Source organism: Rhipicephalus microplus, chromosome 3 (genome assembly GCF_043290135.1).
Source record: "Rhipicephalus microplus isolate Deutch F79 chromosome 3, USDA_Rmic, whole genome shotgun sequence".
Lineage (NCBI taxonomy): Eukaryota > Metazoa > Arthropoda > Arachnida > Ixodida > Ixodidae > Rhipicephalus > Rhipicephalus microplus.
Genome location: NC_134702.1, coordinates 33352204 through 33474099, shown reverse-complemented (window position 1 = coordinate 33474099; position 121896 = coordinate 33352204). Strand labels below are relative to the sequence as shown.

General features: G+C 47.2%; 3 protein-coding genes and 1 long non-coding RNA gene across 4 annotated transcripts; all 4 read left to right on the top strand.

The window, feature by feature from the left end:
- Positions 1 to 1728: 1728 nt before the first annotated feature.
- LOC142802776 (putative methyltransferase DDB_G0268948) lies at positions 1729 to 8531 on the top strand. Its single transcript, XM_075887815.1, has 6 exons — positions 1729 to 1787; positions 2513 to 2767; positions 4163 to 4361; positions 4984 to 5081; positions 5776 to 5910; positions 8246 to 8531. Exons 1-6 carry the CDS (start codon positions 1729 to 1731, stop codon positions 8331 to 8333), a joined length of 834 nt encoding a protein of 277 aa, XP_075743930.1. The 3' UTR covers positions 8334 to 8531.
- A 133-nt stretch (positions 8532 to 8664) lies between these two features.
- On the top strand, positions 8665 to 16890 carry LOC142802775 (putative methyltransferase DDB_G0268948). The gene is made up of 5 exons (XM_075887814.1): positions 8665 to 8681; positions 12524 to 12722; positions 13345 to 13442; positions 14137 to 14271; positions 16605 to 16890. The coding sequence occupies exons 1-5, from the start codon at positions 8665 to 8667 to the stop codon at positions 16690 to 16692; spliced, it is 537 nt and encodes a 178-aa protein (XP_075743929.1). The 3' UTR covers positions 16693 to 16890.
- A 10927-nt stretch (positions 16891 to 27817) lies between these two features.
- Positions 27818 to 92167, top strand: LOC142803673 (uncharacterized). The gene is made up of 11 exons (XM_075889213.1): positions 27818 to 28513; positions 68187 to 69119; positions 72412 to 72790; positions 73887 to 73932; positions 74905 to 75024; positions 78238 to 78354; positions 78996 to 79076; positions 80507 to 80587; positions 86400 to 86577; positions 89938 to 90072; positions 90883 to 92167. The coding sequence occupies exons 1-11, from the start codon at positions 27923 to 27925 to the stop codon at positions 91045 to 91047; spliced, it is 2826 nt and encodes a 941-aa protein (XP_075745328.1). The 5' UTR covers positions 27818 to 27922; the 3' UTR covers positions 91048 to 92167.
- A 10896-nt stretch (positions 92168 to 103063) lies between these two features.
- On the top strand, positions 103064 to 103939 carry LOC142802760 (uncharacterized). The gene is made up of 4 exons (XR_012893985.1): positions 103064 to 103411; positions 103531 to 103593; positions 103708 to 103734; positions 103886 to 103939. It is a non-coding gene; the product is annotated as an uncharacterized LOC142802760 (long non-coding RNA).
- The last annotated feature ends 17957 nt before the right edge of the window (positions 103940 to 121896 follow it).

The window sequence follows — 121896 nt, the reverse complement described above, 5'->3', positions numbered from 1 at the left end:
ATATTTGAGGCCTGATCCAAGCTCGATTTAGAGACTCGTTATTTCAACACTAGTATACGAACCCCAGGTGGTCGTCATTTCCGAAGTCCTTCACTACGGCGTCTCTCATAATTGTAAGGTGGTTTTGTGACATTAAACCCCACAAATCAATCAATCAATCACTCAATCAATTAATCAATTAATCATTAATTAAATCAATCAATCAATCAACCAATAAATCAATCAACATTAGTGTGAAGTTGTGAACTTGCTTACGTGGCGTTTAGGACAAACGCACCCTGTTTTTATTACTTGTGTTACGGATGAATCCATCAGAAAATAATTGGGTAACAATGGGACGAAAAAAAAAAGACGCAGAAAATGCAAGCGTCTCAAGAAGCTCAGCTCAAGGCGTCACCGCTATGCATTCGGTGCAACAAAATTGAAACAATTGAACATTTCTTTTTATTCTGTCATCGTTATAAGACCTTTGCCATCGAAGTATACAGATAGGCTGCCCATTTTTTGCTTGAGGGTACCCACGACGAATGAGGGCCATATAGAAGGCATATAGAGAGATTTCCGAGGGCATATTTTAAATTTTGTGCTGCTACTGTTCTCAGAAAGGTGGTGGTTTAAATAGAATAGAGCTTCTTGGTAATGCAACTTGAATGAATCTTTCCATGAGAGTAAAAGACAGTGACAAAAGGAGGACTCAACAAGGACAGGAGAACTAACTCACAAGAACAAAAATATGTGCATTTGTCTGATTTTGTCCTCTCTTTCACGAAATCCACGGAAACCCTTAGCAAGGTGGTTTAAAGTTCGAGTCACTGTCTCTGATTTCGAATAGACCCGTTTGAGGTTCTTTGTGGTTTCATAGTATAGTTCCACATGCGTGCGTCTGCCTACGTGGTAGAGTTTACAGTATTCGGCTGCTAACCCGTAGATTGGTGGTTTGACCGTGGCCGCGGTGGTAGCATTTGGTGGAAGTGAAATGCTAAAGGCCCGTGCACTTGCAATGTCGGCGCAAGTTAAAGATCACCATACGGTCAAAATTTCTGGAGCCCTCCACTACGGCATGTTTCAAATTATATAGTAATAGCTGAGCGGGCCAGCACCCAGCGGGCCCAGCGGAGGGGTGAGCGGAGTGAAAGACAAAGCGGTGACAATCATGTCGTCTTCTCAAAGGGAACCCTGATGGGATACGAAGCAGTTGCGTTGCGCATGGGTGGCGTCACGGTTTGAAAGGCGTGCGCGCTAACGTGGGTGCTGCGATGAGCACTGGAAGAATCGTTTGGAGTGATGGCTGGCGTAATTCTAGTCGTTTCTTCAGAGCGACGTCCGAGTTAAGCCTAACCGCTTCGGCGGATGTTTCAGCGGGCGAAAGAGCGTCGTCTTCCTGCGTCCTATCCATCGCAGAAGAACGAGTCGAAAGATTGTATGCCACTTTATGTGCGCTCAAGCGTTGCGAGCAGTGGAGAGGCTGAAGCGAGAGAGAGGTGACACGTATAGACATGTTCCAACGCGTACGTTAGGCGTGCATCAGGTCTATTGCGCGTGAACTGATGAGAGTCGGTGGTGTAGCGATTGGCGGTCGCAGTATTGAAGCGAGCGGTGGTAGCGGCAAGTGTTGCAGGTGAAGGGACGAGGTGGCAGCTGCGGGTGCTGCGGTGAGTGCGGGGAGGGCGAGGGAGTGACGCCAGCGTACACTGCGAGGGGAGCGTGACGTCAACGAGCAGCTGCAGCATGACCTACTTGGCACCGCTCCAAATCCTGCGGCGAGGGGAGAGCGCTGCGGCACGTTCGTATGAACGTACGAAGGAACAGCGTTACGCAGGCTAGTCAAAAAGCTGCTTCGCATCCGATAATAGTCGAACGAATTTTCCGCTCGTTATAGCGGAGAGAGCGAAGTACAGTGGAGTTCCAGCGGAGCGCATTGCTGCGTCACTTGTTGAACATGGTTGAGAGTACTGTTGATCGAGTAGAAGCTGTGCCTGGAGAACGTTCGCACTCTTGTCCGCTCTGCACGCTCCGCTGAAAGGACGAAATGAGCGGGGAGCGACTCGCTCCGTAAAATCGCTGGCTTGCTCAACGTGCCGCGCATGCGCAGTTTGCGTTCCGCTCGTTAGCTGGGCCAGCTGAGTCGCTCAGCTATTGATTGATTTGTGGGGTTTAACGTCCTAAAACCACCATTTGATTATGAGAGACGCCGTAGTGGAGGGCTCCGGAAATTTTGACCACCTTGGGTTCTTTAACGTGCACCCAAATCTGAGCACACGGGCCTCCAACATTTCCGCCTCCATCGGAAATGCAACCACCGCAGCCGGGAATCAAACCCGCGACCTGTGGGTCAGCAGCCGAGTACCTTAGCCACTAGACCACAGTCGCTCAGCTATTACTAGACATATTTAGTTGCGCGTCTGTAGCAGCCATGCGAACACAGCCTCCCATTGCGAATGGCTGCTGCGGACGCGTAACTTAATCTGTCTACTCTCTAATGACATCGTGGTTTTGGCACGTAACACCCCAGATATTGTTATTTCATCTGCGTTCCGACCCTACCTTTGGCACAACGATTCCCGATAGGTCTATCAGTCTACAAGGAAGGGTCACTTGTCATCACACAGCTGTCAAAGCGCGACCTATGCGTTGACGTGGGCTGTGGACCGGGCCAGAGCACTGAGCTGTTTTGTCCCTTCTTCAAGAACGTGGTTGGCGCTGACATCAGTCACTCACAAATCGAGGAGGCCGATGCCACGAGGAAACACGGCAACGTCACCTACATGTGAGCCATTGTCGTGTTGATACTTTCTAACGTTTCAGGTTGGCTAATGTGCGTACCATCAGCACTTAATTGCCCAGTTTATGCGAAAAAGTAAAGGTTAAACTTATTTCTTTGATGCGATAGCGAGAACAAACTGGCTTGTCGAGTCATGGTGGTCGACCATTGAAGTGGACTTTATGATTAGCTCTGGTCAGGAATGTTTGCGGCCTTTAGTTATTTCGTGATAGGTTTCCTTTTTAGTGATATATAACTGTACTACTACCGGTACGAACCAACGAGTATTAAAATTTTTATTATTCGTTCTTTGTACAAACACAGAAAACAACTTTGTGCATGCATTAGACCTTAAAGCTCAGCTAACGTCAATTTCTTCTTCGTCCTCTTCGCACGCACGTTGTCACGGCAACCTGCATGTGCAGTGTCGGATTGTTCTACTCTCTCATGCACCCTACTCTGTCGGTCAACGGGAGCCGGCGGGAGCGCGCGCCTCGAGACCTCCATTATGAATAGGAGAGCAAGCTACAAGCAGGGGCGAAGGATGCAGCACAGTATAGTACTCCCTTGAAGAAATGCTCAGAAATCGGGAATAGTTAAACCTTGCATTTGAGTAAGATTGCGAAGGCCAAGTAAATAAAAAAAATCTGTATAAAGACCAGTGTTTAAATGACCCTAAAAGCAAGTCGGTTATGCGTGGTTTCGAGTGCACTATTCTACGCCTTTGACTGCATACAGAAGAGTTCGGATGATGCCATCCCACTTCCCAGACGGCGTACAGTACGCGTATTGAAAGCTGTTTTGATGCCTGCTTAATTGTTCTCTGTGCTATCAAGAAAATGGTGTAGTGGTTCGTTTGCCCTAATAATTCAGAGGTGTACTCTTTAAAATGTTCTGCAGAGGACGTAGTGTAAGAACGTCTGGCCGATAAATGTTCTTGTTCTTTTTTTTTGCGTGCCTTGTCACAACGTGGGTATATGTCAGCCTAGACTGTTTAAAAATGTAAGTGTGACCTATTTCCAGGAACAAAATATTTCATGCTATTAAAGGACATAAGAAAATAGGTTTATCGTACAAGTGGTGTTGCTATGTTGACCAGTGTGCTAACAATAGCAAACCGGGACGTTTCTGTAGGACACCTCCACTGCACTGATAATTTGTTGCTCTCATTTTGAGCTTCTCGTCATTGTCCAAAAATTCACGAGAATAAGCAGCAAGCCATAAGTTAGAATGGTAAACATTAGGGATACGGCATGAGGAGGTTCTTTGTTCGTTGTGTGTCTACCAAGCGTTATTGGTCGAGACAGCGCATACTGTCAAATTGTCCAACAATCCACTGTGTATCGGATGCTCGAACTTCCTCTGGCACACGTGCTGACTCAGCTTCTCCATCTGCGACAGGGAAGCGAGTGCCGAGAACTTGCCGCTGCGCAGCAACTCGGTCGCGCTGGTGTCGGTGGTGAACGCGATCCAGTGGTTCGACCAGGAAGCCTTTTTCTCCGAAGTGCGGCGCGTTCTGGTCGAGAATGGCGTCCTCTTCGCGGCCATGCACCACCTGAGGGCTCTGCTCGAACCAGGAATGGACAACTGTCTGTTCCAGGTATATACCACAACTGGAACAAAAAACAAATACTGCGCTAAGCTCTAAACACTGTTCTAAATGCAGTTCCACTAACGCGAAGCCTGTGGAAGTGCATAGCTCGGGCAACCCAGCCATACCCTTGATGCTTGCCACCGCCTCGTCAATCGTGCGCTTGCTGAGGTGTGGTGGCCGTCTTTTCTCTCGCAGTGTCTGCATCAGTCGCATGGTTCCGATGCTTCTGTCGTGGTTTTAGCTGAATTGTTTCAATAAATTCTTGTTCATTTCTGTAGTCTATATCATTTTAGATAATGCTCATTTTTCATTAGTCTTAAGAATTGTGTGCCTTGTTTCAGTGCTATACTTACTACCGAGTGGCTGTACGACTTGAAACAGTCCGGGGACGCAAAGCCGGGCCCCTAAAGTTTTACGCACTTAAAAAGCTTGGTTTGGAATGTTTGGTTTATGCTAAATATAGTACGTACCGCGTAAAAAAATATAGAGATGAGCATGGCCCGCACCTTACCATCAGCCAGAAGCCTATGATGGTGGTGCCTTCAGGTGATAAAGATTTTGACTATGAAAATTATGAAAATTTCCTCTGAAGAAATGCTGCCTAGCGAGAAAAAAACATTCTGCGCAGCTGAGAAAAGAGAAGTTCTCGGACTACTTGCTGTCCCGCCATATGTATTGGGATGAGGGATATGACAGCATCAAGGTACCCTTCAAGGGTGTACGGAGGTGAGAGCCCTTTTATTTATTCATTATTTTCTATACATCCAGGTCCACAGCCTGTTTTTTTTTCAACCGAGGCAAGAATATATAAGTAACGCTGCATGAACGACAGAGGAAGGCGCGTCGAAAACACTGCCACGTCGAGTTTGTTGAGTTCTTCATTATTGGACCTCCCACGGGAATAGCTTTACATAGCGTGCTTTTGCACCGTCTTCATCGCCATTTCGATTTAATGAAAAGCAATCAGAATGGAAGGTCATGTTCTTACCTTACCGCTGGTAGTCGAAAAGACCACTGGCGTCTTGGTAATTTTATTGTAGATGCGGGATAATAATCACTGGATAAACACAATAGTTATGCAAAATTAGGCTGTGGTTCAGTAAGAAATCAGGCCACAGTAATACAGACAAATTCCCGGAATCGGCTATAGGGAGTCGCATCATAGAGGATTTCTGTAGGCGCCAGAAAAATGCATATTGCGTCCAGCGAAACAACAACAACAAAAAAAAAAACCCTTTGAACTCTAGGCAAAGATTTTCATGTGTGTAAAGTAACACACTCGAAGTAAATGAAAGTCTGGCCGCAAAAACTTTCTGTTAGCCCGGTAAGCGAGTGTTTCGTTGGATCAGTTAATGTGCTGTCTACGTGGATCGAATGGCTACGCCATGATCTAATTTGGTTCGTCCTTCGGTGCACGCAGGAAGACGACCCTGAACCAGAGCAAGCTCACGGTGGCGGCCTTGATGGACCACATCAACACGTGGAGCTTGGTGATCATGATGCGCGAACAAGAGCCGGCAAGAGCCGAGGCCACGCTCGCCGAATTCAGGGACAGGTACACATACGCTTGCGCCATGCTCGGCCACATATCTAATCTATCTGCAACATATATCTCCCTCTATTGAACTGTAAAAGAGTCAATTTCTTTTTCATTTCTTAAGTCTGTGCTTAGGTATAATAAGCTTTAATTAACGAATACGCGTGCAGGTTTGCTTCGTGTATAAAGTCTCGTAATGCGCGGTGATGAGGTCCACGAATACAGCGGTCGAAGTCAGGCAGTCGGTCGGGCCTGGGGCCTGTTGCACGGAGGAGATGACAATGGCTCAAACGTAGACCCTTGCAAGTCCGCAATAAGAGCGAGGCAGTTACATCATCGACTGGGGCGTCGCGAAATGGGCACGATGTGCCTTACGGGCCTCGGTACTTTTGCGCCCAAAGGGTGGTCCCGTTGGTCACGGTGGCTAAAGGGGGGTCAATTCTACGATGAACTGTAGAAGAGTCAGGATGGGGGCTACTCGGCTTACGCTTCATCTTACAGCGCAATCAAGTATGAGCAAAAGAACCTCTCGAAGTGTTGTACAGCGAAAGCACAAAAAAAAAGAAAAGAAATACCAATGGCAGTCACAATGGGTTGTTCAGTCCAATTTCATCTTGAGGTCACCGGAAAGGCTGCATCTTGTAAGTTATCACGCTGCTTGCAGTACCAATATGGTATACATCTTATTTGAGTGAAATGCCTTATGTTGATTTGTTTACTTATTGCATTTCTTGTTGCGTTAGTTTTATTTTCATGGTATTCAACTTCCAACATTTCTTAACTGACGTGTTTAGTTCGACTCATTAGAAAGTTACCCCGCCTTTCTTTTAAAAACTGGTATGAAATAATGCCTGAATACAAATTGTATGTTAAAAGGGGTGCTGAAATTCTGCTACTAAAGATCCATGGAAGCCTTCTTGTGAGTCAGTCCGAAAGGTTATCGGTAGCCGGTTTACCAGAATCTGTACAGGTGTCGGTTGTCGAGGGTCTGCTTAAAAGATGCCATTTGGACAGTAGCGCTCAGGACGCGGCCACCCAACAGCTGAAAAGTAGGAGCAGAGTGGCATTAGTGCCTTACCTGCACAAAACGACTCATAGTTTAAAGAAAATGGCTAGTCAAATGGACATCAAAGTAGTGTTTTCAGCATCGCAAAAACATGGCAGTTCAAGTCGCTTGGCAGACCCGCACCGCAGAATAGCTGTCGGGTGCTCCAAGGACCATCGCGACCCTCTTGTGGATTGTGTACAAGAGGCGGTTTACGAACTCCTGCAGACCTGTGGTAATAAAAATGTAGGTCAGACGTCAATATATATGCCTTAACGATCGTCTTCGTTAACACAAGTTAAACGTTAGAAACAAGAACAATTACGGCCGTTCGTCTGCACATTGCTTGGAATGCGGTTGCGCACCTATGTGTATGAATATACTGGCGAAACATAAAAACTTCCAAGAAATAACTCAATCCCACGCTCTCTCTCGAAATAGAAACACGTGTGTGAGTGTCCCAACAATTGACCTTTCAGATTGGAGAGAGGGTTTCTCTGGTTGGCTAATGGGTTGACTGGTGACGCCACTTTGCAAGTATGAATAGGCTGGTGTTTCCTCTCTAATATAGTTGTATGAGAACACATAATTTTGTCACTTCTTTTGAGAGTGATGGAGAAGCAAACATGTTAGCATGACAATTAAAACTGTTTTTTAGGATAATGTGCGCTGCCCGACAGTTGTAGTTATTAAGTGACCAAACAGCGCAAGTTCATGCATGTGGTGTGAGGTCTGGTGCACATGCACAATTGTCTACAGGCTCAGTTTTTGTTCCCAGAGTCGCAGGCGGCACTGTACTAGTCGCATACGCCTTGGAGCGTCGTAGCTCATTGATCTGTGTGTACGAAAAAGAATGCACGCAGCTTACAAAAAGTCGTGCGGGGCTGGGGCCCAGTAGAGCCGGTAGCACTCGGCCGGTCCTGGCTTCGTTAGGCACGCGTGCATTCGCACACCGATGCACGAGCCTGTTTACGGGATGAATTGTAAATCACGAGTACTGGATAGGTATCTATCGGGTTTGATTGCTTATTGCTTGGAAAATACAGCACTAATTAGCAGTTGAATGATGGAAATATTTTTTTTTCTCTTTTTAACTCTATTTCTCTTGCTCTTTGTAGCATTTCATTGCTTTTTCTTTCGCTTTCGCCCTTTCTCTCTCTCTCTCTCTTTCTTATATATAGATAAATATATATATATATATATATATAGAGAGAGAGAGAGAGAGAAAGAGAGAGAGAGAGCAGGCTTTTCAAGTGTCTCTTTCCAGGGCACACCTTCTAAACCTTGTTTGTGCTTTGCATCCCGCAGGCTCCTGTCAAAACTGCACCAGCACCCCGGCCAAGAACCAGAGATCAACGTCGCCTTCATGACGTCATACGTTATGTGCAGAAAATAATATCTCGGCGATTCGCGGTTGAGTGACAAGATGCATGCTTGTACCTTTTTTGTCATTCTATGCATTAAGTTGCACATGTCAAGCCAAAGCAATTGATGTGGCTATGAGTGAGAACTTGAACGTGTATAAGAACTGAGAAATTGTGTTTGCGTTGTTGGCTTAATATGCTGAAAACAAGGTAAATCAATGTGAAACAAACGTTATCAATCCCTATATTTAGGAATCGGTATAACACGAAGGTGAAACGTGTCCTCGCAGAGGTCCGTGAGCATTCATTGTGCATTGTTTTGCCACAACGGAGAAGAAATAAATGCTGCAGAAACAAAGTGAAATGCCACAGGAAGAAAGGTAAGCAGCAAAAAACTTGCAGCGCACACCTCAAACTCGCACGAAATGAGCATACACAGGTCTACTAGCGCGCACAAACTGTCACAATGCTTACTTTCTATGTGAGCAGCACGCTCCTTTTGTAAACGCGGCCGCGGCAGCGAGGAAATTCACGTTCATGCTCTTTAACCTGCAACTTGAAAGCAAACTTTCAGTGGAAGCGCACACAAGAGGTACAAAGCACCAGAATCCCGGGATAATAGCTCGCGCCAGTCAGCCTCCTCGCTTGACAACTTCACACTTTGACCACGCCATGTGTAGGCGCGCGCGCACAGCTACGCGCGGGGTTGCGTGGCACGACAAACGATGTTAAAAGTTCTCTTGGACCATTTTTCAAGTAACCATGGAATGAATTCACTTGAAGAGCTTCTTGCCTCACGAATTCAACATCGCAAAAATTTTAAGAATCTGTCAAGTGCGAGTGGAGTTACAAAGGTTTGTCGCATGCTGAAATTGCATTCACTCTTCTATCGTCCCGACGAAAACGCTAGAAGCTAAGCAGGAAGAAATGACATGGCCACAGAAAAACGTCACGCATGCCCATGACCTTGAGCACTTTTATTCTTTTTTTTTCCTTCGAATGCATGGCTTTCTCAGTGTGATCGCGCGCGCACGCGTGGACAAGTAGCGGCCTCCCGTGGCGATCTCTGTAAGAAGTGAGCGCGCCTTGTTCAATTCAGCCAATGGCTGATAGATGGGCTTGCTACGTGTTATTTTTGGGTATATTGCGTGATTTGTCGAGAGAACAGACAATTTTTAACTGACTTTGAGAATTTATTTTAATTTCCAGGCCGGGTACTGTGCTATAATATTTGGCTCGCCCGTTGTCGGGAACCTCTACTACCGATCGGCAGCGTTTTCTGACCATGCTCAAAAAGTGTTTCGAGGCCCCTTTAAGAGCACGCTCGCCCAACGGGCGCCCATTGTGCCATCCCAAGTACTTAAGTTGCCGCGCCGAAAGCGCGCTGAAGTTTACGAGCCCCGAGGAACACCAGGGGTAGATGGTGTATGTAAATAAATCGCCGTTAGCATGTAGGAAAAGGGCTTAGTAGTTAACGTCGCGCAGGGAGGAGTGCGAGGTCACTTGTGGGATGTCCCGCTGCAGAACCTTCTCATTTGTTCTAATATATGAAGATTTATTTTACAACGTCATATACATGACGGAAGTAAGTCAGCGGAGCCGTGGTAGAACCTGGCATGAAACACTTCCAAGAAAAAAAAAAGCCCTCGACGTCCACTCACGGGAGGCCTAGGCCCGGCCCCTAAACCTGCTGGTTTCTTAGAATAAAGTTTATTCCTCGTCCTCCTCCACCAACATAAATGATTTACTGACCCCCGCGCAAAAAAAAAAAAAAAAATTCGGTAGTAGGCGCGCATTTGCAATGCTATCTTTTGTCATTCTTTTGAAAAGCGTAGCATCCGCTGAAACACTTGCAAGGAATTTCTTGCCATTTGTTCCTGCAGTGGCTGACGACGATGAGGAATTATGGCTGAAGTGGGTACGCGCCACAGCTAATAGGGGAGCAAGTACAAACTTTTGTAATGGGTTGGAGCATTGGACGGCTTACTCGTTACGCTATTCGCGACGACTGGTTGTTCATTCGCTCTTTTAAAACGCTTTATCAGTCGTTTCAACTCAATTGATTTCCCGACATCAAGCCTGCCTAGGGCAAGTTTGCCAACAAGTCACAGCACCGGCGTAGCTCAGTGGTAGAATACTGGGCTGGCACCCAGCAGACCCGGGTTTCGAGCCCCACTGTGTCTTTGGTGCTAGTTTTTTTTTCTAATTTCATTGATTGATTGATATGTGAAGTTTAACGTCTCAAAACCACCATATGATTATGAGAGACGCCGTAGTGGAGGGCTCCGGAAATTTCGACCACCTGGAGTTCTTTAACGTGCACCCAAATCTGAGCACACGGGCCTACAACATTTCCGCCTCCATTGGAAATGCAGCCGCTGCAGCCGGGATTGGAACCCACGACCTGCGGGCCAGCAGCCGAGTACCTTAGTCGCTAGACCACCGTGGCGGGCTTTTTTTCTAATTTCACGTGATGTGGTTACGGACACCGGCGGCAGCGGCGGTGGTGGACAACTGCGTGTGATCCGAGTTGTAATCTCATAACAGCTTTCGTTGTAAAAAGCACTCGGCGGATTGCAACGTTATGTGACTATATGTATGGGGCCGTGACCACTATGAACAAGTCATTTTCAAAGCGAGATGGAGGCTTGGAATGAGAAAACGTGAAACGGGCAATGTCAACATAGCCAATGTTTGTACAGGAAATACTGTCATCGTCAGTGTGAAGTGTTATTGAAACATTGTCTCCAGAGACATTATCTCTTCAAAGATTTCTATGTGACGACTACATTGTGGTAACACGACATAGTCAAAGCCGTATACGGCTTCAGCAGAACGGAGATGACACGCCATAGATGATCTCGAAGATGGTGTCAATATTGTGAATTCAGAAATCACGTAGCCTATCCCCCAGAGTGGGCAGGGGCCAATGATGCAAGGTCCATCATCATCATTATCATCATCATCATCATCATCATCATCATGACCATTGAAGTGGACTTTATGATTAGCTCTGGTCAGGAATGTTTGCGGCCTTTAGTTATTTCGTGATAGGTTTCCTTTTTAGTGATATATAACTGTACTACTACCGGTACGAACCAACGAGTATTAAAATTTTTATTATTCGTTCTTTGTACAAACACAGAAAACAACTTTGTGCATGCATTAGACCTTAAAGCTCAGCTAACGTCAATTTCTTCTTCGTCCTCTTCGCACGCACGTTGTCACGGCAACCTGCATGTGCAGTGTCGGATTGTTCTACTCTCTCATGCACCCTACTCTGTCGGTCAACGGGAGCCGGCGGGAGCGCGCGCCTCGAGACCTCCATTATGAATAGGAGAGCAAGCTACAAGCAGGGGCGAAGGATGCAGCACAGTATAGTACTCCCTTGAAGAAATGCTCAGAAATCGGGAATAGTTAAACCTTGCATTTGAGTAAGATTGCGAAGGCCAAGTAAATAAAAAAAATCTGTATAAAGACCAGTGTTTAAATGACCCTAAAAGCAAGTCGGTTATGCGTGGTTTCGAGTGCACTATTCTACGCCTTTGACTGCATACAGAAGAGTTCGGATGATGCCATCCCACTTCCCAGACGGCGTACAGTACGCGTATTGAAAGCTGTTTTGATGCCTGCTTAATTGTTCTCTGTGCTATCAAGAAAATGGTGTAGTGGTTCGTTTGCCCTAATAATTCAGAGGTGTACTCTTTAAAATGTTCTGCAGAGGACGTAGTGTAAGAACGTCTGGCCGATAAATGTTCTTGTTCTTTTTTTTTGCGTGCCTTGTCACAACGTGGGTATATGTCAGCCTAGACTGTTTAAAAATGTAAGTGTGACCTATTTCCAGGAACAAAATATTTCATGCTATTAAAGGACATAAGAAAATAGGTTTATCGTACAAGTGGTGTTGCTATGTTGACCAGTGTGCTAACAATAGCAAACCGGGACGTTTCTGTAGGACACCTCCACTGCACTGATAATTTGTTGCTCTCATTTTGAGCTTCTCGTCATTGTCCAAAAATTCACGAGAATAAGCAGCAAGCCATAAGTTAGAATGGTAAACATTAGGGATACGGCATGAGGAGGTTCTTTGTTCGTTGTGTGTCTACCAAGCGTTATTGGTCGAGACAGCGCATACTGTCAAATTGTCCAACAATCCACTGTGTATCGGATGCTCGAACTTCCTCTGGCACACGTGCTGACTCAGCTTCTCCATCTGCGACAGGGAAGCGAGTGCCGAGAACTTGCCGCTGCGCAGCAACTCGGTCGCGCTGGTGTCGGTGGTGAACGCGATCCAGTGGTTCGACCAGGAAGCCTTTTTCTCCGAAGTGCGGCGCGTTCTGGTCGAGAATGGCGTCCTCTTCGCGGCCATGCACCACCTGAGGGCTCTGCTCGAACCAGGAATGGACAACTGTCTGTTCCAGGTATATACCACAACTGGAACAAAAAACAAATACTGCGCTAAGCTCTAAACACTGTTCTAAATGCAGTTCCACTAACGCGAAGCCTGTGGAAGTGCATAGCTCGGGCAACCCAGCCATACCCTTGATGCTTGCCACCGCCTCGTCAATCGTGCGCTTGCTGAGGTGTGGTGGCCGTCTTTTCTCTCGCAGTGTCTGCATCAGTCGCATGGTTCCGATGCTTCTGTCGTGGTTTTAGCTGAATTGTTTCAATAAATTCTTGTTCATTTCTGTAGTCTATATCATTTTAGATAATGCTCATTTTTCATTAGTCTTAAGAATTGTGTGCCTTGTTTCAGTGCTATACTTACTACCGAGTGGCTGTACGACTTGAAACAGTCCGGGGACGCAAAGCCGGGCCCCTAAAGTTTTACGCACTTAAAAAGCTTGGTTTGGAATGTTTGGTTTATGCTAAATATAGTACGTACCGCGTAAAAAAATATAGAGATGAGCATGGCCCGCACCTTACCATCAGCCAGAAGCCTATGATGGTGGTGCCTTCAGGTGATAAAGATTTTGACTATGAAAATTATGAAAATTTCCTCTGAAGAAATGCTGCCTAGCGAGAAAAAAACATTCTGCGCAGCTGAGAAAAGAGAAGTTCTCGGACTACTTGCTGTCCCGCCATATGTATTGGGATGAGGGATATGACAGCATCAAGGTACCCTTCAAGGGTGTACGGAGGTGAGAGCCCTTTTATTTATTCATTATTTTCTATACATCCAGGTCCACAGCCTGTTTTTTTTTCAACCGAGGCAAGAATATATAAGTAACGCTGCATGAACGACAGAGGAAGGCGCGTCGAAAACACTGCCACGTCGAGTTTGTTGAGTTCTTCATTATTGGACCTCCCACGGGAATAGCTTTACATAGCGTGCTTTTGCACCGTCTTCATCGCCATTTCGATTTAATGAAAAGCAATCAGAATGGAAGGTCATGTTCTTACCTTACCGCTGGTAGTCGAAAAGACCACTGGCGTCTTGGTAATTTTATTGTAGATGCGGGATAATAATCACTGGATAAACACAATAGTTATGCAAAATTAGGCTGTGGTTCAGTAAGAAATCAGGCCACAGTAATACAGACAAATTCCCGGAATCGGCTATAGGGAGTCGCATCATAGAGGATTTCTGTAGGCGCCAGAAAAATGCATATTGCGTCCAGCGAAACAACAACAACAAAAAAAAAAACCCTTTGAACTCTAGGCAAAGATTTTCATGTGTGTAAAGTAACACACTCGAAGTAAATGAAAGTCTGGCCGCAAAAACTTTCTGTTAGCCCGGTAAGCGAGTGTTTCGTTGGATCAGTTAATGTGCTGTCTACGTGGATCGAATGGCTACGCCATGATCTAATTTGGTTCGTCCTTCGGTGCACGCAGGAAGACGACCCTGAACCAGAGCAAGCTCACGGTGGCGGCCTTGATGGACCACATCAACACGTGGAGCTTGGTGATCATGATGCGCGAACAAGAGCCGGCAAGAGCCGAGGCCACGCTCGCCGAATTCAGGGACAGGTACACATACGCTTGCGCCATGCTCGGCCACATATCTAATCTATCTGCAACATATATCTCCCTCTATTGAACTGTAAAAGAGTCAATTTCTTTTTCATTTCTTAAGTCTGTGCTTAGGTATAATAAGCTTTAATTAACGAATACGCGTGCAGGTTTGCTTCGTGTATAAAGTCTCGTAATGCGCGGTGATGAGGTCCACGAATACAGCGGTCGAAGTCAGGCAGTCGGTCGGGCCTGGGGCCTGTTGCACGGAGGAGATGACAATGGCTCAAACGTAGACCCTTGCAAGTCCGCAATAAGAGCGAGGCAGTTACATCATCGACTGGGGCGTCGCGAAATGGGCACGATGTGCCTTACGGGCCTCGGTACTTTTGCGCCCAAAGGGTGGTCCCGTTGGTCACGGTGGCTAAAGGGGGGTCAATTCTACGATGAACTGTAGAAGAGTCAGGATGGGGGCTACTCGGCTTACGCTTCATCTTACAGCGCAATCAAGTATGAGCAAAAGAACCTCTCGAAGTGTTGTACAGCGAAAGCACAAAAAAAAAGAAAAGAAATACCAATGGCAGTCACAATGGGTTGTTCAGTCCAATTTCATCTTGAGGTCACCGGAAAGGCTGCATCTTGTAAGTTATCACGCTGCTTGCAGTACCAATATGGTATACATCTTATTTGAGTGAAATGCCTTATGTTGATTTGTTTACTTATTGCATTTCTTGTTGCGTTAGTTTTATTTTCATGGTATTCAACTTCCAACATTTCTTAACTGACGTGTTTAGTTCGACTCATTAGAAAGTTACCCCGCCTTTCTTTTAAAAACTGGTATGAAATAATGCCTGAATACAAATTGTATGTTAAAAGGGGTGCTGAAATTCTGCTACTAAAGATCCATGGAAGCCTTCTTGTGAGTCAGTCCGAAAGGTTATCGGTAGCCGGTTTACCAGAATCTGTACAGGTGTCGGTTGTCGAGGGTCTGCTTAAAAGATGCCATTTGGACAGTAGCGCTCAGGACGCGGCCACCCAACAGCTGAAAAGTAGGAGCAGAGTGGCATTAGTGCCTTACCTGCACAAAACGACTCATAGTTTAAAGAAAATGGCTAGTCAAATGGACATCAAAGTAGTGTTTTCAGCATCGCAAAAACATGGCAGTTCAAGTCGCTTGGCAGACCCGCACCGCAGAATAGCTGTCGGGTGCTCCAAGGACCATCGCGACCCTCTTGTGGATTGTGTACAAGAGGCGGTTTACGAACTCCTGCAGACCTGTGGTAATAAAAATGTAGGTCAGACGTCAATATATATGCCTTAACGATCGTCTTCGTTAACACAAGTTAAACGTTAGAAACAAGAACAATTACGGCCGTTCGTCTGCACATTGCTTGGAATGCGGTTGCGCACCTATGTGTATGAATATACTGGCGAAACATAAAAACTTCCAAGAAATAACTCAATCCCACGCTCTCTCTCGAAATAGAAACACGTGTGTGAGTGTCCCAACAATTGACCTTTCAGATTGGAGAGAGGGTTTCTCTGGTTGGCTAATGGGTTGACTGGTGACGCCACTTTGCAAGTATGAATAGGCTGGTGTTTCCTCTCTAATATAGTTGTATGAGAACACATAATTTTGTCACTTCTTTTGAGAGTGATGGAGAAGCAAACATGTTAGCATGACAATTAAAACTGTTTTTTAGGATAATGTGCGCTGCCCGACAGTTGTAGTTATTAAGTGACCAAACAGCGCAAGTTCATGCATGTGGTGTGAGGTCTGGTGCACATGCACAATTGTCTACAGGCTCAGTTTTTGTTCCCAGAGTCGCAGGCGGCACTGTACTAGTCGCATACGCCTTGGAGCGTCGTAGCTCATTGATCTGTGTGTACGAAAAAGAATGCACGCAGCTTACAAAAAGTCGTGCGGGGCTGGGGCCCAGTAGAGCCGGTAGCACTCGGCCGGTCCTGGCTTCGTTAGGCACGCGTGCATTCGCACACCGATGCACGAGCCTGTTTACGGGATGAATTGTAAATCACGAGTACTGGATAGGTATCTATCGGGTTTGATTGCTTATTGCTTGGAAAATACAGCACTAATTAGCAGTTGAATGATGGAAATATTTTTTTTTCTCTTTTTAACTCTATTTCTCTTGCTCTTTGTAGCATTTCATTGCTTTTTCTTTCGCTTTCGCCCTTTCTCTCTCTCTCTCTCTTTCTTATATATAGATAAATATATATATATATATATAGAGAGAGAGAGAGAGAGAGAAAGAGAGAGAGAGAGCAGGCTTTTCAAGTGTCTCTTTCCAGGGCACACCTTCTAAACCTTGTTTGTGCTTTGCATCCCGCAGGCTCCTGTCAAAACTGCACCAGCACCCCGGCCAAGAACCAGAGATCAACGTCGCCTTCATGACGTCATACGTTATGTGCAGAAAATAATATCTCGGCGATTCGCGGTTGAGTGACAAGATGCATGCTTGTACCTTTTTTGTCATTCTATGCATTAAGTTGCACATGTCAAGCCAAAGCAATTGATGTGGCTATGAGTGAGAACTTGAACGTGTATAAGAACTGAGAAATTGTGTTTGCGTTGTTGGCTTAATATGCTGAAAACAAGGTAAATCAATGTGAAACAAACGTTATCAATCCCTATATTTAGGAATCGGTATAACACGAAGGTGAAACGTGTCCTCGCAGAGGTCCGTGAGCATTCATTGTGCATTGTTTTGCCACAACGGAGAAGAAATAAATGCTGCAGAAACAAAGTGAAATGCCACAGGAAGAAAGGTAAGCAGCAAAAAACTTGCAGCGCACACCTCAAACTCGCACGAAATGAGCATACACAGGTCTACTAGCGCGCACAAACTGTCACAATGCTTACTTTCTATGTGAGCAGCACGCTCCTTTTGTAAACGCGGCCGCGGCAGCGAGGAAATTCACGTTCATGCTCTTTAACCTGCAACTTGAAAGCAAACTTTCAGTGGAAGCGCACACAAGAGGTACAAAGCACCAGAATCCCGGGATAATAGCTCGCGCCAGTCAGCCTCCTCGCTTGACAACTTCACACTTTGACCACGCCATGTGTAGGCGCGCGCGCACAGCTACGCGCGGGGTTGCGTGGCACGACAAACGATGTTAAAAGTTCTCTTGGACCATTTTTCAAGTAACCATGGAATGAATTCACTTGAAGAGCTTCTTGCCTCACGAATTCAACATCGCAAAAATTTTAAGAATCTGTCAAGTGCGAGTGGAGTTACAAAGGTTTGTCGCATGCTGAAATTGCATTCACTCTTCTATCGTCCCGACGAAAACGCTAGAAGCTAAGCAGGAAGAAATGACATGGCCACAGAAAAACGTCACGCATGCCCATGACCTTGAGCACTTTTATTCTTTTTTTTTCCTTCGAATGCATGGCTTTCTCAGTGTGATCGCGCGCGCACGCGTGGACAAGTAGCGGCCTCCCGTGGCGATCTCTGTAAGAAGTGAGCGCGCCTTGTTCAATTCAGCCAATGGCTGATAGATGGGCTTGCTACGTGTTATTTTTGGGTATATTGCGTGATTTGTCGAGAGAACAGACAATTTTTAACTGACTTTGAGAATTTATTTTAATTTCCAGGCCGGGTACTGTGCTATAATATTTGGCTCGCCCGTTGTCGGGAACCTCTACTACCGATCGGCAGCGTTTTCTGACCATGCTCAAAAAGTGTTTCGAGGCCCCTTTAAGAGCACGCTCGCCCAACGGGCGCCCATTGTGCCATCCCAAGTACTTAAGTTGCCGCGCCGAAAGCGCGCTGAAGTTTACGAGCCCCGAGGAACACCAGGGGTAGATGGTGTATGTAAATAAATCGCCGTTAGCATGTAGGAAAAGGGCTTAGTAGTTAACGTCGCGCAGGGAGGAGTGCGAGGTCACTTGTGGGATGTCCCGCTGCAGAACCTTCTCATTTGTTCTAATATATGAAGATTTATTTTACAACGTCATATACATGACGGAAGTAAGTCAGCGGAGCCGTGGTAGAACCTGGCATGAAACACTTCCAAGAAAAAAAAAAGCCCTCGACGTCCACTCACGGGAGGCCTAGGCCCGGCCCCTAAACCTGCTGGTTTCTTAGAATAAAGTTTATTCCTCGTCCTCCTCCACCAACATAAATAATTTACTGACCCCCGCGCAAAAAAAAAAAAAAATTCGGTAGTAGGCGCGCATTTGCAATGCTATCTTTTGTCATTCTTTTGAAAAGCGTAGCATCCGCTGAAACACTTGCAAGGAATTTCTTGCCATTTGTTCCTGCAGTGGCTGACGACGATGAGGAATTATGGCTGAAGTGGGTACGCGCCACAGCTAATAGGGGAGCAAGTACAAACTTTTGTAATGGGTTGGAGCATTGGACGGCTTACTCGTTACGCTATTCGCGACGACTGGTTGTTCATTCGCTCTTTTAAAACGCTTTATCAGTCGTTTCAACTCAATTGATTTCCCGACATCAAGCCTGCCTAGGGCAAGTTTGCCAACAAGTCACAGCACCGGCGTAGCTCAGTGGTAGAATACTGGGCTGGCACCCAGCAGACCCGGGTTTCGAGCCCCACTGTGTCTTTGGTGCTAGTTTTTTTTTCTAATTTCATTGATTGATTGATATGTGAAGTTTAACGTCTCAAAACCACCATATGATTATGAGAGACGCCGTAGTGGAGGGCTCCGGAAATTTCGACCACCTGGAGTTCTTTAACGTGCACCCAAATCTGAGCACACGGGCCTACAACATTTCCGCCTCCATTGGAAATGCAGCCGCTGCAGCCGGGATTGGAACCCACGACCTGCGGGCCAGCAGCCGAGTACCTTAGTCGCTAGACCACCGTGGCGGGCTTTTTTTCTAATTTCACGTGATGTGGTTACGGACACCGGCGGCAGCGGCGGTGGTGGACAACTGCGTGTGATCCGAGTTGTAATCTCATAACAGCTTTCGTTGTAAAAAGCACTCGGCGGATTGCAACGTTATGTGACTATATGTATGGGGCCGTGACCACTATGAACAAGTCATTTTCAAAGCGAGATGGAGGCTTGGAATGAGAAAACGTGAAACGGGCAATGTCAACATAGCCAATGTTTGTACAGGAAATACTGTCATCGTCAGTGTGAAGTGTTATTGAAACATTGTCTCCAGAGACATTATCTCTTCAAAGATTTCTATGTGACGACTACATTGTGGTAACACGACATAGTCAAAGCCGTATACGGCTTCAGCAGAACGGAGATGACACGCCATAGATGATCTCGAAGATGGTGTCAATATTGTGAATTCAGAAATCACGTAGCCTATCCCCCAGAGTGGGCAGGGGCCAATGATGCAAGGTCCATCATCATCATCATCATCATCATCATCATCATCATCATCATCATCATCATCATCATCAAATCACGTGTTGGTATTTGTATCGGCTTATCAGAAGAGATATTCGGGTGACGACGGAACGGTCGAACAAGTGAGAGTCGTTGGAGCCGGCAATTCAAACAACGAAAAGTGTCCGTACGTATCAGCGCGATAGCTGCGGTAGCGGAATGCTTTGACTTCGAGGCCCATCTTCGCAGTAGATGAAGCTGTCATAAAACCATACTTTGAAAAGCTTCCCTTGCACATTATAATATATACACTGGATCTCCTCATACGTACTATTATTGATTTTATTAACCCTGTTCAGTTTTCTACAATGTGTAACAAGCTTTCTTTCAATGCATCAGCGTGTGTCAAGGGCGCACAGAAGAAGAAGAGCAACAGGAAGAACGTGCAGCGTTCGGCTCATGCGGTGGGATTGGCAGAGTCGTAGTCACATCGAGAACAACGCTCGCAGTTCCTTCTGTATCATAACAGCTCGACTACTTCCTCGGCTCGTCGCCCACGTTCCCGTGACTTCGGCGAAAAAGGCGGCATCGTCGAACCACTGGATCGCGCTCACTGCCCACACCAGGGTGACCGAGTTGCTGCGTTGATGTCCACTTCCGGCGTTTTTCAAACGCAGCGTCAAAGCAGTGACCCTTCCTTCGGCGGTAAGGACATTCGCTGTCCTGCTAGTGTCCTGCCAGAAATCGACGCTTATACTTCTCGAAATATTTTTTTTCTTTGTGGGCAACAAAGGGGGCTAATCAACACAACAATGGAACGTGAGGGAAAGAACGTTCGCATTCGTCGCGAGCGAGTAGGATTTAGTAAGACGAAAACCTGCATCATCTCACTCCACAAGTTTTGTAAGTCACCACTCGCGTACAGTAACACTTGGCAGGTTATGGTATGATTACGTCATCATGGGATGCCACCATAACGTCGCGAATTGCCAAACTCTGTGACGTCACCAAACTATACATAGCATGACTTCACATGGTGACATCATCAGATAAATTCAATGCATGGTCAAAAGGTGGGCCATGGCAGCAAAAAACCAGGGTACAAGGAGATGAGTAGATCGACTGAGAAGCAAGAAATAGTGGGGTTCAGCTTCGAGTTGTCTTGGGCGAATGCTTAAAATACCCTGAGAGTTTTTAAGTGTGAAGCACTTCATAGGCCCAGTTTGTATTTCGTTATTTGCTTCTCGCCTGACCACGCTCAAACTCAAATAATAAACAGAGGTCTAAAAGAAGGCTAGGGATGCTCAAAACCAGTTTCAAAAAATAAATTACTCATATCTAAAGTAGTTTACAGAAATGACCCCGAAGAAAACCATGAGTAGCTTGCGAAGGAGTGCTAGAGTCGACTTGGAAGTTCCGTTCATCGCGATCACCTTGCCTGATGTGAACGCGTCCTTGCAAGTGGAGCACAGCATGAATTGCCTGTATAGTTTCTGTTGTTGTTACTTGTCCTGAGCTCTTGTTGGAGCACGCCACGCTGGTTCATCGCGACGCTACGCTGGAACACGTTCGTTCAACGCGCGTCTGCAGAAGCTCATGATTGGTGAGCGAGTGTAAGAGGGAGAGGCCACAGAGTCTTACCCAGCCCAAAGCACTGACAGGAATGCAGCAGCGCGTCAGCACGGGCCAGCTGTCACGCTTGCTAAGTAAGGGTCATCACGCCACACACCACCGGATAGAACTACGTCATAAGCTGCTTCGCATCTGAAATTTGGCTGGCTCTTGCACTGTGCAAGAGACGTGGACACCACGTCGCGAAGTAAGCGACTGCTCCTCCCACCGGTGATTCACCGGCCCTACATCTGAAGGAGGAAACAACCTGACTGAACTCGCACCCGTGGACACGTATTTCAACTGCCCTAAAACACAGGAAGTCGATAAAGCGGAGTAAATAGTAGGGTAAATGCTGCGCGCCGAGTTTGCGAATGTACCTAACGAGTTCTTACTCATGCCGTAGAAACCCTACATGCTTACCTGAAGCATTCACGTCATCGACGTTTTGGTAAACGGAGCAGTGTGAAGTATGAACGGAAATCGCTGGGTGCCCGTGCTAGGCATATCTCGGGTATCACAGGATCGGAGCTGCATTCAGTGTAGGATTTAGACTGCATCAGCGGTAGGCAACCTGCGGCGCGCGGCCCGCATGCGGCCCGCAACGGAGTATTATACGGGCCCCGGCCAGAGTATCCTATGTATAGCGCATCCATGATGGAACAGGGAAGAAGACGCATAGCAAAAACACAGTGCTACATGTGTATTCTGCTCAGTCCAGTTCTGTATGCGCTATACATCGGATGCTATGGATAACCAACGAGTCCGCCATGAAACCCCAGCTAGACGTTAGAAGTTCTCTCCTCCCTTTGTCACTTCCCATCTGACAGATCGACAAGGCACTGGCCTAATGCGCTTTACACTTGTAATCCTTGTTTGTAAGTTGCAACCGTCTCACAAGCCTGCACAAAATTAACATGCTATATTGGCAGCACTGTACATATACAGTGCTGCCAATATGCCGAATTTTCTTTTAGCCTAAACTCCCATCTCCCTACCATTTGTCGTCCAGCCCCCTGCAGTTTTCAGCTTTATGCAAAGTGTCTCTCCATCTAAAAATGTTACCGACACTTGAACGAGACCAAATGCTACACATTTTTTTAACCACTCGCTTTTATAACGCCTTGTGACATTGAAGGTATTGAAATAAATATATTTAGATAGGTACTTATGGGTTCAAACTTTTCTTGGTGTATGCATTTGAAACTGTGAGAAATATTCTGTTTTTGCAGCCAAGCTGGCCAATAAGACGTTTTCAAGGACCCTGGAGACTGAAAGCCATAACCGTGATCGAAAGTTCACGCAACTTCTCGTATTCCTTACGCCTGTCTACCTGCTTCCATTCGTCTTTGGCAGTAAGGTGAAGCATGCCGCAGAACTTACTACATAGTACTGCTGTAGTGCAGTTTAGTTTGAGCGCGAAGGAAAGAAACAATAACAAATATGGAAATGACAGTCGACATGATGATTTGCCTTCGCTATCAGCGTAACTTGTGACATACCATGACACATGAAGCGAGAATTTTCTACGGGTTCTGCTGAGAATTATAAATTTTGCTGACAAAAAATTCTTGCATTTCTTGGTTCTTGCGTGTGATGCAAACGTTTTGTTTGTTGCAGTAGTCTTAATAGCCACCACATATCCTCGATGCCGGTCGACAGGTGAGACCGAGCTAATGTTTCACATGTAAAACAGGAAGCAAACAAGAATAGCTCTGACCACAGGCTAGCTGCAATAACGATTTGCCGTTCGCTTTAGAGGTGTTTATCGCTATACCCCGAGGACACTGTTAGAGGTGGCAACCAAGAGTGGCGTATATCCACAAGAACAAACAGACCAGGCATCTACCACGAGGCTTAAAACGCGGAAATATTTTGTAAACACCTCGCCCCGAAAAGGGGTAGCGTTCGGGTTTGAATCCCAAGCCAGTACAAATATTTCGCCAAATAATAAGCTTTTCTTGCTGAGAAATGCGTATCATCTTGTAGCGTTAGTGCAGGAGAATATGGAGGCCGGATGGAATGAGGAATCCACGGAACGGAGAAGTTACTGAAGCTAACGTTTTGGCAAGTGGTGTTGTCGCCTTCAGGGCCAGAGCTGCCTTGAAGATTTCAACACCACTTGCTGAAAGTTGACTCCAGTGACACCGTATTCTTATTAAGCTTTAGCGCGACTCGGTATCAGCACAAAAAACACCAAAGGTGAGTAGAACTGAAATTGCGTGTGGAACGTACGAACCTATTAGCTGTATGTGAACGGATATGTGAAGTTTCGCTAATGTACACTTTAACATCGTATGTTGTACAGTCTCGAATTTTGTGCCCTTATTGTTGATCTTACAGCATATCTTGCCTACAAAAAAAAAAGAGTAGCCGGTGCCACCATAATGCCACCAACCTTTCTTAACCTCTCATATTTCACCATTTTAACTCATATATGCCCAGTGTCCAACATGTAGGACGCTTAAACATTTCAGTTTAACTCAAATGTTTTTTTTTCTGTAAAAAAAAAGCTAACGGCACTGAAGGTGTGTTTATGATTCCCTGTCCTCGTCACATGCAAATCTAGGTGATCCCTGGGCTAAAATAGCCACGTTTTTCCAGTCACAAAAGGGCTCTTTCGCCTGCGTGTAGCTGAGAGTCATATATACCGCAAAAAAAGTAATATGGAATGGAATTGTTCTCTATGCTGCTGACATTTCTGTCGATTGTTCGCCAGTTATTGGGTGTGCAGTAAGACTCGTAGGAAAATAATAGGTGCTAGTGTTTTTTGTTCGCGGTGTCTCAAACGTTGGTGTCCTACATATAGGACGGCTCCACAACCATTGTTCGAAAGAGTTTTTTTTAAAATAAAAGCCTTATTCTGTTGTCTGAGGTCGTAGAAGCAATCATTTTAGGGAAATAAATCAGTTTTGTTAATTTTCTTAACTTTGGGCATATATGCGTTATTAAAAAAAGGAACGAGAAACATGGGCGGCAGGATTAGCATTAATACCATTCGCCTTTTCCGTTCCTCGCTTATGTGTCTTTACTTCATGCTCATATTGAGCAACTGCGCTAAAGCTGAGGAATTTATCATCTCCTTAAAGCTTTAATTGTGTTACGACCTGTTCGATAGCAGCTTTCTCTTTCAAGGCAACGTATTTTGATGATTCACCGTGAAAGTAGCGTACTGTTCATGAAACTATTGGAACCTAGTAATAGACTGATTTAGTTGGGCTTCCGCAATGGCTCTGCGGATGCAGTCTGCCATTGGAAAAATTGCTGGTGGGCTGCGTCCGCAGAGCTGTTGCATACGCTCAACTAAACCTGTCTAATGAAAGCTGTGCCACGTTTACAGGAAGGCGTCAGCATCTACTGCGTCCTGGTGACCCTCGTCTGCCTCACGGGCGGTCTGCTGCCGCCCGTGGTAGCGGCCATTCTGCCGCTAGTCATATTACCTGTGGCTGGCATCTTACCTGCTGACCAACTGGCTGCGGAATTCCTAGGCGTAAGATTGCTTGTAAAGTTCCACGTTCGATTGTTTATGAACGCGTCCTTCAAAATGCTTTGCAGACATTGCGTCTCGCATGGAGTGCTTTCTATCTAAATGGCTTGACATGCGATCTTAAGGATTCTACCTGTTACACTCCGTTGCGATAGCAACATAACGGTTAATTAGTGAAGCAGCGCGAAAGACGGGAGTAGAAAAAGGCAGACAAGCAACCACATGTAGCGCTTGTTTGTGTATTTGTAAGGGCTAAGCTTTGGCGGCACGAAGCGAAATTGAGTCATGACGTCACCGTTGACGTCTTTTTGTTTCTCAAGTGGCGCAATCGCGTTTCACGTGCTGATAACGTTTGAAACGACTTTCGGCCAGTTTTTGTCGCTGAAAAGTGTCGTGTTGTTACCGACGTCATCTTATATAGGCTTCCAAAGGAACGTCGTGTGGCGCCGCTGCTCTTATACCGTAACAGCATAACAACGAGGAGTCTCCTTTCGCCAAAACAATGCCTCCTCCACTTACGCATGGTCGGCGTGCATCTGTGGTGCGTCACTGACTGTTTAACTACTGCTGACTAGCAATGTTCCTATAGTCAAAGGAGCAGCTCATTGGTGCACGTTTCGTTGTCGCCGCCACTGCACAATCCGGCGGCAAACCACTTTCTCCGGTAGGCGTCTATCCCCAGTTACGTAAAGCCCGGCCGCAACAGTGTCGCACGCAAATTTCAGCTTGGATTATCTGTGCAAACTCCTTTATGCTACATGCGAAAGCAAACCACATACACAAGCATGGTGTTCTTTGGTCCCATCTTTCGAATGCACTATATACCTTAATGCTATAGTTCACATAATTGTTCAGATCTTACGTTCCGAAACCGCGATACCATTATGAGAGACGCCACCCTGGAGAGCTCCGGAAAATTCGCCCACCTGGGGTTCTTTAGCCTGCCCCTTAAGTCAAAGCGCACTGAACTCAACATTTTACCCTGATAGAAACGCGGCCGCTAGAGTCGGGATTCACCTTCGTATCAAGTCAAGTACCACAACCTCCTGACCACCGCGCGTGGTGCAATATCAGTGACCCATTAAAAACCCAACGCACAATCGTGATCATCGTCGTCACAAATGTGACTATTATCATCAACACCATGCTCTAACAGCAGTGTGTTGCGTAACTAAGTCTTTCAACATAGTCAGCAGCTGCAATTGCACAAATACATTTTACATCGCCGTTTTTTAAATAAAGCAATTTTATTGTAGTTTGTATGAAGGTTACATAGTGATAATGTGCAGAAAGAGGTCCCGAAGTCAAAGAATGCAACGGGACCTCTTTTTTCAAAATAAATAGGAAGATATTGGTTACAGTGTATAAAACATACGCTTTAGAAAATGTGAAAATGGAAAAGATGAAAGTTCAACAGAAATAAATGAACAGGAAAAAAGAGCACAAATTGGCAGCACCATTTCTTTAGGCACCATGCATGCGCCACAATCACGTGCTGCCTTCAACGCCTAAATGGCGACGGCAGCACATTTCACGGGATACGGGAGATGACGCCGCAATGCGGCGGCAAGCCAGAGAGAGAGATAGACTTTATTGTTTACACCTATAAAGGGAGTAGGAGGAAGGTGGCTGGTGTGGGCCACCCCTTACAGACATTAGGCGGGCTCCTCGTTACAAAAGTCCATTGGCAGTCAACGTGACTCGAGCTTGGTTAACTGTTCCGACCTGTCAAGCCTTCTGGCTTGACAGGTCGGAACAGCTGATCAGGGCTGCCCTACCAGTCCTCCCAGGTGGGGTTTGGTTTCGGTATGGGGCGTGGAGATGACTGGCATGCCCATATCATACGGAAGGTGTCGAAAGACTTCTCCGCACAGTGCGGGCATTTCCCTGTACTGTCAGAATCGAGATGCTTTGGCGCTTCGTTTGGGGCATTTTAGTTCCCGTTTTGCTTTCAAAGGCGGTACATTATCATCCAGCCTAGAGAGAAGGGTAGTGTTAGCACGTGCGTTTTATTTATTTTTTTTCACCAGACTGCGTGCACTCTCACGCAAACGTGACAACATGAAATTTTTGGCGAGAACGTCAGCGGAGGCGACGAGCCCGTTGACCGAAATTGCAAGTGTGTAGCACGGGCGGCTTCAGGCCCTAAACGATCAAAGCTTATCGCCCTCAGGCTAACGCAGTAGAAAACTCCGCAGCAGATGACCCAGCGATTTCACAGTCACGGCTGCTCAGGAGTGCTGTCGTGGAGTGATGCCTTATGCTATGCTGTTCATATCGGCCAATACTCGCGGCTGACTGATCGCGTTGATAACGCGGACGGACCCTCACTCTGACCACTGGTCAACGCGAAAAGCACGAAAGGCATTGGCATCGAAAAAAGCGTTGTTTCGCGATTGCACCCCTGCGGGAGCAGCTGAGAAAATCCCGAGAAATTGGTGCTTGTCACCGCTCGAGGCGCCTTTGTGATATATGTCTAGGTGACATGAGCCGCCACCCGATCTAAAGGGCACAACCGGAGACATCCATCCATCCATCTGCCCGGAGCCTATAGTGGCAACAACATTCTAATTATCATGATCATCATTAGCACCTGTTTGGTGTGTGTCACTGTTTCTGTTTTCTTAATTGCCACACTAATGTGGGAAAGATCACAAGCCTCACGGTGCAAGAATACTTTAGGTGAGCTAACGCGGGGCCTATCCGCTGCCCGATAATGTTCTGCTTCGCTAAGAATCTGGGAAATGGCGCCGCGAACTTTGCCCCGGTAAAGCCACAGGATCAAGGGTCTTTATGCCCCGATAAAGTGCCTGGATATTTTTAGGAAAGTACCACCATTCGTTTAACCGAGCCGCCGCGCCACGCATACTGCTCTCCCGCCTCTCGAGATGCGACGAGCATCCCGCGTGTTATCAGAGCGACATAGCATTTTTGATAGGAAAGTAGCACGAGCCGGGCTGTATTGCCGGCGCCCGCACGGTGGCTGTTCGGGAGAAGATATAGATTAGGTTTGGACACTTGGGAAAGGAGGGTTGGACACTTTGGAAAGGATATGGAGGAGAGTGTTGCTACTTTCTCTATATTAAGGGGTTTTACGCCCCGGCTTTTCCTCGCCCCTTCTCGGTGTAGGAAAGCCCCGTGACGTAGGAAAGTAGCGGTGCTCATTTATCGTCGCCCCAACACTCTCGCCGCACCGTGAACCTTTTCCCTTATCGCCCCGTTTTTCGCGGCGCTGCTCTATGCGTGTCGCGTGGTTGATGTCGCACGATTACGCGGTTTTCTCAGATTTGGAAACCATCACTTACGTGCCGGACGTGCTTTGCGGAATGCGCCAGAAGCCCGGCACGGTTCCCTGTCCGGCGAGTCATCTATCGGCACGCCGCAAAGAGAACATAATCGGTGCGTCCCCGTCAAGCGCTCGCTTCGCGGCGTTCGCTCACCTAAAGTGTTCTTTCACCGTGACTAGCACTGTATACCTTCATAATGAGCAACAGCGAACAGCGCCTTCCTTGGTCACAGCCCCGCGTGCTAGCGGCGTGGCTGCTGTTCGCCATCGCCATCGCGTGCGACGAGACGACCGTGGTGGCGCGCGCGTGTCTCTACGCGCTCCGGCAGTTCGCGCTGCGAGTGCAGCCTCTCTTCCTGAGCCTGCAGCTGCTGGTGCTGGCTCTGAGCCTGTTCCTGCCCAGCTGGTTCGTCGTCGTCCTCGGCACCGTCTTCATCGAGCGCTTCGTCGCCGTCGTGCAGCGCGAGATCGTGGCGTTCGACCAGAAGAGCGGTCTGCGCGTCCCCACCAGCATCTCGACGCAGAACTTCCTGGAGGACATCCGGTATGCCACGGAAACGTGCTTTCTTGCTTATGGCCAATCGAAGCTTGTTGTTAGTTAGATTTAAGCTCTTTACGAAGCTCACTTGAAGCGACGCGAACATGTACGGATAGAACAACAATTGTATAGAGCAGCGGCGCGCGTGGCTGCCGACACTGAAGTCGGCCGCAGCTTATATCTTATGTTAGTTACAAGCTTCTGTTCATGCTTGAATCGTAGCACAAGGAACCAGCATGCCGTATGACCATGTTTGGTGTCATATTGTTAGATATTTAGCGCAACCTTTACCTCGCAAACGCTCACTAAAACAGTCACACATCCACCCGAGTAACACACACGACACTCAGCACTCACTACCAACTGTTTACTGCTCCTAAATGAACTTTTTATATACGTACAGAATAATGCGCAAAGGCAACAATGAACAGAGCTGTGCATATGGAAAGCATACAACGCACGATTTATAGAACGCCACCACACAACATTAAACAGCAATAAATAGTCGGTATAGTTAGCGCTGAGGGACGTGTGTGTTACTCGGGTGGATGTGTTAGTGTTTGTGCGAGTGTTTGCGAGGTGAAGGTATGCGCTAAATATCTGACAATATGACGAATAACCAACTAACCAAACTCCAAGTTATATTGAGTTAGGTCAAGTGTCTTTACGGCGTTGTTTGAATACTGTTAATTGCATCTGCAGTGACCGGCGGGGCGCACTAGATAGGTGTTGATTTCGTCTGTACAATCGCATGTCGAGTGGTTTCACTACGGTTATACAAATAGATGAAGGAAATAATGGCGAAGACAGCGCTTTTCTTCGTCCGTGCGGTTAAATTTAGCCGCAACCACTCGGCATGCATGATTACCAGCTCGCCCAGATGCAAATGATTTTGATGGACACTCGGCGTCAAATGAAACTCGAACAGTGGAGCGCCTGTTCCAGGCATTGTGAACAGTACACTCTAAGTAGTTAGGTATTAACATTATTGAAGTTCTGAAGAAGTCATTCCCCGTTCTTATTGGGAGAGGAGCGAAAGCCGTTACTGGCTCGGAATGGGAAGGCGAGTGCTCACCGCCCCGTCGTGGGATTTCTGGGAATGCCTCGACCAAGGGCGTAGACAGAATTTTTTAAGGGGGGGGGGACACGTCGTTGGTTATATATATATTGTGTGTGTGTGTGTGTGTGTGTGACTCGCTTCGGGTATTTTGACTTGCCACGTGGATAACCCTCTTTAAAGATTAGGTCGTAGGTCACACGAATCTCGAAAGAGAGTATAATGACCCCCAAAGAAAGTTGGCGGGCCTTTTTGACGTATGGCAGCATATGGCAGCGCACACCAGGTTACGCAGAGGCACAACTCGGGAACATCCGTACATGTGTGCGTGTTTTTTTTTGTGTAGCCTGGTGCGCGCTGCTGTAATGTTTTACCAACTAGCCCGTCAATACGTTAAAACCTTTCAAAAGGAAGCTATATACGTGTTTAGCCAGAACTGTCAAAAACAAGTAAATGAATGGATGAAAAAACTTGTCATTTCTAAAGGGAAAAGATGAGAAAAGTGAGCCCCGTAACTGTCTGCATCATAGTGCGACACCTCAACAGTTGCTCACAAGGGACTGGGGTAAGGAGCGATTAAAAAGATAGAATTAAAGGGTATATATAGAGAGAGGAAGGAGAGAGCGAGGCGCAGGGACAGCGAGCGACGGAAGTAAAGAGGAGATAAAAAGACGGACACGGTCTCGGGAGTCTGAGGACTGGGCACCACTCGGCGAGAGCTCTTGTCGCCGTCAGGAGATGGCGTAGGGGGAGCCCAGTCGGCCAGAGCTGCGCTGTCGTCGGAGATCGCGGAGGCACAACCGGGTGGCACGAAATCTAGCGAGCAAGTCCCGGATGAAAGAACTTTATTAAGGTCCAATAGGTCGTGCTAGTGTCCTAGCCTGAAGCGGGCCGCTCCCACGTTGGGACCGAAAGACCTAGCCTTTCAGCCGCTTCGCGGGCCCGTTGGACTGCCAATAATTGTCCCCTAATGTAGTAGTGCGCAAAGTGGCGTCCCATCGTTCTTCAGTAATTTTTTTCTTAACTTGTAGTGCACGCAATTCAGTCATTACCACTGGCTGACATGCTCATTTGTTTGTCAGTGCAGTGCGATCGAAAGCATGAATGCGGCGCACGAGCGCAAAACCACCTGATCGTATCTATCTCTGCATCACGAGTTTGCAAGCTGCAGCGCAGTGCTTACGTTTCATTCGGCGCCGATAGTACTCGTGCTTTTGCAAATCGTGCTGCAGCACTCGTCGTCAAATGCGGTAGTTTGGATTTGGTTCTTATCTATCTGTTTTTATTTTCGGCGACAATATCGCATTATATCGGGATTTAGCACTGCTCCCCCGCTGAATTTGCGCGCCTTTCAACAGAGAAGACTGGAAGGCGCGTGCTATATAACCTTTCACAAACAGTCCGCTGAACATCGTCATAGGCTTTTTCTGGGCTACTCTGATTGCCGTGACCCTCTAGAAATGTTCTGCCGCGGTGGTGACGTCAGCTCTTACACTCCCCTGCGCAGCCCAGCCTGGCTGCGTTTTTTCTTCGCAGTGGAAAAGTCTACACCGTTGCGAAAGCTTGACCCTCGTGCTCCGCGGCTCGGGTTTCATTTAACGGCTGACTGTGCACTCGTTCCTTCAACACGGACGCTGTACATATGGTCCCTCTGGTGATATATAGGGCAGTAACTCATAAAGCACTGCCTTACGCTTCCACTGAGCAGTCCAACCTCACTGGCCTACTGCTCTACGTAACGTAACAGTGTCCTTGAGCGGTACCAGGCGACAAACGCTCTCAAAGCGACCTATGAGTCACTCCCCAAGTGACCTATGAGTCGTCGTGTCCTTCCATGTGTACATACGTAAATAGTCTCCATAAAATTAAGCGAAGATTATTTCGGGCTGGATTTCGCTGGCGGCAACGGCGTTGTTCGTGAAAAAAAAACAACGACACTACAGTGTGCAGAAATGCGGCCCCCGAAAGTGCGCCACTTGTCACACGCATGTTTTTGAGTACCGTGTTCCAATAATTGATGCTCTCTCCGAACGTGGGCTTTGTCGGCGGCCACTCGTTTCTGACATGACGGTCTGATATTTTATCGAAGTGATATGTCATTCCACGTGGTCATATTTCATTCTTGCTCGGATATGAACGCATGACCTTCGTTGTAGCCTGCAGCAGCAGAAGTATTGTGGTGCCGAACACGTGGGTAAAGGTCTGATTCCTGGGTACAGACAAAAAAGTAAAAAGAGGGAGCGTTGTGCAATTGCAAGGAAAGGAAGGGTGAAACAAAAAGAGAAATAAAATGAGAGAAATAAAGGAAAGCAAAAGAAAGGTGGTTCGTCAGACGTCAGGCACCCACACGCGAAGCTTTGCTTGCCTTTATTTTCGCGACAGGGCAGGGATTCCTTAATATTTAGGACACACAATATTTGTAAATACAATTCCCACTTATATGTATATAAGACCCGCAAGAACAGTGGCCTTCAGTTTTACGTTGGATTAGAGTGTATACATTGCTGCTCGTTTATTCCGACGGATTCAATTAGCCTATTCAGTGATCCCCTACAGAGATGGATATCTGAAAAGAACAAATATCGCTAGGCGCGGGACGGTGACAAAACGACACACCGTTGCTTCTGTCGCTGTGCCCACTTTATGACGTATACCAGTCCACTTATGATGTACGAAGCGGCCCATTTAGGTGCACCCCTGAAGCACGTGTTCTTTCAGCAAAGCGTAATTGAGCACTGAGCTGCAAGATTCGAAAAAAAAAAACACACAAAATCTTGCATATGGGACCGCGGAATTTGTTGGAAAGAAAAAATACGACAGAAAAGACGCTCAAGTTGCAACTGTGGTTATCAGATGTCGAACCAACTAGCCCAACAACTAAATATGTTTAAAATCCCGAGAATTGATCTTCTCGTCGTCATCTTCGCAAAACGTTCTATGCGCAGGCGTCAGCGCGGGCAGGATCGAGTAGCCACCGGCGGTGGCTCCAGGAAAGCTCGCAGAGTGTCCCTTATCACCGATACGGACATGGCTAGCGACGCGTCGCGCAGCAACTCGCTGGTGCACCAGTACAAGCTGCACCCCGAGTTGCTCAAAGAGCGAGCATTCGACGCACAGTTTAAGGCACGTCCGCCATCTCTTGCTAAGTGTCACATCGTTTACCTTCGTATTTGTCATGCGTGCTGCCTTGACTGATTTTCAATATCGATTACTAATTACAGAAATAGGGCTTTACCTTTTCGTGAACTTCAACTTTGGAATGGTTCAGTGTACACCATAAAGTTGTTATCTACGTCGTACTCATTTTAAAACAGACTAAATAGCTGCCGTGCTACGAGAATTGTTTACTGTCTGATAAACTTAAACGTTTTTTTGCTAATTTGTGTCCCTGCAGTGCAGCTGTCTTTGCCTTGTTTATTATTTTTTACGCGTTTTCTCAGTAAGGTCTGGCTTAATATAATATTATTAATTTTGTCATCATCACCATTATTATTATTATTATTATTATTATTATTATTATTGCTGTTGTTGTTGTCATCATTATCATCATCTTCATTATCATTGTCGTCGAGTTTTCACGTCCCAAAACCACGATATGATTCAAGACGCCGTTTTGAGGACTACAGAAATTTCATCCACCTGAGGTTGTGCTCATTAATATAATTACACGTGCTTAATTCGAGCATATCGACTCCATAAAAGTGTGGCTGCCGCGATCGATTTTTCATCCTGACTCAGCACTCGAGCACAGTAACGGCTAGTCCCTCACGGTCGGTGATTTAATTCTGCAATTGTCATAAACGCCACCCACTTACGACAGTGTGACTGCCATTTGTGAGATCGATTTCCGTTTCTGCAAAATGGCTTCCTCTATTTGCACCCCTAAACGAATCCACCGTATGCCATTAAACTGTCATATGTATTGCACCCTTGTATTTACCAACTAATTATTTGATGATTGACTAGGGTGTACGGAATTTTTCTTCGCTAAATAAATGGTATGTAATTTAGTCATATAATGCGTATTTACTTTTATCCTTCAATTTTTGTGTGCGTCCTTACCCCAGTTTTTTTTAATGCTTACTCCTTTCACCTTATGTTCTATGTTCCACTTTTTCTCTATATAACAATCATTCAATAGTTCTGGTGCAGTCCTCAACTTTGGAACCTTTGTCTACATATGCATGAGTTGTTGTGGTATGTAGAATGTATGAAGACAAAAAATCGCAGCATATCCACGAAGTTAACGATGACGAGTGGGCGAAGTTTCAGGGGGGGGGGAAATCATTAACCCCGTACATTGTCCACTAGATCATACAAAGACGTGACGTGTGTACAGTGTATACAAAGTTATTCATTATTCACAATGCGCATATATTGTTGAGATGTCCATATGGATATTGATATTGTCATGGGCTGAGGGTAGGCAGAGGGTAGAAATATATTTACAGAGTGTACACGGAGTACACAGTGTCCTTGAACCAAGATAGCGGAGTGGCAACAACAACACGAGCTTTTGTTTAATCGTCATCTTCGTCGCCTTTATGATGCATTCGTTGATGTTTATGATGACTTGTATCATATAGCCACTGCCGGTGAAAGCGCTGTCTCGGCGCTTAAGAAAGCGTGCGATCCTGGGCAGAGAAGTACGGCTTCAGACGGGAGACGTGTACAATATCAGTGGACGGCAGAGACGATAAGGATGGAGTGTCCAAGGGGGTGATTTCATAGGTGACCTCGGTCAGTTGGCGCAAGACTTTGTAAGGTCCAGTGTAGCGAGCGAGGAACTTCGAGGACTGGCCAACGTGACGGGAGTGAGTCCAGAGCAAGACCAACGATCCTGGGGAGTAAGAGACAGCTTTGTGACGACTGTCGTAGCGACCCTTTTGAGATAGTTGCGAGGCAGAAAGGCGATTCTGGGCAATCTGGCGGGACGCTCGAGCCAGGGTAGTTGCATCGTGAGTGTACTCGGTAGGAGTATCAGTATGTGACGGCAGAAGAGTGTCAAAGGCAAAGTGGGGTGACGGCCGTGCAAGAGATAGAAGGAAGAAAAGCCATCAATGTCGTGTCATGACGAGCTGTCCGCAAACGTCACGTAAGGCAAAGTGACATCTCAATCACGACAATCTGCGGCGACATACATGGATAGCATCGTCGTCAGAGTGTGGTTAAGGTGCCCGGTGAGTCCATTTGTTTTCGGGTGGTAGGCAGTGGTGAGTTTATGACGTGTGGAACACAAGCGAAGAATGTCATCCGCGACCTTTGAGAGAAATGAACGACCACGGTTGTTCAGCAGTTGACGCGGCGCTCCATGGTGGAGAATAACGTCATGAAGGAGAAAGTCCGCGACATCAGTAGCGCAGCTTGTTGGTAGCGCTCGCGTGGTGTCAAAGCGTGTCGCGTAGTCTGTTGCCACCACTACCCACTTATTCCCACTCAGAGACGTTGGAAATGGTCCAATGAGATCGAGGCTGATGCGGTATAGAACGGGTCTGTTGGAACGTCGATAGGCTGAAGTGGGCCAGGTGGTGGATGCTTACGGCGCTCGCAAGACTCACAAGATGCAACGTATCGGCGCACAGAGCGGTAAAGGCCGAGACCAAAGAATCGACGCCGTACGCAGTGATACGTGCGGGCTGCTCCGAGATGTCCAGCAGTTGACGCATCATGAAGTTGTTCGAGCACAGCGGAACGGAGCATTGCAGGAACTACAAGAAGTTCTGGGTCTTCGGTGCTTGTGTTGCACCGATAGAGAATTCCGTCGTGAAGCGTGAACAGGCGAAGGGAAGAATCCGAGGTGTCAGAAGCTAGACGGCGTATGATAGACCACAAATTGCCATCACCGAGTTGTTCCCTACGTATGCCCGTGAAATCGCAAATGGCGAAGACACAGGCATCAGAATCGTGCGCTGACAGGTCAGGGGGATCAACGGGATAGCGAGATAGACAGTCGGCATCCTGGGGCATTCGGCCAGACCTGTAGGTCACGTCAAAGCTATATTTCTGTAGCTTTAAAGCCCAACGACCCAGGCGTCCAGAAGGATCTTTGAGGGAGGACAACCAACACACGACGTGGTGATCCGTGATTACCGAAAAGTGGCGGCCGAACAAGTATGGTCAGAATTTTCCAACTGCCCATACAAGAGTGAGGCACTCGCGCTCAGTGATGGAAAACTTGCACTCGGATGGGGAGAGGTGCGACTTGCGTAGGCGATTACACGATTTTGACCCTGTTGCCGCTTGGCGAGGACAGCGCCAATACCGTGTCCGCTGGCGTCGGTGTGAACTTCAGTGGGCGCTGAAGGATCGAAATGACCTAACATGGGCGGGGAAGTGAGCAACGCAGTAAGTCGACGAAACGAATTGGCTTGCTGAGGACCCCAAGAAAACGGCGTGTCCTTCTTCAGTAGCTGTGTCAAAGGATGGACAATGTCGGCGAAGTTGTGGACAAAACGCCGGGAATAGGAACAGAGGCCGACAAAGCTCCATACATCTTTCGTGGAAAGTGGTGTGGGGAAATCTTTGACGACGCGAATTTTGTCGGGGTCGGGTTGCACGCTTTTAGCACTGACAAGATGGCCTAGCACAGTGATTGTTTGGCGGCCGAAACGGAATTTGAAGGAGTTGAGCTGTAGGCCTGCCCTTCTGAAAACTTCCAGAACAGCTGACAGACGGCTAAGGTGACTTTCGAATGACGGCGAGAATACAATGACGTCCTCGAGATAACAGAGGCACGTTGGCCATTTGCAACCCCGTAGCAGGGAGTCCATCATTCTCTCAACTGTAGCGGGAGCATTGGATAAGCCAAATGGCATTACCTTAAACTGGAAAAGTCCATCCGGTGAAACAATTGCAGTCTTTTCACGGTCTAATTCGTCGACGAAAATCTGCCAGTATCCTGAGCGCAGGCCGATAGACGAGACGTAGGCAGACCCATGCAGGTAGTCGAGGGCATCGTCAATCCGTGGCAGTGGGTAGACGTCCTTGCGTGTGACCTTGTTTAAGGGATGCTAGTCGACGCAGAAGCGCCAGCTACCGTCCTTCTTTTTTACTAGAACGACTGGTGAGGCTCATGGACTGCAAGACGGTTCAATGACGTCTTTTGTGAAAATTTTATCAACTTCACGTTGGACGACTTCTCGCTCTGCATGTGAAACGCGATAAGGACGTCATCGGGTTGAGCTGGCGTCTCCAGTGTTGATCCTGTGAGTAACAACTGACGTCTGACCTAAAGGGCTGTCGCCAAAGTCAATGATGTCCCTGAAGGATGCCAAGATATGCCGGAGGTCGGTTGCCTGTGCTGGAACGAGGTCTGGCGCGATGATCTTCTCAAAGTCGACATCTGTTGATCTCTGTTAAGGGGATGCAGTAGCGGACAAAGGAGCGTCTGGAATGTATGCAGAAACAGAATGTTCACTGATGGAAGAGATGTTGGCAAGAGTCATGCCATCTGGAACAACTTGAGTGCACCAGCTGAAGTTCAGTATCGGTAGCGACGCCAAATGATTCGTAATCGTCAACAGAGTATGAGGAAGGGCAACATTTCTGTCCAATAACACGTTCGAAATCAGTGACAGCACACAATCGCCGTCGGGTACCGGAGGAAAAGACCTCATGGTTACATAGGTAATGGCTTGGGGCGCTAGGCGAACGTACTCGACAGAACACAAACGTGGTTGAGGTGTAGTTGGAGTGTCATATCAATAAGGTAAGTCAGGCTGAAGCAGGCTTATTCCACAGTCATTTACGGCAGAGTACGCGGCAAGAAAGTCCATGCCCAGGATAAGTTCATGAGATCACTTCTCGAGCATGGCAAAAAGCACAGTTGTGGTGCGGTCAGCAACACTAACACGTGCGGCGCACATGCCAAGCACAGAAAAAGTTCCACCGTCGGCGACTTGGATGAGTGGCACTGTGGGTGGTGTTAAAACTTTTTTAAGGCAGCGGCGAAGCTCCGAGTTCATCACCGAAGTGTGGGACCCTGTGTCTACAAGGGCAACAACAAGTGAATCGTCTATTTTAACGTCTATGAGGTTGCGTTGTGTCGGCATAGTCAGAAGATTTGGCTAGCGAATCATCGATGCAGCATCAGCTCTGGGAGCTGCATCGTCTAGTTTTCCCGAGCCAGATGTGCAGTCGGCCAAGGAGGACGGCGAAATTGGGGTGAGCGCGACGATTGGCGACGAGACAGCGCTGAGCGGCACTGGTGGCCGGGAGGGGATGGTGACCGACAACGCACCGTTGACGAACCGTCACCACCGGCTGGCCGAGGCGACTCATGGAGAGTTCCGAACTGGCCATCATCTGCCTCTGCGCGACGGTTGTAGCCATAAGAAGGCTGACGCCAATACCCCCTGCTATTGCAACAGTGGGCCACGTGACCAACACGATGGCCGTTAAAACAAATGGGCCGGTCATCAGTAGTCCTCCACTTAGCAGGATTGCAAGAGCGCGCTGGGTGCCTCTGGCCTTGGGCGTAGGAAACTGGCGGACGACGGTCAGTCGGTCGGAAGGAGGCGGCGGTGCATACAGATTCCAGGTCAACGTTCGAAAGTTCTTGGCGAAAGATTGCATGCACTAAAGGCACCATTTGGAAGCTGGGCTCACAGGCACGAGAGAAAGTTGAAGCGGGAGACATAGCTTTAAATTCTCGACGGATGATCTTCGTGACGTGCTCTGCAGTCAGCAGTGCCTGTGATACAGGCATGTCTTCGCACGACCATGTTGCTGCAGTGTTGGAAAGTCGAGCGAACTGATGCGAAATACGTCGGCTCTCGGCGGCCTCAAAACGCTGGCATTCCCGGATAATGGCATCTACTGTGTCACAGTCCTTGCAAATTAGCAAACTGAATAAGTCATCGGCAATTCAATTCAATATGTGTGCTACCTTCTCGTACCCCTCGTGCCGTCGTCTGCTTTGCGTCAAAGGGTGAGCACGTCCTGTGTGTAAGACAGCTACCACTCCGATGACGTTTGAGCGCGAGGTGCGAGCTATTCTTTGCCGCTGTCATCCTGCCAGTCAACTTGCCGAACAATGCACGCATCCCAGCTGCCGATTTCCGCTTCGTGGTTCTCAGACCACATTTTGGCTCTCCCCTTCAGGTAGAATAGGATGTTCGCCAGCATGAGCGTTTCGTTCAGCGATAATTCCTGATTGTTCGCTCGTACGGCGGCAACCATTCTTCGATGTCAACATTGTCGGTCCCGCAAAACGTGCCAGGGTCTTTCAGCTGAGGCAGAACAATTGTCGTCGTTGCGGTGGCCACTACGGGAGCTAGAACCGGGCCCTCTTGCGCCATCGTGGAAGAAGCCAAGCGTCGGCCGCTGCGTAGCTCCATCTTGTTATCCCGCACGACCACCAAAATGTCACGGGGTGAGAATAGGCAGAGTAATCTAATCTATCTCCCTCATTACCGCAGATCTCCATCAACCTCTGCAAATCTTTTTTGTTGTCGGCCATTAGTACTATATCATATGCGCACATCAATGCTGGCAGTACCTGTTCAATGAGTTTTCCTTGTTTGACGAAAGAGAGGTTGAAGCCCACTCCACTTCCCTCTAATATGACCTTTAATCCTTGTAGGTACACCATGAATAACATGAGTGACAGACGACACTCCTGCCTAAGCCCCCGTTTTACCTCTACTGGCTTGGATACCTGGTTTTCTCACTTTATAACTGCCTTGTTACCTTTATAGATATTCTTTAAAAGATTAGTAACTCCATCTTCCACACCTAGTGTGTCCATGTATTCCTCACAAGTCCTCTTGAACCACGCTATCGTACGCTCTTTTGATATCCAAAAATGCGTGCCACAGGAGCCTGTGTTCCTTTTCTGCAATTTCGATGCACTGCGTCAGTGAGAACAGATTGTGTTCCAGCCTCCTGTGTTTCCGACACCCATTATGCAGTTCCTCCAGCACCCCCTCATCCTCTACCCATGCCTGCAGTCTTTCCTTTAGAATCTGCATCGCCAGACTGTAGACCGTTGATGCCACTGTTATAGGACGGTAGTTGTTTATGTCAGCTTTGTCTCCCTTTACTTTATAGGTAATGCTCATACTGCTAAGTTTCCATCTATCGGGGACTTCACCATCGATTATTCTTTTGCTCATTGCCTCTCTCAAAGCCTGTTTAGACTTCTGAGCTGAAGTCTTTAACAGTATAATTAGAATCCTCTTCTCAGCCCTTTCCCACTCTCTTTGTGAAAATGGAGCCATTGCGCAACTTGATTCATCCTTGTCTATTGTGTTGCATAAAGCACTTCTTTGTTGAACTTTTTTGTCACCCTTGTTCTTATATATTCAATAGTTTCGTCCTCTTCTTCCTAGCACCTTGAGCTGTAGTTATAAGCCTCTGCTCTAGGCTCGTTTCGTTTTTTACAGAGCTTGGATGGTTCCGAAATTTCGCAGCTGCCTTTGTATCTTTTTATGTACTTCTGCCAGCCACTGAGCTCCCTTTCTTCTAATCTTTTCATTTATCAGAAGGGATGCACACCTTCTACAGCTTAGAAAGATTTCCCATTTTCTTTCAACATTATCTGTTGGTTCGCCCCGCTGCTTAATATGTCTGTGTTCCCTAGAGGCTTCCTGACGTGTTGCTATGGCTCTCTTAACTTCCTCATCCCACCAACTCTTGGGTTTCTGTCTTCTTTTCCGGGGTGACTTGTTACGTGCATTAGCAAGCTCTAGCTTAAACAGTCTAATTAGATTCGTGTATGTCCACACTGTTTTATTATTCTCAGTTATTACTTTCTCAATTTATTTAGTAGCCACTTCTATTTGCCTTTCTGAATACAATTTTTCCTTCGGTTGCTCATCTTGTCTCCTTCCCACTTTCACTGCTCTTCCTAAACTTAGCTTGATACGTTTGTGATCACTACTCAGACTTCTGGTGCCACATTCATCTATGTGCATTCCCCTGAGCCTATCATACGTCCTATGTGACAACAGTGCGTAATCTAGCGTCAACTGAAGCCTTCCTGCCTGCCATGTTATTTGCCCTTCACACTTATCGATACTGTTGCAAATGATCAAATCATGCCTTTCACACATATCCATGATCATTTTACCTGTCGGGTCGGTATACCCATCTATATCTTTTACGTGGCCCGCAGGGGCGCCTGCGCAAGTAGGCGTTTGGTGTGTAGCGACACCACGGACCCGAGCTAACGGGGGAGTTTTGACTCCCTCCCACGCCTAGCCGTGCGTGGCTTTGCCGTGTCCGGGGAAAAGGGGATCCTGGGGGTTGAGCCGACGCTGGGTGATTGGACCTTTAAGGCCCCCCGGCTGAGGCAACACACCCCTTTGGCCCCGGCTTCACGTAGACGGCACCTCTGGGCTGACCCACCCAGGGGAAATCGGCAGTCGCCTTTTCCTATCTCTTTCTCCCTACATCTTCGTCTTTATCTCTTACTGTTTATCTGTCCTGTCTTCTACTCTCTTCCGTTTACTTCCAAACTTCCGGGCGTCTAGGGTTAACCCTGTGCAAATAGCCTACCTTGGTCTTGGCGCATTGGGTTATAGTGGCGTTGTACGGCTGGCGTCTGCAGGTTTCAGCATCCGCAAACTTGTAGCGTCCCCTCGTTGGGCTCCGTGGTGGGTGGCCGCCAACGCTGCTGAACAACACACAATTAGCATGCAGAAAGCATTCCCTTTACTCAGTGATCGTGCCTCCTCAAAGCGGGTACGCACCGAAGACATCAATTGTTTCATCCGGCCAAGACAAATGTTTCCTCATTTCCACGTTATACACTGCGAAAAAACTAACAAGCAAGCTAGAACTGTATCCCCCTTCGTAGTTTCTAGATGCTTAACCGAAACTCTCGGTGCCGGGTACAAGGTTACCAAAATGGCCAGTGGAGATCTACTCCTTGAAATACGTGACAAAGACCAATTCGATAAACTGATCACCATCACAACGTTTGGAGACACACCCATCAGTATTACGCCACACAGGTCCATGAACTCATCTCGCGGGGTCGTATCGGACGCAGATTTGCTTGACCTGACCGAAGCTGAACTTCTGGAAGGATGGAAGAGCCAGAACGTGACAAACGTACAGCGTATTAAGATAAGAAGAGATCAAAAAGAAATACCAACCAAACACTTAGTACTGACCTTTGCTTCGAGCGATTTGCCGGAAACCATTCAGACTGGGTATACAAAGACATCTGTGAGGCCATATATTCCCAACCCCCGCCGTTGCTTCCAGTGTCAGAGATATATGGCGACAGCTTTGCGGCCACGGCTCGCAAAGCTGTCGTGGCCGGAAAACTTGTGCTCTGTGTGGAGTCGTGGGCCATGCGTCCGACAACTGCGAAGCGCCTGCACAATGTGTGAATTGTGGCGGTAGTCATGCCGCGTACTCACGTTCCTGTTCTTTCTGGAAAAAAGAAAAAGAGATCATCACTTTAAAAATAAAAGAAAACATTACATTTAAAGAAGCAAGAAAAAGAGTCTCGCCATTTTATGGCCCCACATATGCTGATGCGGCGCGCCAGGGGGCAGTGTCGCACCAGCCCTCGCCACTCCTTCGGCCTGCGCAGAGCGAGCCATTGGCTGTGGCACCTGCCCCCAAGGCGGCAGTAGTTGAGTCTACTCCGCCTACTATCGAACAGAGACCAGGGACTCCAGGGTCCTCGGGTCACAAGGCCTCACCTCGCCAGGCGAGGCCCAAGCTTCGAAAACCAGCTCGCATGAGCGCGCAGCCAGTGCCTCCGAGGAGGCAATGGATACGGCGGCACCCCTGGTGCCAAAAGAGCGGCGAGGCTCTCTGGAGCGCGCCAAGAAAACTAAAAAGCTCATAACAGGGCCTGATAATAGCCCAGCTACTTGAGCTCGACCTTTCAGCTTAAACAAGTCACTCCCTTAATGTACACACAGCACTACTTTACTTCCAATATGGAAACACAAATTATACATTGGAACGTCAGAGGCCTGCTTAAAAACCTCGACGACGTCCAAGAGCTTTTATACAAACACTCACCTCAAGTGCTGTGTGTACAGGAAACACATCTGAAATCCTCCAATACAAATTTTTTACGTGCTTACGTCATATACCGAAAGGACCGAGATGATGCTGTGGCGTCATCCGGTGGCGTAGCCATTATTATTAACCAAGGAGTAGCGTGTACACATTTACCACTCCAGACATCCCTTGAGGCGGTGGCTGTCCGAGCGGTACTTTTAAACAAACTCGTCACCATCTGCTCTTTGTATGTGCCTCCCCACCACCGTCTTGAAAGACGTGCATTTCAGTCTTTAATAGATGAACTGCCTGAACCCTATTTGCTTCTTGGGGACCTAAATGCACATAGTGGACTGTGGGGCGATTCTCGCTCTGATGCACGAGGTCGTCTCATTGAACAATTTCTCTTCTCTTTCGGTGCCTGTTTGTTGAATAGAAAAGAGCCAACATACTATAACGTTGCCAACAAAACTTACTCGTCTATCGACCTCAGCATCGTATCACCTTCACTCCTACCCCTACTCAAATGGAAAACCATAAATAATCTATATGGTAGTGACCATTTTCCTGTAGTGCTGAGTTCACAAACAACATATGAAGGTCCTCTACACGTTCCCAAATGGCTGATAAACAAAGCAGACTGGGAACAGTTCCATAACACTACACGTTTGAGTTGGACAGACATATGTAGGTTAAACATAGATGAAGCTGTGCAGTATTTCACAGCTTTTCTAACTGACGCAGCAGCAAGGTGCATACCGCAAACATCTGGAATGCCCGGCAAACGACACGTCCCATGGTGGAACACGGAGTGTCGTAATGCGCGAAAGGAACAGAACAGGGCATGGAGATTGCTGCGGAACTCGCCAACAGCGGAAAACCTTGAGAGCTTTAAGAAAATGAAATCTCGAGGCAGGAGAACGCGTCGGCAGGCCAGAAGAGAAAGTTGGCACAAGTTTTTATCAGGAATAAATTCGTATACACAAGAGGCCAAAGTCTAGAACATGGTTCGTAGGGTAGCAGGAAGAAAAGTACACTCACTCCCACTCGTAAACACTCACCTGTCCCACCTGTCCACCTTGATACCTTGGAAGATCAGGCGAACTTCCTCGGTGCACGTGCACACTTTGAACGGGTATCCAGCTCGTCCCACTATACTGACACTTTCCAAAAATACAGAACAAGAATAGAAAAGCAGAAACTCGAACACAAATCCACCGGATACGAGGCATATAACCAAGCTTTCAGTCTAGCTGAGCTCCGAATATCTCTAAACTAATGCAGTACTTCTGCCCCAGGTTCTGACCGTGTGATGTATGAAATGTTAAAAAACCTACCAAACGAAACCCGAAAAACCTTACTTTGTTTGTACAATGCTATTTGGTGTTCTGGCACTATTCCTACCTCCTGGAAAGAGGCTATTGTTATTCCCATTTTGAAAGAGGGCAAGGACCCTTCTTTACCCTCGAGTTATAGGCCTATAGCACTTACAAGCTGCTTGTGCAAAGTCTTCGAAAAAATGATAAACTGCCGAATTGTACATTTTCTTGAAACAAATAATTTGCTCGACCCATTTCAGTGCGGGTTTCGAGAAAGTAGATCCACCACAGACCACCTTGTTCGCATCGAGGCACAGATCAGAGACGCCTTTGTCCATAAACAATATTTTCTCTCTGTGTTCCACGATATCGAAAGGGCTTATGATACAACATGGCGTTTCGGAATTCTAAGAAACCTGTCCCACCTTGGTGTGCGCGGAAGAATGTTTCATATAATCGAAAGTTACCTGTCAAACCGGACATTCCGTGTCCATCTGGGCAGTGTGCTCTCCTAAACATTTGTCCAGGAAACAGACGTGCCACAAGGTGGTGTGCTTAGTTGCACACTTTGTATTATTAAAATGAATTCTTTGCACTTGTCCATTCCCCACAATATGTTCTATTGTACATATGTCGACGACGTTCAGCTTGGCTTCAAGTCATGCAACTTGGCCATGTGTGAGCGGCAGGTACAGCTGGGTTTAAATAAGGCCTCCAAATGGGCAGATGAAAACGGATTTCGACTTAACCCACAAAAAAGCACGCGTGTCTTGTTCTCTCGAAAGAGAGGCATGCACTCGGAACCTGACATTCGACTCAACGGGCAAAGTCTGTCCGTCAAAGCCGAGCATAAATTCTTAGGCTTAATCTTTGACAACAAGTTGACCTTCGTACCCCACATAAAGTATTTAAAAACAAAATGTTTAAAAGCCTTGAATGTTATAAAAGTGTTGTCACGTACTACGTGGGGTAGTGACAGGAAATGCCTCATGAACCTGTATAGAAGCCTTATTCGCACCCGCTTAGATTATGGGGCCATTGTTTATCAGTCTGCGACTCAAAGTGCCCGTGCACTATTCGGGCATCCGCCTTTCTACGGGTGCTTTTCGCACCAGCCCCGTAGAAAGCCTTTACGTTGAGTCAAATGAGTGGTCGCTTCATCTGCAAAGAACCTACATGTCCTTTGTATATTTCCTTAAGGTGAAAGCAGACAAGAGGCACCCCTCATACTCTACTATTAATGACTTGTCGAGCTCCATTCTTTTTCAAAACAGGCCTTCAATGAGGCAGCCCTTCTCAGTTCGCCTGAAGGGTCTAGCTGAGGACACTGGAGTGTCACTCGAACACAGTTTGATGGCTCCTGTAGCATACCCGCCACCGTGGCAGTGGCAGACTATAGATTGTGATGTCTTTCCTATAAGTTACTAAACATGCGCCTATTGCCCATATTCGAACATACTTCTTGGAACTTCAACACAAATACACACGTGCCGAGTTTTTTACAGATGCCTCTAAGTCTAACTCCTCTGTGTCCTACGCTGCTGTTGGCCCTTCCTTTTCGGATGCTGGCCCTCTACATCCAGGCACAAGTATCTTCACAGCGGAAGCTTACGCGATACTTGTGGCAGCTAAACGCATCAAACAATCACAAATACAAAAAGCAGTAATTTATACAGACTCCCTCAGTGTGGTAACGGCTCTGCACAGTCTTAAAAAACAAAGAAACCCTGTCCTCGTTTCACTTTACTCCATTTTATGCACATTCTACACACTCAACCAACATGTTGTAGTGTGCTGGGTGCCAGGGCACCGTGAGATTCAAGGCAACGTGAGGGCGGATCAGCTCGCTGCGTCCGTCCACAAAAGCACTGCCCCTACACCCATATCAATCCCGGCCCTTGATCTTAAGCCGTCTCTCAAACGAAACCTCAGGGTATACTGGCAGAGCAAGTGGGTACACACACACAAAACAAACTACACGTTATTAGGTCACACCTTGGTCATTGGCTGCCCGTATCGAAATCGCGTCATACAGAGGTAATACTAACGAGACTCAGGATAGGACACACATACACGAAACACACACACCTTTTGTCTGGTGGCGATCCACCATTGTGTGACAGATGTGGTGAAGCATTGACAGTACTTCGCATGTTAATCCAGTGCAAACACTTCGAAACTCTAAGAAAACGACATTTTCCATTACCCTACCGACAGCATATACCTTTACACCCTGCAATGTTCGTCGGTAGGGAACCGCTTTTTAGTCATAAATCATTGTTAGCGTTTTTAAAAGAAATTCATAATTTTAATATCATATACTTGGGCATTCCGTAGCACGACCTCTCTAGAGAGGTTTTTGCTGCGGAGGTTACACAAGAAAGCACTTGCCTCACGGCCCTTGGACGCAAGGGTATGAACGAGTGAGGCACTTGTGCTAATGCCATACATATCCACCATCATCTTATTATCACCAACGTTTGCCATCATTCACACCATACACATCTTTCACGGCATGGTCATCATTTTATTACTCGTATGTTCTTACCCGCCTTATCGCGAGGAATTTTATGGCCCTTATACAGCCGCTTATCACAATCATAGTCCATATTTTTAGTAAGATGAAATGGCGCTCTTTGGCCAACAAATGGCCCTTGCGCCAAAAAACACCATATATCATCATTATATCGTTTATATGTGCATTCATATCTCCTAGTATAATTATCTCGCACTCTTTTCCAAACTCCTCAATGTCCTTTGATATACACTCTACAATTGTCTGGTTTTCCTCTCTGGCCTTTGCTCCCGTCCACAAGTACACCAAACCGAGGAGTGTCATTTGCTCTGCCACTTTCCCTTTTAGCCATAAATGTTTCCTTGCACTCCTGCTTGGCCCTTTGCCAGTCGGTACTTTTATGAATGAATGCCCCAATACCACCCCTTTTCTGCTGCCTTCTGTTCTATTACAATATTCCCACGCGTAGTCCGGATTGTTAGGAGCTTGTTCCATGTCTGTTCCATGTAGATGTGTTTCTACAAAACCGTATACAATCGGTCTCTCCTCCCTTAGCTGTTCTTCTATCTTTTTCCACTTCAGCCTGTTCCTGCCACCCTGCGTGCTAATATACCCTATGTCTGAATTGGCTCGGCCCTCGTGGCTACGTCTATTTCTGCCGTGGACTCTACCTATCTTAGATACTGGTGCCACTTTGGAATCGTATCTGTCCATACCACCTGTCAAAGAGTCTCCCTGGTTGTTTTCCTCGTTACTAGCTATCCTGCACTCCAAAGGGTCCGAGTCCCCCCCCCCCCCCCCCAAAAGCTACTGCGCGTCCTGCAAGTCGCCAACTTACCTCATGACCTAGCCGCCCATCGAAGTGAATTCTGTCTCGTTAAAAACGACCCCACCTATGTACCTCTCTGTTTATTTCCACCACCTCAAAGCCTTTTTCTCGACTCATCCGCCATATCTCTTGGTTTGCGTTGACAACCGCTCTTTGCAGGTTGCCGTCACGCACCGGTACCTCCGGTATCGTGCATATACCTGTACCTGAGGAGAAGTGGCCCGCATTTCATCGACCCCTTTCGCCAGTGTGGTCACTAGTCCTGCCATATCTTCAGTTAAGACATCGTTTAAACCGCCTGAATTTATCACAAGGTTTCGTCTATCAGCTGTAGTTTTGTGTTTTGCGCTCGCTTGCCTCTTGACTGCTTTCAGGTTGCGTCCTGGGAACGTCCCTACTGCAGTCCTCTTGTCACCTTTTGCCCTCTCTTTGATTGCTTCTGCGCATCGATTTAAATTTGAGTCCCCGGGGATTATCACATGCTGTTACTTTTCAGCTGGAGTGTCCTGCACCCGGGGTTACTTGCACCTGTGACGCCAGCTGCTTTGTCCCCTCCCAGCGCCACCACTACTTTGCTGAAGCTGGGCCTTGCGATAATTGAACCACCTGAACCTGTTTTTTCCGAACTTGCTTGCTCTTTCTTCTCCGCCGTTCTGGTTGCCCGTTGCCTAATGTTTTCTATGTCGGTCATTCCTTTGTTCACCTTCGCTAGTGCTTCCTCGGCAGACTTCAGCCTTTACCCCATTGCCCTCGTTTTCTCTTGCTCAGTCGCCGACGCAGTCTCCAGCTCGGGGATTCTAATGAGCAGTTCACTCTGGGCAACCATCTTTTTCTCCATTTTCCCTCGACCTCACGTTGCCTACACTTCGCGTCAGCCTCCTCTCCATTCGGTTATGCACTTTGGTTCATTTTCGAACCCACCCCGCATCCTGAACATTTTACAGCTGTTTTCACCATGTATTTCTTAAACCAATTGCCCTTATGACTTGTCTCACTCGATAATTACAAAACACGATCCCTACCCTACGAAAAAGAGAAAGTCTAAGTTATACTAGAAAAATTTGCGTGCTCGATGTACGTGCACATCCCCCACGGGGTGGCAAGAAAAAACACAAAGAAACGAACACGCACAAACTAGTAAATACCTGGTGCCTGACCCGGAAAGAGCCGTACAATGTAATAAGCGCTCCAAACGTTTTAACTGCTGCCTTATTAATTATAAAGACAAGCTCAAAGCATGCAAAACCACTTATCTGCGCAGTCGATTGGGGGTGCTCAAAAACACTTCCATCCACCCTGCCAGCCCGAACTGAACTGAGAAAGCTGATGGAAGTGCCTTCTATAGGCACGGCAAGTCATTGGCGTATCACCGATAACGCGGTGCGATTCTCTTGGCAGGGCGCACAGAACTTAAGAACCCCCACCGTCCTTTACTACCGACACCCCTAATCCTCAACCCCTTGGGCGATGAGAGACCTAGTTATCCAGCGCCGCCCTACCGACGCAGCATGCACTGATGGACAGGGGCCAGGAGCTGCTGGATGCATACGGGTCCCGTCACTAGGGAACCGCCCCGTCTGGTGCCTGCGCGCACTACCAACAATGTTGGGCCCAATAAATGTTGATTCATCATCATCGAGCAGCGCAGCGTCATTTTCAGCCGAGCAACAGCGCAGCGCTCAGCTCAATTGAAGGGTGAAAGTCAAGTCTAGGAGCGTTTGTGAATACGAGGGTGAGGAGCTTCGCCCCTAAAATTGAAAAATCCGCAGTAATGCGTCTATACAAACACTGCGTATAAGAGGCATAAACCATCATGGCGAAGCATGCTTCTATTTTCGATCTAACCAACGTCAGTACTTGAACACGAGTAAAGAGGTTATGTAGGATTAACAACAACAACAACCACCTCACGAGTAATTTACAGGGAGTCACGTCAGAACATTCAAGGAACACCGGATGGCATAAATTTTTGACGCCAATTCACCAAACTGCATGCTCCGTAATCAAACAAGCGGTATTGGCGTGAAAAACGCCACAAATTAATGTATCCCACGTGCCTTGCTAGCCCACGTCACACATCGAAGTGTTCTCTCTTTTAGGGACGAAGCACTCTAAGGCTGAGGCTTGTCCGGAGTCCGTCGTCACGGCTACAATATATGGGACGACGCTCGGGTAACCTATGTGAGACACGCGTAAAAACAAACACACAAACACTGCATATGAACAGAGTGAATGACGACGAGTGGCTAAAGCACTGATCACCGGGTAAACGTGAATCTCCGTATGCTGCCCACTCTGCATAATATAATGAGAGAGTGTTTATAACCTTCGGGACACTGTAAGCAAACCACCAGCAATCGTACAATTTTAAACTGTGTCCGAAACTGCGTTCGAAGAATTCAGGCTTGAACCAGACGTCAGTGCCATTCACGTCGGGCAGAGTAGGCTCCTTGCATTTAAACTCAGCTTCTCAAGCTGCAAGGTCCAGGTTCGCTTGGCTTCGTTGTCGTCTCTTCGCCGCTTCGTGAGCTTTCAAGTGCGGATTCGCTTGCGGAGGACACCTTTGCGCCGCTTCGGCTTTGTGAGCCCTCAGTGCTTGCTGTCAAGCCTCCTTCCTGCTCATTGATGGCGAATGACGCGTGCGTATTCATAGCCGGAGTGAGAGAGGAGGAGCGTGGGCACCGCAAGTGCTTGTAGCAGTCGCCTTTGAAAGTCGATCCCAGCAGCGCTCCTGACGGGCGCAACTGTAACTACATGGCTACGCCGAGTGTACGCCGCAAGCTCAGCCCGAAGGTGTTTCGCCCCTCAAAAAGTTTCAACATTCAATTAATATCAATCATAATTCTGATGGAACAATATAAAACTTCTAAAAGCACAAACCCTCTATAGGCCCTACTAGTCGGCGACTTCAACGTAGACATTATGGAACTTAACACCGAGCTTGGCCAGCCTGTCATGATTTATGGAGGTATACAGAGCCCCGTTTTCTTCCTATAAAACGGGGCTAGATTCCTCGACAACTTTTTGGGATCGAAGATCTTCTTTGTCTAATAACCTTGTCTCGTGTCAGGCGTAACCGGCTGTATCTTCCGAACAGTACAATAGATGGCATTATCTCATAGAAGTACATACGAACTGCAGTTGAGGGAGGATATTCTAGATGGTGCTGTACCGCTACTCTTCGATTGGCTGCTGCGCGGGCTGTGGTTGGGTGCGCGAGGAACGAGTGCCTCTGTGCATAGACGAGGGAAAAGCTGAAGAGAGTCCCTATGCTATCCCAATGCATTGCGAGAAGCGTGGCAGAAATGACGTCAAATTTATAGGGCGAACGAATCGGTATGGGGCAAACAAAGCAGCAGACGCTCCACGGTGAGCTCTCAGCGCTGGTTTGCTTCTGCGCTGACTTATAGCCCCAGCGTAAACTTTATGCGTATTGTATGGTTTGCATGCAGCATAATGTTACCAGCACACCTTTCCGAAACTGTTCGTGCGTGGCAGGCCAAAGCGTGGCTTGCTTAAATACTTCGTGAAGTGTTTTTGTGCAGCAGCACAGAAAGCACCGGTACGTGTCGTAATCAAAATCATTTAGCCCCTGGATCATTGTATTCGAACTCACCCGGCAGTGACTTACGCGTTCTACTCGCCATAAGGCCTTTCTCTCTCTCTCTCTCTCTTAGCCAGATTTCCCGATCTTCGGGCCAATTAGCAGTTTTTTGCTGGTATATAGTGCCAGTGTGGCAATGCACGATTTTGAGAGCTTGCTTCGCAGCTATTCCGTGCAAAGCCAGCCTAGTACTTGACGTTCTTCAAGACGGTAAGAAGATATCACTGTATTGTATACGCGATCGTGCACGTAAAGTGTGTAATTCTAGTGTGCGCGCACGCAACTAACACGCAGCGAGCGCACACCGTATGATACACACACATTTAGTCCGATAACAAAAGAGTTTATTGTCCTTCCGTATCGACACAACTTCAAGAAACGCGACACGATGCCTACGACACTAAAAACGAAAGTTCGCTTGTGTTCTAGCTCAGTTGACGCAATGAATAAGGACCAACGTAGCAAACAGCTGAGAGCTCCGCATTGTTGCGAACGACGGACCGATCCCGCCGAAGCCACCACTGTTGCGAAAGACGGGGACGCCAACACGGTCCCGAAGGCGCCACTGCTTTCAACTCCGCCGGGAAGGTAACCAGCCGTTTGGTAGCGTATGTTTCTCAGCTCGCGACTGCTTCTGCGCCGAGCTGATAAGACGAGTGGACGAGACGACGGTGAGTTAAACAAGGTTTATGTACAGCATATATACAGAGGCGTTACAATTTCGGCACTGGGGCCGACAGAGACTCGAAGAGCCGAGCTCTCCTCTCTAATACATAGGTCAACTTTTCGCCTAAGACCGCCGACTCACACACATGTCGGCTCTCCGACATGGGGACTCCTCTCTCGTAGGACCGCCGATCGCGACACGCCGCAGGGCTTCTTTTATTTGCACCGGGTCCAACCAAAATGTCCAATCAGAAGCGCCGCTGGTCGTCAGGGCAGACTCCTCCAATGGGGTCGCCGCGCCATGCGTCAGACCACCAGACACGAGGACGCCGGCTCGCTGTCACGTGCGCCGCTGACTCGATGCACGTGGGCCAGAGAGGCGCCGCGCGTGTTCACGCCGTCGAGTTGATCGCGCCAGGCGGACTGCGGGCTGGCCTTGACCCAGATTGCCTTTTTTCAGAGGCACGGGCGTTTGACGAGGACTCGCTGGCATAACAGCACCCCCGCCGCCAGACAATGCACCGGAAAGACGAGCTGCTTCCATGGGGCTCGGATGTCAGGTGCGCTCGTTCGCCAGGTCCCTCCAGGTTCGCCTCCAGGGCCATGGGGAGACTACAGCTCCAGACTGTTCCGGGAACACATCCCATTTTTGACGACGGATCCCAGCTCCACTGGCTTGTCGCCACAACTTGTCGACCAGCTTCACTCGTCTCTTCTGACCATCTTCGGTTTCAGCACTTGTCGATGGTTCTGCAACTTGCCAAGAACGGATCGACAACAGACAACACACGACACACGCAAGTGCCTTCGGTCACCCGACAGAACACCAGACAAAGTATAGTACAACATATACCTATCTACGTGTTTATCGGAATTTTGTTCCCTCTACATCAAGAGGCACATGTGGGACAAAAGACCCTTAAAGTAAGAACTTGAATTTTTCACACTTACAACAACGCAACGAGTTAGAATACCACATGAAGTTGGCCCCTTGAGATCACTCTGAACGAGAGCGCTCAGCCCAGGTCGTGATGAGGTCAAAATTTTGCCCCGAATCGCCAGCCAGAAATCGAAAGGTTGAGAAGGTACTAGCTAGAACGCACTGCTCAATGCACCTCCATTAGCGTTTAGCTTTTCCTTTTTTTTAGCGAACGTCAAAGTTGCGCTGTGGAGCAACGTGCTCCACCTCAGTAACCGGCCACTTTTAGGCGACGATACCTATGCGGCACCAAGAGCGGCTCACACTTTCGACGTTGCACATGGGAACAACGATACGGCTTGCTATGGATTGACTCCTCACCGCTTAGCTCGATATCGTGTTCGATCACCCTCGTGTTTCCGGGGCGGTCCGAAAACACGTCTCCAAACTCGGAACCAATCTTTCTCAGGTCCTCTTTCTCAGGTCCTCCTTCACTTAAGCTAGGCTCCAGGTTCAACTGTTCCCAGATTACTTCCGATTTCCTTTCGATTATCTCACTAGAACTAAAAATTTCTGCTTCCTCTTCCTCCGAAACACTTAAAAGTAAATTTACGACTGCTTTCAAGTTACTGTGATAAACTTTGTTCGGCCGCCTTCCTAATTTAAATTCACAATTGGTATCAGAAAGCTTCGATACTACTTTTGCGGGCCCTTCCCAATCAACCTCAAGCTTGTTCCCTTTGTACGGCTGCAGCAGCATTACCTGATTATCAACTTCAAAAGCGCGCTTCTTCACCGATTTCTCGTAGTGCTCCTTCGACAGCACTTGTGCTGCGTTTTTCTAGCTTTCCACTAGCGCTTCAATTTGGCTTTCCACTAGCGCTTCAATCGAGAGATCCTCACGCTGCTCTCGAATGAGCGTCTCTCGATGAACTCTCGGCAGCTCGCTCCAACTTTCCGCTACAGGCGAGAGCGTTGCAACCCTCTCGCTCTGACTCAATGGCGCCATGTCGTCTCCCCCTACGCGTACCGCGCTGGCCGCTTCCGCGACGGGCCGCTCGCGTGACTGCTCACATGACTCATGCGGAAAATTTCCTTTCTGGGGTTCCGTCGACCCGCCGACAAGGTCACTTGAGAGTTCACTGCATTGAACCAGATCAAGCTGCCGCGATAGCTTCCGCGCTTGCGATCGCGTGAGGGCCATGCACGCTAAGTTGGGGAAGAACGATTTGCCCTGCTCTTTGAGAAGCTGCTCCGAGTTGTTGGAGAAAAGATAAGGAAAACGATCATTTAGCGCGGCAGACACAGCCGCTTCGGTGCGAAGCTCACCGAACGGGCCTTCAATGACAACCGTGGCGATTGGTAAGCGCACACTCTGCTCCTCGGCGACTTGCCTGATCCACGCGCATTCTCCTGTGAAGTCATCCGGAGACACCAATGAAGGATGGACAACGTCCATGGTTGCCGCTGAGTCTCTAAGTGCTCGGCACGTTTTCTCATTGACCCTAATTTCTTGGAGATACGGCTCCAACAACCGAATGTTTTTTCCTGATTCTCGGATCGTTGCGAAGGCAAACTTTTCCTGACAGTTTCTCGCGATGTGCCCTTCCTTTTTGCAGTCGTAGCAGATTAGCGGCTTCCGTTTGTTTTCCGGTTCTAATGCCTGTGTGGTAGAAACCTCACTCGATTTCTCCGCTTCTGTTTGCCCTTCCCCTACACTGTCCTTCGTAAGAGACGGGTCCTTCTTGAAATTACGGTGCGGAGCGGGTTTCCGTTGATCAGGTTTCCTTGAAAAGCCCTCTTTCCTTTCATCCTTTTCAACGCGCGCTGCCCTGCTATGCAACTTTCGGCGAGTATAATACTCCTCAGCTAACTCAGCTGCCTTGTTTAACTGTACGTCCCCAAGTCTGTCCTGCAGCCAAAGTTTGACATCCTCCTCGATGCAGCGGTAGAATTGCTCCAATGCAACGCATTCCACCACTTTATCGCGGTCGTCATAAACACCTTCGCCCTTGAGCCATTCAATCAAATCGGCTTTAAGACGAAACGCGAAGTCAACGTGTGACTCATTCCCCTTTTCAGCATACCGGAACCTTTGCCTGAAAGCCTCGGGTGACAACTTATAACGTCCCAAGAGCACTTCCTTAACCTCGTCATAGCTCTCAAACGCTTCCCTCGACAAGCAAGTTATCGCGTCGGACACTTCGCCGGGAAGAAGAGCTAGCAGGTTCCGCGCCCAAAGAGACTGCTCCAAAGCATTTCGCTCACAGACGTGTTCAAACTTGACGAGATACTTCGCCATGTTCTCGCCTACTACGAACGGTGGCAGTTGATCCCGAATTCTAATACCGCTGACCTGAATCGTCGGAGAAGCTGCGCTAGGCGCCTGCGAACACTGTAGGATTGCCAATTCTATTCGTTTCATCTCGAGGCGCTCCTGTCTCTCGGCCTCCTCGCGCTCGCGACGTTCTCGCCTTTCAGCTTCTTCACGTTCGCGAGCTTCTCGCCTTTCAGCCTCTTCATGTTCGCGAGCTTCTCGCCTTTCTTCACGTTCGCGAGCTTCTCGCCTTTCAGCTTCTTCACGTTCGCGAGCTTCTCGCTTTTCAGCCTCCTCGCGGCGTGCTTTGATATCCACCCAGGCCTCATCGACTTCCTCAGCCGACACTCCCTCATCCTTCATGATCTCAAGGATCGCTTGCTTTCGTTTCGCACGGCCCAAAGTAATGCCGAGTTCCTCACAAATTTCGATGAGTTCCTGCACTTTAAGGTTCTCCATCGTTCACACTAGCTTCTTGCTGTTTGCCCCTGTTAAGAATCTACTTGCCGTACCCACGCTTCGACTTGGCTTGAAACGATCAAAGCTCCCTTCAATGCTTCACACAGCCCTTCTCTAAACTACTACAACCTGAGCTAGAGTAGTCTGGTGAACTGAGGGGAAAACATCAGGCACTCACCGCATCGATGTCGCTGACGCCGATCGATCCCGCAGCTGCCAACCACTGTTGCGAACGACGGACCGATCCCACCGAAGCCACCACTGTTGCGAAAGACGGGGACGCCAACACGGTCCCGAAGGCGCCACTGCTTTCAACTCCGCCGGGAAGGTAACCAGCCGTTTGGTAGCGTATGTTTCTCAGCTCGCGACTGCTTCTGCGCCGAGCTGATAAGACGAGCGGACGAGACGACGGTGAGTTAAACAAGGTTTATGTACAGCATATATACAGAGGCGTTACAATTTCGGCACTGGGGCCGACAGAGACTCGAAGAGCCGAGCTCTCCTCTCTAATACATAGGTCAACTTTTCGCCTAAGACCGCCGACTCACACACATGTCGGCTCTCCGACATGGGGACTCCTCTCTCGTAGGACCGCCGATCGCGACACGCCGCAGGGCTTCTTTTATTTGCACCGGGTCCAACCAAAATGTCCAATCAGAAGCGCCGCTGGTCGTCAGGGCAGACTCCTCTAATGGGGTCGCCGCGCCATGCGTCAGACCACCAGACACGAGGACGCCGGCTCGCTGTCACGTGCGCCGCTGACTCGATGCACGTGGGCCAGAGAGGCGCCGCGCGTGTTCACGCCGTCGAGTTCATCGCGTCAGGCGGACTGCGGGCTGGCCTTGACCCAGATTGCCTTTTTTCAGAGGCACGGGCGTTTGACGAGGACTCGCTGGCATAACAGCATGCAAATACCATGCATTATTGATCAACAGTGAAGCGAACATACGTGAAAAGTGCCACCAGGTAGAACCGGTGGTGCACGCTATTCGCACCGAGTACACACTACAGCTGTGCATCGCACAGCTTTTTTAAAACACGCAAGAGAAGCAGCACTCAGCTGGCACCGCTTCGAATACCGCTGCGGCGGCTGCTCACCGGAAATCACGAAGTGTTTATCTGCTTTTCCGCTAGGAGGTAGTGCGGGCGTTCGCGGTGCAATAGTTATGTTGTGAGAGGAATATGGAAAGGGGTCATGGTTCCTGGTCTTACGTTCGACAATGTGGTCTTGAGCATGAGTTCAGAAGTTCAAACGTGGAATAGGTAGGGCTGCTTTAGGAGCTCACGGGAATACACAAATCAGGAAGTACAAGGTGATGTGGGATGGACATCATTTGAGGGCAGGGAAGCTAGCAGCAAGACGAAATTTGAGAATAGATTGAGAAAAATGAAGATTATCGTTGGGCTAGGAAGGTTTTCAGCTACTTGTACATGAAGAATGTCAATACAAAATGGGGGGAAGTGAACAAGAAAATTGACGGGTAAAAAAAAAGGCAGATCCCACGTATACGGGGAATCGATGATATGCGAAGCAGGAATGAGGAAGGTTGATATGTCAATTTAAAATCAGCACAACCTTATGAGGTGGAGATAAATTATGCCGTACATGACTTCCTTGTCATGATTATCATGTTTCGGCGTGTCGTTTACCTTCGTCATCTATTCAAATCACGCAACACTAAATTTGGTATATGTGGAGCTAGCGAAACAGCCGTGAGCGCATCGTGAGGGCCCAATATATACTCTAACGTAACGTTGACGCGCGCGCATGCTGAACACAGCGACGTTACGTTAGAAAAACGTGAGCATTCTGTAGTCTGACGCCAGGGACGAGCGGTGCGACCAGCGTCAATCGGCGCAGTCACACTGTAGCGCGGCACGATGGCAACTGGCGCGAAATGCGACATGCTGCATTTCGCGCCGATACATTAGCCAGACAGCCATGTTTCTGCATCTTTCTCTGACGGAGGGACGCTGGACGCGCTGAAACGTGCATACGTAAAAGCAACGCAGTGCAGTGCGCCTGCGAGTAAATGGCTGGACCGGCGCCTGGCGTGGCAATGCCGGTGTGACACGGCGAAACGAACGCCGGCACGCACCCTCGCCGGGTCACGTTAAAATGTATTGGCACCTCGACTCTGGTATGTAGTCATGTTCTCACATGACACGCATCTCATGATTATCATGTTTGCTCCTGTCACATACCTTCGTCATCCGTTGTACGTTGTACCAAGTTTGGCATATGTGAAGCTAGCAAAACGGCCGCCAGCGCATCATTAGTGTGGCATGTAGTCATGTTGTACATGGCACGCATGTCGAGGTTATCTTGCTTTGATAGGTCATTTACCCGTCGCCCATTCGCATCACGTAATACCGAGTTTGGTAGGTGTGAAGCTAGCGAAACGGCCGCGAGTGCATCATGAGCGTAGCAGGTAGTCATGTTGTTACATGACACGCATCTCTGGATTATCATGTTTGCACCATTCGCATGCCTTCGTCATCCATTCACGTACAGTAATACCAAATTTGCTATATGTGACGCTAGCGAAACGGCCGTGAGCGCATCATGAGCGTGGCATCATGACACGAATATCACGATTTTTATGTTAGGGCCTTTCGCTTGTGTTCCTCATACAATCATGTCATACAATACCAGTTTTGAAACATGTCGTGTGAACGAAACCACCGCAGGAGTAGCAGGATCATGAAATGTAAACCCTGACATTCATGGCATACATGTCATGACTTTTATGTTATGACCAGTTTAATATGCTCGCCATAGAGTCATGTTTTGCCATTCCAAGTTTGGTATCGATACCATTATCGAAACGGCCAGGAAAGCTAAAAGTCAAAGGAGGCTAGATAGATAGACAGATACGCTCAAAGTGACCGATGTTTACTAAGAAATGCTTCGCATTTATTACTTAGAAAACAGCAGTGCCAAATCAAAAAGAACTATCGTTTAAGACGAAGGTGAAGGAAACGGAGACCGATATGTGGAGAATTGGCATGGTTAAGAAGTCCGCACTAGAGATCTATCGAACTTTTGAGCAGGAAGTTCCCAAGGAAAGGATCCATGATAATACTCGGGGTAGTTCTGTACTGTTTGAAGCCAGGACGAGAGTATTGCGAACCACGACATATCGGCCCAAATAAGAAGGAGCAGACCCGGTATGCAGTGCGTGTGGAGATGAAGAAGAAACTGCCAAACACTTCATCTTGTTCTGTAAAGGGCTTCACCCTGCAGTTTAGGATGATGGCGCAGAGTTTTTCAAAGCACTGGGACTTAGGGACGGGGAGGGCAAAATAGACTAAGCGGGTAGAATTAACTAGAAGGTTTTCTGGTTGCTGATTAAAGTCAAGACCGTGAAAATTAAACCCTTCACTGCGAATTTATTCACGAAGTGGCTCCATTTCTGAAATGCTTTGGTTGCTTGTATTACCTACGCTGGCTCATCGCCGGAAAGTCGGTCAACTTAAATTTCTTTTTTTGTTATCAAAAGGACACTTTAACATTGAAACTAAACCATATCTTGTTCCCAGGCCTTCAACCAATGTCAGGTCATGCAATCAATTTGTGTATTTGGTTCCTAAATGCAATTTCGATGTGCACGCGTATTCCTTATTTCCACGAACGATAAAAGAGTGGAATCAATTGCCAGTACCGGTACTGAATTCGAAGAACTTAGCAATTCGAAGCTTTGAAAAGTGAATCAAAAATATGTCGTGAACATTGAGTGTTGCTGTAGTATTGTACATATATTGCCATATTTTTCGAAAATACATCGCGTAGTTACTTCATATTGCATACTATACCCCCATCACAATGTATGTATGTACGTTTTTATTAACAGCGTTTAGATATTTTTCCTTTGTGTATTTTTTTAAAATTCTGCCTTCATTACAATACATTGTACTTCTTTTTGTTTTATGTTTACTGTACCCACCCTGTTACGGCCATAACGGCCAACAGTATTCGGAAATAAAAAAGCAACAGCCCTCAACTTCACCATTTAAAAAAAAAAGGATAAATCTAGTTTTTGATTCACTAAGCATTATTGCTAGGTGGTGTTAGCCGCCGCCCGATTTAAACGGCCCAGCCTTATCAATCAATCAATCAATCAATCAATCAATCAATCAATCAATCAATCAATCAATCAATCAATCAATCAATCAATCAATCAATCAATCCACCCATCAATCAATCAATCAATCAATCCACCCATCAATCAATCAATCAATCAATCAATCAATCAATCAATCAATCCACCCATCAATCAATCAATCAATCAATCCACCCATCAATCAATCAATCAATCAATCCACCCATCAATCAATCAATCAATCAATCAATCCACCAATCAATCAATCAATCAATCAATCCACCAATCAATCAATCCACCAATCAATCAATCAATCAATCAATCAATCCACCAATCAATCAATCCACCAATCAATCAATCAATCAATCCATGCAGTGGCTTGACGAATACAACGTCATGGCCTCTCCTATATTTTAGGGGCGAAGCTCCTAATGGCGTGACTTGTGCGTCCCTCGTAGTACGTAACCGCCAGTGCCACATACCTGAAATAGGTATAACATTTGACCTTCAAGGTGGTGCCGGTGAGAGACTTCTTCTGTGCGTTGTTGAACAATAAGAAATAATGCTCAATGTACATGTCAATGGCTGCTATTGGGGAATGAGAGACAGGAGCATTCGGCTTTTAGTTAACGCGCAGGCTGCGATCACCATTAGCAGCCATTGGCATGTACATTGAGCACTATCTGACAAGAAAGGGTTGCTACGTCATACTCGCTGGGTGTAACCTCCTTAGCTTTAGAAAGGTTTAGCGAGCGTTGAGCCGCAGTGCCATGAATACAATGAACTTGTATATACCATGAATGAACTCGAGGTGGTTAAAAATGGGAAGTAGATACGAAGCGCAAGCCGTAAGAAAGTAAAAGCCGAATTCTCCGCCTCAAATTTCCCATTAGCAGCCATTGGCATGTACATTGAGCACTATCTGACTGAAAAAAAATTGCTACGTCATACTCGCTGGGCGTAACCTCCTTGGTTTTCGAAAGGTTTAGCGAGCGTTTGGCCGCAGTGCCATGAATACAGTGAACTAGTATATACCATGAACTCGAGGTGGTTAAAAGTGGGAAGTGGACCCGAAGCGCAAGCCGTAAGAAAGTGTGCGTGTGCCACCTCTCGTTTAGTCCTTGGAATGTCCGCTGGATGGCGGTGCTTCTATATGGGGAATATATGATGAAAAGGTGCAAGATGGTGGTACTATAGAGTGTTGAATAGATGGCCGAACGGACACATAGACAGATGCATGGATGGACGCATGAACGGACGCAGGGGCGGCTACATGGACGAACACAGGGACGGACGCACGAATAGACGCACGCACGGACGGGCTGATGGACGCATAGACGGTCACACTGACGGACGCATGGATGAACGGAAGCAAGAACGAATGGACGGACGAATTCTTCGCCCCACTCTCCATCATTCACTCCGTGGATATGGTGCCATTTTTTTTCTCGCTCCACATATACCAAATTCGGTGTTACGTGATGTAAATGGATGACCGTATCAATGACTGGTGTAAACGTCATAATCCTGACAGGCTTGTCTTGTAGGAACGTGACACGATACCACGCTAATAGCGTGTTCGCACCCGTTTCGCTACCTTAACCTATACTAAATTTGGTATCACTTGACGTGAATAGATGGCGAAGGTAAACGACACATCCAAACATTATAATCATGATATATAAGTCATGTACGGCATCATTTACCTCCACGTAGTACCATTGTGTTTTTTTTTAAAAGTGACATATCAATCTTTCTTATTCGTGCTTCGCATATCATCGATTCCCACTGTACGTGGGATCTGCCAATTTTTTTCTGAACACATGGTGGCGTTATGTGCAGCTTATTACTAGAATGTGGAAATAATCATTTATCTTAAGAGTCGCACCTTCTCACATTGCGCAGTAGGATGCGCCGTCTGTGCTTCCATTTTCTCAAACCACTTTCGATCTCGAGTTTCGCTCTTCACTCACTTCACTCAACCATTCGGTGCACAGCACCAATCGTCCGTACGCACGGACCACTGTAGTAGAAATTTTTCACTGCCTTCAACTTTCTCGAGTAGAGGTGTAACTTTGAGTGGATGGACGCTACAGAATCTGGGGTTTGTGTTATTACTTCATTATTCTAACCAGAGGAAGAGTTGGGTACAACTTTCCCATGGTGCAGTACGTGATCATCGCCGATTAGAAATTTCTTGGCCCCTGAAACGAAGGCTAGAAAAGCAAAGCACGTCAATTCTATCGCTTCTCGATGTACCTCATAAAAATTTGGTGATCGGTAAACAACTTCAGGTGGTCAAAACTTCCGAAGCCCGCCACTATAGCATCGCTCATCATGTTACATTTTTGGAGCGTAAAACCCCAATAACCATTACTTATGCAGCTCTCCGGTTTTGCATCATTTTCTAAGGTAGAAAATAAAACAATCTTGCTTTATTTCCCATGGTAAATAATTAAAATTTTGGATGTAATATGCAACCTGGAGTTCTATATTTTGTTTCATTGTGTAGGCTGCCTTTTAAGACTTTTGCAAGTGCCTGTTTGTAGTTCGTGTTGTGGTTTGTAACCGTATCGCGGAACTCGTGTTTGTCAAGTTCATATGAACGCTTTGGCGTCTACACAGTCCACCCTATGGCCTAAAGCGTTTCTGTACATATGCGGTGTTATTAGTGTGTCGAGCGGCAGAAGCTGAAGAGGATTGCGATACGTTATGTGGTTGGGCGAACGGATGTCGACCTTAACAAAAGGCCTCGGCTCGTACTACAGACGCTGCACTGAAGCTATCTGATAATGAAAATTGTGCTTCTGGGGGTTCTTGACGCGTAACCATAAGTTTCAGAAATCCAAAGTGTTCATGAAATATGCGCTGTAACGTTTCAAATATTGGTGTCCGTTAAAGCCGTTCAGCTCATTCTACTCACTAAATGTCAAATCGCTCATTTGAAAGACGGCAAGTTACCGGAAAACTCACCAAAAAGTACAGTTTTTCAATTTTGGTGGCAGGGAAATTACAAATTTCTAGCCCGTTGAGATGCTATGTACATAATTGTGTACACCACTTGGTTTTGCTATTTGCATTGAATATAGACTGAGCAAGAGCAGGATACTCTGAGCTTCGGAGTACTTGAAGGGGCCCTGCAACACTTTTTGAGCTCGGTCAGAATACGCTGCCGATTGGTAGTAGAGGCTCCCGACAACACGCGAGCCAAATATTATAGCACAGAACGCGGCCTGAAGTTGACAATAAATTTTCAAAGTCAGGTAAAAATTGCTTTCTTTTCTCTCGACAAATCACGCAATATACCCAAAAAATCACGCGTAGCAAGCCCCATGTATCAGCCATTGGCCGATTTGAGCATGGAACGCTCGCTTGTTACAGAGATCGCCGCGGGAGGTCATTACTTGTCCACGCTTGCGCGCACGATCACACTGAAACAGCCACGCATTCGAAGAAAAACAAAAAGTGCTCAAGATCATGAGGCGTGCGTGCGTGATGCTTTTCTGTGGCCATGCCATCCCTCTCTGCTTTGCTTTCAGTGTTTTTGTCGGGATGAGAGAAGAGAGAAGGCAATTGCAGCATGCGACAAACCTTTGTAACTGCACTCACACTAGACAGATACCTGGAAATTTTATGGCGTTGAATTCGTGAGGCAATAAGCTCTTCCAGTTAATTCGTTCCATGGTTACTTGAAAAAGTGTTTCAGGGCGCCTTTAAACCTCCTTCATTATAAGTTTGTCTTCATTTAAGCTCATTGTGCAGTGTACTCTTACGTATATTTACTTTGCTGAAAGCAATGCCATGTTTGACATGCCGCTTCCCCCTACCCACACGAAAATTTTTTTCCCTCACTACTCTCACTACCTAAAATCAATTGATGGTTATTGTCCAGCCTAAGATTTCATTCTATAGAAGCTCCGTCCCTATCTCCCCGGCCGTCATTTCACAATCGTGACGGACTACCGCGCCTTATGCTGGCTGTTTACACTGAAGACCTTGTCCGGACGCTTGAGTCGGTGGATACATACGCTTGCAGGAATACGATTTCGAGATACTTTGCAAGTCTGGCAGAAAACATCGAATCACCGACGCTTTATCTCGTTGCCTGCTTTCTACTCCTCATATCAGCGTTGACAAGAGCTCAACCACCACATCTACCATGGTTTATACGCTCGTTTCAACAGGGCAACCCTTTTCGGACGAGGAGCCAACATTTAGCTCCCGCCAGTGGTCTGATCCATACTGCAGACGCATTATGGACCACCTTTCGGGAGCTTCTCATCCACCTAACGCGCGACTTCGTCGTCAACTCCTTCACTTAAAGCTGGACAATGGGGTTCTCTACCGCCACATTTACCATCCCGACGGGCAGCGCTGGATTCCTGTGCTGCCACGCTCTGTTCGCCTTCAGGTGCTCGAAGCCTTTCACGATGACTTGACTGCTGGACATCTTGGTTTTCATAAAAAACTGTTGACCGCATTCGATGTCGTTCTTACTGGCCTTAACTTTCTTCTAGCGTAGCGCGGTACTTCGGTTCCTGCTTTTCATGCCAGCATCGTAAACTCCCGACATCTGTACCTGCTGCATCTTTACAGCCAATGCTGTGCCCTTCTATGCCATTTGAGGTTGTAGGTAATGACCTTTACGGGCCTCTCCCCGTCACCTCTGCTGACAAACGATGGATAGTGACCACCGTAGACCACCTGACACTCTACGCTGAGACGTCCTCTGTCATTACAGGCTCAGCTGTGGAAGTAGCACACTTCATTTTTCACGCCGTAATCCTGCGCCTTGGGGCTACTCATGTACTGCATAGTGGCCGTGGCAAAGTGTTCCTATCGCAAACGGTAAATGAAGGAGCACGTGCTTCTGGAACTACTCACAAGACAGCTTCAAGCTACCACCCTCATACAAATGGTCTCACAGAAAGATTTCATCGAACTCTTGCTGACATGGTAGCCGTTTACGTCCAACCCGACAACAAAAACTGGGATACTCTTTTACCATTCCTGACCTTCGCCTACAACACCGCCGTTCAGCGAACAACTTGCTACTCACCGTTTTACCTCGTGTACAGACGCACCCCGACTACCTTTATCGATGTTTCCTTCTTTAACAGCCATGGGAATTCATGTAAGTCTTCTAGCGAAGAATACAATTCCCGACTGGCCCAGTCTCGCCATCAGGTTTGCATGAATACTGAAGCGAGACAGCACGAGCGGAAGAACATCCATGACGCATCCCATCGCGTTGTGTCTTTCCGAACTGGTGATAAGATGCTGCTTTTAACGTCTATACGAACTTCTGGTCTCTGTGACAAATTCCAACCGTGCTTCATCGGGCCACTCATAATTTTGGAACACACTTCGTCGGTTCATTCTTGTGTGACACCACTTGTCGCCCCAACAGACCGCCGTTACCGCAGCGCCGAGATTGTCCACGTTTCTCGCATGAAACCTTTCTTGCGCGACACGCGACGTTCCTCGTCACTTTGACTTACGGCGGCCAGGATGTTCAAGGGGGTAGAGCGGACTGTGGGAGGACAGATGACCGAAATTCCGCCTCCACCACGTACGACGTCTTGGTTGCGACAGTAATTATTGAAGGGAAGACCTCGCAAAACGAACGGCCAGAGCCTGTATACAAACGATGACGATGATGATGACACACAGAGACGATGAGAACGAGAAAGGCGGATGATGGTGATTATGATCATGCAGGTATGAGGAAGATGTAAATAACAAACGCCTACAATATGTATGTAAAAAGTGAGTATGAATGACTTCCAAATGAATTCTATATATATATATATATATATATATACGTTGGCATGGTGGGTATAGTATTCATATATATATATATATATATATATATATATATATATATATATATATATATATATATTTAAGTATGAGATATAAGTATGAGATATGGCACAACGGGAGCGTTGGCAACGCTCCCGTTGTGCCATATCTCATACCTTCAAGAAGATTAACTGGCCCATTAAATTATTACTCCCACTATATATATATATACGTGTGTGTGTGTGTGTGTGTGTGTGTGTGTGTGCGTGTAACTACAATTTTATTACGAAGAATTACCATAAAACACGTAAATTAACGTTGTATTGCATAATAATTGCTGCAATAGAGTATCGAGTATCTTTAAATAACGCTTCAATTTGAGGTATTTACAGGCAGTTATTCGTAGGCGATGTGTGAAAGCAATCGAACTGAAAAAAAATATAAGGTGTATATTTAATGCATTCAGGACATGGTCAAGTTCAGCTGTGAAGGTTTCACCTGTGCGAAGCCATGCGATTCGTTTTTGTAGGCGCATGGGGCCTTCATGTCGACAGCGAGCGTTCCTTTCAGAATGCATCATCAACAGCAGCAACAACAAGCGGGATTTTACGTCTCTAAACTACCATATGAATGTTAGAGACGCTGTAGTTGAGGGCTCCGGAAATTTCGACCGTCTGGTGTTTTCTATAACGTGCACTCACATTGCGCAGTACACGGCATTCTGCCGTTTCGCCTCAATCGGAATGCGACCGCCGCAGCCGGGATCGAACCCGTGACCTTTGAGTCTGCAGACGAGGACTCTAGCGACTGATCTACTGAAGTGGACACCAGAACATTTTCAGTATTGGGCATTTCAGCAACGTAATCAGCAAGTCTCCGTAGCATGATGGACTAAGACAAATTGGTTGGTTGCGAAACTTTATTGAGGTCCTGCAAGGCGCGCGTCAGCACGCAGCGGGCGACTCCCACGTCGGGACCGTTAGACCAAGCCTATCAGCCGCTCCGCGGGCCTGCTGGACGGCCCAAAGTTGGTCGGCCAGGAGGGAGCTGCGTAGGGCCGCCTCCCACCTGACCGATGTAGTGTTGGGGTTAGTGTACATGACTAAGACCAATGACACACACACACACACAAAACGTCAGCACCACTGGTGCTCATATTGCTCTCTCTATGGTGCTCTCTACAATAACGATGCCAGCACTGGTGCTAATATTCCTCTCTCTGTGGTGCTCTCTACAATAGCAATGCCAGCACTGGTGCTGATATTGCTCTCTCTATGGTACTCTCTGCAATTGCTACATCAACATTTTTGATGTAGCAACTATAGAAAGTATCTTATCTGATGTAGTAACTATGCAGAGCAAATGGAGATTAACTTAGCAACCTGCGATTCACTGATGGCATTGCCTTGATGAGTAACTCAGGGGAGGATTTACAGCCCATGGTTACTGAACTGGGCACAGAAAGCAGGAGAGTAAGCCTGAAAATTATTATGGACAAAACTATAGTCATGTGCAACAGTCTCGCCAGAAAACAGCACTTTAAAATAGGTAGAGACTATGGAAGTTGTAAAAGAATGTGTATACTTACGAGAGGACGTAACCACGGAGCCGAACCAAAAGAACGAAATAACTAGAAGAATAAAGATGGGATGGAGCACATTCGGAAAGCATTGTCAAATCATGAATGGTAGTTTACCACTATCTCTCCAGAGGAAGGTACATAAGAGCTGCATCTTACCGGTATACTTACCTACGGAGCAGAAACCTGGAGGTTTACAAGGAGGGTTCAACTCAAGTTGAGGACGACGCAGTGAGCGACGGAAAGAAGAGTGGGTCAGGGAAAAAACAGGGTTTAATGATATGAGGGGAAGTGACTATTGTACGTGAAGGCTAACGCGTCAAAGGGGGACAGAAAATTAGGTGCGAAGATGAGATTAAGAAGTTCGCAGGTGTAACGGGGTAGCAAAAAGTACACAACAGGGTCGATTGGCGGCACATGAAGAAAGCCTTTGCCCTGCAGAGGGCGTAGTCAGGCTAATGATGAACGCGATGATGATCACGATGTATCAACAAATATATTAGTCTCAATAAGTTGTTGCTGCATCAGCACTCCTGATCAGCAACTTAACTTTTTTAGGGGCGAAGTTCTCAAAGGCGTGGGTCTGTTCATCCCTTGTATGTACGTGACCGCCTATAGTTTCACCTTTGCCAACTGCTTACTACTTCGTCCTTGCAAACATCCTACTATGCTCCATCACCGATCCACCACTTCACCGACCATTAAGCAAAAACTGTTGAGAAGTAGCCAATATGAAATGCAAGATGATCGTTTACTTGTAGCAAGGTGTGCGTTAAACAACCAAAGACTATCCCACTGTGGCCATTTCTCGTTTGTAAGTGGCCGTCTATAATTCCACCTTTGCAAAGTGTCCACTACTTCGTCCTCTCAAACATACCACTACGCCCCAATTCGATCAAAGCCGTTATAACGAAGGGTCAATGAAAGCGACATGTAGCTATCACCATCGAATAATAAAATTTCTTCTATAAATATGTACAGTGTTTGTCACATATTTGATGATGTAGTGTGCTATATTCGCGGATGGTTCACGGTTTAGCGAAGGAACCCTCCAGCGCTTCACCCCGCTCATCATCATTCACTCCGTGTATATGCTGTTTATTTTGTTTTTTGTTTACGGAACACAACGATGTGCCCTTAATATGCTTCGAAAGCGAAACACTATAGCGTTCATGGTTTTGTTGGTTCTGTCTCTCTCACTTTTGTGTTACCAGTTGAAAGCGGTTTGTCTGCTTTGGATGCTGGCCCGCAGGCCGCGGGTTCGATTCCCGGCTGCGGCGGCTGCATTTCCGATGGAGGCGGAAATGTTGTAGGCCCGTGTACTCAGATTTGGGTGCACGTTAAAGAACCCCAGGTGGTCGAAATTTCCGGAGCCCTCCACTACGGCGTCTCTCATAATCATATGGTGGTTTTGGGACGTTAAACCCCACAAATCTAATCTGTCTGCTTTGGACCTATATAATTTATTGGCGAACATCTTGTGGTGAGCTAAGGGAGACCTTTATTTACCTCGATGTGATACAACCGCATGAACGCAGGCCCAGAAGAAGCGGAGGAAAACTTCATTCAGTTCGCCCGAGCGCACTTCCGAGGGCGCAGTGTGGGCCTGCAGGCTTCCTACTCGCACCATACGCTCATTCTCATCCCAGAGCGTGCAGCCATCATCAATCCTCAAAGGCAGCAGCTTGAAGGGAAAAGAACCTGAGTACAGCACACCTCCAGAGTGTAGAACAGTGACCATGATGAAGACCTCTAGACCCAAAGTAATGACGCCAAAGAGCCCACAGCAGTCGGGTTCACGAGCGAGCGTCCATGCTGTAAAGCTGGGCGACGACGGGGGATCAAAAACGCCGTCAAACGAATCTTCGAACGAATCGAAGCACGAACCTGCAGTGAAAGCTTCCGTCAAGCTCTCCGACAAACCAGTAGTGCAATCCTTAGTGACCCAGCAAACAACGAGCGGTCCCGTAGACGACATGCTGCGAGGTACCTGCCATCCTGTCGAAGCTGCACCTGCCGAGGACGTCACCTCTCCTTCGCCCGTCGAGGAGTCGTTAGAACAGCAACAGCAGCGTCAGTCGCCGAGTGCGCTCACGACATCGACGACTCCATTTTCAGCGTCCCCCCGCTCCTCAGCGTGGTCAACACCGCCGGCTACCATCCTAGACGTCTGGTATACTACGCCCGTCACGAAGAGCGGCGAGCGCAGCGTTGACAGTTACGCTGAGTGGGCGTCGCAGTTGATGAGAGGTCCAAACTCTTGGTTGCTGCTGCCCGATGGCGAAGACACGGCGGCTACCTCGTCGTTCGCCAGGTCGAATGAGTCGACGACCATGAAGACTGCCGCCGAAGACCAGCGGCAACTGTCGCCATCGACCTTTGTGGTACGCGAGAGCGCCCGGAGTGTCGTCAAGTGGGACACTGCCCCCAGTAAGGAAGAGATGGAACAGTCCGGATGGAAGCTGCTGCAGGTATGTTGTTGTAGTGGCCGTGTCGTTAAGTCACGATGAACTGGCGTACTGATCGCGTAAAATTAGGGAAGCCAATGGTGGTCGTAGGCGCCCTTGGCAGACATCAGTAGATGATTTGTATACCTTTGTACGTGTTGTGCTTTCGCGATTTACTTGGCGTTAATGCGATACACGTAATGCAAACCGTTTTGCTCTGTGGAGCATCCGTATTACACCATCACTGTGTAGAGACGCGCGAGATTGTGTGCTGTAACTTCTATGTAACTAAATAAGATATGTATAATGTCACTTATTTGTATATGTATGTTACTGATGTGTGAATATGTGTAATATGGCACTGATGCAGACTGTATCAGGAGGTCAAGACCTCGTCAGGCTATTTAGCCTTTAGTCTTTGCCTCCCGCAGGGAAGTTTTTGTATTTTTTTTCTTTCCTGCAAATAAACTTTGAAACTTTGAAAGAGTGATGGGGTAATTCTACTCGTGAAAAATTCGCAGAATATCTATGGAGTGAGTGATGATGAGTGGAGCGAAGCGTACATCCATCCGTTCTTCTGTCCATGCGTCCTTCCGTTCGTCCGCGCATCTGTCCCTCCGTCTGGGCGTTCATTCGTCCGTACGTTCATCCATGCATCTGTCTGTCTGTCTGTCTGTCTGTCTGTCTGTCTGTCTGTCTGTCTGTCTGTCTGTCTGTCTGTCTGTCTGTCTGTCTGTCTGTCTGTCTGTCTGTCTGTCTGTCTGTGTAGTACGAGCTTACACGGCCTTCCACGCCCACCGATCTTCTTCGTCCATGCTCCACCAACGATCCGACACGTACGGTGACGATCCAATTAAGAGACTGAGAAAGGCATTCGTTCTTCGCGCATCTGGGCACAGCCCGCGCAGAGTCAATCGTGGAGTAGCGCTACAGCGACACCTAGAATATCCTCACTACTCTGCAGTTTGTATAAACTTCTATGAGACAGTGCCGTCTATTTACTGTTCGGAAGATACTGCCGGCCACGCATGACGCGAGACAAAGTTAGACTAAGAGGAGCTAACCTCCTAGAAGTTTATTCTGTGCCCTGGGACAATGAAATTTTAGGTGTTTGCGTAGGTTTTTAGGCTGATCCTAAATATGTATTCAGTTTTATAGTTAGTGGCATAGCCTTGTTTTGTATCATGAGTATGTGGAAAACATTTTTATTTTTGGACTCACTTTTTCTGCCACTAAGCTTTCATGACTATAAGTCAATAATAGCTCATATTGCTCTATATTAACGGTACAATGCAATTACCTAGAAGTGTGTTTAGGATAGTTTAATGAACAAGACACATTGTATTGTGAGAAGTCTTAAAATGCTCAGTCCATACTAATCTCTTACGTTATCTCAGGTTTCAAAGGAGATGATATCAATCTTCGCATGCTATTGAATACATGGAAAACATTGACCACGATCCGGCCGTAACAAGTATCAATATTGCATTTTGAGGAAAAAATGCATTTTAGACGTATAGAAATGAAAGTTCATCTATGTGACAAAACTATAGTTTATAAAATATATTTTTCAAAATATATTTATTCCTTCATAAGAGCTTGGAAATGACAGTTATATTGAGTATGTGGCTTTAGTGAACTCCTTATGTGAAATGCAATGGCAAACACCCAGGTGACAATTTCCAGAGGGCTCTAGACAATTAGCTCGTTTAATTCTTTACGATCAAGCTTGCGGTCTTTAAAAGTGACCATACCCTACTTTCAAATTACTTACATTCTTTATTTTTTGTATAGAAAGTAAAAAAAATTAAACTTATCTGAGCAAGAAGCAACCAAAAATATGTTGCAATTTTCGAGAAGCATCTCCCCTTAAACTTCGTCTACTTCGTACAAACATTCGAAGTGCTTGCTATCGTAGTCCTTGCTTCGCACTTGCCGTGAAACTGACTTTCAAGGCGAAAGGTTTGCCTCAGCCAACGTGAATTTTGACCGTCCAAGTGGTCCCTCCTTTCGTTGACAACCAAGTGGCGTAAAAAGGCCATTATGTAATAACGTCAGCATATCGCATCACGATGACGTCACCAGGATGTTTGATTACGTCGTCGCTTGGCCAAAAGTAGGCCCATCACGGAGGCTGTGCGATTCCACATTAGGTGCAGAAAACGTTTGTAGCGAGGTGGGATAGGATCACTACGACAACCGAAGGAAAGTGGAAAAGGCTTTGACGGTCGAGTCGTCAAAGGCGAATGCAATAGGGGACCCTGTTAGATATTTTTTTGTAGCATTAGCTTCACTGGCTGTCGTCGAGCAGTTCCGCGTGGCTTATCGAGAGCTATGCTGCGCATGTTCGAGGAGCAGTGACGCCACATGGCACTAAGTTGGCTCACCGGAGACTGCCTGGAAGCTTCTGGAGTGACGGGTCTCTAGTGGGCTGGCGGTTGATTCGCGTGAGCTCGCTCGCTATTCCGTCCGTCCGCACCTCACGCTACGCCTACCCAGGCATAGCCAAGCTATGTCTCTGCTAATTTATTAAAGACGATATTCTTTCTTGGGGACCTTCAACGCAAAAAAATTTAGTCTGTCTGTCTGTCTGTCTGTCTGTCTGTCTGTCTGTCTGTCTGTCTGTCTGTCTGTCTGTCTGTCTGTCTGTCTGTCTGTCTGTCTGTCTGTCTGTCTGTCTGTCTGTCTGTCTGTCTGTCTGTTTTTTCACGCTTAACGGTACCGGGTAGTCTGACCAGCCAATACTCCTAACGGCAGACCCCATCCGCAGCACCCGCCAATGTTGCTCAAGATTTAGCGTTCATACTTGTGCGATCGTCAATTAAAAAGTAATATTGTGCATATCTGAGGCACCATAACAGCACGTATATATTCTGTATGTGCATCCTTTACTAGAAAAGGCATGCATAAGTATTTCTAAGGACAGTAGAGCTTATCACGCTGCGCTGACGATGCAACGCTTGCACGAAAAGGAGAGTGTTTCCAACGCTTTGCTAAGACGACACGGTGGTGGCACCTACCCGTCACATTGCGTTATACACCTTATCACCTCTGAGACGGGCGAGCACGCCTGTCTCAGAGCCACGCGCTACGTTTTGCAAGAACACTGCCAGATAGCGCTCATGTCTCACGCGTGACGGGAGTTGATGCGCTCGTTCGCCCCCGCTGCATGCTTCAGGAACTCTAACGCAGCGCCTCCAGAACATCAAATAAATGTTTTGTTCACTCTCTCCACACGCAAGACTATCGTCTTTCGACGACATTTGCAGATAACATGCAGGTACGGGGGCCATTTTTTTTCGCTATTTCGTCGCAGTTGATTCAAGGTCTCCACGCGCAAACGGCGAGCGCAGTCTGCCAGCTGCAGGAGGATGTCGCCTCGCTTGCGAACTGCAGTTCCGAGCGCCTCTTCGAGGATTGCGGCATCCTCAAGGCCCCGGGGCGTTGCAGCGCGTCGGCCGGGTCCAGCCTGCAAAGGCGGCGCGAGAGCCCGGCCAGCCGTCGCGTGTCGCTGGCCTCACTGGATGACACCGAGATGGCGGCTACCATGAACGGCGTCGTCCCAAAGCGCAGGCGCGTCGACTCGGCACGACGCAGGATGGCAGCGGCCGGACTCGACGAGAACGGCACCAGCGCACGTCGCGTCTTCAGCGCTCCGCAGCCTTACTTAGGTGGCGAGGTGGCTTCCAGCTACCGTAAGGACTCACACATAGCTCTTTAACACCAACTACGGTCGTTGCGTAGGCACTAGTACAGGGTTCTCGAATTCACTCGAGCCAGGGGCAAAAGTCTTGAAATTGGCTCCTGCAAGGGCCACGACAGTGAAGATTGGAGCGACGTGTGCTGGAGAGCGGTGGGGAATGTGGAACGGGCTGTGTGATTGCACGAAATGTCAGGCCACGTTGCCATCTAAAAGCACGAATATCCCTTAACTTCTGTTGGGGTCATTTTGAAGGGGACCCTGCCTCCACATTTTAGAATTGAAACATATATGCTAAAACTGTTCCTGAAGCGAGTTGCTCCATGTTTAAGATGGATTTATCAGTGAAAAAAGACGAAACACTTAAAAAGGAAAACACACGCAATAGTGGATTCGCAACAAATTTATTACTTTGAACACAAGGCCTTTTTCGTGGCAAACATAGAAACAACAAAAGATAACGCAATGAAGAGAAGCGATTAAAAACCTCGTGACAACTGCTTGCCGAAAACGGCAATCAACCAACGGTAAAAGCACAGTCGTAAACCACCAAGTACGCCGCCGGTATTTTGATACTGATATCCAGGATGACTAAAATGTTGACGCAAATTATGAAACTGTTTTAATTTCCATGGTTATGTTTCAGAGCATAGTGACCACAGGTGGTGCGCAGGTCGCGTGTTTACGACCTCTGCTCTAGTATTGCTGCTCTGTCGATACATATGAATGGTGATTTGGTTTTCTTCATTTATGTAACCCCGAAATATTGTAGTTTTGCATGAAATTTGACATTCACTTTTACCTCTACCTTTTCGACAATATAGCTTTCGTGGTTGATTTTTTCTCTACGTTCCAGGAAAGAGATACCTCCCGGAACAACTGAGACATGTTCAACATGCAGTCCAGTGTTTCTCATCATTCCGATAGTTATATAGCTGTCACTTCTACGCTCAACTCGAAAGCGCTAGGATAGCAAGACAGGTCGACTGGCGCATAAAATTGTTTTCTTCCTCTCTACACATACATTGTTTCCTTTATGCAAACAAAATATGCGCTCCTAACTATGCACTGTTTAATTTTGATTGTTACAGTCGATCCAGCAGACGAGCTAGTCTCTTCGTGCATACGCCTGCAAGCGTAAGTGAAGTCTGTGTTAATAATAATTAGCAATGGCCATATTACTGCTGTGTCTTCTTTAACGCCTGACACTCAGTCTCAGAGTGTGTGTATAAGGGCTGCTGCCCACTATGATTTGGAGCTATTAGGTCACAGAGAATGGGCATTCGTGGCGCCGACGCCACAGTGGGCCATCGGGAGTAGTCGCTGGAAGGCTGTAGCACTTTAAAAATAAATTTGGGGAAGCCAACAAGCACATCCAGGTCTGAAGATAGTCAGGTGGGCGCCGTAGTTCATGCCACGTGGAATGCAACGACAGAAAGCAGAAGCGATCTCCAAAGCGCAATATCGGCTCACCTCTGTTGGCGGGAACGGTCAACGCGGGCGGCTTTGCTGAAAGAGAGTACTGCGCGCGTTTCTTTTCTTGCTGAGAGTAAGGAGAGGGTGAAAGGAACACTGTGCGATTGCTTTTCAACTGATTGGGATTGCGCGGTTTAACAAGACGAGACAGGACGTTCACTGGCCACAGCTTGGTTGGACGGTCGTGTTGAATCGGCCCTGCAACACTTTTCAGTAGCCATGGAATGGATTCAGTAAAGAAGTTTGTCGCCTCATAAACTATCGGCTGCGAAAAAATTTTCAGAAGCTGTCCTGAACGAGCGCAGTTACTATGATTTGTCACTCACACGGCGCAATTGCATTGGCTTCTCTCACACTGAAATTTAACCAGAGATACGAATGCGTGGCTCTTTCAGCGATCGCGTGCGCACGCGTGAAGTCTCAGCATCCTCCTGCGGCCACAGTAAGAACAGGCATGCAATCTCAAAACAGCAAATGGCTGATATTTGGCCTGGGAAGTAGTGATTTCGAGCCTGTGGTGTCCAGCTTTTGCTTTGCGTTGCCTGTGCGCGCTTGCATCGCCGATCGGGAGGCTGTCGATGCCTCATCATTCCTAACCCTCACTCTCTATACGGTTCATTCGGACCGGTGCAGACTGATGCTGGCAGTTAGGCCCGCACTCATCGCCGGAACCGCGTACACGGCCATTTTCGGGAACCTCATCAGCTTCAACACGGTGCCCGCGCGCAACGCCGTCCTGGTCAACCTTGGCTGGTAAGTGTCAGGTCAACCATATAGTACTCTGATTTGAGAATTTTTGAGTTTGAATAAATGCAAAACACTTCGTGCTTTCGCCACGGGTATATAAACCAGTGCAGCGTCCCCGGAGGGGACGCCTTCGCTTTGAATGAATGAGTGAATGAATAAACTTAATTAAATGTTCCTACGGGTGAGGCGAGAGAAGAGGGCATTAACCCCTGTGCCATCCCACCCTGTGTCAATGATGATAGTGGTACTTCAGGTAATGGGAAGTCCTTCGACCCAAGCGGCATCTTCGGCTTGCCGGACAGCCCAAAGCTGGTCGGCCAGCTCGTCGCTGGTGAGTGCCGCCTCCTAGCGGCAGCCAAGCTGACGCAGAGGATACACAGCAGTGACCGCAGCCGCGGCGGTGCCGAGCCCCGGCACTCGCGTGGTGGTAGCAGCGAAAATTCGCCTCGCAGTTCCTCCCTGCTTAACATTCTACTTATTCACGCAAAGTACTGAAAAGAAACAGCCGAAACATTGTTTCGGGAGATACGCCAGCAGAAACGCCATGAGCGAACGCACCGGCAGCAGCGGCGGTATTTTAACCACCTGTGCACCAAAGCGAGACAGCCATCGGCCCCGCCCTCAGCGACGACAGGTGGGCTGCGCTGTTATGCAGCTCCGTACTTAACGATCAAACCCTGGCCGTCCAGGGGGCCCGTGAACGGGCCGCCAAGCTCGGCTTGACGGTCTTTACGTGGGATTAGCCGGGTGGCGCGGGGTCCCCCTGCGTCTTCTCAGGACCAAAATAAGGTTTTAATCAATCAATCAACGTTTGGGCACGCCGACTCGCTGCATCTGCACCGTATACTTGCAGAGTTCTTGGCGATCATAATCCAAACCAGGCTCTCGAGGCACGCGTCCTCGTCAAGCTTCGTCGTGCTGAACGGGTAATTTGCGATTTGAGTCAATGCGAGCCTCCGCCGACGCCTTTGCCGCCATGTTGAAGCTGCGGCTGGCTAGTCAGATTACGTGGTTTGATCTAACACAGCCAAAGCCGTGAAGCGGAAATCAGATACACTTTCGCATGGCGGGAAAATTTGTCACGGACCGATTCTTGCGCGCCGGCCACGCGGCGCGATTTTCCGGCCGCTTGGGCGGCGAAACGAGCCAGTTTCCGGAGAGTTTCGCCGGTTTCGCTCTCTTCGAGGCCAAGTGTGAACGCGCCATAAGCGCGTGAGCGCCGGGCAATATCAAGCCCACAGGAGAGGGGAACTGGCGGCCAATGATAGGTGAAGTGCGGTGACGTAAGCTTGCGTAGCGTGTGCCATCGTACATGTCCGGGCATGCCAACCGGCAAGGTGCCGACGCCTGACGCGTGCCAGCAGACAGGCCTCGCAGTGAAGGCAGCGCAGCCATCTTGCTGATTACGATGGTTTCCAGGCCCCGTGCAGCGAGGGCTGACACACATGTATAGTGAACTAGAATATAGCCACAGAAAGCGTGTGCAGTCTCTTTCGAGATAAGTCGAGTGCACCAAGAATACAATGGCACTCGGGTCGTTGGAAAGCTTCTGCGGGCCTGAAGTGGTACTGTTGATTGTGGCGATGAATATTCTAGTTCACTATACGCGCACGCTAGCCGGGGTACGAGGCGCCATATAGGAGAGCGCGCTCCCACAGGACAGGATATGACTATCGCATTCCACTACTAAAGGCAAAGCGCAAGGACCCCCCTCTCCCGCCATATACCATGAATATCAGGTGTAAATGCCATCCCAAACTTTGGTTCGTCAAATATACGTTAATAACTGTCATGTAAACTTTATAGCTTCATTTTTCAGTAGTTGTATGTGATTGTTCGCCACCCAGTGTCACTGTGCTTGCGTTCCTATTCGGCTCGTAGCCCACATTTCTCCACGTTAGCACACCAATAGCCCTATACCACCACGTATTGCACTGTTGGTTGTCCCTCTATTATGGAAACCTGCTCTCATGCAGTAAACGCTATTTTTCTGAGCATTATCATAAAAAATATTAACACCATACTGTATTGCACGTCATCACTAGCAGGTTTTTCACTACAGCACATTGTCAGTATTCATACCAAATACGCTACAATTTTTACTGTGGTGTGGTTTGCTGTGGTGTTCTTTTCTATAAAACCACAGAGCAAGGCGTAAACTTGACGCCCTGTTTTACAAAGCCGAATCACTTATTCTTTATTTATAACCTGACACGTACAGAATGCACGCATGGAACTTCGTATATCAGACGTTTCAAAAAATGCGTACGAAATTTTCAGTAATAAGAAAGTGTGATATTTCTTCGATGCCTTCCCGGCTGCTTCTTCTGTAGCTCCATGCATCTTAACATGGTGAGAGGCATCTTTCAGGACCGTAATTAAGAAGGTATAATTTGCGTTTTTAGTAGAATTGGGCGGATACGTAAAATCAAAGAATTGAAGTCCTGAATTCGAGGAACCCATTGTATAGCGTTGAGATTTTGAAAAAAAAAAGTGGCTTCCAGTATTAACTGTGAAGTAATGAAATTCACCCAAATTGAGCGGTGAAACCTCAACCGAAAAGCGAAAGATCGCAATAGCCACATTCTTATGATACGTCCAGAATGAGTGAGCGTCGTTATATCAACCTTCAACCGACTCGGTTTAGTCCGTCTGTGGGCTGTCGTTGCAATAATAGCACGTGTAACGCACACACGTTAACAAACGCTATTGTATTTCACCTCTATGATCGTTGTGTTGAGCAGTGACGTTATTCTGATCGTCTGCTTGTTGTGCCCATGGGCGCTTTGGTTTCGGTTTCACCGTTGAATTTGGTTGAAGTTCACCACACCACATCGATTACTAGAGCTCACTTCATCTCAAAAGCTGCGGTCGTTTCTTCGCAGGAAAAAAATTATATTCTACTATATGACAGATGTGCTTAACTATGCTAATTAAAAAGCTGATTACTGTCCCAAATGACGTTTTTAAGTATCTTAGGATGCCTACGGCTACTTAAGAAGTAATTGTGAAGGCATCGAACAAATATTTCGTTGATTTCCGAAGACGTAATTGTAAGGCACCGGACAAATATTTCCTTGATTTATGAAGATTTTGGGCGCGTTTCTAAAAACAACCGGTATTAAAGCACAACATTGCCCGAGCATCGATGAACTTCCTTGCTTGCAAGTCTATACTTTCTGGTTGACGTAACCACATTTGCCTTGCTCGCACGTGTAGCAATGCCGTCCAGTGCGCCGTTAGCTGGTGGAGTTGGGCGATGGTGGCGCTGCCCGCGGCCCTTGCCTGCTGTTTCATCTGCTGGACTTACGCCTACTGCGCCAGCCTGGTCACCTGGTGAGGCGAAACTTACGCCAGCTAATCAGGGGCTTTGTCTTTATTATTTGATGTCTCACTATAACAAATGTCGAGTATCGCAGTACCCACTGTCATTACTGTTTGTGTGTTCGTTCCCGGTTTAAAGGACGTGCGAACAGTTGCACCGCGAAGGCCATCTTTACAGTAGTTACGGTGCTGCGCTGCTGACTCGAAGGTCATTGGGTTCGATTGCGACTGTTGATGAAGACGAGTGTGCTAGAGGCCCGTATACTTCGACTAAAGCGCAGTAGAAGCAATGTTTTAACCCGTGGAACTTTAGCAATGATTACTATTACAGATTAATAGTCTGGAACACACCGTAAATGAAAAATGTGACAAAATATTGAACATATCAAGCACGTAAGGCCTCCTGCAGCCATAATAACAAAGGATAATGCAGGGTGAGAATGTATGTAGACGGGAAAATCAAGTTGCGTCGATAATGTGTTTAGAGAAAACAAATTTGAACGATACAAAGTACCAAAAGGGAAACGTAATAACCAGGCCTATGTATTTCTCATTATTGAATATGTCAACCTATGTGGTAGCGCGTGCATATGCGTAAACTTGTGGGGCTTTTTCAGTTTCCCCCCCGTTCAGTTTATTATTATTTTTTTCAGTGATGATGAAGTCGAGGAGCGGATGCACGCGGACATGTCCATTTGCGCTCGAGCACGCTTGCGTTCCATGAGGAGTCCCAGGTGAGCCGTGCCACGAGCACATTGTTTTGCACGTTGGCGAAACTGTCACCATTTTGATGTCACTGAAACCGCTGCGTTGGAGCTCCAGCATGAGGAGGCGCGACGTATTCGGTGTGGCAATAATGCTATCAAAACAACACATGTTAGTCACGCACAGAGGCATTAGTGCCACGTCGTTATCGCGAACAGGTTAATTGTAACTTGTTTTTAATCGAAGCCACCATGGTGGGGTGCCGGCATGTTCCGAAACTGCGTCCATGACGTCACACCCAAGCTATCTGAAGCTTTGCATTTATTAGAACGAGGTTGCGTCTCTGATTCCTGCTGTGGTTGGTGGCCGTACTCTGATGCAGGTGGAACGCTAACAGAAGGAAAAGCGAAGGCGATTGTACATATTCAGAAGCAGAATAGTTTATTTCACACCAAACAAAGGAAGAAGTACATCGTAAGAATATATAGGAAGTGGTCCCGTGGTCGCAGACTGAAATGGGACCACCTGTGCATGATAACGTGGTGAATAGTTGGCTTCAAATGAATATATGGAGACAATAATGAGAAACACCCAGGTACAAGCACAAAACAAATCTGCGAAGAGAATTAACAAAATAATAAAACGCAGACAATAAACAAAATGCAATCGGCACATTATGCATAGATCATAGAAATAGCATACAAAGATGCGGGAAAACAAAAATAAACAAAAACTGTCGGGAAAAAAGCTAGAGCAGTAAAAAACTGAAGTTAGATGAATCTAAAAAACTTTTTTCAGTTCAGAACGAAACCTATGGTCATTTAGAGATTTTAAAGGCGATCATAGCGAATTCCAGAACACAAGTGCTGAAAAATGCAACGATTGCTTGCCGTAGTTTGTACGTACGATGGTTAAGATGAAGTTATGTGTGCTAGCAAATCTAGTATTATTAGTATTCAGGTGTTCGGGTATTCTAGTATTCTCTGACTTAGGTATCTAGTAACGGCACTTGCACCTCGGCGTTCGTGGGATCTTGCTGTCCCGTCTCACAGCCGAAGAGGATCTCGAAGGCCACGTCGACAGAAGCGCGCGGTTAGAATTTGCTCCACGAGGTGGCGCAAAGATTCTAGTTGCTCACAGGAGAAGCAAGGTCTGTTCTTTCTATAAACTAAGTCCATTAGTGTTGAATATTATAAATGTATCTAACATAATTAAACTTCAACCAAAACCGTCCATTGCGAAACAGGTTATATTTTGACACATTGTAGGAAGACTGGAAAAGCAGAAAGTACGTGCTCACCCAAAACTGCATCGAGGAGAAACATGGGTCACTCGTCGCCCGTTCCTCTGATAATGTGGCCGTCACTCATGGATTACTATAGGGTCCACCATACCTGATACTATAATAGTGTACTGTTGACACGGGAGAGTACATTTAAAATATTGCTGTTCCTAACAGTGTGCGAGAAGCCCTGCTCCTCTACTGGCTGATTGGAGTTCCAGTCACGTACGCGGCTTACATCATCCGGAATCCTAAAGGGTGAGCTGCTGCTGGTCGCGAGAGTATACACATATCGAGATGTTCCTGTTTATTAGCGCCAAGTTCGAAATGTGTGACCTTTTGTGTTTGCTGTACGAAATAATCTCGCGTTCCAGTTAAGCGCAATCTAAACAGGAGCAATACTAACGGGAACGATAAGGCGGTTTGCTTTGCACACAGTTTTGGAGACACATGTACTGAGAGTAGTGTCAGCTCGAATCTCCGGCTTCAATTTATCATAACGTGGTTAAACAAAGAGCCAAAAAGTTCATAAATATGATGTGAATTATCAATAACACAATTGTAATGCTTCGTTATGTTATAGTTATTTTGCTTCTTGTTTTTTTAACCGCAGTGCTTGTCTGAGAGACTGACAGTCATCGAAGTAAGGTGGTTTTATCCCAAAATGAAACAAGCGACATATGGCCAAACGTTAGCTGTAATGTTTTCTTTTTTGTTTACGAGTAGGTAGATGAGAAATGAATATGATTGCCGTTACAAAAAGAGATCTTATGTTCACACGACTTACCATTATTATTGTCACGGGTATAGAAAGGTACCTCAGGCACGGGCGCAGAAATGACGCAGAAGGAAGGAAGACGGTGATGTTGTTGGGGGGCTGTCTATAGACTGCCCTGTACTGTCCCATTGTCCTGCATCCTTGCACACTGTGTGCAGTGTTAGCCCAACTGGCGTTAACTTAATAAATACTCCCCGTTACATATTTTCGTGGGGGTGCTGGGTAACCTTCCGACTCTGGATCTCCGTAGCGGACGTCAGCTTCGTCCAGCCACGATGCCTGAAGGCAGTGCGCCGTCCGTTCAGTCTACGCCTGACCCATCGCCTGTGATTCCTTCCCATCTTCTCGATACAAACACATTTTGCGGCACCTACACAACTAACGTTGACGAGTGGCTCGCCTTATACGAGCGCGTCAGCAAGCAATACAGGAGGGATGAGACGCTTATGCTGGCCAACATCTTTTACTTGTGGGGTACTGCACGCGCCTGGTACGAGACGCAGGAGGAAGACCTGACGAGTTGGGACGTGTGCAAAGAGAACCTTCGTGACTTGTTCGACCGGTCAGCTGCTCGACAAATGGCAACCAGACAGTAACTCGCGTCACGAGTTCAATCTTCCACCGAGTCGTATGTCACCTATATCCAAGACATGCTCGCCTTGTGTCGGAAGGCCGCCAAAGACATAACCGAACTATACAAGGTCAGCAATGTGTTGAAGGGCATAGCCGACGATGCCTTCAACATTCTGATCAAGAACTGTACCACCATTGACTAAATTATCAGTGAATGTCGGTGGTTCGAAGAAGCCAAAAGCAGGAGAATCACTCAATGCTTTACCCGACTCCCCCACACCACTGTGACTTGTTCCTGCGAGAAAACTGTGGCGCCACGTCTATTCGTGAATCCTCCCAACATCACAAGAATTGTCCGCAAGGAGCTGGAAGCCATGGCTTCTTCCGCTTCTCATCCCCCTGTGCCGGACACCTTGGCCCCAATATCTCTTATTCAGGCTGTTGTGCGACAAGAGTTTGCCAACATGGGCGTCTTAGTTCCCCAAAACTCCAGCCACACACCGCTGCCCATAAATCCTAACGCTCATAACGCTCACTACAACGCTGCCCCACTTGCTGCTGCTGCCGCGTTGGTCCCGTGGTTCTCATCGCACTACCGAAATCCATCTAAGGGGCTCACACAAGATGATCGACCGATATGCTTCTCTTGCCATCACGTTGGCCACATTTCCCGCCACTGCCACAACAGATAGTCTTTCCGGCAACACCCACAGGATCGTGGGCAGTATTCGCCACCTCGTTTTGCCGATGACCACCTTCAGAACCTCCCACCTAGCCGTTCTACGCTACGCTCCGAACCATACTACGCCGATGTCGTCGCCCAGAGAGCCCAGTCCAGCCGCTCGCAGTCGCCTCAGGGTCGCCAGCCGCGCTCCTATCAACGCCCTCACTCCCCGTCACCGGCGTATTCTGAGCAGTTCTCGTAAAGCTAAAAGATGCAGCTCCTGAAGGTGGCGCTGCATTGACAACTTGGACCAAAAGACCTCTACCAACCACTAATTCCAGACGAAATTTACTTGGTGTTCTTATTGATGGCCTGACCGTTACAGCTCTAATAGATACTGGTGCCCACATATCCGTTATGAGTTCACGCCTTCGATTCCGCATGAAAAAAGTTCTTACCCCGGCCATGTCTGCGACTGTGCGAATAGCCGATGGCAGCTGAACATCAGTTCTTGGTATGTGCACTGCCACTCTAGAGCAGTCTACAATTTCATCTCTCACTCCTGACATGAAGACCGTAGCGCAACCTGTCGCCGCCGCAGAGAATAGAGCTTTCCTAGACAAAATGATATCAAACGACCTGTCGCCGTCCCAAGTTGAAGCGCTCCGTGGTCTTCTATTTTCTTACCTCAGCATTTTTGATATCGACGACCGTTTCTTGGGCCACACGAGCGTCGTAGCCCTCCGTATCGACACTGGCGACGCCAGACCCCTTCGTAAGCGTCCTTACCGCGTGTCTCATTCAGAGCGCCAAATATAACAGAAGGAGGTAGAGAAAACGCTCGACAAAGACGTTATAGAGCCTTCAACAAGTTCTTGGGCATCATTTGTTGTGCTTAGTAAATAGGACAACACCTGGTGGGTTCTGCGTCGACTATCGCCATCTCAATCGAATGACCAAGAGGGATGTCTATCCTCTATCTCGAATTGATGATGCGCTTGACTGCCTTCATGGTGCCAAGTATTTCTCTTCCCTAGACCTACTATCTGGATATTGGCGAATTTCCGTCGATGACCGCGACCGCGAGAAGATGGCATTCATAATACCCGATGGGCTTTATCAATTTAAAGTCAAGCCTTTTGGGTTTTGCAATGCGTCAGCAACTTTTGAATGCATGGTGGACTCTTTCCTTCACGGTTTTAAATGGTCGAAGTGCCTGTGCTATCTAGATGATGTCATAGTTTTCTCGCCAACCTTTGAAAGCCATCTTCCACGTCTGTCGGCCATTCTTGACGTTTTTCGCTGTGCTGGCCTCCAGCGTAACGCGTCTAAGTGCACCTTTGTACGCCGTCAGATAGAGCTACTTGGCCACCTTGTGGACGCTACTGGTGTACGACCCGACCCTGATAACTTCCGCACTGTGCGCGAGTTCCCGGTCCCACGTTCTACGCAAGAAGTCCGCAGCTTTTTGGGACTCTGCTCATATTTCCACCGTTTTGTCAGCAACTTCGCGGCAATTGCTCGGCCCCTCACGGATCTCCTCAAAAAGAACGTAGATTTTTTCTGGCGTGAAGACCCAAGAACATTCGTTGATTTCTGCGCTCACATCACCACCTGTGTTGGCTCATTTTGACCCAGCCGCTCGAACGGAGCTTCGCACGGACGCAAGTGGCCATGGCATCGGGGCAATACTCGCACAAATGCAGAATGGCACAAACCGTGTCATAGCGCACGCTAGCGGCCTACTTTCTCGATCGGAAAGGAACTATTCAATTACTGAGCGAGAGTACCTGGCTCTCATCTGGGCTATCACAAAATTTCGTCCGTACCTATATGGACGCACGTTCGCAGTCATCACAGACCGCCATGCGCTCTGCTGGCTGTAAACCCTTAAGGATCCTACAGGAAGACGCGGGCGATGGGCATAGCAATTGCAGGACGTTATCTGTAGTGTACACGTCTGGCAAGCTTCACAGCGATGCTGACTGCTTATCTCGACATCCTGTTGATCCACCCAACTCCTCTGAGTTAGAAGCTGATGCCAACATCCTAGGCATAACAGATTTTCTGCAAAATAGTCGACGAACAATCCAGCCATAAAGACCCTTCACTGAGCCTATTTTTTCTTCAAGAAAACATTTTGTACCGCCGCAACTTACAGCCCGATGGCGCGGAACTTTTGCTCGTCGTCCCACGTCATCTGCGCAAGGACATCTTGCAAGAACTTCACAACGCCCGAACTTCCGGACATTTAGGTGTCTCCAGAACCTATGACCACGTCCGCCAACGGGTATTTCGGAAGGGCCTTTATCGTTCCGTTCGCCGCCACGTTGCAGTGCGTGATCTGCGCCAGCATCAGAAGAAGCCTACGTCTCTCCCTATCGTTCACCCTCAACCTATTGAAGTCCCAGCCGAGCCGTTTCATCTTGTGGGTTTGGATTTGTTAGGTCCCTTCCCAACATCGGCAACGGGAAACAAATGACTAGCATTAGCTACGGATTATGCCACTCGCTATGCAATTACTCGAGGGCTACCGAACAGCTGTGCAACGGACGTTGCAGATTTCCTACTTCATGGCATCATCCTTCAGCATGACTCTTCTTCTAACCTACTCACGGACCATGGCCGCTGCTTCCTGTCTCCTGTGGTTGACGACCTCCTTAGATACTGTGCTATGCGGCACAAATTTACGACTTCCTACCATCCTCAGACTAACGGACTTACTGAACGTCTCAACTGCACACGGACGGACACGCTTGCTATGTATATTTCTGACGACCACACCGATTGGGGCAGTGCCCTCCCGTTCATAACCGTCGCCTACAACTCGTCGCGTCATGAGATTGCTGGCTACTCACCATTTTATCTTCTCTTTGGCCGTGATTCTTTACTACCTTTCGATACCCTGCTTGCGCATGACCTTCCGTCCACCACTTCGTACACACAAGATGCCATCCCCCGTGCTCTGATTGCATGTACATCAGCCCGCGCTAGGTTCTCATCGTCCCAGATAGCTCCAAAGTAGCTCTACGACAGCCGACATAGGGATGTCGATTTTTTTCCGGACTCTCTCATGCTACCGTGTCTCCCATACCATCGTGTCGGCCTGTGCGAGAAACTTATCGCAATACGTTTGGCCTTACCAAGCTCTGCGTGAAGTCACACCTGTCACCTATAAAATTTCTCCTACTAGGAACCCCACTGTTACATCAAGTGACATTGTGCATGTTTCTCGCCTGAAGCTCTATCACAGTGGCCCGTCCTTATAATAACAGCAGGCACCGGGACGGTACTTTGCCGGCCGGAGTAATGTCACGGGTATAAAAAGGTACCTCAGGCACGGGTGCAGAAATGACGCAGAAGGAACGAAGACGACAATGTTGCTGTGGGGCTGTGTCTAGACTGCCCTGTTGTCCTGCATCCTTGCACACTGTGTGCAGTGTTAGCCCAACTGGTGTTAACCTATTAAATACTCCCCGTTACATTATTACTATTATTCTTACCACTATTGCGGGTGTTGCTATCCCTGATGTAAACCCCGCGGGGTCAGGAGGGTCGTGACACCCCCCTTGTGTTAAGGCTCGTGGGACAGCCCCTTTAAGTGCTCCCCTCCCACTTTGAAGTTTATCTTTTTAACACAATGAATTGAAACTGCTTCAGAATTTCTGCTATGAAATATTAATATGTTGTATAATTAGCTCAGGTTCCCTGGGATTGAAAATACGAGGATTGTAACAGATGATTATTCTCGAGGTTGAGCTAGAACAGCCTGATGACAGCAGCGCCTACACAAAAAGCTACATTTTGCTCACTTGACATGTAACTACTAGTTGAGTGGAATATACACTGAAATATTCCTGCCTTTTGCAGTTTATCGCTTTGGTTTACCGCTTTGGTTTGCCGTTGCGGTTTGCCGTTTTAGTTTGCTGTTGTGATTTGCCATTTGGTTTGCCGTTGTGGGTTTCCCACTGTGGCGCGCAAAAGCCCTAGTGGAAGCACTGACGGCCGTAAACAGTTGATATTCGCCTTTCAAACGCATGTGCGTGGCCACGCAGCTACCTTGAGGGTCCCCTGTTCGGACTTTCGGTGGTCGGGATGAGCATGATGCCGGGCCTCACGCGCCGTCGTTACTGGTCGCACCGCATGCTTTGCTGGGAGGCCATCTGCGCTCGCATGCCCTGGAATGTGATCATCATGCTGGGCTGCGTCACGGCTCTCAGCAGGGTCGTCGAGGTATGAGGAACAACCAATGTGCTATTGTACGACATTTTGATTTGAATAGGATATACCGCTGCTACGGAGAAAAAACTGGAGGCTCACAAAGAGGGTTCAGCCTGAATTGAGGACCACCCAGTGAGTGATGGAAAGGAAAATGATATGAGTATTCTTCATAGACAAGAGGAGATCAGTGTGGGTCAGGGAACAACTGGGGCCTGTGTGCTCAGATTTGGGTGCACGTTAAAGAACTCCAGGTGGTCGAAATTTCCGGAGCCCTCCACTACGGCGCCTCTCATAATCATACAGTGGTTTTGGGACGTTAAACCCCACAAATCAATCAAAGATATCATTGTTGAAATCAAGAAGAAATGGACATGGGCCAGGCACGTAGCGCGTAGGTGGGATAACTGCTGGTCAATAAGAGTAACTGAGTGGATTACCAGAGAAGGAAAGCAGGTGAGGGGAGGAAGAAAGTTAGGTGGGCAGATAAGATTAGGAAGTTTGAGGGTGCAAAGTAGCAGCAGCGAGCACAGGATCGCGTTTAATGGCGGGAAGCTTTTGTCTTGCAGTGGGCGTAGTCAGGCTGACGATGATGATCATACCGCTTTTGTGGGCTTTCTAGAAAATTCTTTGGTACGTGCGAGTCGCGGAAAGAGGAAGCTACAACTATCGATAGCAACTAAATTATTTTTTTTTCATTGCCAGGATCTTAATCGGGTGCCGGTTTCATTTTTCTCCTTCCTTTCTGCTCCCCCCCCCCCCATTTTTTTCGTGGTGCAGAGACTGGAAAAATTGTTTCAATTCTTTAGCGGTGCACTGACACAAAATTTTTTGCACCTTGTTTTTTTTTTTGTTGCAAGAGATAGGTTGTCACGCCCCGTCGCGGTGGCCTAGTGGCTAAAGTACTCAGCTGCTGACCCGCAGGTCGTGGGATCTAATCCCGTCTATGACGGCCGCATTTCCGATAGAGGCAGAAATAATGTAGGCCCGTGTGCTCAGATTTGGGTGCACGTTAAACAACCCCAGGTGGTCGAAAGTTTGGGAGCCCTCCACTACGGTGTCTCTCATAATCTTATGGTGATTTTGGGATGTTAAACCCCACATATCAATAATTCAATCAATCAATCAATCAATCAAGCTAGGTTGTGACCTCTTATCACGACTGCAACCCCTTGTTTTCCTGAGTGAGCGGTGGTTAATTATTCAAAGATGCTTTTTACAGTGCCCAGTCGTGCTTTCGGTTTCAAAGAGCACCGAGATTGGTAGGAGTGGTTACGATATCTAGGTAAACCTAGTTGGCCACGTGACCACGCGAAACTGTGTCGTGAACAGTGCGCTTAGCGGGACAACCACCAGACAACACATTCGCCAGACAACACAAACATCTGACGTAGGTTTGTTTATGCGGACCCCACATGGATGCGGGGGCGTCGCCAGGGGCTCCGCATCTCACTCAGCCGTGCGGCATGCACCTTAAAATGAAGTTTGAATATGTTCTAGGCTATATTTACCCTTGATATTTTTAGATATGTTGTGTATGTGTACATATGCATCTTGACCCATTACCTTACCTTCGAAACTTTGTCACTGTTCTTTTAAAGTTGTAGCGCTGGCAGCGCCATGTATAAACAGTGGCGCACTTTAAACAGTAAACCTCGATTCAGTCAATTGATCCTATTAAAACTGCTGAAGAACGCTCCACGTTCAGTGATGTTTCAATGAAGGCAAATTAGTGGGAGCTGCAAATGAGAAAAAAAAAGCATTCGTCCAGTCAAACATTTCGTACGTGAACGAGTCCCAAGGGGCCTGCATACCGGTACGAGCTTTATTATCAGTATCTCTAAAAAAGCAGTTCTGTGCCCATGAATTGAACCCATTTACTTACAGATAGCTCAGGTTGTAGGCTTTTAGTAATGGAACCCAATCAGTTATATGAACCCGTGACCCGATTGAGAACTCAGCAACGCATGTCAGAGAAAGTCCTAATGCTAGTCGATTAACTCATGGGCGGGGGGGGGGGGATCAAGTGCTGAAATTGTGACATGGCGATTTGAAATCAATTAGACGAGACTCGACTGCCTCATCCGCCATAGTCACGCGGCAGCGTACTGTTTCAGCTGTCTAATAAGGTATATCTGGACTTGCGATCGTATATCTGGAATGTGAGTACATATTGCGGGCATAGGAATTTTATTCATGCTCCGGCATCGAGGCTGCGACCCTCATCCATGCAGAAATACCGGCTCGTCCAGACACTACTGGACCAGGTGGATGATCAGTTCTGGACTCGACGCTCGACAAATGCGAACCAATTCATCCTGTCCAGCATGGCGGCCCTGCTGTCTGAAATAGTCATTGGTGACACACTCGGCAAAGTGCTTACGCCAGTCGTCGTGCATGTAGTGAGTACAAGCCAGTAGTATCAGCAAGGCCAATGAAGGACAGCTTGTTGCGATTAACGTGTCCAACGTACGAACGCGTTCCGATTGAATTTCTTTGTCGAATATGCCGGGTGGAGATATAGATTTGTCGTTTCATGGCCCGACAAAACTACGTTGTGGTTATGACTCATGATAGACACCGCAGTGGAGAGCTATGGAAATTTCGATGGCCTGGGGTTTATTAAAGTGCACCTAAATCTACGCACAAGGGCCTCTAGCATTCTTCACAAGTCCTTCTAAATGCAGCGGGATTCAATCCTGCTACCATAATCACCAGACCACCGTGGCTAACTGCAGAGTAGAAAGGCGGAAGCTCGAACTTTTTGAAAAAAAAATGTTGACTGAATATTCGCGAAATGGGCTGAATTGTTGCAGCAGGACTCGGGCTGACTCGAGTCTGTTATCACATGTCCGGCGCAGCCTTAGTAGCGTTGAGTTATCTGGATTTTCTGTCCTCACAGATATCGAATTCCTATGCATAGATTTGGTTCGCGCAATAATTACAAGGACAACGTTCATCTGTAGAGAGTACGTCTGACATGCAGGACAGTATGACATCATACTGTTACGTAACAGTATGACATCATACTCTCACGTAACAGTATGACATCATACTGTTACGTGAGAAGAAGCTTGCATATAACCTCGTTTATGCGCATATTCTGGTCTCAGTTTTGTTGTTGTTAGTCTATTAATTGAGCACTTCGTTATTTCATGATGTAAGGCGTGGTCCTATTCAAATGAAAAAAAAAAAGCCAGAAGTCACAAGCTTTGAAGACTTGGTTGCTTAAGTTTATTCACAAATAAGTAAATCGCAAATGTGGCTTCGATATCACCGGTGTCTCTGTATAGTCCATAAGTAAATTGCTGCACCCCTGAAGTTCACATGACTGCAACGCACGACCGACGTGTAGAGGACAACGCATGCTTGCAGGCCGTGGTGACCAACTCTTCCGCTGTGTTTTACGTGGTTCCTGTCACTCTGGCCGCCTCGATCAACGTGATGGTGCCCGTCTCGGTACCGCTGCTTATCATGCGTGAATACCTCAACTTACACTGCGCCAAAATGGTAAGGTGCAACACGTGCGACCGTTATACATTCAAGATTTATGCACAGAATGTAGTTTTTCTTCTTTTTGTGTTCTTGTGTGTGCGTGTCCACGTACCCGTGAGTCAGTGCGCGCATGCGTGTATATAAAACGGCTTCCTTGCCGGAGGCTTTGTAAACCTACGAAGCACCCCAGATGAATCTCTATAGCTCAAAAATGTTTTTTATCCGTGACAATGTATATACCTACACTCTGGTAGCAATTATACCGACATCTCATGGCGCATTGTCGCCGTTGGCGTCGCCGTCACCGTCGCCGTGACGTTCTGTATAAAGTCCAAGTGGAGAACATCGCCTAAAGGTGTCGTATGTTTTTTTTTCTTGTGCAAAATGAGAGAGTGATAGACAGCCGGTGATCGCGGACCAAGCGGAGACGAAAAGCGTCTGCCGTGTTTAGCTCCGTGAAGGGCCCATGAAATAAGTAGGAGGAGGGGGGTCTCTTCGACCCCTCGACAGAAACTGCGAAGTTTGACCAGCCGGGTGCGGTAAAGCATGCTCTATATTTTGGCAGGGATGAAAATACGGCTTCAAACTTTGTACTTGCTATGTCCAGCTGGGCTTTGCGTTGAAGCGATACATGGCACGAAAGTCACTTCGCTCGCTACATGAGTCTCGTTAACTTGCGTCGGCGCTTCTTTGGGTTTCTTGAGGTTGGGTGTTAAAAGAAATCGGCTGCTAGGTTTGCACAATATAAAAATTTCGAGTCTCTTTTTTTCCTTGCTATCGCATCATTTGTTTTTCTCATGCAAAACCATGACCTTCTTTTTTCAGCTTGCTTATGGTGTTTTTCTCAAGTGCACAGCCGTACTTGTCACGATCGCCTCCATGAACACCCTGGGCACGATCTTCTTTAGCAGTGAGGCACCTTCCACCAACCAGGTCTCAACACTCGGCCCTGTGAACGCCACGCACGTTCCGACTGGCCCTACGCAGTGATTTTGCTTTATTTTTGCTATCACAGTGACGTCTTCAAAGCCGACCATTGCGACATGCATTGTGTGCTTCAGACTGACCGGTGCCCACATGTGCAACATTGTGCTGCAGGTGTTTTGTGTTCATCGCGCAACTTTCTATCATGTACCAGAACACATGTTTAGGAGTTTAGGCGAGTGGCGATAGAACAGGTTGGTTCGTGCCGGTATTTAAGACAAGCGACGGTATGTTCAACTGTATTCGAACAAATATTCCCTAATTGCACACTTATCTTGTATACCTGAGATGTTTGTAAGGAAGCAACATGATATGAATTAATTGAGTGATGTGGACGAGGTATATAAATATTTGAAACCTGATATGGGGGACATTTTTTTGCTCCCTTTAGTATTACGGCACTGACTTCTACGATATGTATAGTTTTTGATTGATATACAACGAAGCAGTTTGTGCTCGCAAGACGTGCATGGTTATCCTGTAGTACGTGAGAGAAACCTTTCGTAAACTTGAAGTGCCTTCAAGTTGGGCTTGAAGTAGGCCAACGGAAGTAGGCACAACTTGAAGTAGGCTTCAAGTTGTGCGTCAAGTACCATGACTTCGCGAAGCGAAGTGAAGGTACCTTGACGCACAAGCCCAAGACCTGTGGACGTTGACGTGTGTATACTTTTACGCACTGAGTTTAAAGAGCAAATACGAACTAATTCTAGGGGTGTGCTATAAGTGCACTTTTTAACCAATCAAATATTAATAGAATAGCGATGAAGCTGAGCCGAACATAGAAATTGAATACCATTCGAACAGTTGTCGAATATGGAGGCAATCATTATCAATGCAGCCAAGCACTGGCAGGTAACAATAATAGAAACAGTTCAAGAAGTTTACAACATTGTGATTATTGTAACAGTATTTGAACAGAGACAAACACGTACACAGTAGAAACTACTTTTTGTAACTGCAAGCTCGAAAAAAATGTATGCAGTGCTAGATACAAGAATAAAGAAAGCACTTTTAGCTATTTTATGAGTTGAAATCATAAATGGCATGGCGAAGAAGGTGGATTCATGACCCTGTCAGTTCAGCGACGCAAGGTTTAATAAAAAAAATGTTTTGGTCCTGCACTGAATCAGCGTAAATAGTAAAGTTTACGGGCTACATGCATGAATCTGGGTAATTAGAACACGAGAATACAAAAAGGTATTCCTCGCTGCTCTGACGTCTCGTTCTTTTGAGCATCTTTCATCGTTCCCTACTAGTCAAAAATATATTGAAAAAATATTCGGTATTTCGAATATGGATTATTAGATTACTTACTCGAATCGAGTAGCGCATATTGGATTCTTTATTTGAAAGTTTCGAATATTTGCGCACCAATATAAAATACGCATTAGTCGCGGCATCAATGTTTCTTTAGCAGTGTTCATCCAAACTACTTGCCTACACGTAATTTGTTTTTTTTTTGTGGAATTAATCACTTGAGGCATGATGCTTACCAAGTAAATTTTCTTGTTCCACTGCATCTTTGGCGTTATCGATGTCCAGTGAATGCCACGCACGTTTCAACTGGCCCATACTACAAGGCAAGCGTGACATGGCGGGCTTGTTCATATTTCAAGTTGCATTGAAGCGAAAAGCCTTTAATGGCTTAAACTCGTGGCTTCCGCCAGTCCGTCCGTTCATGCCCTGGAACGGTGCCAGCTGTGACATCTATGCTTACACTCTCTCAGCAATAGCATGATGATACAGCGGTGGCGCTTGACCATCCGCCCGTGCGTGCCCCCTCATACTCTCTCAGCAATCATGTGATGGTGCGCTGACGCTTAGTCATGGCATAGTCAGTCGAATGACCAGAGGCTTTAGCGAACACACTTCGGGATCTATTGTACTTCAATTTTTTTCGTCATCATTCGACAATCGTTTGTTGCACCATTTCCCAGTGTTAAGACATTTCCATTGAGTGCTTCCTGGGTGTTGCCGCATTGCCCATCTGGACTGTTGCTATCAACAAATTCATGGCACATCCCCCTTTCTTATGTTTGTTATCTACGTGTCATATTGGCTCAATTTACATCACAGTGCCACAAGTTTTCCTTCGCGTACAATTGGGACAATATACAGTCTTGTGTTTTATTGTATGACAAGAGAGTGGATAACAGTGATGACTCGTCTTGAGGAAAATTTGAAGAACATGCGCTGCAGGAAGCACGAGACTGTGGTGTCGTTAAGGGACAATGAAGAGAGAAACTTGGCGAGGAGCACCTGCGAAGTTAATAAATAACGGATGTTAGTAATTATATGGTTAATTTTATGTAGGTACGACAATTCTAGAGTTTGCAGGTTATATACGAATGGTTTACTGTAGAGGACGAGTAATAGATGTTTATTTATCGAAACGATATAAAATAAGAAAAATTACGGTCGGTATTAAGCTTTACAAAACCTCATATGACGCTTCTGACTGAAGCGAGCAGTGTCCTCGATCCAAGATGGTGCCTGCCTTGTGCCTGCCCTCCTTGGGCAGGCACCATCCTTATGGCGCCGGCCACGCCCTAAGGACTATAGACTCGCCTGCTCGTCAAAACTTGCCGTATGGTGGAACATTCGTAATGGTGAGTGGACTAGGCCGCATAGTGTTCGGGTGCCATGGTGATTATAGGATGAACACCAGTGCAACGGTGGATTGGTTAATCAATTTATCCTCTGCTGATGGCTCATGTCCATTACAGAAAATTGGATTACAGCGGATTTTATCAGCGGGGTTGTTTAAGCTGACGTTTAGGCCGCGCACAGTGAATAAAAATTACGTCAGTGAAGCAGCACGCGCTGCCTTCGTCGTCTTGTTTTGTTTCGCTCCCAGAACACGTGCGCCGATTCGCCCAGCGTGAGATGCAGTAATTAGCCCCGCCGCGGTGGTGTAGTGGCTAAGGTACTCGGCTGCTGACCCGCAAGTCGCGGGATCAGATACCGGCTGCGGGGGCTGCATTTCCGATAGAGGCGGAAATGTTGTAGGCCCGTGTGCTCAGATTTGGGTCCACGTTAAAGAACTCCAGATGGTCAAAATTTCCGGAGCCCTCCACTACGGCGCCTCTCGTAATCATATGGTGCTTTTGAGACGATAAACCTCGCATATCAATCATCAGATGCAGTAATTATGATGGTCAATAGAATGAGTAACAGAACAAAAGGTATCGAGATAAAGAAAAAAAGAGGAAGACAAATTTTAGAAAGCAAAGAGTATGGAAATGCAAAATCAAAGTAAAACAAAATTTAAAAAGAAAACAGATTATCTCCCGCTTCAGGAAATCGTGTGTAGACAAAGAAAAGGAAAGAAAGAATGCAGTTTTAGATTCCTTTTGACATATAAACGTATCCTATTGTAATCCCGAGCCTCGCATTGGTAGTCTAGTGGCTAAAGCACTCGGCTGCTGGCCCGCAGGTCGCGGCTTCGTATCCCGGCTGAGGCGGCTGCATTTACGATGGAGGCAGAAATATTGTCGGCCCGTGTGCTCAGATTTGGGTGCGAGTTAGAGAACCCCAGATGGTCGAAATTTCCGGAGCCCTCCACTACGGTGTCTCTCATAACATATGATGGTTTTTGGACATTAAGCCCCACATATCAGTCAATTATTGTAATCCCGAAGAAATAAGTACTACTGTGTATCATCAAAAAGTGTTTTAACATATACTATGAATGGTTAGGTGAAGTAAACGCAGTTGTGTGGTCATCTCAATCTGAAATATCGAAGTCTCTGAAATTACTTTCCTATTTCCCCCCTTTCTCTATCTCTCTCTTCGTGGCTTTTTTCGCATTAGTTATATTTTAACATAAATTCATTCTTAAAGATAGTTGTAATGCTCACAAGAAAAGTACTTTACGCTTTCTTGGCCAATCCCCCCGAGCGTGTATGAGCCAAATTTTGAAAATAACAAACAAACGAAGATAAAGAAAAGCTCGCCAGGCGATGCAGTTCTGCGTTTTCATTGGGCGTAGCACCACTAGTGAGCGGAGGCCTCAGTTTTTTTAGATGCGAAGCAGCTATTTGACCAGCCTGTGTAACGCTGACACGTGCGTTTGCACAAACTTCCTCGCCACAGGTGCTGGAGTGGTGCAAAGTAGGTCATGTCATAGCTGCACGTTTGCGTCGCTCTCTGTTTCACCTGTAGCCGCTGCTGGCTCCTCCGCCCGCCCGCAACAGCCTTCTCTTTTACTTCACATCTCCACCGCCCGTAACGCTCAAGCTCGCGTCGAGGGGAAGCACTAGACATATTTAGAAGCAAGTCTGCAGCAGCCGTACGGACGTCACCTGCTACTGCAAACGGCTAGCAGGCTGCGTCCATGCGGCTGCCGCGGACGCGTGAATTAATCTGTCTGCTCTTTCGGCTGGTATATCAGTGATGAAACTTACATGAAAGCCAACCCATCTCTCTGCCTTTGGGTCTCAAACAAACAAATATTCGAGTAAACGATACACCTAGTTTCGCTTCAAGCCGTTCTTCCGGCACCTGCGTCGACACCCGTTTCAAACGGGTCAACGTCGTGCGCACCGCTGCTGCTTCGCATTCCATAATTTTTTACATGCAGAGCATGTTTTACTAAGGCTAGTGATGCGCCGTCGCCGTCCGCAGCATCCCCTCCTCCGCCAGCCATCTGTGCATCCCTTCCTCCTCTCAACACAGCGCGCTGTGCACCGAGCGACCTTTAGTTTTACGTGCGCCAGCTGTATGCTAACGCGCGCTTGCGCAGGCTGGGGCTGGCGCTCGCTATAAATAACCGAGTTTCGGGGCGCGCCGCCCTTCGTCGGTTGGTTTGTGCGGTCGCTCCACGCCCGATGTTGCTGACGTCCCTTTCAATAGCTTCAGCCAATGTGTTGGCGGAACCGCAAGCAATTCCGAAGACACTTCGTCCGTGGACAAGGCCACGCTGAGAGGAGCTCGCGATGCGGAACGCAAACGTCGACGTTTGCGATCCGTGAGCAAGGCCACGTACTCATACTCGTATACTCATAAACGGGAATCGTCAGCGTCGAGCTTGGCGCTCAACAACGCGCCAACGGTGAGCACTGCGTCGCTAGCGTATGCGGAGTCGACGTCATGACGATGTACCTCGCGCCCAACCTATCGCGTGCCGCCGTGGAGAAGTACGTCGACGAAGCCGAGGAAGAATACCTGAAACAACAAGCGCAACGACGACCCTTCATGATAGTTGGTGACTTCAAAGTCGACTTCATCAAGGACGATTGGGTGGTCGACTACATGGAGTCACGGCACTCGCTGAAACGAGCAATGCACGACGGCAAACATCATCTGACCACAGTTGGCGGGACGTGCATCGACCACGTATTTGCAAATTTGGACCTTCGACCGCTGCAACCAGACCCACTCACATTTCACTTCACGCACCATAAAGCTATCTTGCTCTAAATACTCAAAGTGTCTCATCAATAAACATCGTCTTTCGCAGCTTACGTGCGTGCGTGTTCACTCATGTTCACTCGTGTTCACTCATAACACACACGCTTGTCGCAAATTACAAACCACATTTGTCGCACTTGAACATATATGCTCCGCATGCTGACCAGTGCTCCCACTCGGCAAACTGCGGTCATTTTTTTCTATTATACGTTCAATAGGACTACATCCCACTGCTCCAGAGAAATATTAAAGTAGTTTTAATTGTGAATTTTCAGTAATGGAACATTTTACATTGGCACAAATATGCCCCGCCACGGTGGTCTAGTCGCTAAGGTATTCGGCTGCTGACCCGCAGGTCGCGGGATCAAATCCCGGCTGTGGCGGCTGCATTTCCGATGGAGGCGGAAATGTTGTAGGCCCGTGTGCTCAGATTTGGGTGCACGTTAAAAAACCTCAGGTGGTCGAAATTTCCGGAGCCCTCCACTACGGCGTCTCATAATGATATGGTGGTTTTGGGACGTTAAACTCCACATATCAATCATCAATCATTGGCACAAATCTTTGTGTAATACACTCCGTTTATTGCAAAAAAATGACCCTGTGGCTGCGATGACTTGCAAAAACGTGAGATATCTTCGTTGTTCTTCCAGAACAATCATCATGATAAAAATCGCAATTATGGTCATCACATTTGGCAGCAAAGAAGGACCGAACCCCCAAAGTGGGTATGAGCCACACCAGACGGCGAACAAGAACAAGAAACACATTTTCAAATAATAGAGGAAATAAACTTTTACATTGAACAAGTGCACTCTGCGCCCAAGGTGGGTGGCCTCCTTATTCCAGATAGCCGTGGGCCTTAGCCATTTCCCGCGCCCGAAGAACTAGATTTCGCGGATTCTTCAGGCCTGGGTCTCATAACTCGGCCTCCCACTGCTCTTCGGTTAGTGAAGTGGTTCCAAGGTTTTGTCTGCATCACCATACCACATGGTATAGGGTGTCCGTGACATCGCAGTACTTGCAGATGTACGAGTACTCCGTTGGTGAGTTACGGTGGTGTAGCATACCGTGTACGTAGGCGTTTGTTTGAAGCTTCCTGAAGGTTACTGTGTCTTCCTAGTCAGCCTGGGTAAGCTGACAAATTAATCCTCCCGCTCAACATGTATTGCTGCAATATATCATCATACTCTTTAGGTACATCTCCTTTCCTCCTAAGTGCGTCCTGTGAGAATGGCCGGTGAACATCATCATCATCATCACCATCATCATCCTGACTACGTCCACTGCAGGACAAAGGCCTCTGACATGTTCCGTCAGTTAACTCGGTCCTGTGCTTGCTGCTGCCAATTCACACCCGCAAACTTCTTAATCTGATCTACCCACCTAACCTTCTGTCTCCCCCTAATCCGCTTGCCTTCTCTGGGAATCCAGTTAGTTACCCTTAATGACCAGCGGTTGTCCTGTCTACGCGCTACATTCCCGGCCCATGTCCATTTCCTCTTCTTGATTTCAACTATAATATCGTTAACCCCCCTTTGTTCCCTAATCCACTCTGATCTCTTCTTGTCTCTTAAGGTGACACCTACCATTTTACTTTCCATTGCTCGCTGCGTCGTACCAGCAAGATGCAGCTGTTTTATGCCTTCTTCTTGAGGGTTAGTGGCAATCTACCTGTCATGATTTGAGTGCTTGACAAATGTGCTCCACCCCATTCTTATTCTTCTAGTTACTTCAGTCTCGCGGTTCGGCTCCGCGGTTATTGCCTGTCCTAAGTAGACATAGTCTTTTACAAATTCAAGTGCGCTATTACCTATCTCGAAGCTCTGTTTTCTTCCGAGTTTGTACAGTACTTTCGTTTTCTGCAGATTAATTTTAAGACCCACATTTCTGCTCTGCTTGTCTAACTTCGTAATCATGAGTTGCAATTCGTCCCCTGAGTTCCCTAAATAATTTAGGTACCCTTAAGCTTCGTCCTTAAGAGTTGAACGCGATAGCGCTATTCTGTTCTTAGTGCGTACTTCAAACACTTGTGCATGGAACATTTTCGAACTTGATATGAACTCACTACGTGGTCTTAATGATGCAATCAGGTGTGTGAATTTCGTAGAGGCAGAGTGGCTTCAAACTATGCCTCGCCGTGGTGGTCTAGTTGCTAAGGCACTCGGCTGTTGAAACTCAGGTCGTGGCGGCGGCGGCAGCGGCAGCGGCACCGCTGCAAGGCAAGGCAATTCCATTGATTCCCACCCAGAGCCGGATTTCAATATTTTTTACTTCCTTATTTCTATACTTCTCGATATTTTGGTCACGCAATGACGAGTTTTCGCTCACAACCAACGACGGCGATGCCGGAATTTCTGCGCAACGAGCTATTTACCGCTATCGCATTAATTTTATCTTATTCCTGTTTTTACAGCTGAATTGATGGCCAACACTAGCTGCAATTGTCACCGACTGTATGAATTATCTTTGTGCTCTTAATTTTCCCAATCTGGTGAAATGCCTCTACTAAAGCTCTTTAAAGTGCTATTTTTCACTAACATTCAATGTCTACATTTTTTTTTGGGGGGGGGGGGAGGTATCGGGTCACGAAGGTTTGTGTTCAAACGAGACTGCTGTTTTCCAGCAAAGGCGGCTCTTTTGACACCTATCATTCGAGTTTTCCTGCTACCAGCATGCTTCCTAGTTGCAAGCTTTCAAACACTAATATTTAGAAGAAAGCTTTTGAGACATGTGTTGACAGCGTCTCCAGAGTGTGAGCATCTCTCGTTTTCCTGGCGCAGTGAATTATTGAGGTCGAGAATAATGAATGTGTCTATGACCGAATTGCGCGGCCGGGTTACCTCCTTGAATTTCAAATGCATAGAGCGAGCCGAGCACTTTTCCCTCTGTGCCTCTTCGGTAATGAAAAAGAAACCATTAGCCTATAATTTATATCCTCTCACCGGTTCACGTCATCGAGGATTCCGATTAAACTCACGATATCAGAATCAGTTCTTTTCACACCTATACTCAGGGTTACACTCACAGAGTGTTTTGCCTTGTGCTTTGAAGAATTTATTAGTCATTCTAAGAAAATTTAGAAAAATAATTGATCTTTTAAATAAATAAATAATAGTAATTGGTACTTCACCCTGTTATAATAGCTATTTTTAGCTTATGCGAGTACTACACTAATGAAATTATTGGAACATTTACCCACAGATCTTCCGATCCTCTGCATTGCGTAATAGCCATGACAGGAGAAGAAGAAGTAGGCTACCATGGGTGAGCTGTATTCGCTGTTACCTAATCGTGTTTCAACGGCATCGCGAAAACCTGCTCACAATGATCGTGTGAACCTGCATTGTAGCTGAACTGGAGTTCTAATTGTGTGAGAAATTTATGTTGTCCTGCAAGGCAGTAAGGTTGTCGTGTTTTTATATCTGCGAGTTAGACCTCACTACAGTGTGTTAAGTTTGCGTTAAGCTTCGGTCCTAATTTGCATCTTTTTTGCTTTCTAGAGGCATGAGAAGAGGTCGGACCTTTCCTTCCGGTTTCTCGAATATTCAGAAAGAGCTTTTTAAAAATTCTAAATTGATCGTTCTGGTACAAAGTAGAGGCATATGATAGCGGAGCGTAACTCACATAAGATGATGAACAATCAACTGTCGCAATAATTGATGAAAAGTTACTGAGGTAATATTATTGTGAGAACTTTCAGTCGTAGGGATTACGGTACTGAACTGCGGACCCACAGGTCGTGGAATCGAACCCTGCATGTGGCAGCCGCAATACCGGTTGTTGGAGATGGGAAGGAAGAAGTTGCAGAAGGATACGAGAACAAAACAGGGTTAATGACACTATTTACACATATTTACAGAAAAGAAGGGTTAGTGGTTTCACAACCCACGAGCGTGGTGGTTGAACGTTACATAGTTCAGAGCGACGTCCAGCACTCTGCGGCGTCGTTTTATGCCCTCTCGGGCTCCTCCTCTCCGAGTTGAACAACAATCACGCACACACAGGTGAGGGGGGCGAGCATGCACGGTCCACGTGAACACTGCACTGTGGTGGCGCCAGCAGGGCTCTTCCTCGTCATGTGTGTGCCGTTAGTCGAGAGTTCCCACGATCCTGGCCGCATACTTCAAAGGGTCCACCGCACAGCTCGCCCAATTAGCGGGGCGATCTGCGGTGGCCGTCACGGTCTCTTTCAGGAAGACGCCGTCCCTGTTGCCCTCTTTCGTCGTGGCGTTGCGGCGACACGACGTCTCCTCCTCCGGCCAGCAGGGACAATGCCAGGCGGGCATAGGCAGTCGGCCGGTCAGCTACTTGACTGAGGATTAAGGAAGCGCCGCTCCGCCGTCAGCTCTGGCGCCGCTCACGCCAGCTTTCCTGTCGCCCGATGAGTCGCCGAGGCCATCAGTCACGCTGCTGCTTAAAGGGACGACAAAAAAGTCCGCATTTGAAGGACGGGGACTCGCCTTTGCTTGCTGCTTGGTCTGGATAATAGCTCAAATCTTCGACAGCATCTGTCAGACTGGGCGCCGAAGGGATTGAGAGACGAATCTCCAGGCCAAACCTAACACGGTGCAGGCGAGAACTGCAGGAGGCGGAAATTTCCGGAACTCTCCACTACGGCGTCTCCTTATTCACATCACAGTTTTTTTTTACTCTAAAGATGTACAAGTATTATTACATAATCATTCGTTGCGCACCTGACCAAGCTTATCTCAACAACGACCTCTTTCCTACATGACCTCATAGATTGTCTTCGGCAACGTGCGAAACCCAAAATTAACTCGAGAAATACGAAACGGTTTGGAAACGCCGAAGTGCGAGTGCCACCACCCTGCGTCTCAGTTGAGGATTATGGTCGCCACGAAAATTGATGGGCGAAACATCTCATACAGGGTCTTGGTGTGTCGGCGTGCATCGTCGTCCGCTGCTATGGCGACAGTCCATTTGCTTCGTTGCACGAGAGGGCCAACACCTCAGCGTCCGCAGTGGTGTGACGGAGGGCGAACGGCGTGCGTGGGCTATACGAAAACGCTCTTCCTGCAAGAAACGGTCAACTATACCAACTAACGAAGGAGGAGTAAAGAAAAATTGCTGGAGTGGAAGCTCCAGCAATGCCTTTGCAGCAGAAGTGAAGCCATCTTTTGCCACTGCCAAGATGGCGGAAACATGCTCTTTTCTGATGGTGCCCACTTTAAAGATCAAGTGCCTTTGATGGCCGCCACAGCCGCCATCTTGCCAGTGGAACGGCTTCACTCCTGGGCAGTCATTTCCACTCCAGCAATATTTTTTAATCCTCCTTGCAACTCGCACGGAACGAAAATGCGCCCTCGTACGCTAGGTCTAATGCTGACGAAAGCAGCGTTTGCTAGCGAGTTAATTACATAATTAAAAAAAAGATTGCTGCCGATCTACGAAGTGAATACTGAGGATGGAGCGAAGCTATAGGTCCCAATGTCCATAACTTTTACACTGAAGTCGCTGGTCCATCACTGTGCTTTTGATATTTCGTGTCAGTGGAGCTGTTTTCCAGATAGGGTAGTGTGGCCCCTATCTGTGTGGACTACCCGAAAGCATGTGTTTTTTTTCTGTAACTATTCCTCTTGCCCGCTCCCTTTTTATTCTCGTTTTTGAAAGTATTAATACTGTTAGCGTAACTCCCGCATGAAGTTGGGTTATTTTATTCCGTTAAGGCGAATGCTTTAGATGGCTCATTCAATGCGTAATTCGACCATCAGCGCCTGCGGCCCACGTCGGCAGTGTTAGCGTACAACGCCGTCGGGGGCGATTGGCGCAAACATACATGATGGACGTCATTGTACCTTTACAGATCACTGAAAATACTGGCGTCATCGTGGTATGGCATCGCCATGAGGCCACGTAGTGACGTCATTACATGAAGTAGCGTTATTAAAGGTGCAGTGCCTCCGATATTAGAGGCACTATAGACGATCTTTACGCCCGTATTCACGAACCGACCGCAACCTTTGCTCGAGTTTTCCTTATCGGTTTTAAACTTTTCTTACGCATGATAAACAAATTAGACCATTATACATAAACAAGTCTTGTCCTTATCTTTCACCTTGCTACCATTTTCGCGCCTTTATAACGCATGTTGACAGTACAGGAAGTTGAGAAAAACGTGAGGTAAGGCCGAGGTCGGTTTGTGAATATAGACCTTAGTGACACCGCCGTGGTGATCTAGTGGCTAAGGTACTTGGCTGCCGACCCACAGGTCGCGGGGTTGAATCCCGGCTGTGGCCGCTGCGTTTTAGATGGAGGCGAAAATGCTGTAGGCCCGTGTGCTCAGATTTGGGTGCATGCTTAAGAACCCCAGGTAGTCGAAGTTTCCGGAGCCCTCTACTACGGGAACTCTCATAATCGTATGGGGGTTTTGGGTCGTTAAACCCCACATATCAATCAAATCAACAATCTTTAGTGAGGTGGTGTGGAAAAATCAACACATCGACTGAGAAGCAAAATCAAATTGATTTTATCTTGTCCTGTTAGGCATGCACATAAACGATCATGTGTGTCTTTCAGTTCTGTAAGCTGAAAATTCCTCGCTTTGTATCCTTGCGTATTCTTTTTCGAAGTAATTAGTCTTTGATTAGCCCCGCCAAGGTGGCCTAGTGGCTAAGGTACTCGGCTGCTGACCCGCAGGTCGCGGGATTGAATCCTGGCTGTGGTGGATGCATTTCCGATGGAGTCGGAAATGTTGTATGCCCACGTACTCAGATTTGGGTGCACAGTAAAGAACCCCAGGTGGTCGAAATTTCCGGAGCCCTCCACCACGGCGTCTCTCATAATCGTGTGGTGGTTTTGGGACGTTAAACCCCACAGATCAATCAATCAAGGCTTTCGATTACCTGACCTCGACCACTTCAACTGCTTCGATTCGCAGACGAGCAGTCCACCGTTTCCGAGAGGTACTTACAGTCCACTACCACGACCGGAAGCTTGTGTAAGTTGCCTTTGTGTGCCGGTGAACATTTGCAGTTTTGTCCTTTTGTGCTGATGCTTTACCTATGCCGCCTTCACCTGCCTTAACTTTTTATCTTTGGACGTCGCCGTCCTATGCAGCCAAACCCATCGAATCAAGCTCTCTCACGAGCGTGAAATCTGGCGCATTGACGGGATCCTCATGTAAGCGTTTTCGAACACGCACTGGGCGTTCAGAACGATTTGATGTAAAAAATTTAAAAAAAACGTCGTGGTTGTCTTAGCAGATATGTAATTTTTTTTTTACATTGCTTGCAGATACCACAGGAACTACAAGTGAATCGCGTAGGTTTGTTTCGTTAGTGACAATGGTGGGAAGTGCAGCTTTGGCTAGTTTGGGACTACAATTTGTGAAACTAACTCACGGTGTGTGCTGTCTACCTAAAGGCTTTGCGAGTTCGCGTGGTTTGAATGACTTTTTTTTTTCTTTTTTCAGGTACGTCAGCGAACGCTCCGACACTTGTCGAGGAGACATACGTAGGTGTGTTCATTCGCTTCTCCGAAAAGTCGATATTGTTAATAATGGACGTTCAAAAGTTCCAAAGTGAGCTCATTTATAGAGTAATGAACTTGCAATCACCGCTAGGTATTTCTTAATTACGTAGGCGAACCTCCCTGTCAGTACATACTAAAACCAAAGTGCAAAAAAAAACGCGATTCTGTGCTATATTTAAAATATCCTTTGCCTTTTTAAAATGGTGAAAAAAGTTTACACACACAACAAAATTTACCATCTCTACAACCAACTTACTTTCTTCTTCATATGCAACGTGGTGCTTTACAGATGTGGCAATACATAACAAAACAATATTAGATTCGTAAAGTGCTTAAAATAAAAGCACTTCTATGGGGGCTTCGAGCAATGACAGCAGGACTGGAAGGAGTGTACTGCAGTTAATAAGGGATGTCTTGAAATGACCACAGTGAAAGAGCTGAAAGTTTGTGAAATGAAAAAACTGCCAGATTCCACGTACAGTGGGAATGGATGATATGCGAGGCACGAATCAGTAAGGTTGATATGTCTTTTTAAAATCAGCAGAATGTTACGAGGTGAAGATGAATGATGCTGTACATGACTTCCGTGTCATGATTATCATGTTTGGATGGGTCGATTCACGTTACGTGATTCCAAATTTATAGTACCTGTGGAGCTAGCGAATTGACCGCGAGCACGCTATGAGCGTGGTGTGTTGTCATGTCCTTACATGACACGCGTGTCAGGATCATCATGTTTGCGCCAGTCATATATTTCGTCATCCAATAACATCACGTAACATCAAACTTCGTATGTGTGGAGCTAGCAAAACGGCCGCGAGCGCATCATGAAAGGCCCAATGTACTCCAATGTAGCGTTGACGCGCACGCATGCTGGGCACAGCGACGCTACGTTAGCAAAACGCGAGCACTCTATAGTCTGCCGTCAGGCACGACCAGCGTCCGTCGGCACGGCCCGACGGCAACCGGCATGAAATGCCACATGCTGCATTTCTCGCCAATGCGTTACCCAGACAACACGGCGTCTCCCGCTTTTCGTGACGGAAAGATGCCAGACGCGCTGAAATGTGCATGCGTCAAAGCAACACAGTGCTGCGCGCGCCTGCGAGTATATGGCAGAACCGGTACCTGGCGTCGCAACTCCGGCGTGACGTGTCGAAATGAACGCCGCACGCAGCGCATCACGTCGAAATGCGTTGGCGCCTTGACATTGGCATGTAGTCATGTTCTCACATGACATACATCTCGGGATTACCATGTTTACACCAGTCGCATACCTTCGTCATTTATTGACGTCACGTAATACCAAATTTGGCATATGTGTAGCTAGCGAAACGGCCGCAAGCGCATCATGAGTGTGGCATGTAGTCATGTTGTTACATGACACGCATGTCGTGATTATTATGTTTGTATGGGTCATTTACCTATGTCGTCCGTTCGCGTCGTGTTATACCAAATCTGGTTCATGTTAAGCTAGCAAAACTGCAGCGAGCGCATCATGAGTGTAGCGTATACTTATGTTGTTACATGACCCGCATCTCATGATTATCATGTTTGCACCAGTCAAATGCCATCGTCATCCATTCACGTACCGTAATACCGAATTTCATACATGTGATGATAGCGAAACAGCCGCGAGCGCATCATGAGCTTAGCACGTAGTCATGTTGTTACATGACAAGCATGTCATGATTTTCATGTTAGGGTCTGTCGCTTGTGTTCGCCATGCAATCATGTCATACCACACCAGTTTTGCAACATGCCATGTGAACGAAACCAAAACAAGAGCGGCAGGTCAATGAACTGTAAATAATGACATCCATGATATCTATATCATGATTTTCATGTTATGATTAGTCATATATGTTCTTCATACAGTAATGTTACGGTATACCAAGTTTGGTATCGATACCATTATCGAAACGGCCAGGAGAGCTAAAAGTCGTAGGTGGCTAGATAGATAGATAGATAGATAGATAGATAGATAGATAGATAGATAGATAGATAGATAGATAGATAGATAGATAGATAGATAGATAGATAGATAGATAGATAGATAGATAGATAGATAGATAGATAGATAGATAGATAGATAGATAGATAGATAGATAGATAGATAGATACGCTGAAAGTCGCCGAAGTTCGCTAAGAAATGCTTCGTATTTAAATAAACTAAAGGTACTGCTTCAACGTTTGACTAGACCGTGGTAGATCTTGGTTAAACATACTCTTAAACACATCGAATCATGCTTAAGACCTCTTAACAGGCAGTCATAGTCATGAGGCTTACGCATCAATCCAGCCTAAGACTGGGAAGAAAACATGGCCCTATTCAAATTATCGAGCTTATATTGCGTTTTCGTACGGCTTTTCATTGGTTTTCGCCTAAGTGGTGAGTTTGCGTAGGGGCCTATGTGCGTTCACGGGGATTTGAGGGATGTCTGCCTAATTACTTGCGATGTGCTTTTTTTTTTCAGCGAGAGTGTAAGCATTCAGATATACTGTCGTGCCAATGGAGGTCTCTTGTAGTGTAATTAATACGACTGTATTCTTATTATGTGGCATCATAACTTGTGTATTAGTGGCTAATTTGGTCAAAGTGTTTTCTTTCACCACATTCATGTATTTTGCTTACGAGAATACGTCTTTGTGGGCATTGCTGAAGTGACACTGCTTTCGCGTCGTTTACATGCAGCTAAATTTAAGATACGAGCGGTTTCGCCTGTCGCCCCCACCAAAATGCAACTGCCACGTGCCACACCGGGTGCGATGTCTTTAGTATAAACCATTTAGCTACAAAAATTGGATCACGTTCTGCGCTCGACAGCACTGGTCTTTTTTTTTACTGCAAAAGTGGTTATGAGATCACAACAAAGTTCAAGTTCAAAATTTCGTAAACGGATAGAGTTCAAGCTTATAGGCTACCTGCATAGCAGCCCCATTATTCTGCCTCAGAGCCACCCCTGCGCTTTAAGTTCCGCCGCAAGCTGACCCCCCGACAGGCTTGATGTCAGTAATTAGCAGTAACGAGTAGGGCGTTGAATGGTTCCAGTTCATTACGAAAGCCTCTGACAATTTTTCATCGGCGCCGGCTGCAGCGTTAATGAAGTGCACACTGTGCCTTGCGTATGTGTTGCCGTAACCACGGCACGCTTCTGCAAAGAATGGCCAATGCTAATGGAATGGGCTACGATTCCCTACTTCGCGAAAATTATGACGTGCTATGGCGTTGTGGGTCATGCAAGGGTAGATATATTAGCTTCCCCAAGAGTGTCCCAAAAATACAAAAAGGGCCCTTTGCCAGCTTTCGCTGTGTCTGTGCGGCACGTTCCACGAAGCCCTGGCGGTTTTTTATCGTCGCGAACCTCAAAGTACTGAATGCTGCTTCCATTTCGCAACTTAGTGTGTGTATAGAATGAAGGTACTATCAGAGTAAAGTGAAACCCACACAGCGGCGAGCTTTCGTGCCGGTACAGTGCGGGCCGTCCACTCATCCCCACGGACAGGCATGCACATATGTGCATATCCACCAAAAAGGATGCGCGCACACGTCAATGGTGGTACCTGGATGCCGCACACTATACCATCGCGAAGGCTCATCACTGTTCGTTTTTTTTACACTGACAGTACATGGAACAGTGGTAATATCCAACTCTTGCTTCCATCCCTCATAAAGGCGGTAACGTGGTGATGAAAACACGTGCAGATAGATTTATTCATTGAAATTTCAGAACAAATTAGCAAATAGAAGGCTTTTTTGTTTCTTTGTTTGTGTTTGTTTGTTTGTTTGTTTACAGCCCATCGGCCACGTACGCTTCACCTCCGGACAGTAGAGATCCTTGGCGGTATGTACCTGAGCTCCACTATGTAGCACAGTGTAAAGGACCGCATTCGCAAACCAACCTCAACCTTCCCTCGAACTTTCCTGATCGGACAAGTTCATGAACCGGTCTTCTCTATATCTTTCGCCCTGCTTCCATTTTCGTTTCTTTATAATGCATGTAGAGAGTACAAGAAGTTGAGGAAAACGTGAGATAAGGCCGAGGTTTGTGAATACGCCTAAGTCTTAAAAGTGCCATTATATGGCCACCCAACTATTTTCATTTTGATGTGTCCTACTGTGGTTGGCGCGCAATCACGTTTTCCTTTCAAATAGATATAACTCGGACCTCGTTGGTGTTCCTTCTGTTCTTATCGAAACAGGAACCACAACAAAAACAACTGCATAATTGAAATAAAAACCTAAATACAGTCTACTTTTCTGTTTTTAGGAGATGTTTTTGTGAGCGAGGTATAGTTGTTTTCGTAGAGGTGATTATTACTAACTGCAGCGACGGTTCCCATGTGTAATTTTTATCGGGTTTATCACTGCGATATCGTATCATATTGTTACGTAAAATGAGACGGGACGTGACTATTTGCCAGTGTATTTACACCGATAAAATCGGAGTGCAGCACACAGAACAAGCAAACCAGTCCTCTTCGTCGTATTCTGACCAGAGAATGCTTCACCCTTCATGCGATAGCTACGCAGCATTACCCCCTGTCGTAAAAGCACCGGCTCGGTGCACTTTATACGTGTTCTTCAGAAGGAGGGTGGTATGGTTTCAACCCATTGACGTGCACTACTTCACTGGGGGCGTTTGCAGACAGGTTAGTCCCGGAGACTAGAATGACCTCATAGGTAACGTCCCTTACCCGTCGTATGATACGGTAAGGTCCCCTGTACGGAGATAGCAACTTCTCTGACAATCCAACACGATGAACTCTGCACCAGAGAAGAACTAGAGAACCAGGTGAGAAGTCAACGTCGGCATGCTTGCTGTCGTAGAGAGCCTTTTGGGTTGCTTGTGAAGCGAACAGGCTAGAGCGTGTAATCTGACGTGCGTGGTCGGCACGAGCGATAGCATCACGCGCGTATTCGCTCAGTGGAGGTGTAGTAGTCGGTAGTAGGGTGTCCAGTGGTAAGGTCAGATTATGGTCATAGAACATATAAAAAGGTGAATAACCTGCTGTATCATGGCGAGATGTATTATAGGCGAACGTCACGTGAGGAAGCGCTAGATCCCAGTCTTGGTGGTCAGATGAGACATACATCAAGAGCATGGCCGTGAGAGTGCGATTTAGGCGTTTGGTAAGGCCATTTGTTTGAGGACGATAGGAAGTGGTCAGTTTGTGTTGCGTTGATGAACAACGCAAAAGGGCGTCGATTACGCGTGACAAAAATGCATTTCCATGATCGGTGACCAATTGCCGAGGAGCGCCATGGTGTAGAATTACATCATGGAGCATGATGTCGGCAACATCAGTAGCAGTCCTGGTGGGGAGGGCTCTAGTGATGGCAAACCTGGTCGCCTGGTCTATAGTAACGGCAACCCACTTGTTCCCAGAGTTTGACTCAGGGAACGGTGCAAGGAGGTCTACACCAGCACAGAAGAAAGGTTCGGTAGGGATAGAGATTGGGTGAAGGAGTCCAGCAGGGGGGGGGGAGGGGCTGCAGGTTGTTGTCTACGTTGGCATTTATCGCAGGAGGCCCCGTATTGTTGAACGGACCATGCGAGACCACGCCAAAAGAAGTGGCGCCGGAAGCGGTCGTAGTGCGAGATACGCCCGAGTGGCCGGCAGTTGGTTCGTCGTGAAGCTCATGCAGGACCGCTGAACGGAGATGGTTAGGCACAACTAGAGGTACCTCAGGGCCATCTGGCTGGACCCTACGGCGGTACAGCGTGCCATTTAGGAGAACGAACATGCGAAGTGACACGCCGTTAGGGTCAGATTCCAGACGGGCAATGAGTGACCGCAAGGAAGGATCGCGACGCTGATCGTCACCAATCTGACGAAACCTAGACATAGACATGACGCTTGGGCCAGGCTCGCCGACCGATACATCTGGTTGGTCAACAGGGTAGCGGTACAAGCAAACGGCGTCCAGATGGAGGCGTCCAGACTTGTAGGCAACTGAGTAGGAGTACTCCTGAAGATGCAACGCCCAACGACCAAGTCGTCCGGAAGGGTTCTTCAGTGAAGGAAGCCAACAGAGGGCGCGATGATCTGTGACGACAAGGAACGGGTGGCCATACAAGTAAGGACGAAATTTCGAAACCGCCCAGATAAGGGCAGGTCATTCTCGTTCGGTTATAGAGCAGTTACGCTCAGACATTCAAAGAAGACGACTTGCATATGCAATTACGTGATCAGTGCCCCGCTGAGTTTGGGCCAAAACTGCGACGATGCCGTGACCGCTAGCTTCTGTCCGCCCTTCTGTAGGAGCATCTGGGTCGAAACGTGCAAGTATAGGTGGTGTCGTCAGAGTGATGATTAGTCGAGAGAAAGCGTTAGCTTGAAGAGGACCCCAAGAAACCGGACGTCGTGTTTAAGGAGGTCTGTGAGTGGACGTGCGAGTGCCGCGAAGTCTTTTACGAACCGGCGAAAGTAAGAGAATAGGCCGAAGAAACTGAGAACATCATGGATAGAGTGCGGAACGGGAACGTTCGTTACTGCGCGTACTTTTGCCGGGTCTCGTCGTACACCGGAAGCGTCAACAAGGTGGCCCAACAGAGTAATTTGACAAAGACTGAAGCGGAACTTCGAGGAATTCAGCTGGAATCCGGCATGTCGGAATGTTGATAGAATGGTCGAAAGGCGTTGAAGGTGTGTGTAGAAGGTGGGTGAGAAGATTATCATGTCATCTAAGAGTAACACAAGCACGTCACCCATATAAATCATTGAAGCAGTGTGTCCATAATTCTATGGAAGGTTGCTGGGGCGTTGCAGAGACCGAATGGCATGACCTTGAATCGGTAAAGGCCGTCGGGAGTAACGAATGCAGTTTTCTCACGATTCATTTCGTCTACAGCAATTTGCCAGTAGCCTGATCGGAGGTCGAGAGATGAAAAAAAGGTGGTGCCATGAAGACAGTCAACTGCATTGTTAATACGTGAAAGGGGATACACGTCTTTTTTTGTTATTTTGTTGAGGGGCTGATAATCAATACAGAAACGCCAGGAGCTGTCTTTCTTCTTTACCAAGACCGGGAAGGCCCAAGGGCTTAACAATGGCTCGTTGATGGCTTTCCATAGCATGTTGTCCACTTCCTTCTGAATCACTGCTCGTTCCTGCGGGCATGTTGTAAGGCCGACGCTGGATGGGCGCAGAGTCACTAGTGTTAATTCGGTGCTTGACAACATTAGTCGGGCCCAAGGGACGATCACATATATCAAAAATGCCACCGCAGGGGAACAAAACGCGACAGAAAGCGTCGGCCTGATCAGGCGAAATGTCTGGTTCAGTCATATTTCGAAAGATGACTTCGGCAGAACCGGGTGACCGTGAGACTTCGGCTTAGTCCGGAACAGTTACAGCGACAATGTTTATGTCATCATCTCTTAAGCCAGTGAGTTGAGCAAGCGACATCTGGTAGGGCAACACTTGAGGAATGAGGCCGAAATTTAGGAGCAGAAGAAACACACAGTTGTCCACTATGGTGGCGATGGTATGTGGCACTGTAACACTGCACGTCAGTCGTGCGTCTGTTATCTGTGTGACGATGTAGTCTCCGTCGGGAACTGGAGAGGTTGATGACAGGCAGACGTATGTCAAAGCTCGAGGCGGCAAGCGAACAAAAGTGATTGGACCCAAGCGGCTGACGGGTTTTTCACAGGCATCAGAGAGCAGGAGAAGGTCGTGGCTGAGCGTGCCAGAAGAACAGTCAATTAAAGTCAAGTGTGCCGAGAGAAAATCAAGGCCTAGTATGAGGTCATGGGGGAAACGATCTAGTACGGCAAAAGGACTACGGTGTCGCGACCAGCAATGTTGACACGAGCAGTGCACATTCCAACGAATTCTAAGCGCCGCTATCGGCAACACGTACGGCTTGAGTCGTAGAAGGCGTCATGATTTTCTGAAAACGGTGGCGTAGATGTGCGCTCATAATAGGTGGGCGCCTGTGTCAACCAGGGCCGTAACAGGAACATTGTCGACTTTTGCTTCAATGAGACTGTGGTGTGTGGGCAGCGTCAGTAGAGGGTTTCCGGGAGTCGTTGGTGTTGCAGCTTCGCCTCCATAAGCTGCAATATCTAGTTTTCCTGCTGCGATCGTCGAGAGATGCTCGGCGAGGAAAAGAGCCGAGGCGACGTAGAGCGAGATTGGCGGCGTAGCGGCGACGGGGAGCGGCAGTAGCGGCGACCGGAAGAAGGGGCGTCAAAGGGGAGAGGCTCGTGAGGAGGCCGCGAGTAAAAGTTGGACGGTGTAGCGGCTGGACGTCCAGAAGTGGTAGGGCACATATAAGCAGGTTAGCTCTGACGTGGTGGGTTGTACCAGTGGCGACGGCAATAACAAGGAATATGTCCAGGTTGATGACAGGAAAATCGGATAGGCTGGTTGTCAGGGTTTCACCATTGCGTAGGGTTCCGGAAGGGCAATGTCGGAGGAGATCGCCGAGCGTTACCTGAGGGGTATGGGCGTACTTCAGGGTAAGTCATGGGACACGCTGACGGAAGACCAAGATTAGCAAACTCCTGCCTTAACGCAGCTTGAATTAAGGCTACCGTTGCGTGTGATGGATCAATGGCTTGGGTTGTAAAAACAGGCTGTTGAATGGGAGCTGGACAGGCAGCTTCAAGCTCCCGACGAACAATTCGGGTGACGTGGTCATAGGTGGGTGGCTGGCGAGCGGCTTCACACGATGAAGTTGCGGCCGTGTTGGGCAGTCGTGTGAATCTCTGCGTGATATACGGCGGCTCCTGGCGTGTTCAAACCACCGGCACTCTTTGATGATTTCATTGATGGTCGTGACGTTAGTGTATATAAGCAGGTTGAAGGCATTGTCGGCGATGACTTTAAGCACATTCGATACTTTCTCAATCTCGGGCATGTGTTCGTTAACCTGGCGGCAGAGGGCGATGACGTCGTGAATATACGCGACGTAGGATTCGGTAGACGTCTGTGCCCGAGTAGCCAACTGATTTCGCGCAGTTATCTGTCGTGCAGCGGTGTTCCCAAAAAGGTCACGGATCTTCTCATTGAAAGTGTCCCAGCTGGTAATGTTGGCTTTGTGCCTCTCGAACCACACCCGCGGAGGGCCATCAAGGTAAAAAAGCACGTTGGCAAGCATGAGCGTCGGGTCCCACCTAAAGCTGGCACTGATCCGTTCATACACGTTGTTGAGCCACTTGTCAACGTCAAGGCCATCCTGTCCGGAAAATATGCCAGGATCACGAGCAGGAGGTAGGACAACGTAGGTAGGAGTCACAGAAGAGGCGGGTGGTGAAGATGATGTACCTTGAACCTGTGACATGGTAGGACCCGTGATGAGGCGGCCGTTGCAGAGCTTTGTGATGGGTACAGGGAAGGACCAGCACCTCCACCACAAATATGGTACGTAAAATGAGACGAAACGTGACTATTTGCCAGTGTATTTACACCGATAAAATCGGAGCGCAGCAGACAGAGTGAGCAAACCAGTCCTCTTCGTCGTAATTTGTCCACAGAATGGTTCACCCTTTATGCGATAGCTACGTAGCAATATTGATACTCTTTTTTCGTATGCTTGCTATCTTGAATGACTTTATTCCTTTACGTAATGCCCCACAGAATCTGTCGCGAGAATGAATGAATGTCAACGCGTTGCATGACGTGTCTCTAGACCCTATGAGCCCCTAAACTACCTCCAATATTTTTTTTTAGACATTTCAAGTAAACACGCGCATCATGTGCAAAATGCTCTCGCGATCAACGATTTTACTCGTGAAAACGCTACGAGCCCCGGGTGCTCAACAATCTCTCTCCTTCTCCCTCCCCCCCACCCCAAAATGACTCCTCCTTTGCCGAACATTTCGGGACTGCGTGTGACGCCGAAAACTTGAATCTATGAGGCGCAGCACTTTGATGCTGTGATTGGTCAAACAAGAGCCTACGACTTATGGTTGGTCTGCAAGCAGCTGTCCGCGCTGCTTGTTGTTCGTCGCGTCACCCGCGTGCGTGCGCGCACTTGCGATATCAGCTACTGCTGCCCGCAACGCAGGGTCTCTACCGGCACGATTAGTATAAGAGCGGGTCGGCACGGCTGCAGCGGTTCGCCACAACCACGCAGTGGACGGAAGGACAGTGTTTCGCGTCGGCGATGACGTATGCCACGCGAGATTTAGAGGGTTGTTCCGCGATAGGGCAAGGCGGCTTTGTGAGAAGATAGCAACGGAAGGTAACGTATAAAGAGGGAACCAAGTGATCACCACGTTTTAACAATCCAGCGCTTCTAACTCCGCTAAATCCGCTATTATGGCACCGTTACGAAAAATTCTTACGGCTCCGTGGTCGTGGTATACTTGTGCGCAACTTCGCCAACACTACTGAATTTCGATCTTTGTGTGATTTAGGGGCCCTCTAAGGGGATATTTTCTTTTTACTGGAAGGTAAAACAAATTCATATCTGATTTCACGATGACGGCTAGTTCTTTCCGTTTCGTTGACATAAAAAAAGAAGTCACAGCTTTGCCGCAAAGGCGAAGCATTGAACGCGATTGCAACAAATTGGAAGGTCACGCGCAGAGTGGCAAGCAGGTCGAAACGTGCCCCACGTTTCTCACGCACAAATGACACACGAAACGTATTCACAGGTGCAGATAAACGCGAAGAAGCGCCTCAGTTGTTACTGCGCTGTGTCTTAAAAGCACGCCATTTTCACAAACGGAGGCTGTGCAACGATTGCAGTGACCTTGGTGTGCCCCTTAACTACAACAGAATCACTCCGGTACAGGCCAAACGCCAGCCAAAACGTATGATTCTTCCCATCGGGAGATAATGGCGCGCGAGAGATCTTCCACTCCCCTCCTCTACACGTGCCAAAGTATGTGTGAGAGATTTATTTATTTATTTGCGAAACCCCCAGGGTACATTTGTACATTATAGAAGGAAGGGGCGGAAATAAAGATGAACAACAAATAACTACAAAAATATGTAAACACATTTACCATGAAGATAACTGTAATGTGATGAAGTTTGACGTGAGAGGAGCACATTTATTAAAAGACAACTGGTATAGAACCACAAAGAATACATTAAGCAGTCAATAACACTTATGCCGATTAGTACAGTTCACTATTCTGAGTTTGCAAGTACATTCTTAAATCGAGTGGGATCGGTGATGCTTAATAATGATGTAGGTAGGTTATTTCAATCTATCGAGGTCTTAGGGTGGAATGATTGTGAACATGCTGAGGTGTTGTGACGAGGTACGCTGACCTCGTACAGATGATCATGGCGAGCAAAATTTTCAGAACGTCACTAACAAAGGCTGGAATGTTATGAACAAAAATTAGGGCATGCATTATCGGTAGTTGCGAGGATGATGAGAGCCGCCGCGCACCCATTGCGCCATCTTGTTGATAATGCTGAAAACACGGTTGTTCCCCCGCCCCCGAGATGCCCGCCTACAGCTGTAAGTGGTAGATATAAATAGCTTGCTGTTTGAACGTCGAGGGAGGTACTTCTCGGCAGTTCAGATAATGAAGTGAAAAAAAAAAACAACTTCTCGGTGGCTCAGTGCTTAACGTCACGCATTGACTACGTGGAGGTCCTACGTTCGATTACGCGTGCCAGAGTCTTTCTTTCTGGATTTTTTTCTTACCTCTCGTTTATATATATATATATATATATATATATATATATATATATATATATATATATATATATATATATATATATATATATATATATATATATATATATATATATATATATATATATATATATATATATATATATATATATATATATATATATATGAGATCTAACAGACAGTAATGCCAAGGAATGTACAGGGGAAGTTATTAGAACCAATGGAATGTAAATAAGAAGAAAGAAAAGTGGATGAAAAAATAACCAGCCGTGGGCAGGAATCGAACCCACGACCTTCGAATAACGCGTTCGATGCTCGAACGTCATGCACCGTCGGCGTCATGCACCGTATATATATATATATATATATATATATATATATATATATATATATATATATATATATATATATATATATATATAAACGGTGGCGTCATTATCGCAATAATGAACAGAAATCGCTGTCATAGCGTTTGCAAACAGTCAAGCTTATTTAACGGTGCAAAACAAGAACAGCCTAGTATAGAATAGCATTTATAGCGCTTCGTTCTTTGTTTGTTTCTCATGTGTAGGCTGGTGCATACAATGTGTTACTCACACGCAGGTAACCAATATAATTAATCGCGTATCTCGTACTGCACGTTTCAGCGATGCCCTCGCTCTTTTATGTCTCTTCCTCGTCCTGCTGTTCTTGCTGGCTGCAATGGTCTTCATGTTATGGACTGTCAATAAAGGCAAGCGGGCTCCAATACGTTTTTATCTTATTTCTATATGCTGGCTGTTTTGTAGAAAAATAACCATTGAATCTTCTATTGTGGCTTTTCCACAATAGCTAAGGCTACTTCCTAAACCCTGCACATCGTGGTAACGATCGATTTTACATCTCGCTGTCTTAGCTTCTTACTTCTTTATTTTAAACGGCGTTAGTGAAAGAACCTTGTCTTAGCAGAAACATCTAGTAGAAGGTGTCACGTTCAATGTACCTGTAGTTTCTGTCACTGGGAAAGTTTCAGAACGTCACGAACAAATGCTGGAATGTTATGAATAAGTTATGGCTTGCTTTATCGGTAGTTGCGAGCATTATGTGCCTCGGCTTTTTTAACACGGAAGTTATTCTATACTGGGCTCCACCAACACTTCAGTCACGTATTTCCGTCACGGAAATGGCGTCGAAAAGGTGCATCATCAGAAGACAAGAAAAAGGGTCCGCCGATGGTAGTCTAGCACATGACCTCTGTGTCCACGACCGCAAAAGCCGGACACGCTATTCACTGCGCCTCGGTCACATGCTTTTAAAGCTAAAAAAAAAATACGCCTTTTATGTTTACCACTGTCCTCTCGCAGGGTTCTTAGTGAAGTGCAATAACGCATCATGACCGTGACATGCACGTTTACTTCCTTCAACACGTCGTTTTTAAGCGTTCGTCCCATTCAGCGAGTGTCCAGATCAAAATTCGAATTTTGTCAGTGCCTCAACACACACCGAGGTGGTGACCTTACTCCAAGCGTCGGCGTTGCCCATAGCATTCAATCATACCGCAAAATTCCGCCATCTGCACGAGGTGAATGATGAAGGAAGTTAAGCTCGAATGGTTATCCGTAAAACCAATAAACTGTCGTTGGAGCACAGCGTTACCATTGTCACGGAGGTCGTTACGGATGGAGGCGATGGTTGTGAGGTGGGGATCGAACTTCAAGTTGTCGCAAACCTTACAGCTGTGTGTGAACGAGCGATCGTCGGTGCCACCAACCTCAGGTAGCGACCGCTCTCGGCGCTTGTCCGCTGCGTCCCACGCCCTCTCCGATTTGAGGTTGTGTTGCCGCCGTTGCTTGCGTGCTGCCTCCGCTTGGCGGGCTCTCACTTCTACATCCGCTAGCCAACGAGCCCACTTTGCCATGCATCTGTGAGCCTTCACCACTGCCACCACATCTAGATCAATGCTGGTGCTGGCTTGCTATTGCTGCCGACGCTGGCGTCTTTCTTTGGTCTCGCGAGCTTTCACGGCGGTGTCTTGGCGAAGGGCCCGCATAGCTGCCGCCTTGCGATTTCTCCGTGTCACTGCCTTCGCTTCTGACGTCTTCATAGATACGGCCCTCTGGCGGTCACCTCTCTAGTAGCACGTGCGCCCTACTGTGCCGCTGAGCAACGGAGACTCGTGTCACTTTGATTGGTCGTTTTGTAGTCTAGTGCCCTCTCCTGAGAGGCAGAGGCTAAGAAAAGAAAAGGCGCAATCTCTCTCTTTCAGGAGGGCACTCCGAAACGACCAGTCAAAGATGGCATCAGGAGTACAGGTGTGTGTTCCACTGCCCTGTATCAAAGCGCACTATTGCCGTGAATGGCTGTGCGTCGTCCAGCGGACGACCTACGAACTATTTCGCAGCTGTGCCTCTAATGGTCTCCTAGAGAACTAGTGAACACGGGGCGCCAAGGAACTGGAGCTTCGCCGCAAAAATAGCTCTGCAACAAGTAGAGCAACGCGGTTGCTTCTTCTGGATGTAACTCCACGTTGGCCGCTTAAGCTCGGCCCGCGAAAAGTCGTGGCTGGCTAACAGAGAAGAGACGACACAGATTGCGTTTACTTTTGGTCCGGCAGTGGTGTCCAGTAACTCCAACATGCCTTGAATAGGCGACCTTAGCTCAAGATCGGCGTTTAATCAGTCACGCTCCTATGGTTGTCACATAGCTTGCTTTTCCGCTCTCACTGTTAACTGCTACAGTTACCTCAGGCATCTATGACCACAATGATGTGTTTAATCATTAATGGCGGATGTTAGTCCTCGTGTTGAAGATGTATAACTTGGCGTAAATGCGGATGCGTTTACGTTAGACTGCGCTATAGATATCACACCAATAGACATTGCGCAAGCTCTCTTATATCAATGTACAGTAAACGTTAAGCAACTAATGTAAGGACACGTTTTACTCTCGTGTTTTACCGATTCCTGGGACAAAGAATCATTCATGTTTTATCGCTACGGCTTGCAGGTTACCCCAGTCCCTTGCCGCCGACAAGCTCTGCGACTACTGCAAGCTCCATGACTACTATCACGACTACCAGTGCCACCACTATGCCGACCACTACCACGACTACCACTACCACTACTACTACCACCACTACGATGACTACTACCACGACTACCATTAAGACCACCACTACCACCACTACTTCCACCACTACCACCACAACTCCCACGACTACAACTACCACCACGTCACCGACCACAACCACTACTACTACCACGTCTGCCACAACCACCACTACTACGACTATGACTACTATTTGCACTACCACTACTACTACTACCACAACTACAACTAGTACCACTACGACAACGACAACCACTACCACCACTTCGACGACCACTACCACTACTACTACTACGACTACTACGACCACGACTACTACCACCACAACTACAACTACTACCACTACTACTACCACTACTACTACCACTACTACTACCACAACGACTACCACTAGCACCACGTCAACTACTACTACGACGACCAGCATAACTACTACAACAGGTACAGTATGCTTGGCACGATTGTCTGAAAGCAGTAGGTGTTAAAACAGCAGGGAGATCAGTTTGCTCGCATGATTGTGATAGCTACCCTGCTCACGCAGCTCATATTAGCCAATGGCCTCTAACTTGGGGTGTATTACATGCTCATTTAGGTTTATGGCATCATTTGTACGGAAAAGAACCAGTGACACGTGACTGACTTCGAGAATTAATTTTAAATTTCTGGCCACATGCTGTACTATAACATTTGGTTCACATATTTTCAGCAGCTTCTACTACAGATCGGCAGCGTCTTTGCACCATTATCAAAATACGTGTGGCAGGGCCTCTTCACGAAGCAATTTCTTTCACTTATGTCTATATGCCCTTTTTTCGCCAGCAAGTATTTCCTAGCACAAAGAAGTCAATCTGGCCGCTTACGAAACATATTTCTTGACAATAAGTGATTTTATTAAAGCACTCCCTAAAGATAATGCGAAGTAGCTTAGACTGAGGTGATCTTTATTGTTCCTCAGCGTCCCCTACTACTGTCCGACCCATGGGCAAGCACACGCTGTTCTGTGTGTTTGGCCCGTACAAGCAGAACTACCGATGGGTACACATCGATGGCCACTGCGACTACGCCTTCATGACGTACTACGTCAACAACCAGGCCACTTTTGTCGACCACAGTGATCCTGACGTCCAGATTTGGCTGGGAAAGGCGGCCAGTTCGAACTTCACGTCCTTCGGCATCCACGTGCCCCTACGGCAAGTGCTGCGAGTTGGCATGTCGCTGCGCTAGAAACACTAGTGCAAATCGGAGCCTCAAAATCTTCGTGGATGCACACACAAACATTGGCAGACGGAGAAACGGAAGGACAAGTGTTCAAACCACGATATGACTGTGAGGCACGCTGTAGTTGTAGTTGAGGGCTCTTGCTAATTTCGGCCTTATCATGAATTCACTCACGTACATTGGTATCACCTCTATTTTAAATGCGTCCGCCACGGCGTGATCGAAAAAGAATGTTAACCTCGTTAAATCGAATCACTATTTTCGTCTTTAAAACACGTAGAACGTGCGCTTTGGGTCGATAGATAGATAGATAGATAGATAGATAGATAGATAGATAGATAGATAGATAGATAGATAGATAGATAGATAGATAGATAGATAGATAGATAGATAGATAGATAGATAGATAGATAGATAGATAGATAGATAGATAGATAGATAGATAGATAGATAGATTAGTTGGTTGATTGATAAGTTCATTGATTCAGTTCATTGGTTAATTTATTGATTAGTTGATCGATTACTACTCAACATGACCCATTTGAAAATATGGTTATCTCATACATTTAGAACATTTTTTTTCCACAGCATTTGTTTCATTGATTACCTAATGATGGTCATTGAATTTCACGTGAACTTGTTCTAACGGTGCAGTGCATACAGAAATGCGTTCTCTTGACACCCCCCCCCCCCCCCCCCCCCCCCCCTGTGCGTTACCGCAGGAAGGCAACGGCCGCTATGAACCACGCCAGGAGCTTACAAGGAGAGCTTAATCTGAGAATGTACTGGACCACCTATAAGATATTTCACTACGGCATTTTCAACCTCGAGGTGAAGCCATGGGAGACTGTGAGCATCGACGTGAGGGTCAAGCAAGTCTTCGAATTTTTCAAGGTTTGCCTTTACTTCGTATTCACCTGCCACTAGCATTGGCAAAGAGAAAGTGGTTGAAAACCTGGAAAAAAGCATTCTTCCTACGTGTCTAACAACTAAAACATACCTTTTGAGGTGACCTAAGAAGTGTCCGATGATTAGAGACGTTTAGCTGATCGCTTTTGGGCTCCGTTCCCCGTTTCGCTCACATGCTCAACGTTACCGGAGCGCAACACACGTTTTAAGTTTTAGCCAAACGTCATTATCGCGACGCCACCAGCACATGAACGATATTAAAAAAAACGTAGTTCTTAAATTGCAGCAACAAAGAAAATTCTGTTTTAGAAGAGTGTGGATTCATTTACTGTTTGACGCATGAGCATTTTTTAAAGACTAATTTTGTCACAACAACTTGCAGCTAGACAACTAGAAAGCCTTCAAAGCAGCCCAAACGCGTTTTAAACGCCCTGAGGCAGCGTATTCACCGCGTTGCTTTGTGGCAAATCAAACTAAAAAGCTTTTCTGAATAAGTGCAACAGTAGATGCCGTTAAATACCAAATTGTTACTATCGCTACATAAAATCTCTTACTATAGAAGATTCGCGAAGTCCCTATGACGGAAGTATACCAAAGAATCATCGCGAAACGCTCCTTTGTGGTCCCAAGTGTCAGTTCTATAGATCGTTTCGTGTAGCTTTACCCCAAATGCATGGATTCTCGAAGGGACTGGCTGTGGCAACTTCTCGGAGGAAGCACAGATCCTCGTGTGTCTTGAAGTAGCGTCGGTGCTTGCGTGTGTGCGGAACAACCACTGCGTTTCCCGAGGAGCGTGGACTCGCGGCACAGGAGGCTGCCTTTTTGGTCGTTTCTCTTCGAATCACGTAATACTTCGCTCCCTACGACGGTACCCTCACACGCTCAGCACCTGACCGTATAGCGCATGCGCCGTGGCGCTACCACCGACTGGCTGATCGGAGCGGGAGGCAAAATGCGGTCGCATAAAGGGCCCTATTGGTAATAGGGTGAATGCTGATCGTGGTACTAACTGCTATTCGCCGAAGGAAACTAATACATTAATTTGGAGCAGTACGCTTGACTCTTCAGAAGCTTCTTTGTTTAAGGTTGTGAACTAACTGGTCACGGCATTTAAAGAAACAAGA

Excerpts from the sequence above, each read along its gene's own strand:
- LOC142802775 (XM_075887814.1), top strand. Across the intron at positions 13,443-14,136 it reads CCCTTCAAGGGTGTACGGAG|GAAGACGACCCTGAACCAGA; the intron begins GTGAGAGCCCTT and ends CGGTGCACGCAG. Across the intron at positions 14,272-16,604 it reads CTCGCCGAATTCAGGGACAG|GCTCCTGTCAAAACTGCACC; the intron begins GTACACATACGC and ends TGCATCCCGCAG.
- LOC142802776 (XM_075887815.1), top strand. The coding sequence starts at position 1,729 with ATGACCTACTTGGCACCGCTCCAAATCCTGCGGCGAGGGGAGAGCGCT. Across the intron at positions 5,082-5,775 it reads CCCTTCAAGGGTGTACGGAG|GAAGACGACCCTGAACCAGA; the intron begins GTGAGAGCCCTT and ends CGGTGCACGCAG. Across the intron at positions 5,911-8,245 it reads CTCGCCGAATTCAGGGACAG|GCTCCTGTCAAAACTGCACC; the intron begins GTACACATACGC and ends TGCATCCCGCAG.
- LOC142803673 (XM_075889213.1), top strand. The coding sequence starts at position 27,923 with ATGCGTGTCGCGTGGTTGATGTCGCACGATTACGCGGTTTTCTCAGAT. Across the intron at positions 69,120-72,411 it reads CCGGATGGAAGCTGCTGCAG|TTGATTCAAGGTCTCCACGC; the intron begins GTATGTTGTTGT and ends ATTTCGTCGCAG. Across the intron at positions 79,077-80,506 it reads CGTTCCATGAGGAGTCCCAG|TGTGCGAGAAGCCCTGCTCC; the intron begins GTGAGCCGTGCC and ends TGTTCCTAACAG.